General features: G+C 37.6%; 10 protein-coding genes across 15 annotated transcripts in view; 5 read left to right on the top strand and 5 right to left on the bottom strand.

The window, feature by feature from the left end:
• Nucleotides 1-29079: 29079 nt before the first annotated feature.
• On the top strand, nt 29080-29769 carry LOC148086914 (uncharacterized). Its single transcript, XM_087785073.1, has 5 exons — nt 29080-29190; nt 29277-29364; nt 29431-29460; nt 29526-29570; nt 29681-29769. The coding sequence occupies exons 1-5, from the start codon at nt 29080-29082 to the stop codon at nt 29767-29769; spliced, it is 363 nt and encodes a 120-aa protein (XP_087641199.1).
• On the bottom strand, nt 29598-35585 carry kat7b (K(lysine) acetyltransferase 7b). Of its 2 annotated transcripts, none has more exons than XM_087785064.1 (14): nt 35434-35585; nt 34584-34737; nt 34246-34494; nt 34080-34162; nt 33906-33989; nt 33723-33821; nt 33375-33485; nt 32550-32741; nt 32385-32474; nt 31469-31609; nt 31289-31382; nt 30521-30667; nt 30354-30460; nt 29598-30262 (listed from the first exon to the last, which is right to left on the bottom strand). In XM_087785064.1, exons 1-14 carry the CDS (start codon nt 35449-35451, stop codon nt 30161-30163), a joined length of 1671 nt encoding a protein of 556 aa, XP_087641190.1. In that variant the 5' UTR covers nt 35452-35585; the 3' UTR covers nt 29598-30160. The 2 variants fall into 2 exon arrangements, with proteins under 2 accessions (XP_087641190.1, XP_087641191.1); XM_087785065.1 differs by having other exon boundaries at nt 34246-34434.
• An 801-nt stretch (nt 35586-36386) lies between these two features.
• Nucleotides 36387-38170, top strand: ptges3l (prostaglandin E synthase 3 like). The gene is made up of 7 exons (XM_087785072.1): nt 36387-36476; nt 36543-36656; nt 36716-36782; nt 36849-36947; nt 37532-37621; nt 37696-37755; nt 37819-38170. The coding sequence occupies exons 1-7, from the start codon at nt 36433-36435 to the stop codon at nt 37825-37827; spliced, it is 483 nt and encodes a 160-aa protein (XP_087641198.1). The 5' UTR covers nt 36387-36432; the 3' UTR covers nt 37828-38170.
• Nucleotides 38171-38900: 730 nt separating this feature from the next.
• On the top strand, nt 38901-43212 carry aarsd1 (alanyl-tRNA synthetase domain containing 1). Its single transcript, XM_087785067.1, has 12 exons — nt 38901-39035; nt 39202-39330; nt 39599-39758; nt 39828-39885; nt 39949-40105; nt 41262-41378; nt 41718-41848; nt 41917-41983; nt 42060-42151; nt 42218-42272; nt 42331-42425; nt 42488-43212. Exons 1-12 carry the CDS (start codon nt 38997-38999, stop codon nt 42624-42626), a joined length of 1239 nt encoding a protein of 412 aa, XP_087641193.1. The 5' UTR covers nt 38901-38996; the 3' UTR covers nt 42627-43212.
• Nucleotides 42653-75697, bottom strand: myof (myoferlin). 3 transcript variants are annotated; one of them, XM_087785060.1, is made up of 54 exons: nt 75475-75697; nt 75184-75239; nt 74816-74907; nt 70369-70477; nt 70210-70294; nt 69211-69344; nt 68789-68917; nt 68667-68729; nt 68557-68607; nt 68446-68476; nt 67049-67164; nt 66848-66974; nt 65557-65660; nt 65415-65483; nt 65298-65341; nt 62721-62803; nt 62547-62585; nt 62147-62271; nt 61495-61608; nt 61245-61422; nt 61066-61190; nt 60874-60983; nt 60003-60195; nt 59714-59869; nt 59391-59522; nt 59148-59311; nt 57754-57868; nt 57084-57186; nt 56113-56255; nt 55588-55758; nt 54940-55033; nt 54788-54865; nt 54540-54721; nt 54311-54469; nt 53522-53620; nt 53286-53447; nt 53056-53221; nt 52219-52295; nt 52029-52085; nt 50903-51001; nt 50705-50833; nt 49502-49657; nt 49342-49433; nt 49112-49282; nt 48379-48527; nt 47401-47540; nt 46423-46511; nt 46264-46359; nt 46047-46188; nt 45872-45971; nt 44946-45142; nt 44773-44882; nt 43685-43832; nt 42653-43606 (listed from the first exon to the last, which is right to left on the bottom strand). In XM_087785060.1, the coding sequence occupies exons 1-54, from the start codon at nt 75560-75562 to the stop codon at nt 43568-43570; spliced, it is 6180 nt and encodes a 2059-aa protein (XP_087641186.1). In that variant the 5' UTR covers nt 75563-75697; the 3' UTR covers nt 42653-43567. The 3 variants fall into 3 exon arrangements, with proteins under 3 accessions (XP_087641186.1, XP_087641184.1, XP_087641185.1); XM_087785058.1 differs by lacking the exon at nt 52029-52085 and adding an exon at nt 51073-51084 and having other exon boundaries at nt 75475-75696; XM_087785059.1 differs by lacking the exons at nt 52029-52085; nt 62547-62585 and adding an exon at nt 51073-51084 and having other exon boundaries at nt 75475-75696.
• Nucleotides 75698-77553: 1856 nt separating this feature from the next.
• Nucleotides 77554-87467, bottom strand: pms2 (PMS1 homolog 2, mismatch repair system component). 2 transcript variants are annotated; one of them, XM_087785062.1, is made up of 16 exons: nt 87246-87467; nt 85608-85800; nt 85367-85506; nt 85173-85259; nt 84229-84331; nt 83981-84164; nt 82991-83158; nt 82820-82917; nt 82637-82736; nt 81705-81789; nt 81491-81643; nt 80162-80876; nt 79916-80083; nt 78828-78928; nt 78589-78758; nt 77554-77811 (listed from the first exon to the last, which is right to left on the bottom strand). In XM_087785062.1, the coding sequence occupies exons 2-16, from the start codon at nt 85619-85621 to the stop codon at nt 77668-77670; spliced, it is 2430 nt and encodes an 809-aa protein (XP_087641188.1). In that variant the 5' UTR covers nt 85622-85800; nt 87246-87467; the 3' UTR covers nt 77554-77667. The 2 variants fall into 2 exon arrangements, with proteins under 2 accessions (XP_087641188.1, XP_087641189.1); XM_087785063.1 differs by lacking the exon at nt 87246-87467 and having other exon boundaries at nt 85608-85833.
• On the top strand, nt 86770-98460 carry usp42 (ubiquitin specific peptidase 42). Its single transcript, XM_087785061.1, has 18 exons — nt 86770-86870; nt 89709-89958; nt 90785-90991; nt 91060-91170; nt 91538-91637; nt 92091-92158; nt 92230-92300; nt 92393-92475; nt 92550-92661; nt 92739-92879; nt 93565-93665; nt 93728-93893; nt 94294-94878; nt 94946-95025; nt 95758-96807; nt 96887-97092; nt 97159-97234; nt 97658-98460. Exons 2-17 carry the CDS (start codon nt 89718-89720, stop codon nt 97230-97232), a joined length of 3396 nt encoding a protein of 1131 aa, XP_087641187.1. The 5' UTR covers nt 86770-86870; nt 89709-89717; the 3' UTR covers nt 97233-97234; nt 97658-98460.
• Nucleotides 98461-98960: 500 nt separating this feature from the next.
• LOC148086907 (cytohesin-3-like) lies at nt 98961-130109 on the bottom strand. Its single transcript, XM_087785068.1, has 13 exons — nt 129835-130109; nt 115270-115352; nt 114127-114191; nt 113611-113677; nt 113410-113528; nt 110178-110258; nt 109988-110100; nt 106370-106518; nt 105663-105774; nt 103950-104026; nt 101572-101643; nt 101349-101503; nt 98961-99824 (listed from the first exon to the last, which is right to left on the bottom strand). The coding sequence occupies exons 1-13, from the start codon at nt 129851-129853 to the stop codon at nt 99752-99754; spliced, it is 1185 nt and encodes a 394-aa protein (XP_087641194.1). The 5' UTR covers nt 129854-130109; the 3' UTR covers nt 98961-99751.
• Nucleotides 130110-135573: 5464 nt separating this feature from the next.
• Nucleotides 135574-140311, top strand: rac1a (Rac family small GTPase 1a). The gene is made up of 6 exons (XM_087785071.1): nt 135574-135852; nt 136540-136611; nt 137128-137245; nt 137724-137786; nt 138510-138669; nt 139280-140311. Exons 1-6 carry the CDS (start codon nt 135818-135820, stop codon nt 139408-139410), a joined length of 579 nt encoding a protein of 192 aa, XP_087641197.1. The 5' UTR covers nt 135574-135817; the 3' UTR covers nt 139411-140311.
• Nucleotides 140312-141416: 1105 nt separating this feature from the next.
• Nucleotides 141417-144179, bottom strand: part of crym (crystallin, mu) — a 4500-nt gene continuing 1737 nt past the window's right edge. Inside the window, exons 2-9 of one of the 2 annotated variants that reach the window (XM_087785069.1) lie at nt 143738-143906; nt 143517-143667; nt 142684-142746; nt 142509-142610; nt 142264-142447; nt 142058-142179; nt 141679-141763; nt 141417-141611 (exon numbers count right to left, since the gene is read on the bottom strand). In XM_087785069.1, the coding sequence (XP_087641195.1) occupies nt 141541-141611; nt 141679-141763; nt 142058-142179; nt 142264-142447; nt 142509-142610; nt 142684-142746; nt 143517-143667; nt 143738-143904 (945 nt within the window). In that variant the 5' untranslated portion in view covers nt 143905-143906 and the 3' untranslated portion in view covers nt 141417-141540. Of the gene's footprint in view, nt 141612-141678; nt 141764-142057; nt 142180-142263; nt 142448-142508; nt 142611-142683; nt 142747-143516; nt 143668-143737; nt 144000-144179 lie in introns of those variants that run through there. The other variant, XM_087785070.1, reaches the window with a different exon arrangement.

Genomic DNA, 144179 nt, shown 5'->3' with positions numbered 1-144179 from the left:
AGCAAACTAACGCTTTACCTTCAAATACTTGTGATGACACAAGAAGACGAATGGTTCCTCAGAGGTTCCCCCTGTGTTTCTTTCAAGAAAAGTTTAACTTCAAGAGAGCTCCGAAACCGGACGAGTAAGGTTACTATCTTTCGTTAAGTACATCTTCAGGCACGACAGAGACACTTGATGACAACGACGGCGGCAGCTGGGAAGGAAGCAGGAATAATCTGAAATGGTGATGGAAAGACTTGCGAGAGGTTATGTGACGCCGCAGCCTTTGATCAGTGTTTTCAGTATGTGGAGACTTCCTTCTGTCTGTGCAGACGACTCACCTGTCTGCGTCTGCGGCTCGTCTCCACTAAACACACACAAAAATGCTTTAAAAATGCTTCGTCGCCACGACTGCGGAGGCCAGACTCAGAGTACTCCTCTTTCGGGAATTTTTAGAAGTGACTCATTTACGCTTTAAAATGAAAAGAACTGGATATGAATTTCACACTTAAATATAATTGTTTCTCCTCTTAGTATCTAGTTAAGAATGTCAATGTGCCTGCAGCAGTGTCATGAAGCTACAATAATGTCAGTACAGTTTAGATTTCTCAATATAAATTGGATTTGAAACTGCACATCCACGTGAGTATAAAACTGAACGGTTGTTTAATAAGGAGATAATATGACATTTAATTGTATTAATATGATATTTGATTATAAACAATTTTCCAGTAAAGGTGAAAGCTTCACCAAATAATTTGGAATTTCATATTTTTGAGTATCATTTTATCACTCGGCAGCAATATTTAACTAAACCTCAAAAAAACAAACATATATTAGTTATATTTGCATATATTATTTTATTATAAAGATCTGATGAGACAGTAAAAAAGAAAACACACTGATTTTATTATATTAAGATCACAGAACTGTTGTGAACAATTTTAGAGAAAAATATACTACAGTAAAATAATTTAGAAATTTCTTCTATCTTTTTGTAATATAAAAGTAAAGAGTGTATTTTAACATTCTGACTGGTTCGATGTCTGCAGATGTATGTTCGCAGACTGACCTTCAAACTCCCCCCGATAAAATGGCAACTGCAAAAAAACAAATTTAGGTGCATTTAAAGTGTAGCCATTATAACGCTGAATCAGCAGGAGCTACACGCTGGTTTCCCCACAAGATGGTTCTTTTAGAGTTTGTGTTTTACTCTTTTTAATTATTGTCTATTAACTATTAACTTCTAATTAACTGTCTGTTTCTTTTCATAGTAAACTTAACCCAAATAGAAATTTAGAAATACAGTCACATGCAAATATATATTTGAGAAAATGGAGATCATTTTCTCCATCGATATAACAGAAATTAAATAATAGATTTTCTCTTTTTGTGTCAAATGCCTCTTTGACAAGTATACCGGACCCAGGTCCAGTTGTTGGTTAAAATAATACCTAGAGAGTACTATTATATGAGTCATGACGTACAAAAAGTACACCAATTATTACCGAAAGGCCATTTTGGTGTTTAAAACTATCGTAAAAATATCAATATGATATCACATAAAATCGTCCAATAAATTAATTCCATGTGAACTGAGGATTCAAACACTAAAATTGGAGTCCTAAAATATCTTGCAAGTGTTCCCTGGCCACCTGAAAAACAAATTAAAAAAGCATGATTTATTCTATTGTTTGTGAGCTGCAGTGGTTAGAGGCCATACAAGTGAATGTTGGTTTCTTCAAAACGTTTATGAAGGCATTTTTTTAATTGAACACCAATTTGAAATCAACAGCTCATTGTCTCAAAGTTTCATTGAGGCTACATAACAGTTGAATGAGGACTAAAACAAAGGCTCCTTGGCAGAGGTAATTTAGTGGAGTTTCTGGTAAAAGCGTGGACTCCCGGAAACTTCTCTCTGGACTCTAAAAGAATAGTTTTAAGGACAATATGTCCTTCTGATTATTCTGATGCTGATGTCAGGACAAAAGCATTCCTGAGCTGTGTTCAGAACTTTCCTTTTTTTTGTCCTGATGAACATGCAAAAAAAATCTATTTTCATCTTTACATATTTCATCGTCTCTCTCTCTCTGTCTTATGCTCTTTTTTTTGTTGCAAAGAGCAGCCATTGGAGGAGGGAATGTGAGGAATGCTCCAAACCCCAGGCTGGTGTTCTGACTCGTCCCAGACTTCATGCCGTCACCGCCGGGGTCTGTGGCCAGACCTCCCTGTGCCAGACCCACTGGCTCCAACACCCGCCCAGGCCAGCCGAGCTGCAGCTCGCGACCCATAATTAAGCAGCAAGCCGCGCTGCAGCGCACACCAGCCCTCGCCTCACACTACTACACTGGAGTCCAGCCTCTCGCTGCTCACGGTGCATCCAGAGACGGGTTAAAACACTTGAGTTCACAACATGTTGTGTCAACACTTTCCATCATCCTTTTTTTAAGACTTGTAAATTCCCGCTCGTAATCTAGCATTTGATGTTTCACACATAATTACAGACAGAGGTCTATCTGGAGGAGATCAAAGTTGAAATATGATGATTTTTCTAAAGATTTTATGAAGCATGAGACTCTATAAAAGTGTGTGTGTGTGTGTGTGTGTGTGGGTGTGTGTGTGTGTGTGTGTGTGTGTGTGTGTGTGTGTGTGTGTGTGTGTGTGTGTGTGTGTGTGTGTGTGTGTGTAGGAGTAATGCCAGGGTACCTGTCATTCTCTCAGTCGGGCATAATTATGATGTCTGAAGATGCTCTTGTGGAGAGAACATGGATCTTCATCATTCTCCTGTCCAGGCAAGATGAAGCTGCCCTTTATGGAAGGCTGAGTGAAGTTTTGATTCCATATCCTTGATATCACACCCTAGTTAACTAGCGGGTTGCAACTCTGACTTGTAAACTAGTCATACCATGATTAACCTCACTAGTGAAACAGTCATAAAGTTTTACATATTTTAACAGGTTAACTAGCTTCACTAAAAATGTTCTTTGGTTAAGTCCTCACATTTGTCCAAGTCCTTACTAGTGAAGTCATGTTAAAATATGTTGAACTAGTAAAGTCAAATGTTTTCACTAGCTTTAGTGATCTGGACCTTACTGGTTCAACAGTATATATTCAATAGTATTCAATAGCATATGCTACTTGCGCACTAGTCACATTCAAAAGAGCACCCAGTTAACTAGTAATTGACACATTTCACTCCCTAAACTAGTGGAACAAATAGATGTGAGTAGTACAATGGTGTGTTTGCCATCCATGTTAACTAGTTAAATTGTTTTGCATGACTAGTTAACAAGTGACACAAAATTCTGACTAGTAAACAAAAAAAAGTCTGGGCTGCCGGTTAACTTAATTAATGAAAAAAAACAAAACTAGTTAACTACAAAGTAAAACTGCACATACACATCAACAGTTGACATGTACAATTTAAAAGTCCAGCTTGTATACATGTAAAAGTCAAAATGGGCCCTAACTCATTATCTGGTGAGTTTTTTTTATCTGTTAACATGGAGACAGTAACTTTGCTCCCTAACTTCTGTTGTTTTCAATTCTGCAATTTACCATGTTCACTAGTAATCCTCCACTCATGCTCCTCCAATATGTTTTGAGTTTAGAACTAGCTAACCAGTCGTCATGCCTTTCGCTATTTAGCTCGTAAACCCTTTCAGACCCAATAGCTTACTAGTGCTGCTTCAAAATGGTTTACAAGTGAACTAGTTACTGCCCACTAGTTCACTTGTAAACATATTGGCCCGGACTAGTTCACTAGAAACGTTTTGGACTAGTTAACATGTGAGCATACCGGAATTCACTAGTTCATTAGTGAGTTTAAGCCGTCATCAGTTAACTATTAATGTAACCGGCATGACTAGTATACTAGTGAGCTTAATTTAGGTTTGACCAGTTAACAATGTAAGAGGTTTTGCAACCCACTGGTTAACTAGTGTGTGTTTTAATTATCAAGGATATGGAATAAATCCGCACTAGTTTTCCACAGCCCTAAACTCAACCAGGATTGTCGGAGGTGGCTCCTGCTCCACAGATGTGGGGGTCACAGCTTGTGTATGTGACGGGGCTACATCGAGGAATACCTCATCCTTTGAAAGAGAAACAAGAAAATTGCATGGTGGACCAACCCGCTCGGTTTTAACCCCGTTTCTTGCACTGTAATTTGCTGCCGAACATGGTCGGCCTAAAATAATCTTGCACTAATATTGTGACAACAAGAAAGACTTTGACGTATCGCCGGAGGTCTCCCCTTGGGTGGTGGTAGTGGTGGGCTGCCTTTGGACTATTTACTTGCTTACCTTTGTCAAGACCACAGAGTTCTAGTTTAACCGTCAACCACATGCTGTAACACAGTCGCTCAGATCTAATTTCTCATGTTAAAAAAAAGATATATACAGTGTATATCATAGTAGGTGTTTCTCTCTGTGTGTTTGTTTGTGCCTGTGTTTGTGTTTGTGTGTTACAAGGGTGGAACAAGGGGGTCAGAAGACACCGATGGAAAGTCAAATATATTCATTATATTAAAAGTTATTTAGACCATATAAGGTAGATGCTAAGAAAGGGATTTTTCTTTGTTTATTGTAAGGGGGCAGATAGGGGTTGAGAAATCCCCCCTCAAATTTTAAAGATTCAAATGAAGATGACATTTCTTGGACATATACATGAAGAGTACTGACTACTCGGTGAAGGTTTTAAAGGAGGAGGACTAGGTCTTGGGAAAGAGGGCACAAGTGGGGCCATGGGACCCCCATGAAACCTAAATATTACATCACATGCTAAGTGAGAAGGATTCCTAGAGTTTCAGGTCATTTCGTTAATTGTAAGGGGGCAGAAGACCCCCCTGAAAATTCAACACTGGCCAATTTTAAATAAGATACATTTGCGTGGATAGTATGTAGAAAACTGGCCAATATATTAATATAGGTTCTAGAGTCGGGAGGGCGACTCAATAATCATCTCCTCTTGGAGTGTGACAGAGGAAAATCCATCTGGGCCCCATAATGGAATCCTTGATGGTGTACCTCAACAACAAAACTAATTATTTTGTAAGTTTATACAGTGTAGTATTTTAACCTTTTATATGGGTGTTACCTTGGTTTGTTTTAGTAATATATTTACTGATTTGTAAATGTATTTGGCTCTTTGATATGTTTTAACATGTATAAATATGTACAGTTTTATGACTATGTGATGTTGTTATGACCCTATGTTATCGGAAATTAAATACAATAAAGTAACTTAAAGCAACTCAATAAAGAAAAGTGGTTTCAAGGAGATAAATTATGTCAGATTTGGATTCATTCATCACATCACATCATCCTAAATCAAATATATTCAAAATTTCAGTTCATTTTGAAAATTGCAAGAGTAACAGAGAAAGGTATAAGGCCCCCATGAAATACAATAAATTAAAGTCAAATTTCAATACAATTCATACCACATTAAAAATATCCTTTTAATCCAACTGAATGTATTCTCTCATACCCCTCTTTTTTCTTTTGTAAATCTTTTTTGATAGTCTTCTTTCAAATGTATTCGTATATCCCCGGGCACTGCCGTGTAATTCATCTTCTATATATAGAAAGTGGTATCCATCTGCTCTATGTCTCTCTATGATATTTGGTCATTTGTTGTTTTATCGTAACACTGTGGGTAAGATCTGGCTTAAGGTCCGTAACACATGAAATTAATCATCGACCTTTAATCCAATTAATACTCTCTTCACAGAAAGGACTACGGATGTACACAAGGGTCTTCTTTTGGAAAACAAATCTCTATCACAACGGTATTTGGGTCAGTGGAGAAGATGGACGATGGGAGTGATATGGCTCGGTGCTCCAGAAGACTGTGTCAGGCCCTGGTGCCATTCCTGCATTACTCCCCGGGCCTACAGAACCCAACGAGGAAACCACTAAGTCTTGTTGATGGGCATCCAAGGAGAAGTGCCCATGATCTCACTTGAACCAAAGTTTCCTACAGACAGGTTTCTCATTAATCTGAGGCTCCACACAGCCTCGTGTGCTCATTGCATTTCCATCCCCAGAAACTTTGGCATCCCCGAGGCTCGTAGAGTTGAAGTTAGGAAAGGATTGCTTCAGTCGTGCCTTCGATACTCACCATGGAGATGGAATATCTGTAAATCTGTCACTGATTGATGGTGTGTTGATGGGATTACTGATGTAGCACATGTGGATTTTATTACTTTAAAAACAACATTATTATTACTCATCATGAAGTAAGAGTTGAACGTAGCTTAAAGAAAAACTGTTGAGTTTGGCTTCACGGTTTAGCCACCAATGTTCGGAATGAAAGAACCAGGTGAAGAGAAGAAGACCAAGAAAAGGCGTAAAAGTAAAAGTTTAAGGCTTTGATTGAAAGACTCGAAGAAGATTGGAGTGACTATGAAAGATGATAAGTTAGGATGGAGGAGACTAACTTGCTCTGGTAATCCCTTTACTTAACAATGTGGACAAGATGGTAATGATGGTCACCAATTACTAAAAGTAATGGATAAGCACCAGTGTTGTGCTCTTGTTCTCGTATTTTCGTACGGTCCAATATTAGGCATTAAAGTGAAATTCAAATTTCACTGTCGAGTAAGGGTCGAGTAAGTCATTTTTTATTTTGGAACTACAAGAAGAATTTTGACGATTTTTCGGCTCATTTACGGACACACAAGACACATACATTCACTTAGCTACTAAGAATTTGTGATACATATATTTATTTAAATTTATTGATAATAAGAGTCATGATTCAATATTTCATTATATATTACTAAGACAACACAATTAACTATGTACATTTGTGTCATTAGCTGACTCTGATGACTTTCACCGAGTTATTTATTTGGGTCGATACAATCAGGACACTTTATTCGTTAAAGCACTTGTTTTAGCACTGAAGGGTCGGAACTTATAACAAAGAAACTGGTTCATTGGTTCATTTCTTCCAACTATTAGGCGCTGGTTCAATCAGCTGGACCTTCACAAACATTGTTTTTCGTGACATCTTGATGGGAAACAGAAAAAATGCCACATAATGGACACATATATTAAATAAAACTTCTATCGCCGACAGTTCCAACCTTTTAACTAATATCAACCATTTTGATGACAATAGTCACATGAAAGTTGACGTATTATAGTGATTTAAAAGATGATTTTACAGATTTCCTTCCTAGTTTGATATATGATCAACTTTTCTTTTAATCAGCGGACCTAGAAATAGGTCGATTTTGATGACATTTAAACCATATCTATTACATAAGTAGGGAAGTTTTCCAGATTTTCCAGATAAACCATGTGAATGTTTGTCATTTGATAAAGAAAGAAACTTTTTCTTTTTAATCAGGTAAAGGGAAAGGATTTTAATTGAATTTGTTAATTTTTGATAAGAGTCAATCCATATGTTTTACATAAATAGATAGATGGATCAACTTTATTGATCAGATTTGTATAAAGACAATATTGTTCTGAACCTTGACTCTACCTTCTTTGTTTCTCCGGCCACAAAACTCAGACGTTTTCAGGGTCATTGTTGTTCAGCCAAGTGTTGAAGCATACATTTTGTCACAATAATCACATAAACAATGGTTTCATTTTGTGATTTGAAAGATGATTTTCCAAATGTACTTATGTTTAAATGTTTTATTCATTCATATTTTTCGGTGTAATCATCTCAAATGTGTGTTGGATAATAAGATTTGAGGGTTTTTCTCGCCGCACAACTTCAACGTGAGGCGAATACCATTAAGTCTTTGAGCATTTTTGGTCCATAAGAAGCCGATCCCCTCCTCTCGACCCTGACCACACATGCACAACTTCACTCATATGGAATATCGTGGGTGGCGCTGGACCGGTAGAGGGCTCTGTAAATAGCTCGGGAGCAACCCCTCCATTTCAGCAACCCAAATTTCCTTTTCTGAGGTCTGCTGCCCGGGCTGGAAGTGCTGTGCAGCAAGCCTCCAGTCGCCACGGGCGACCACAGCGGCCACGCTGACAGCACTTCAGAGGGACCGCAGCATGGCAAGGTTGACCAGATGGTCCTCGGCACAGATCCTGCTCAGGCTGGGCCCTCGCTCACCTACGAGCAGTTAGGGAACGCAGCGGTGCGTTGAACTGTGAACGTATTGGACACTGATGACTTCTGCATTTAGAAGCACGAGGCTTCTCTCCATGCAAACTGTGAGAGTCCTGTGTCACAGAGATGGAAGGATTTATGACATGTTTGTTTGTTTTCATGTCTCATGTCTGTCTTTGTGTGCGTGTGTCTGTCTTTGTGTCTAATTGTTTGAGACTAAATGTGAGTGTTTGTCTGTGTATTTGTGTTTATTTGTGTCTCTTTCTGTTTATATGTGTGTCTGTGTGTGTGTGTCTGTGTTTGTCTGTCTGTATGTGGTGTTGGGTTGTGTCTGTGTTTGTCTGTTGTGTATACATATATGTATGTGTATATACAGTATGTGTGTCTGTGTATGCATATGTTTGTGTGTGTGGTTCTTTGTGTGTGTGCATATGTTAGTGTGTTTGCATGTGTGTGTGTGCATTTGTTTGTGTGTGTGTGTGTATATATTTGTATGTTTTTTTTGTGTGTCTGCAGATGTTTGTGTGTGTATTTGTGTGTACATGTATATTTGTCTGTGTCTATCTCTATGTTTGTGTTTGTGTATGAGTATATGCATTTATGTGTGTGTGTACATATGTTTGTGTGCCTTTGTTTGTGTGTATGCAGATGTTTGTGTGTAAATTTGTATTTGTCTGTGTCTATGCATAGGTGTATATATGAATTTATGTGTCTGCATGTTTGTGTGTATGTGTATATACATTTGTGTGTGTCTGCATGTTTGTGTGTATGTGTATATGCATTTATGTGTGTCTACATATGTTTGTGGGTATGTGTATATGCATTTGTGTGTGTCTACATATGTTTGTGGGTATGTGTATATGCATTTGTGTGTGTCTGCATATGTTTGTGTGTATGTGTATATGCATTTGTGTGTGTCTGCATATGTTTGTGTGTATGTGTATATGCATTTGTGTGTGTCTGCATATGTTTGTGTGTGAGTGTTTATACATGTGTGTGTGTCTGCATATGTTTGTGTGTATGTGTATATGCATTTGTATGTGTCTGGATATGTTTGTGTGTATGTGTATATGCATTTGTGTGTGTCTGCATTTGTTTGTGTGTATGTGTATATGCATTTGTGTGTGTCTGGATATGTTTGTGTGTGTGTGTGTATATGCATTTGTGTGTGTCTGCATATGTGTATATGCATTTATGTGTCTGTATGTTTGTGTGTAAGTGTATATAAATTTGTGTGTGTCTGTTTTTGTTTGTGTGTATGTGTATATGCATTTATGTGTCTCTGCATATGTTTGTGTGTGTATACATTTGTGTGTGTCTTCATATGTTTGTGTGTGTGTGTATATGCATTTGTGTGTGTCTTCATATGTTTGTGTGTGTATGTGTATATGTATTTGTGTGTGTCTGTATATGTTTGTGTGTATGTGCATATGCATTTATGTGTATCTTCATATGTTTGTGTGTGTGTATACATTTGTGTGTGTCTTCATATGTTTGTGTGTGTGTATACATTTGTGTGTGTCTTCATATGTTTGTGTGTGTGTGTGTATATGCATTTATGTGTGTCTGCATATGTTTGTGTGTGTGTGTGTATATGTATTTGTGTGTGTCTGCATATGTTTGTGTGTATGTGTATATGCATTTATGTGTGTCTGCATATGTTTGTGTGTGTGTGTATATGCATTTGTGTGTGTCTGCATATGTTAGTGTGTATGTGCATATGCATTTATGTGTGTCTACATATTTTTTGTGTGTGTGTTTATGCATTTGTGTGTGTCTGCATATGTTTGTGTGTGTGTGTTTATGCATTTATGTGTGTCTACATATTTGTGTGTGTGTGTGTATATGCATTTATGTGTGTCTACATATTTTTGTGTGTGTGTGTTTATGCATTTATGTGTGTCTACATATTTGTGTGTGTGTGTGTAGGACTCGATCAGTCGTCTCTTCTACAGGATTAGGGAGTGTGAGGCAGGAAATCCCCACAAACCAGATGAGCGAGATTCAACCACATTCTTTTTTCCTATCAAGAAATGTTGTACGTCGTTTCTGCAGCTGAAACGATTGCAGTTGTGAAGGAAAGGTTGAATTTAAATAATTGTAGTGAGACGATAGTTGGATTTTCCCTTTAATAAAATAACATAATTCTTGTTGAAATGGTCTTTAACGGCCAAACGTGACTAAAATGCATTCTAAAGATGAAAGAGGCGACAGACACGTGTGTGTTTACAATCTAAATGCTACATCAATAATCCTCCGTCACTGACCTATAGTAAAAAAGGCGCAGTGGTTAGTAGCAGCCCGGCTGAATGTTGCCATTCATGTCAAGCGTTTCTTCCCCTGACAGTATTTCATAAGCCCTCCTTCAGATAGGACCTCATGCTTCCTCTTCCCTGCGGTTTGGCCGGCCGGAGCTGTCGGGAGAGTGGAACGGCCAAACCCAAATGTAGATGCTCAACTTGGCAGCCTCGCGACGGAGTGTCCTGACCAGACAAAAGCAAGGAGAGAACTTCAGCCAATGTATTTATACTCGCTGTGGTTTTGCGTGTAACGTCCTAGACTTCCAGACCCTGGGTGGATATTCCATCTGAGGATGAAGACAGATGGACGGCTTTCCATCTGCAGACTTAAAGGGACCTTGAAGATGAATGTCAGATCCACATGTGTTAATTAAGTGTGAGTTCTTTTCTTTTTCTTTTTACGCAGAGGCGGGGAATTCAATTTCCTCAAGGGCCACATTATGTAATGACTCTTGTGAGGGGCCGTCAAGCCCAACAAGAGCCAAAATATGATGGAAAAAATAACGAATTACGTGTACAAAAAGGATTACAAAACACATAAAACTAAATAGGCCAATAATATATTTTGAAACCTCTCATAAAAATACTGAAGCCCCCAAATAATACTGACGGAATGCAACATCGACTTTCACAATTGACATCACTGATCCCCAACATTATACTGTTAGAAGGTTACTTCATGTTAAACAATTGACATAATTTAGCCCAAACGTTATACTTACAGATTGTAACTTAGTCTTTCACATTAACATCATTTTTCCCAAAATTAAACTGATAGAACATTACTTTGGCTTTCACATTGACATGATTTAGTCCCAAAATAACACTGAGAGAATGTTACTTCGTCTTTCACATTAAGATAATTTTGTCCAAAAATTAACCCAAAAAATTCACTTTGTCTTTCACCATTGACATAAATTTGTCCCAAAATTTTACTGATAGAACATTACTTTGGCTTTCACATTGACATAATTTAGTCCCAAAATAATACTGATAGAACATTACTTTGGCTTTTACATTGACATGATTTAGTCCCAAAATAATACTGAGAGAATGTTACTTCGTCTTTCCTATTGACATAATTTAGTCCCAAAATTATACTCACAAAACTTCACTTGGACTTTACTAATGACATAATTTAATCCCAAAATAATAATGATCGAATGTGACTTCGTCTTTAACATTGACATCATTTTCTCCCAAACTGGTACTGTCAGGTAAATAATTAATTTTACATTGACATAATTTAGCCCCAAAATTATACTGACACGTAACTTAATTTTCACAATTGACATAATTTACTCCCAAAGTAATACTGATAGAATGTGACTTCATCTTTCAAATTGATGTAATTTACTGAGTGACTTTGTCTTTTACATTGACATAATTTACTCCCAAAATAATACTGATAGAATGTAAGTAAGTAAGTAAATAAGTAAGTAAGTAAGTAAGTAAGTAAGTAAGTAAGTTATATTTGTAGTGCGCTTTTGTAATGTAACTTTGTCTTTCACGTTGATATAATTTACTACAAAATAAAACTGGCGTGTAACTTAATTTTTCACAATTGACATAATTAAGTCCCAAAATAATACTGATAGAAAATTAAAAACGATGCGGTACATTTCTAAGGAAGCACATTATATTATATTTATATTCCCCCCAAATTTTACGGATATACAAAAACTTTTTTCTGAATATGTTCTCAATGAGAAACATCGACCAAAAGGACCAAAGGGACCAAAACAGGAAGTTGTGTAGGAGTTTATTCAATACGTAGAAAGTCCAAGTGTTAGTCAACACCTTTAGGATGTTAGTTTGACCCTCTGGGGTCGTACTGGGCACCTGGTCACTGGTCCTCCTGGAGAGACCTCCTCGCGTGATGGTCTGTAAGAGCAGCAGCAACAATGAACCCCTGGCTCGTCCAAATCTCAAGCTCTCTGCCAGGATGACATCATGAACCCATTTGAGCCCCGGAATCACCGGTGTCATGAGAGACGGATCCTCGCTGGACGTGCACCTGGCTGTCAGGAGGACGCACGAGGGTTGGAGTTTGCAAATAAGACGTCAAACCTGGCTGGTGTTCCTGTGTGGGAGCTCATAAATGAGTGAACCGAGGCTATTTCTACACATGCTTGTAGCCCAGAGGGAGGGGGCCATATATGTTCACACACACACACACACACACACACACACACACACACACACACACACACACACACACACACACACACACACACACACACACACACACACACACACACACACACAGGCTGTGGTGAGCGAGACCTCTCTGGTCAGGGGCCGGTGCCAAGTGAAAGCCAAACAGTGGAACACTGGGAGTCTTATGTGCACGACTCCGGAGCCTCTGGCTCTGTCCCGACCTTGCTTCAAAATACACTGTGGCTTCGAGGAACAGCACTCTCAGCAGTCGGGAGGCCAGCCATGGAAAATTTAGACGCAACAAGACCGAGAGGAAAAAAGAAAAGAAAAAAAAAGAGTCGGTGAAATTTATGTGCTGGTTCACATCTGCGGCCGCGAGCCGTTGTTAATGCTTTTAACACACTTGCCGAGGCGCTCCGGGAAGTCTCCAATCTGAAAGTGAAAGAAACTAAAATGCTCGGATTAACACCGTGAAGAAGTGTAGTTTACACGGTTGTGTTGGTGTGTGTTGGTGTGTGTTGGTGTGTGTTGGTGTGTGTTGCTGATGCGGCAGTCGCTGAGCCCGACAGACGAGTCACTCTGACATCTGCACTGACACCAGAGCATAATAACACCTTGTGCGCTAATAGTCTGTGTTATTGACGCTCTACCCTGTAATCTCTTCGCTTTCTGACGCTGGTAATGACTTGGAATATCAAGCTGGCCTGCACTGATCCTCACACACACACACACACACATGCACACACACACAAATACTGTGTCACAGGTTGACACAGACTGTGTTTGTTACCAAAGCTTTACGCATAAAAACAAAGAAACAGTGACACAACCAGACTGGAAATGGAAGATTACTTCTTGTGTTCCTCCAGAGTCAGTCCAGATCATCCAAGACTACATTTAAAACACGTTTTTATTATATCCGTTCAACATAACAATGAAATTACATAAAGAGCTTTAAGTATTTAAGAGTCTTTTAATTACATTTTAATGACTAAGAAGATAATATTACATTCTGAATGTTCTAATTGAATATCAAGTTATTTCTAACTACAATGTTATTAAAAATGACATAAGATTACATTCCAAAAATGTGTTCAAATGAACTGAATATCTAAAGAATTGAATTTCAACAATCAATATTAATAACATTCAGAAAGATGTTCAACTCAACCCAATACCAAGTTATTTGTAATTACATTAATATTACCGAAAAAAAAATTGTATTACATTTTGAAAAGATGTTTAAATAAACCAAATACAGAGTTTGTTGTCATTACAATGAAATTACAAATAACATATTTCATTCTGAAAAGATGTAAAAATCAAGCAAATACAGATTTATTTGTAATTACTTTTTAATTACAAGATAGTTTTCAACTGGAAGCTCTGAACATTCACCCTTTATAATTCTTCATAAAGCTTGTAATAATAATAATAAGCAGTCAACAACCGTAAAGCATTGTTATTGACTTTCATATACATTTTTACCAGATTTTGATATGGGATGTCAAATGAAGTGAATTTCTAGATTTACTTCAAGAGCCGTATTTGTTTAAATATTTCTCTAATGTTACAGAAACTTGAAATACAGAGAAGTGAGAAGTTGTATATAATAACTTTCAAAATATGGCTTAACATGAAAAAAATTTAAATTATGAACTCAAAATAAAAGAGTACTCTTGTTTCTGTTCGCATGTCTCTGCCCAAAGAGTCGGATGGTTAAAGTCAAAAGGTCAAATGTCGGGCCACATTTGACCTCTGAGTAATAAAAAGTTTGTCTCTCCTCAGTGATACTTCCATCTTTCACCAGACAACTTGGTGATCCTCGACCGGACTATCTCCCCGTATGACCTGAATCAAGAAACAATATGTAGCTTTGTTAAAGCAGCAATACATAGCATTAAGAAATTATTTTTAATATTATTATTATTATTTGATGCATTTTAGTCATGATTCATGCAGTAGAATGCTCCTGCTATTGTTTCAATGATGCTCTTCACTACGTAACTTTGTCAACTCGCCCGAGAGTCATGTGACCATCAAACTGCAGGGTCAAGGTGACCCGGGTTACTGAAAACAAATGTGTTTGTAAATGTATATTTACCAAACTGTACATAACAGGAAGTATGAGTTTGATTGGAATATTTCTTTGAGGATAAAAATATCTATTTAACATGTTTGTAAATACATTCAAAAATGTTTGGAATTATGTTTAAACCTGTTTGACAATAAGTTAGAACGTATTTGAATATTAGTGAAAACGTGTTTGAAATCTGTAGCAAATTCCATAACGTTTTACGCATATTTTCTGTATAAGTTTTTGAATATCTTTTTTCCTTCTCTTATCTTAAACACTGACATCTTCATAGTAAGTAAGTAAGTAATTTTTATTTGTAAAGCGCTTTTCCAGACCAGGGTCACAAACGCTTAAACAATCAAAACAATATTCAATAAAGTATATATTTTAAAGATCAAGATAAAACTGATAACACAACAGGAGATCCAGAAAGTCACCTTATCAACAAAACATTTATAGAACCATCTGGTGGGCCAAATAAAATGACTCCAGGCCATGAGTTTAACACGGTAGAATTTGGGTTTCAAACCGACAACGGCACAAGTCCCTCGTTTTATTCTCTGTGCGACAGTAAACCCATGACTGCGACGCACAATAGAACACAAACACAGAATTACCCCAACATTTGCTTTGGTCTCACACTATTGTTGAGGAATGTTTTGGGAAACAGGTCGAGGACGAAGCGAAGGTGAGTAATGCTGGAGGATGTGAAATCAAACATGTTGTGTCTCAGAGTTTACAGCTCAACACGCCTGGATCGCTCTCCAAGTCGGCGCACACATCAACACCTCGTGAGTTATGATTCACACGCTCGCCCCGCGGGCCCCGGAGACGGAGCGAAGGTAGGCGCGCCGACTTGTCGAGCGCTGGAGAAGGGCCTCGTGCTGCAGGTCTCACCGTCCCCGGATATCGGGATGATGTCACTGATGAAGACGATCTGTTAGCGTCGCTGGAGTCCTGTTGACTGTTGGCTTGTTTTCACTTGATGCCTCGTCATCGTCACCTTCAGACGACATCAAAGATCTCCTCAGAACCACAAACAGCCCCAGGTGTAAGGAAGACTTCTTACCTGTAGACCAGTGGTACCCAGGCCCCAGTCCGAGGACCAGTACCCGTCTGAGAGCCATTAGATACCAGGCCGCACAGAATGACAAGAATAATTTCTATTATTTCCATTTATTATTACCGTCTAAAGACGTTTTAGTTTGAAAAAACGTATGTTTTCTATAAAGTAACATTAGCATGTGACTCTCGAACTGTGAAGATCCTACTTTCAGTAAAGTTCTCTCCAAAAATAAACACAAACTCTGTGATTTAAGTCTATCTAAAGGTCAGTCCAAGAATATAATGCAGACGTTAAACTGGTCTGCGGTGCAAAAAAGGTTAGAGAAACTCACTTTTTCTGCTCATAGTAAAAAACTACTTTCATGTTGTTGTCACGCTGGTTTATTTCATGAATCCTTTAACGCGATGACTTTATGTAACTATGACTTTATTATTTATATGTAAGTAATGTGGTGATCTACTGAGGTGCCATCAGATTGTTGAATGGTTGTATTTAACATTTTAAATTTTGAAAAAAAAAATATTTTTAATGAAATTTTCTTTACATATCATTTTTAAGCATTGAGTTGAATCATTCAAATATTGGGAGGATTTACACAAATTTCAATACAAAAAGAATAAATACCAACCAATCATACCAGACCAATCCAATCGAACACTGAGCCACTAAATCTAACTTTTACACATCAAGCTGTAAAACTACCATTAGTTTTATTCCATTAAGAATTGACAAGCAATTACTTCTACATCATCACATGATCGTCTGTGGGTCACATGATTGGTCGAAAGTTGGATCAAGTATCTCTGTGCTCTTTTGGTATTGACTAGTTTGATCCAGTTGTAAAAAAAATAATTATATTTACTTTAAAAGGTATATTAATTAATGATAGGATATTAATTTATTAATTTAGAAAATTGATTTTTTTGAATTATTGGAATAAGAAAATCAAATAATTAAAAAAAATGAAAGATTAATTCATCAAAAAACAAAACAAAACTTTAAAAATACAAATTATTCAGCTGAAAATAATTAACTATTTCAATATATAAATTATTGGATTCAATTATAAAAAATAAAAAAAATTCAATGGAAAAATTAACTTTTCAACATTTGCAATGTTAAACTCAGATATTCACGCTGATCTACTTCCTTAGTGCTCATGAGGTTAAAGTTTATTAGCTCATAATCGGGTGAAGCCGATGTGGTGGGGGAGAAAGAGGAAGGGGAGTGGCGAGGTTCTGGGGGAGTTCAGGAACAGAGGAAGGGAGGAAAACGGGGGGCGGGGGGGTCGCTTCCTGTCGCCCTCTTTCCCTGCCCACGAGAAAGAGAGAGAGAATATCAGGGCGGACTGTAGACCACATGACATTCTCTCTGGTCCCTTGCTTTCCTCTGCGTCGAGTGATGTGCTCCCTCCCTCTCTCCCCGTTCCTCCCCCACTCCTTCCCTTCCCCTGCCCTTCAAAGCTTCGACATGTCATCTCCCACCACAAAAACAGAGGTGGGAAGACTCTCTGGCGCTACCGCTGCCTCAGGGTGTCTGGCACTAAAGCTGCCTGCAAATACAGCAGAGAGGCGGAGGAGGAGACGGAGCGAGGGAGGGAGGGAAGCCGGAGAGACAGAACCAGCAGAAGCATTAAACTGGACTTAAAACGTGTCTAGGGCTGTCATTAAAAAGGAGCATCTGAGGATGATTCTTGCTGCGTCTAGTGACATCCAGTTGACGGAGCAAAAATGAAGTGGGTGACTTCTGGTTTCCACCAGAACATTGTGCGGCTGGTTCTCCACCAGGAGCCTCCAGAGAAGTTGAACAAATGGGGTGATTTGTACCGAGCTTAATTTCAAATGTACGCAGACCACAAGCCCATAATTGAACACATCTTCTTTGATTCCGGCGTGACACTGTAGTATTTTCCCTGACGCTAAGTGCACGCTACGGAAGGCGATACCTCGGGAGTGAAATGAGTCCAGGCCCAGAAATTTTGAAGATTGATTTAAGAAGCAATTATGCACTTGGCTTTTAAACCTCAGGGGCTTTGTGGATGAATTGGTGACTGGCTACCAACTCCGTATAGACTGAGAGCGTCAGGGAAGCCAGGGCGACTGTAGCACAGGCCATTGGGAGATTCAAAGGACTGGACACTGATCTCAGAAGTAAGAGACGTTTACAGTTTGAATTACTCGTCCATGTGTCGGATTTTACTTTGTTAATAATATATTTAGTATAGTCTAAATTACTTTTGATTCTCATTCATATGGATTTGAATCCATTCCAGATCAAAATACAATATTGCTGAACCCTCTATGTATCGGCGTCTTGTCCCTAAATTATTACTTCATGGTGCATCGTGACATGTTTGGTGAGATTAAAGCACATACGTGAGAAGAGATGGAGAGATTAAATGGTTATAGGATAGGATTAGATAAAATGGCCCAGATCGAAAAGATGGATAGAAGGAAAAACAGATAGATGGACTAACAAATGGACAGAGGAACGGATAGATGAATGGACGAACAGCTGGATAGACGGATGGATGGATGGATGGATGGATGGATGGATGGATGGATGGATGGATGGATGGATGGATGGATGGATGGATGGATGGATGGATGGATGGATGGATGGATGGATGGATGGATGGATGGATGGATGGATGGATGGATGGATGGATGGATGGATGGATGGATGGATGGATGGATGGATGGATGGATGGATGGATGGATGGATGGATGGATGGATGGATGGATGGATGGATGGATGGATGGATTTAAAGGAGATAATCAGAAAGTATATCATTAATACAATAATGGTTGCGATGATATTGTGTTACAACAACACAATGAAGAACTCAAGCATCACATCACAACTCTAACAAGAGAGTCTAAAGAACCGTTGAAAGTACCAACGCTTCCTTCACTTTACTTTCCTTCCTGAAATATTCATTTTCATTAGATTCTGAAACATTAGCAGAGAAACAACATCCACCCCGAGTCAAAAGAATAAAAACAAAATGAACGTGAGCTCATGTCTCCTGGGTCAAAGGTCAAGTTACGTCTCAGAATCAGAAACTTGTATTGCCAGTGTTGTAAACACAACACAGGAATTTGTTGTGGTGTCAGCACAGAAGACAAGGATGAAATAAGATAACACACAACACAAGCAGTAGAAAAACAGAAGCCAGCATCAAGGCAGCCATGCTGCGGCGCCTTCTCTCATCAGGCCACACAAATCATCAACACTTTTCAATATATATGACCAGAAAACAACAACAAGATTCCAGAACACACTCTCAAACCACTGTCCTACTTTGAAATAATGACTCGTCAGGACAAGCACTGACACACTAACAGGTCGAAGGTTGACGAGTGAACAAAAGACAGTGGCACTTTAAGAGTATTTGAACGTTCCAGAAGCAATTGTGTCCTGAGAGATGAAAGTGTTTGGATAATTATAACAGACGTCATCAGCTCCACAACTATTTCAATCAGCACTGTTTGAAATTACCGCCGAGTTATGTAAGCTAGCAACACAAATATGTTCGTGCCATGACTGACAGGCATCAAAGCTCACTCACTTGTCCTGATGTCAACCTTCAGTTGAACACTTCCATGTACCCTACGAGTGATAGTATCACAACTATCGACACACGGACTGAACACCTTACAGAGGGGCTTCTGGGTAATGACGACACCACCGTTGTGACGAGGCTAATGCTATATTGAGCTCACATGTGTCACTTAGAAAGAGATGAAGATTCCTGTTCAACAGAGTGAGTTTAAAAGCAATAACTGATAATGTCCGAGACAAACAAAGATTCTACATAAAATGGATGGAAATAAACATTATAAAACTATTTTTGTTGCAATACATTCTATTTTTTTATACAATGGCTTTTGCTATTTGTTTTTATTGTATTATATGACTTTTTTCGTTTCACTTTCTACCCCTTTAGTGTCCTTGAAAGTCATTATAGTGGCTCTTGAATAAAATGTATGATTATTAATAATATTAGAAAACAATATGTACTTACAGTATTTGCATTAAAAAAAATTCAAATAAAAGTATATATCATAGTTTTTCAAAGCTTTTCAATAATCTCACAATGTATTAACACTCATTCAATATCTGTCTGACAGGTGGCAACATTTTATTATCAAAAATATGTTATTTAGTATTTACTTTTATTTGATCTATTGATTAATATTGTTTATTATGCAGTACTGCCCTCATATCTCTTGATAAAGTGTTAAAGAATGAAGTGATGTTGACACACAAAAATATGACTTAAAGGTGTTTTGGGTCAGTAGATCTTATTCTATGTTAGTCTTTGTATCCTTTTCCTTATGTTATTACCTTTGATCCATGTTATTTATATTTGCACTTTGTCATCCCTTGCAATTTGTTCTTTTAATTGCACTTTGTTCTTGTTGTCTGCTTTGAACTGGAAACCAAATGTACCGAAGCAGATCTCCAGAGGGATTAATAAAGTCAGATCTAATCTAATCTGATCTATTGCAAAAGTGTTATTCTTGTCCTTTTATCCTCAAAACAAATCTACCATAAGTAGCATCAGGACTTTTTAAATACATGTTCTCAATGAAAAGGGATCAACTTAAGGTGTTCTACTCAGAGTGTCTGGTGAATGACAGAGCTCAGCCAGAGTTGGCAGGAGAGCGTCGAGGCTCACTGGTGTTTGAATCCAGCGGCAGGAACGATGCGATCAAAGCTCTTTGGTTCCACGTGAACGCTTTGATGCCGCTCTTGTTTGAAGGAGCCTCTTCTTGAACCGCCGCCACCTGACATTACCTCCAAGGAGCGTGTCTGCTGTGACAAGAAGTCGACAGAAAACTGCCGATGTGTGAGCAGCACCAACCGTCCCTTGGTATTGGAGACACAAATGACTTAAAAAGTCATCAGTCCACGTCTAGGAGAGCAGGAAACAGCACAGCGCCAGCCTGAAGCGGCCATTCCCGGACGGCGTGCAAAGGCAGACGGTGGTATTTCATTCTCAAAAAGACTGCGAGAACCACATGTATGCTTCTCGAGAGAAAACCGCACTAAAGGGCCACAGGGAGTCAAATGGGAAAAACAACTTAAGGAGTAAGAAAGTGTGGAGAGACTTAAGAAACACTGAAAACTACAAGCAGTAATTACAGTCTCATGTCACACATGCTTAGAGTGTGTATGGATAAGTCTCTATCATGCAAACGCACTTTCATGACTGGTCCTGGTCACTGAAACAACTTCACCAGGCCAACCAAGATCCACCATGAATTCGTCCTTAAGTTAAGGGTGAACTATACCTGGTTTTACGCTCTTAAAATGAAAGGAATGATTCAATAATCATTACAAAAGTGATAGAAAATGCTATCTTTACTTTCACCTGCAACTTTGATTTTATATGAAAATAACTATAAAACACTGGAATATGTGTGTGTTCATCAATTTAAACTTTAATATAGGTGTTAGGAGTTGATGGACGTTTTTATTTTAATGAAAAGTAAACTGAATAAGACACGAGAACAGGAATCCTGAATAAAACATGTCTATCAACACGTTATTTTATGCTGCTAAACTAGTTTATATTTGTATTTCTTTCAAAGTTTCGTCAGATTCAAAGAGAGGAAACCATCACAAATCTTGGTCAGTTGTTGCAGGTTATAAACAAATGAAAATAAATAAGACTGGAAAGTATCTTTTGTCTCATCGCGCCTGAGGATGTTTATCTTTGAAACAATGCTGCCCCCTGCTGGACTTTGCGACATAACACTGTGTTCCTAAATAAAAAATAGAGATAATATAAATTATTATCAATATATATTAATGTTTAAAACAAAATATTCAGCCCAAAATATTCAAAGTGAATTATGCCATTGGCTTCAATATAAACATCGCTGATCATTAAATATCTTAAAACTCAGTTCGTTGCTAGACAAGTCAAATAATGTCACTTTATCACAAATGCAAAACATATTCAACACAAGTGTATCTGGTCCACAAATGCAACTCAGTTTTGCAAATGTTTGAATTAATTAACGAATGTGTTACTCGATTGATAAATGTGTAGCAAAACTAATAATCTATTAAACAAAATCACAAACTTTGAAATAAATTGACCAACTCTGGTCTGATGATCTCAGAATGTGTCCTTTTGTTTCAGGAGTTACACAATTGTTTCAAAAGTTTATAAATTGGTAATCATTCACTGAACTTTCTGCTCAATTGTTACTAGGTTTTGTTTACTGGACCCGTGAAGGAAGTCTATTCCGCCACCTGCTGGTAGGAGAGTGTGAATAACGAAGGGAAAAAAAGAGTCAAGAAATAGCAAATAAAGTGCTTGTAAATGAATGTATAATCTCACACATAAGTGTAGCTAAATGCAGAATGAAATAAAATGTCGTGGCTATTGTCTTAGTTCTTCAAGACATTAAAATGAGTGAAAACATCAGCATGCTGAGTGTTTGTAGTCTTCACCTTCAGAAGTCCAACAACATGTTCTGCCTTTAACTGCCTTACAGTAAACCATAGAAAATGTATGTTGTTTTTTCACCTCACACGTTGCTATTTAATGAACTAAAACAATAGATTTTGTTCTTTTTTTCAAGTGCTTTTACAGTAAAACCTAAATAGAAAAAATATGTATATCATAACTTGAAAGTTAATATTAAGATACAGGTAAGGATGTGCTAATCCAGAATATTAAGATATTTAAATTATACATAAATTCATACAATTCTTATACAACAGCTGTTAGAGTACATTTGTATTCAAGTAACATATGGTATGAAGAAGTTGTATACATGACATTAATTGGTAATAAAAGAGCTATTACACTTGAATCATAAATGATGTAGATCAGAAGTCGGTTAGATCAGGTTATATTGTGACCCAGGTGCTTTTGAATGGAATTGTTTGCAATTTCATCTGGTAAAGATTTTCCTGTTGCCTTAATCTCAGTGCCGTATTAAATTGTGGTGCATTTTTTGACTGACCTCTAATGGTAATAAGACACAACACGACAAACATGAAGCCCCGTCCTCTCATCTGGATTAGCCCCACAGTAGAAGAAAATATATTTTTCTTATCCTTTGTAAGTCTTCCAAGAGTCACAATAAGATGTATTCAATGTCCCAATGTGGGACAAAGAAAAGATGAATCTTATCATAGCCAATCCACAAATAAATAGAAGACGAAAAAAATTATCTGGTGATAAACATGACAGTTTGTCACCACGTCTGACACTGTGGTGTGCAGTACAGGAGAACCTCAGGGGACAGTACTGGCCCCTCTCCTCTTCACCATCTACACTTCAGACTTCTGCTACAACTCAGAGCTGAGTCTCGTCCAGAAGTATGCTGACGACACTGCCATTGTTGGATGCATCAGGGACAACAGCGAAGACGAGTATAGGAGTCTAATACGTGACTTTGTGGACTGGAGTGAGAGGAACCACTTGCAGCTGAACACCTCAAAGACCAAGGAGCTGGTCTTGGACTTCGGGAGGTCCAGGACAAAGCCACGTCCAGTGTCCATCAGAGGTAACGAGGTGGAGATAGTTGACAACTATAAGTACCTCGGTGTGTGTCTGGACAGTAAACTGGTCCTGCAACACAGACCATGTATATAAGAAGGTTCAGAGTAGACTGTACTTTCTGAGGAGGCTTCGATCATTTAACATCTGCAAGAAACTCCTCTGCATGTTCTACCAGTCTGTGGTGGCCAGTGTTCTATGCTGTGGTGTGTTGGGGTGAGAATGTGTCCAAGAGGAGTGTCAACAGGTTGGACAGGTTGATCAGCAGGGCTGGCTCTGTGGTTGGCATGATGTTATAAGAATTTAAGTGATCAAAATGTTTGTCCCTCACAAGTCGGTGCCTCGTGACTGATAAAACTTGTTCATCATTACTGATAAAACTTGTTCATCATTACTGATAAAACTTGTGCATCATTACTGATGAAACCACATACCATGACGTTTAACCCACAAACTGTAGATGGTTCTTGTCTTATTCCTGCCAACCGAAGATCAACCCCCGCCAGCGTGTGTGCCCTCTCTAATCAACGTTCATCGTATCTGTAAACCTGTTCCAGCCTGGTTGTGGCTGACGTAGCTGTGAAACTAAATAAAAAGCGTGAGGGAGACACAGATCGTTATTCACTGATATTGTTTGAGCATGGTCTCTACGGTCTGAGTGTCTCCCCTCGCGAGTAACAAGTTTTGACTCTGGTTGTTTTCACTCTGTCCAGGCATCGAGAACTTCACTCATTCTCCCAACAACTTGGTGGAGATGCCAATTCTTATAACACATGAAGCTGGACTCACTGGTTACAGTTGCTGAGAGGAGATCTCTGGACAAACTACTGTCCATCATGGATGATGACAGTCATCCTCTGAACACTGTCATCAGTGAGCAGAGCAGATGGAGAACGAATGATGCTCCCCAGATGCAAAACTAATATACTCAGGGACTCATTCATTTCTCATGCTATTAGACTTTATAACTCCGAGTTTGGGGGCAGGAGTGGAGTGAAAAGAAGATGATATTCTATGTTAATATTTTATCTATGTTCTTTATACTTAGATCTTGCACTTTGTTCTTTTTATTGCACTTGTTCTTGTTCTTGTTCTTGTTTTATGAATCTAACGTCTGTGTTGCTGTGTGCTGGAAAAACAATTCACGAAGGAGACCTCTAGATGTTTTAGAAAGTTTTATCCATCTTATCATGAGCTACAGAGCGACTGGCAGCAATATTTAACAAACATGTCCATTTGTTTATTGGTGTCCTCACTGACTTCACTGACCTCAACTAACTGCATCGTTTATCATGAATAGCAACATGGCGGCAACATCTAAGATGAGTTTCAAACAGAGTCCAAAAGTCGTACCAAAGACGCAGCAGCGATATGGATCATGATCACAAGTGAAGTGATGCCACTCGTGAGATAATAACACACTTAAGAAAGTATCTGCTGATCTTCACACACCTCGCTTTTGTGCACGATGAGGGTCTCCTGTCGTCCAACACGCTCCACAGAACATTCTGGAGGGTCAATTACCAGCTCTGTGTTCCACGAGGACCCCCACTTGAAACAAAGCTGACTCACGGCCGGAAGCTTTGAAGCAAACGCAGGTGCTTCTGGAAACAAGACGAGCTGCAGGACAATTAGAGCTGAAAGGCAATTACTGGGGTTGTGTGTACAGTGTGGAGGCCAAACATGAAGGAGAGAATCAAAGAAAATCACAGACACAACATTTGCATTTGAAATGGAAGAATCACAAAGAGACGGGTTATGACAGGGCTGTGATGTCGTGAGCTTGAAGTTTTGTTTCTGGTTCAGAATCGGCTGGTATTGGCCCCTGAACCGCAATTGATTTTTATTCAGCTCCACTTTAGTTTTTAAAATGATTACTTGTAATGAATACAGAATTAGTTTAGTCGTAATTTGAAGTTAAAGGCTGATTTATTGGTTTAAAAATATATATATTTTTGATGGTGTTTATGGAATTCGATTTCTGGTGAATTCTAATTTAAAATGTTTATTTTTTTACATACAAAACAAGAGCAAACTAGTGTTTTATGATCAATAAAGTTTATCTATTTATTGTTAGCAAAAAAAGGATGATTACAATTAAAATAAATACACCTCCTCACAGAATTATTTTAATTAAAAAATATATGTACAACTTCACTGGCACTTCAGTGAAGTTGTAAATATAATTCAAGCTTCAAGTAAGTTTCTCCAACATATTCATAACAAGAGATTTTATTCTGTTACACACACGATAATGACAACGAAACAAGTGACATAAACATCCAGAAAATATCCGACACAGTTAAATTATCATTTTAAGCGTTCATGTAGTTCACCTGCACACTTCCAAACACAATAATTCGATTCAATATTACGATTATACTCACAAGTATTATACTCAAGTCTACACAGTCGCATTTAGCTGCCCCTGAGGTGCCACAATAAATTAAGGTAAGTTAAGGTAAGGTAAGGTAAAACTTTATTGATCCCTCAGAAAATTGTTTTTTTTCCAATAGCCAGCAACTTTTCATAAACAATAAAAAATAATAAATAAAAAATAAAATATGAAGAAGAACATAAAGAGAAAGAACAAGATGACACAATCTAAGTCTAAAGATAAAGATAAAGAACATAGGTCAAAGAAAAACAACAAAGACAAAGGATACATAGACTAACATAGAACAGAACATCCAGATACTCTCACTGCACTCCTGCCCCCGAACTCAGAATTGTACAATTTAATAGCCCGAGGAATGAATGAGTCCTTGAGTCTATTTGTTTTGCACCTGGGTAGGAGCATTCATTCTCCATCTGCTTCTCTGCTCACTGATGACAGTGTTCAGAGGATGACTGTCATCATCCATGATGGACAGTAGTTTGTTCAGTGATCTCCTCTCAGCAACTGTCACCAGTGAGTCCAACTTCAACCACAGAACCAGCCCTTCTGATCAACCTGTCCAACCTGTTGACACTCCTCTTGGACACATTCCCACCCCAACACACCACAGCATAGAACACTGGCCACCACAGACTGGTAGAACATGCAGAGGAGCTTCTTGCAGATGTTAAATGATCAAAGCCTCCTCAGAAAGTACAGTCTACTCTGAACCTTCTTATATACATGGTCTGTGTTGCAGGACCAGTTTACTGTCCAGACACACACCGAGGTACTTATAGTTGTCAATTACAATTACAATTAGTCCAGCTATGGAACTTTGAAATATATATATACAGTATAATTAATGGATGACCGTTCCGTAACAAAAACTCAAAAAGTAAATAAATAACTTAAATAAAATAGAAATAAAAATGAATATATAAATGAAATTCGAAGTCAAGAAATGTAACCAGATCTTTCAGGCACAATCAGATCAATACAATACAAAACTATATAATACATTTTAATCTATTACGACACACCTTGATATGGAATATGGTTATTAATTGGTCTTAATTCAGGAGAAAGAGGGAATTTATTGTTACTGATTCCAAAAAACCTTGCATTGAAAAACTGGATGCTCATGCGTGTACACCAATTAAAGTGCATGTTGATGGAATGAACAAGGAAAGACGAGGGAATTTCAAATAAATATTTACGTTCAAAAATGTTTTAATCTTTATAGCATTAATACGTCCAAATAGAGAGCAGAAGAGGCAGAAGTTACATCTTTCAATAAGTGCTTTCTATTCAAATAATTCATCGTTTTTTCATGTTGTTCACGTTATTCTGGTGATGTTATTCCACAAATAGGTGAGTCGGTGGGAACTCTAAAGGTAATGTTCAGTTGAATATTTGTCAAAATATTGTTTTATTACTATTTTATTACTACTATATAACTACTTTATATTATATATATAAATATGACTTCTTTATTACTGCTATATTACCACTATATTACTACTTTATTACTAATATATTACTACTTTATAACTGCTAAATTACCATTTATTACTACTATATAACTACTATATTATTACTTTATTACTGCTATATTACCACTACATTACTATTATATTGCAACTATATTATTACTTTATTACTACTATATTACCCCTATATTACTACTATATAAATGCTATATTATTGGTGGTTCACATTCTTTAAACATATTTCTACAAAACTCAACATTCTGCAGGTTGAAACCTAAGTGCCATCTCAATCTTTATTCAAATGCACACATTCAAAGGCATCACACAGTGTTGCGGTTTAGGAAGGGAATTTTTAAAGGCACCAGTGGCAATTCAATCTAAATGCAATTCATAGAACTTATTCCATATCATTCCATACTATTAGGAAATTGGCAAACGGCAGATTTAATTTCATCTTAACTGATTTCGACATCCATTTCTCTTGCTTCTGAAGTTATTGGTTGATTCAATTCAAGAAACTGTCAATGCTCTCCAGAATTTGATGCTTATACATCGGTTTAGAAATATCTTTTTAGACAAACCTATCCTTCCGAATTTTAGAATTAAAACAATATATTCATGCGACTATAATAATATTGCTAAAGCGAAGACAAACTAGTAAACCACAATAAAGGCTACAGTGTGCAAAATCAATATTTACTGTGAATTAATTTCCTCGATGATGAGCCGGGTCAGAAGAACCTTGTCCACTGTTCAAGTTAATGAACACGCATTTGGGTTAATTTCTGACATGTTTACCTTGTTGGTTTATGCGCGGATGTTTTGAACCTCGGTGAGAACAGATTGATGATTCTTTGTAACTAGTTCACTACTTCAGTGTCGCACAAAAATGTCCTCCCTTTCCTGGTTTGAATGCTCTTGTAATTGGTACTTGTTCGTTTGGACTCTTCAGCACGTGTGCTTGTTTAAATTGGGAAATGCAAGCTATTCAACTGAGCTTTGTCGTGTTATCGCTCAGAACATCACACAGAAGCAGAGAAGTATTGGATTTAATTGGGTTGAATTTCCCCAAAGGAGAAGAAAACAAGATGGACGAGGATCCAGGAAATCAGATTAACCATACTAGTTATGTTAGTCGAGGTTATTTAAGCTCTGTCCTTGTGCTCCTTTGACATCATTCATGTGGCCTTCATGAGGTCCAAGTAGGATCGTGTAGCCTCTCATAGCTAACTATTGTTTGTTCTATTTATCTTTTTGTATTTATTTTTTCTTCAAATAATTTTGAAGCAAATTGAAGAAATTGTTTGAATTTTTTTTTTATCATATTTGATATTATTTTGTTATGAAATGGCATTATGACATTTTATTTTAGGTTTTGTTTCTTATTTCTATTGGCTTGACGGCCCCTTACAACAGGCACAGGGTTCAAAGAGCTGACAAAATAGCATCACTGGGTAGCAGAGATGCTCTCAGACGTTTATTCTCAGATGATTTATTATTTTAATAGCTCACTTTAACTTACCAACCTGTGAATAATTGCTACTTTAAATGTTTTGAAGGTGAACATAAACAAAATGAGGATAAGTTACACCATATATGAACACACGACACTGATAAATGATCAAGGGACTTAGATGAAGTCGGCATGTTTTAACATCAATAATAAATAAAACTCTACTGGACAATATTAGGTAACCTCATGACTTCAGCCATTTTTCTGCATTAACTCGCCTTGAGACACTTGAGTCACGGGTGCTGACCACTGCAGTAGTCACAAGGTGGTCGGAACAAGATCTTTCAGCATTAAATTTAATTTAATGTTTCAAGTAGCTGTCTGAGGATTGAGCTGGAGAGAATAGTGTTGCCTGGTCTTCAGGGTCTTGTACAAATATATTGAGAGTGGGAGGGTTGCTGAAGGGGCGGGTTCATGTGAGTGTGTGTATAAATGCTGCGTGTATACAGTCTGAGCAGAGAACAAACCCCGACTCACATCTTATATGCTCTGGAAATGGACAACTGGAAGATTCCGGTTCTTGTTTTGACTATTTGCACTTTGGTACTTACGGATCTGTCACTTTCTCGCCTCGTGGAAGATTCTCCTGAACTGTTCCAGACGTGGGTGAGTCATCAATATCCAAGTAGAAAATATTTATACCAGGATGACCGTTACCTGACGAAATGTGATCAACTAAAATAACTGAACAGGATGAAAGCCAGAGAAGCCTTCCTATGGCTGCGGCGTGGAAGAGATCAAGAGTGAATCGCTTCTATGGACTCATGGGCAAGCGCTGGGGTGACTGAGTCATTTACCAGTTTCATTGAGCAGCCGCTAACCTTTAACCCTGCTGGTTTGTTTCAGGCACCAGGAAGTCACTCAAGGTCAACAGAAGTAAGTCAGATTGACGATCACACACCGATTGTTTGATGAGGAGACGGTTTATCTTTCATCGACAGGAAAGAAAGGAGAATCGTTGATGGGAAGAAGCGCACACTCTGAGTGTAAATAAACACACACTTCATAGCAGATGAAAATATCGGGGCCACTTTATTGATTTCAAAAATACCAAGTCGTTGAACACGTGTAACAGTGATGATGTCATCGATCACAGATGAACCTGGAGACTTTCCATCTGCACCGACAGCCGATGTTTCACAGAAACCACAAGGTAGTGTAACTGATCCCATGATGAACTTCTAATCCCAGTTTGGCTCTCACTCTTTGGCAGAGGAGGGGTTGATGCTTGGACATTGACCGAGGAGGTGTGCAGGGGGGGGGGGGGAATTAACTATACAATCTCAACCAAAGAACCTGAAATTATTCAAAACATCAGCTTTCTAAATAAATGTTCTTCAAACAAGCCCATCATGAAATAAAAACTTGAAAACTTTACAAATGTGTCGCTTTTTTCCCACTTGAACACATGATCCCGAGAACATTCAGAGTTTTTCATTCAAAAGATCCAGGATCCAACTGGAAATTTTGGAGAAATGTGTATAAAATGTTATAAAAAGATGTGTGACGACGTAAATACAATATAGAAAGTTAGTAGGTTTGAGCTGCTTCTTGCTCCAGGGAGGGATCATTCGGCTCATGTGCCCTTGGGAGGAGTCCACTTCAGCGAACCTGGGTCAATGGTTTTGTTTCCATTTCCTCTTTTAACCTCCTTCGCTTTCCACTCATCAATCAGATCCTGGATTTAGGGTAAAAAACAAGGGGGTAGAGTGAGCTAATATTGAATATGGTATAAAGTGGACTGTAAGAAAATAGAATCGTCGTCCCACCTGTCGCTTCAACACCAAGTGTTTCCCCTTCCAGTACTTGAGCATCTGCAGCGACTGCAGCGTGCTCACGATGTCCACGGGGTTGACGGCCGTCTCCTGGCTGATCTCTGCACAAACACAAACATGGTTAGTGAAGGTCAGAGGAGGTGTTTGGACTGAAGGCTAACCTTTGATCGAGATCTCCTTTCCCTGGAAGTCGTGCATGTATCGGAGCAGAACCTCCTTCCAGTAGCTACGGTAGCTGATGAGGCCCAGGTCAGACAGAGGCCTCTCTGGTGAACCCACCTTCTCCTCGACTTTGGACAACAGGTAGCCTGAAGCACACCAAGCACAGCACAAACCAATGAATCGTCTGCCCATTATCAGGGGAATTTCTTGGAGCACAGCCTGACTAAAGACATCCCTATATCCTAATGAATCTCTACAAGGTGGGGGGGGGGGGCTTTCAAATCACATTTTTCTTTTTATGATAAACTTATTCGGTTTATTTATATTCAATTAAGAGTGCTGCAATTATCGATTTGTCCACTAGATGGCAGGAGTTATTACATCCTCCGCAGCTAAAGAAATCCCACAAGATCGTGTCAATGACTGAGGACAAGAGGATACAGCAGGCTCCAGGTGCCTTCAAAGCTGATGTTTGGACTTATTTCCTGTTTTATACATTGAACTACATGAGAGTGGAACAATCACAACATTTCTCTTAAATTCAATGTCCCTTAACAAAGTCACAAAAATGATGCAACTGTATTGAACAATATATCATATAGAATCTTCACGCTGTGAGCTTGTGGTATTAAAAATTATCCTTGGCTAAATGTCCCAAAATTCATAGTTGTTTTTTTTAATGCATGCATGGACATGGAATAAAATGCATCTTTTGTTGCTAGGAATAATTTAAGCATCTAATCCTGTGATAAAACAACGTTACTTACTAAAGTCAATGAGCATTTTGCCGAAGCCTTGTCTCATGTACTGCGGCATAGTCAAAATACAAGACACGTTGTAGTTGAGGAATGAGTTCTTTTCCTGAAAGGAAAGTCAAAACACATCACAAGTCAGTGTACAAATACAACAAGAGTAAGAAAAGCAATTTAAAAAGAGTTTTCATTCACCTTTGAGAAGTAACCGACGAGATGGCAGCCCGTGTTGTCGGCCTCAGTCATGACGTAAAACAGGAAAGGTTCAACGTCATAGTACAAAGTTTTGTGGTCCAGGAAGAGTTTGGCGAGTAAACAAAGATTCTGGCAGTAGATCTGAGAAAACAAAACAAAACCTCATGTTTCTTCTGATAAAAAATAGACATTTGACTAAAAATCTGAAAAGCAAGAATTCCCTTATATACGTTTTAACATGAGATATTAACAAATAAAGATGGAAGACAGAAAACAGTTTTAATTAAAAAACTTATTTTTTTCCAAAAAGACGGAATAACAGCTGGATAACAATAATAATCAGATTCATGCCATCGGTTTTTATTAGCTCTGGAATCTTTTTTGTTTTTGCATCGAGTCAGCTCTTTACGCTGCCATCTCCAACAAATCACCATCGATTGATTGACACCTGTCTTACGTTCATATCCATTTCCTTCTTGAATGGCCAAATCGATCAGCTTTCATTTTAAACACTGTATTATGCGCAAAACAAAAACAAACTATTGTCTTCATTTGTACATTATATCTTCCGTAAGTAATGGTCATTTCTAGAGCTTCTCTCAGGGTCACAAAGCACTTTAACAATCACAAACTATATATACTTAAAAGATCAAGACAGACACAGGAGTCCCAGAAAGTCAGGGAAAAGCCTGCACACATAATGTGTTCTTATTCCTCTACCATCTCTTTCCCTTCCTGCTAGAGCGCCTCCTGGAGGCTGTTAATCCGCAAAATGCATCGATCAGCCAGATTGTTGTTTAGGCCTCAGGTTTTAACGAAATGGAAAAAATAGCGCCTTACAGTTAAGAAATGAAATAACTCTAAATTATTTTACATTTTACTATACTATACACAGTCTTCAGGTCCGTCTTCTTACCTTGTTCTTTTTGCCGTCCACTTCAAACACAGATATGGCTCCTTTCCTGTAAACTTCATCTCCTGGAGGATGTTTCCACACACATTTGGCCTAGAAACACATCAGTACACGGTCGTAAGAATGGAGTTTAAGTAACAGACGGTCCATAAAGATGTGGCCCCTCACCATGTGTCGTCTCAGAATGGTCTGACTTTTCATGTACTTGAGGCAGAATTCACAGACATAGAGGCGACCGAGGCGTGCGTACTCCTCCGGGTACGGGGAATGGTACCAGGTGTCCAGCTCGTAGCGCCCGAACAGGATGGTCTTGATCATGTTACTGCCCTCCGTGATCTGACCCTGGATTCGAAGCTTCTCCTGGACACAAAAACACATTAGAACAACCTTGAAGAAGTTAGGATTTCTCTAATATCATCAGTAGGGGTGTGAGAAAATGTTGTTATCCTGATGCATCATATTTTTTACTGTATTGTAAAATTTGGGGGCTTCGAGACTGGCATTAAAAGATTCCGATTCTGATAAAATAAAGACATTTATTTTTACTTTCTTATTTATAAACAATTAAAATGCAAATATTTGGCGTAATTTTTGTGTGCCATTTAAACTTCCTGCCGCAAGCTAGCTGAAGTCATTATATCCTCGGCAGCTATAGAAACAATGAAATCCTGCAATATCCCTGCGGTGACCGAGGACAGGAGGATACAGTCAACTCCAGCCGCATTTAAAGCTGATGTTTGGACATATATTTGTTTCAAAACACATGAAAGCAGTTTCATTTCGTCAAGAGTCATGTGGTCTGTAAATTCTGCAACACCAGAGTAAAGTACTCGACAATACTGCAAATATATACATGTAAGTAAAGTATACCAATATATGGTATATGGCTATAGCCCGTGTATCGTGTACATATGGAATCGCAAAATTCTTGACAAAACACACCCTAATCACCAGCACTACTAGAGTATATTAGAAAAAAAAAAGTTAAATTACCAGATCTTCAGAGGCACGAGCCTGAGCTTTTCTGAAAAGTTCCAAATCATAGTCACTGGTGATGTTGTCCAGAAGAGGCTCTCTGGTGTTGTTGTGTAACTGACGATGTTCCTGGGGAAGGCAGAGAACTGGCTCAAAAATGTGCACATTATTGATACAAGGACCACACATCTGATTTACAACAACCATCTTTCTACAAAGTAAAATCAACAAATGCCATATAAAAGTAAATAACTAATTTAATTTCCAATAAACTTTTTACTACTTTTTTTGTTTATCATTCTTGTTGCTGCCTAAACTACAGACTCCATTGGTTACATTGATTAAGGCACAAGATTAAAAAATTACCATATGCTTTTCTTTTTGCTCCTTCTGAAGTCCACTGTTCCGACCCTTCCTCATTTCCACCACCTGTTCTTTGTATTTGCTCTGCCTTGATGTTGGGGTCTGGAAAAAAACAATAACATATTATATACTGCTATATGTAAGTGCTTTAAGTACTTTATATTTAAAAATGAACCAATTACATACCTGATGTCGAGTTGCGTGGCGAGAGTGGCTTTCTTCCTGCACTTTAACTTCTTCCTCTTGCTTTTCACGACTGACTGCTTTCACCTAATAGAAATGATAAAGGAAATAATGCATCAGTGAGCCCAACACAAGAGACGAGTGCATATATATGTAAGAAATAAACAAATAAAACACCTTGCAATCATCAGCAGAGAGGTTGTGATAAAGAGGACAACCCGATACAGCAAAATGGCGTTCATGTTTTCCTGTCAGGTGACCTAAGTATATAACAAAATCATATTAGAAATAATTAAAAAACAATAAGAGAAATAAAGTCCATTTTATGAGTTCAGGCTTTTACCAAGGGAATTACATCCAGGTGTCGGGCATTTCATGTTGAAATTGTAGGTTTCGTGGCACCGACGTCGTTTTGGCCGATTGGATGGATCCTTGTCTGCATCTCTGTGGGCCTGATCCTTAGAGTGACCCTCGTCATGAGACGCATTCGGGCTGGAGATGTCTAACTCCGATTCAGAGGACGGGGCATTTCCTGTGGGCGTCAAAGGTGGAGATTCATCATGATCAGCAGCTCTCTTCAAATCTGGAGTATCTAAAGAAGTGGTAAAGAAAAACATTTCAGTTCAATCTTTTCACATTTCTTATCAGGGTTACTGTAGATGAGAGAAGAGGTTTGCTAACCTTGAGAGCTTTGACTAAGGCGAGATGAGGCTCTGGTGAGACGCTGACGCTTGGTGGCATTTCCATCACTTTCTGAGCTATTTGTCTGTTCTCTCTCCGCAGACGAGTCCGAGTCTTCTGTTCCATCTGACCCACTTCCAGGTATATGTCTTTGCTATAGGAGGGGAAACTTAACTTAATATTTTCTGTGCAGTTTCAGACATGTCAAGTCATTATAGCAACATGAAAAAAGCAGGTATCAATAAATAAAAAAAACCTGCTTTCATTTCCTACCCCAATGATTGAAAACTAAATTATCCCCAAGTGATATATTATTTTTGATAATCACAATAATCGTTTGCTCGATTAACTTGTAAAGGTTCAGCTAAATCCAGGCGATCACAATAGACTAGCTTGTGTTGTTAGCTTGACACTATATTAGCTTCTTTCATTTGTTGCTCACTGACCGCGCTAGAAAGCTACATTCGAAAATCCAGCATTTTGGCTAACATTTGGTGTTTTCAGTTCATTTAGTAGGATATCTGGTTCCCGTTGGCATAGGAACAACCCCCAAAAAGGAAAGGTTTATTCGGCATATATTAAATAAACCAATAATGACCTCAAGACAACATTTTGTTGTTTTTCCTTTGACATCTTGGCAAATATGTTCCAGGGGAGATATTTATACTTATTCTTCAAACCATACAAAACATTACCCAACCAAAAAAAATATAGTTAAATTATCTGTGGAACCATTTTAACTAATCTTTGTTAACCGAAGATTTACTATGTACTGTTTCTCTCCGAGCGAGAAAGAAACACATCAATGCTAACAAGCTAATGCTAATTTCCCCTCGTTTGACGCACTCACCATTCGTCTGCGTGGCATTCTCGGCTGGTTCGGTGTCGTATAGTGTAAACAGCGAGCGGTAAATGTTTATTTTATTCACTTATTAAGCAATATAGACTACATAAACTGTAACCAACCGCTACAACGGCTGAGATAAAGTGACTCCTAGTGGGTTTCCGGTGATCAAAGACTGCACATTGCGCGTTAAACCACTAGAGGGAGACCTTCACTCTTCTACGGACGACTCCACCTGTAGATTGTTTCATGTTCTACGTGATTATTCTTATTCTTAATTATTTTTACATCATCTGCGTAATCTATTCACAGAACTTTACGTCCTCTCATACACGGACATGTCCTCCATTTCAGAGTTTGCCTTTGGAGTTTTTGCAGCGTTTACATTATTTTGTATTTACGGTAAATACAATTAGACATTGTGAAAATATTGTTTACATTTATCTGCATATTCTACCATTATAAATTTGAAAAAAAAAGCATCAATATATTTTATCCTTATCTGTGATTCATATTTAGAAAAATACAGTACATTTTAGAAAAACAAAGTATTATCATTTTTAAAATCCTACTTTTCTAGTTGCACAAGTACTTTTCAATTGCTTACAAAACCATATTTTATATTCACCTGAAAAACTTTTACATGTGTATGAGTACTTTAACGTCATATGTATGAGTACTTCGACGTATATAAAGTTTAATTTCCTTTAAAAAAATGTTTTCTGTTTAATATAACAACCAGCTACCAATGACCTTTTTAGCATGTGAGGTTGTTTTTTTTGGTGACTGACATTGATGTTTCTTCGGAGGGTCCAGAGAATACATCTGTTTTCTAGAGACTTCTGTGACCAGACCATGAAGGGTAGTGGAGGAGGTCGGCAGATGAGCCCCCTCCTCCCCAGCAGCTGATGGTCTTTAAATAGCTCGAAAGCAGCACACACACACACCACACATGCTTTCTACTTTTCTTTTGACTGAAGGAGAAGATTCCCTCTGTTTTTAATCATGAGCAAACCGAACAAGCTCAAAATAGTGAGGCCAGAGGACAGGTAGGTGAGAACCTGGTGGAACGTGTAACTTTCTTGACTTTTAAAATGTGTCATTTTGTCTTTCAGTCAGCCGGCAAATGCAGTTTGGTTCGACAGAAAGAAATATGTCACTATCAACTTCAGGGTTCAAAGACCAAAAGACGTTCGAGTTGATATCCAGAAGGACAAAATGATTTTGTGGTATGAACTTTAATCTGTGTTTGACTAGTCTTTAAAACTGACCGTTGTTCTCACGACAGCTGTAAAAACGAAACGGACGATGTTTTCTACAACGAGCTCTGCTTCTATGAATCGGTCGAAATCAACGTGAGTATCCATGGCTACAGTTTTTCAGCTTCTTGCTCCATCACTTCCTGCATTGACTTTGTGTAGGACTCCAGGGAACGAGTCTATGACCGCACAATAAACATCCTGCTGAGGAAGGTGAAACCAGATTATGCTTGGCCTCGACTTCAGAAGGATCCGGCAAAAGTAATGCAATTTACTAACTTTCTATATAACTTCAACATAACAGCAGGAACACATTCATACTATGATATAACTGTGACTGAAACACAAGTTCATGTAAATTCAAATACATTTTATAGGAGAGTCAAGGCTGATATAATGTCAGAGATAATACCATCTTTTTTCAAAACAAAACACATTAACAAATTAGTAAGTAAGTAATAATAAAGTGTAATAATAAATTGAAAATGAATGATGTAGATTATTAAACAGATTAATAATTATATAGATTATTTTCTTTCTTTCAGTGTGTGCTGATAAAAAAAATGCCCCACAGAACAGTAACAGTCCCAAGACCATCAATTGAGTATCACTGTTGTTCATGATCATAAAACAAAACAATAATTTGTGAATTTTCATAAAGTGTTTGTCAATTTAAAATGAAAAATCTAGAAATAAAATTCTTAAAAATACAAGAGTATGACAAATATTGAAAGTTTTTTTAGGTTGACCTTGATAATAAACATATATCCTTTTGATATTATTAATATTTATGCTATTTCTTGTTATTAATAATTTGGATTGATTTTATCCTCGTCTATGTGCAGCCCAGTTGGATCGCTGTCGACTTTGACAACTGGAGGGACTGGGAGCATGAAGAAGATGAAGGGAAAGAAGAATTTGATAGATATGCGGATGTAAGTCATGTTCTTGGTTTAAAAAACGTTTTTTATCCACAATATCAAAGTGAAATCCTTCTTTTACTTTTCAGATGATCCAAGAAATGGCCACAAACAAAGGAGAGACGCCTGATATGGGGGACCTGAGTGACGTAAGCAAAGTAAACATCATGAAACATAAGTTTGATGTTTAACACTGTCGTTCTCTCTTGCAGTCTGACTGAAGATGTTTAACAGCATAAACAAGACACAGTTCATCGTCTAAGCTTGTTGTGTGTCTTCGTGATTTGAGATGTCCCCAGTTATTTTTCTTTGCTTTTATATCTGTTTATTTATTGCAATTCTGTACAGTGATATATCGTTATTTGATAATAAAACATAAACAATTATTCCATGGAAGGTCGTAATATTATAAAGATACTTTAATACACATTCAAACAAAAGTGTATCATCGAGTTGTGGGGATAAAATGCAGGTTAAAATGTTTGCTACATTGTAGTGGGAAACTTGTTATGATGTATTCATTGTACTTTGTGTCCATTTATCCAGAAATAAAACAACATCTTACTTTCATGATTTATACTGTGTCTTGTGTCTACTTTATCAGAATCAGACTTTTGTTGACAGTATTGTAAACAAAACACAGTTTTTTTGGTTGTGTTGACACTATAGACTTGAATTAAATAAATGACATATAAATTAAATAAAACAAGAAGAATACAATTAAATGAACAGTCTTATACAAAAGACAGATACCAATAAAATAAAATATATTAAAAAAATTAATTTAAAAAAATGAAATTGTATATCTCTAGTGTCCATTATCTGGACAATAGACGGAAAAAACAAGATATTAAACTGTGATATTTTGGTCCAGATTGATCATCTTCTGCTTGAGGGTTCAATTATATAGTTTATTATTCATTTATTATCTACTTATTCCCTTAGAGGGGTCGCGCGAAGCTAGAGTCATATGTAAATATTTTTACATATTTATTAATATGCAAATACATGTATTTTTACTTTATTGCATCATTGCTTTCTGACATTATTTTGCATTTTTATACTTATAGTTATACATTTTGATATCAGTCTTTATTTTAATTTCATTAAGTAAATATAGTGACCAATGATACAATTCAGAATATATGTGTAGTGTTTTTGTGCAAATTAAAAAAAAAAGAAATTAATTGTATATCGAAAATTGTGGATTTGTTTTACGCCAGTGTACCGCAATACCACATCTTGAACAGTATGTGGCAATGTTGACGAGAAACTCGTTTGTAATCGCCCAATAAAACGAAAGAGGAAGAGCTGCAGCACAACACTGTTAGTTGCACTATTATCGGTCTGAATTATCTTTAAGTCTTTTTAACTTAAACTAAACACTACCATGGCTTTCCAGTGTCAACGGGACTGCTACATGAAAGAGGTATGCAACTAAATCCCTCTTTATTTCTATTTGTATTGCTTAAGAATGTGGATTTCGATGCCGTGACAGTTAGGATAAATGATTACACAATAGTAACACTTTCACTTTTTACCTCACGTGTTACTTTATAACTGTAACGAACTGTTATTATCTTCCTTTTCAATAGTTTGTGACCACCGTGGTTTCCTGCTGCCCCGGCGAGCTCAAACAAGAGCTCAATGGAAAGAAACAAACGGTCAAAGGTTTTACTGTCAAACTGAAAGACACGATTCTGTTTCCTGAAGGAGGAGGACAAGTGAGTCCAAGTGATGTTTTATTTGTCTTATTTATATTTCTAAATGGTCTACAAATAGTCAATGTTTTTACGTGGGTTTTAATATCCACAAATGTAAATTAAATATTTGTAACCCTTATTTTGGTCTTTACAAATGCATGTAAATACATATTTTTCATTTGTAAAACTGTTTGCATACATTAATCAGTATATGTGAAGATAATAAAGTTTTATGTTGGTCTTCTAAAATGAATTGTTGTGCTTTGTTCACACATGAAACCCATAATAGCCAGACGATCACGGGCTGATCGCAGACGTCCCAGTGCTGAGGGTGACTCGCCAGGGCCAGGAAGCTGCACACTTCGTCGGTGCACCTCTGGAGGAGGGTCAGGAGGTGCAGGTGAAGGTGGACTGGGAGAGGAGGTTCGATCACATGCAGCAACACTCGGGTCAGCAGGATTTCTTGATATCAACTTTTAAAAAATCTTCATATTTTCACACAGATTTTCTCTCGTCAGGTCAACATTTGATCACGGCGTTGGCAGAATCAATGTTTGGATATAAAACCACGTCATGGTCTGTTTCAGGAGTTCAATGTTTTTCTTCTTTTGCTTCATAGAATTTGTTTTATTGTTGAAGGGAACTGGGGCGTCAGAGAAGCACAATCGAGTTGGACACTCCGTCTATGAAGGCGGCTCAGTTACAGGCTCTAGAGGAAGCAGTCAACGAGAAGATCAGAGCTCACGTCCCTGTAACTGTGCAGCTTCTCGCCATCGACGACCCTGCACTCGAGAAGGTTTGCACAACATTCACAGTCAATATTTAGACAGGATGATCCACCTCAAGTGTTCTGATAAAGGGTTGGTATCATCCTTCCTTCCTGCTGCCGTCGAGCTCCACAACAGAATTTGCACATCTTGGTATAAATATTAGATCTTAATATTATTTCAAACTGTTATTTATAAATTGTAAATTAACACATTTTAATTAAAAAGTGCTTTTCTATTGTGTTTCTCCTCTACTGCATTATTGTAAAACAGATCAGTTCTTCTTAAAGGAAATAATAAAGAAATCTTTTCTTATCTTAAAATAATTATAATAGTTGCTTATAGTGCACCTTTCAGTCGCACAAAAGTCAAAGTGCTTTTTATTAGAGCCGAATTTAAAACAACAAAGTATCACGATACAGGGGCAACAATATGCTATATTGCAATATATTGTGATACTGTAGGAACAAGGATATATTTGTAGTATTGTCGAGTACTTGACTCTGGTGTTGCAGTATTTACAAACCACTTGAGTCTTGATGAAGTTGTAACTGCTTTTATTTGATTTGAAACTAAAATATGTCTAAACATCAGATTTAAAAGCTGCATCAGTCGACTGTATCCTCTCGTCCTCAGTCATCACAAGGTTCCACTTGATTTCATTGCTTGTAAATAAAGAAAAAAAAATCTTTTTTTAACACATACTTTATTGAAATATAAACCATTAACTAATCATGATTAATAAAAAATAAATATGATTTGAAAGTAAAAAGTATATATTATTATCAATATTTTCATGCAAACAGTGTATTGATATTTTCTTACATCCTCAGTTAAAGCAAATGAATGAATCCAGTAAAGAGTTAAAAGACGACATCACATTAAAGAAAGTCTGTTAAACTGTGTTTTAAAAGAATGTACTGATGTACAGCTAGCAGCCAGATGGAGGACAGAATACAAAATTCAAACGATCTGCAATATCAGCCACAAGTTTGTGCAACTAAAACGTGGGTGATGCGACAACATCGGTTGAGATCCTAGCTGCTGAGTTTTGGGCCAGTTGGATGTGAGAGAGAGGTTTAAGGAGAAATTATTTTGATTTATGGAAACATGACTCTACTGTTTTGTTACGTGACAATATAATGACCAAAACGTATTCTAAAGAAGGACGTGTTCATGTTTTAGGTCCGAAGTCGTGGCCTTCCAGACGATATCGCCGGTCCCGTCCGGATAATTGATATAGAAGGTGTTGATGTCAACATGTGCTGTGGAACTCACGTGTCCAACCTGAGCCACTTACAGGTAAACTGTTGATTTACTAGAACATTTTATTCAGTGTATAATGTGATCTGTTGCAGTTTAGCACAGGTTATTTATTTGTGTTCATATTTTTATGGGAGTGTGTATTGGCAAACGACGATAAGTGTCGCGATTCAGGGGACGCGATACGATAAATATTGAATTTAATCAACTATATTTGTATTTCACAAGAGAAGAAATGCATGTGAAATCAAGTTAATATTTAAATGTCATTTCTTCATAAACGATACGATACAGTGCTGTCAATTATCGATCAATATTTATTTGTGATAATTCACAGTGTAAACTAACTATTAAACGTGTGATTTACCTTCATTTTAGGTGATAAAACTCCTCGGTACAGAGAAAGGGAAGAAAAACAAAACTAACCTGATTTTCCTGGCGGGAAACCGGGTTCTGAAGTACGCTGAGAAAAGCTTCAACACGGAGCGCTCTCTGGTGTCTCTTCTCAAGTAGGTTTGATCCTGGATTCACAATTTTGTTTATGCATCTTCCAGAAATGACATTATTTTAAAAATAGAACTGGACCTGATGAACATGTGGAGGCAGTTGATAAATCCCTGAAGTCTCTGAAGCTCCTGCAGAAAGTGAGAAACTATTAATACAAATGATTAAATAAATGGGTTGAAAATAAATAATATTTAATTGGGTTGAAAAATGCAGACAAACTTGAGCCTTCTTCGAGACATGGCCGTTCTCATCGCCCAGAATTTCAAGAGTGATCCGCAGAGAGGGAACTTCTTCACCTTTCACAAGTGAGCTTCAATGTTTAAGAAATGTCTTTCAATCATTTATATTTATCATGAATCTTGTCTTGACAGAAAAGAGGGAGATAATGAGTTCATGAACATCATCGCCAATGAAATGGACACCGAGGTGAGACAAAAGTCTGACGTCTGCTGTAGAAACTCTCTGAACGTTTGATTTCTTGCAGAAAACCTTGGTGTTCTTAACTGTGGGAGAAGAAAAGGGTCCTGGTTTGTTCCTGCTGGCCGGACCCAGTCAACAAGTGACCGAGTTAGGACCTCGGTAAGAGACTCGTTCCCTTGACTCCGACTCTGTGGTCGTCATTTTATCTTGTTGTTCTTCAGGGTGCTGGAGCTGCTCCAGGGGAAGGGAGCCGGAAAAAACGGGCGATTCCAAGGCAAAGCCAACAGTCTGAGCCGGAGAGGAGAACTGGAGGTTTTACTCCAAGAACACCGCAAACAAAAAACCTCACTGGAAGAATAAAGATGAATGTGTTTTTAGGGCCTCGATGAAGGGGAAACAGATTCACATCAAGTCTTAATCTGTATATCGATTCATGTATTGTCATGTAAATCAAGGAAACACATACGTGAATTATTTTGGTTCATTTAAAGATTCATCTGTTCCTGAAACTACCTGTGTTGTAGATAACATGTCCAAGGCTAAATATGACCCGTCAAGTCATTTTGTGTGGCTCGTGTGATGATTTTTCTCAAAATCAAAGCAGTTTAATGTTGATATGATGAGCTATAAAGACGACAGCGATTAAGGAGCAGGGATGATGGATGTCAACAATTACACAGACTTCCAATAATAGTAAAACTGAGGATAAAGAATATGTTTGTTTTTTTTTTAAACATATTTTTTATTGATTTTCAGATATTAAAAGAATTTGATCGGAATTTTGTAATTACGGTAAAATTAAAAATGTATTCCTCCCGCGACCAAGATTGCTTAAAGATTTTGAGTTTGACTCCACTCGTCCAGATCCGGTTGCAACTGAACACTGACGTTCATTCTAGAGACAAACCTGCTTAAATAAAATTCTTCATGTTTGATCTCAAAAGTATCACAGTAGCCATACGTTTCAGTGTCATTTTTTTATTGGACAATCATTAGCACATTTTTAAAACTTGTATAAGTAAAAGTTCAATTTAAAATACACGTTTACAAACGACTCAGATTAATGGTTCAATCATTGGTGGGTAAATGTGTCTGTGAAATGTGGCTTGAAAGACAAATGGAGAAAAGACAGTGAAATGCAATCAACAGACGTGTAACTTCTGTGAATAACCCAGTGCTACCGTTACCAGCAGCTTTACATGTGATAAGTGCTCATGCTTAGTGATTGTGACAGTGAAACGAGTGGACGATACAAATAAAATCTGGTAATTAAAATAGTTGATTCTTGATCTTCTTCCTGTTTATTGCATCGGCTTTACGATCTTCATGGAGATGTAGTTCTGGAAAACAAGCGGAGGAGTCGAGTCAGCCGGAGCGAGGCTCTGAATGTCAGACCAACGTTGGATCACGGTTCTTACCGGTAGAGAATACAAGAGGATGGCGAGGAAGAGGATGACGAAGATGAGGATGATGGCACAGATGAAGACGCACCGGAAACGTCGCCACACGATGAACTTAAAGGTCTTGCAGGGGTTTGTGAACCAGAAGAAGGAGGTCTCTGGTCGTCTGGTTATGAAGGAGAAATTCATTCATATAAATATTTGGTTTTAACTTATTAAAACGCTATAAGAAATAATAGAAATTCCTTCTATTTTTGCTCCACACAATGTCACCAAAGTTTTTAGAAGAATATTAGAGTCATTAGAATATTAAATGGTTTAAATGAACCTTTCAAACTTTTATTTATTTATTGAAATGTTGTTTTTTTAAGTACTTAATATGTTTTAAATCATTTAAATCAGTTATTCAATAAAAACAGGTTCAAACTTTACATTTGGAAATTATTTAATCCAACACTTAAAATGATCACATTGATTTACACAGAGTTTGATTTTCTAAATCAAATAACTCAAAAATTAATTTTCTAAATTTCATAATTTTAAATTCGGTTATGAATGTAAAAAGCGAAAAAAGAATTTAAAAATATTAAATTGAGAACATTTTGGAACTACAGTATGTGTAAAAAAAGATATTTGAAAGAATGCAACCTTTCTATATACATGGTGGAATACATTGAAATTACCGAATTCAATTATTAAATATAAATAATCCAATGCCTAACAAAATGTATAAGAAAATGTAGCACTTTTTTTATGCAATTCATTCTCTTTTTTAATTGAATAAAAAAATGTTATATTGAATTTCTTATGATTTTTTTTTTTAACTCAAAGAGTTTGATATTCTTATTACAATAAAATAAAAAATATGTTCTAAATTACAAAATTCTATACAGTGACACCTATTCGGAATCCCCCATTATGAATTGACACGGAATGTGCTACCAACATCGTCACATGATCATCTGGAGGTCACATGATTGGCTGAAATGATCAATCCAGTACCTTGGTACTCTTTTAGTATTGTCTGGTGGAACTATTATATATTGAAAACAAACGTAAACAAATTAAAAAATATATACATTTACTGGGGATGGAATGAGACTTACTTTGGAGGATCCAGTTTTGGGTTCATGTTGGGTTCATCTCTGCCTTTCCCTGCTGGTCTCTCATCTACTTCTGCCTCACCGACTATCTCCAGAGTCATCTCTACTTTACCCTGCAGAAGACAAGGATTGATCAGAGATGTTTGACCATAAGATGTGTAGATGTTTGGACTCACCCCCAGGACCTTCTCTCCGTTCTGCTCCATGGAGCAGGGCCACCAGCCTTTCACGGACTTCTGAGCAAACAGAGACTTGTGCAGGTCATTCTTGAGTGATGGGATTCCAGTGTCCAGGTTGTCCATCATGGACAGTGAACACTTCTCTGGAGACTTAGAAGGTGGAACCAGGTTCCGTAGGTCCAGTTCCAGTGTTCCTGATCACAAGGTGTAAGAACATAGTTATACACTTAAGTACGGCAATATTGTTTTTTATGATACAGTATTGATATTGAACAGGACTAGAAGTGTGTATTGGCCAAAATCTGGCAATAAGATACTTATAATGATACAGAGAAAACAATACAATATGTCCAAACATCAGCTTTAAAAACCTACTATATCCTCTCGTCCTCAGTCCTTGCTGGGCTCACAGGATTTCATTGTTCTTTTTGCTGCAGAGTGCATAATGACTGTGGCCATCTCTCGCAGATGGGAGTTAAATTGCAACACAAAAATTGTGTTTTATACACACTTTTTAGAAATATAAACCATAAAAGATCTATGATAAAAAATAAATGTGTTTTGAAAGGTGAAGAAGTATTTACAATTAACATTTTTCATTTTTGTGTTGCAATTAAACTTACGGCCAATAGATGGCAGCATCCCCTTCAGTTAAAGGAACAATAAAATTCTGCCAGATTCCAGGGATGACTGACGACTAGAGGCTACAGTCAACTCAAGCAGCTTTTAAAGCTGATATTTGGACATATTTTGGTCATGTGGTCTGTAAATTCTGCAACACCAGAGTCAAGTACTCGACAATACTACAAATATATCCTTGTTACTACAGTATCTCAACATATCCTTATATTTAGTATAGTTGTACCGTGATATGTATTGTACCACCAGATTCTTGCCAACACACACTTCTAGTGTTATCTTACCGAGATAGTCGTCCAACGAGAACTTGTCATTGTCCCATATCTGGATGATGAGCTTGGGAGGAATCCGGAACTCTGTTTTGTCCAGACTCCAGAAGTTCTCCTGGTGAGGAAACATGAGTCATCGAAACAGACCTCAGATCCAGCTCATCCAAACAGTGTTCGGGTCGGGTCTTACCTTTTTAGAGACCAGACAGAGCTGCTCCGCCGGCAGGAAGTCGAAGTCGAACACAAACCTCCAGTTGAAGTTTCCGTCTCCATCCAGGGAGCGATAGTGGACGTCCGTCTTCTGCTTGTCCTCCTCCATGCCGGGCATCCAGCTGGAAATACCAGAGGATATTCAAGTCCACGCTCTTCGTCATGTGACTTGAGTTTAGGCGGGAAGACATTTCTACCCTTTGACGTAGATGTCGCTCATGTCCTCTCCAGTGATGCTGGCCTCATCCAGAGTCACGTCTGTGGTGTTCCAGACGACCACGCGCAGGAAATGTCTGGAACACACCAGTCAGAAAAATGAAGTGGAATGAACACTGAGAGCAGGCGAGTCGTGTTACTTTTTGGGCTTGCGTGGTGTGATGTCGAAGGGAGGACCCGGCAGTCCCATGCTTTTGGGGAAGACGTCCACCCACATTTGAAGTTTACCCTGTGAAGCACAGAAGATCCTGATGACTAGAAGGTCGTCATAAGTGTGGAAGTATATCAGTGACATCAGAATATTGAAAGATTGAATTTAACCTTTTCATTTTGAAACCTTGACATTTTTTTATTGGAATGTTGTTTTTTAAGTATCTGTTTTTAATTAGTATTATTATCATTAATATATTAATTAAATAATTCTTATATTCCCAGGTTGAATTAATTTTGTCATTAAATAATTCATAATAAAAAAGTTTAAATATTCTTGAATAATTAAAACATTTTCTTTCCAAATTGATATTTATTCAAATGTAGCCTGTTAAATTAAATAATTTCTGGTTGCATTAATATACCAACATTTTATATTAATTCATTTAAAATGTTTCAATAAATGGAATTAAAAAAAAAAATTAAGTCTAAAAAAATATATAATAACCTTCATATAGTTGAACCTTTTAAAAATTAAATCATTGACTTAAATTATAAAAAAAACAACATATATAACCTTTAAATATACATTTTTAATGTAATAAAAAAAACTTTCAACATATACATTGTTGAATTAAATTATTCAATACAAATAATTAAAAAAATTCAATATTACAATATACAAACTATTTAATTTAATTATTAAAACAAAACAAAAAACAACTAGATTTGAATCCTTAAGCAAATAAAGAGGAAAGTTTAATCAAAAGATTATCGTTTCAACATTAAATAAAAGTTACAGTTAATCCAACTATTTAATATCCGGACGGCACTGACCTACTTCCGTACATAAGATGCATAAATAAATCAAGTATCGATCCTGGATCAATAATTCTCTGACACACTTCTATATGTGGCACTTTTGTGACGAGACGATCAATGTTCTGGTGTGTGCTCAACGCTCTGACCTGGGGCAGGTTGGGCTGGTAAGAGCTGTAGAGTGTTCGAGTCTCCACGTGTTCTGGTACCAGACCCTGAGTCCGCAGCACATGTAGACACAGGCGCTCTCGAGGTGGACCCAGGTGTTGATGGAGCTCCTTGCTGCCCTCTGAACATTGAGATGAACACACACATCAATTCAACTCAACTGCAACAACACAACGTCATATTGATACAAGTGATAATGTTTTCCCTTTTTGAATCATGTCTGTATCTTTGTGAAGTTATCCTAAGTCATCCTGTTTGAGTTTAACATGATTTGATTGTATGGAGGTATATGTGCTTGTCTGTTTCTTTGTTATTAAATTGCTTTAATAAAAAAAACTTTAAAACCTTTGAAAATATGTTGTTTTATTAGGAAGTAACGTTTCAGGGATTGCATAATTAACCTTTGTGGTATCTCAGGGTCAAGGTGACCCGGAGGCCCGATAACAAATGTAGTGTGTTAAGACTCATTTTATTACCAATAAAAAAACATTTCAATCAAAAATACAGTTTTTAAACACCTTGACATTTTTTAATGATGATTTTTGTTTTTTTGTTGAAGCAACCATATTTTTTTATTAAACATGTTTTTCTTCAATATATTAACTTTGCTGTTTTTTTAGTTGAAGCAACATTTATATGATTAAAAATAACATTTTCTATTGTATTCTTTTTATTGTAAAAAAAATTGATTGAATTAACAAAACTATCTTTGGAACTGATTAAAAGAACCTTCATGATGAATCAAATCACAATGATGCCACACATAGGTATGTTTATATATACTTATTACATGGCAATCATAGTTATGAGGCTTTTAATAAATGAATGTATACATAAATATCAATCTTTGACCTGAGAATCAACTAAAAAACACTTTAATATCAGTGTTGTTGATATAGTTTATATTTACAAATACAATTTTAATACAAACATAACATAATTTTAAAATTCTACGTTACCAAACTCAGAGAGCGTGTACTGTTTCCCGTTGAAGTACATGGATGTGCCGTTGTCTTCTGTCCTGGGTTTGGAGAGACCCTTCATTCGAGACAAGTTCTCAAGGATCGCAGACGGTTTCATCTGGTCTCGCCATTGGTTGATACCAGAACTTTAAACCAAAATGAAAAATCATCTTTATTATATAACAGGAAATAATTGAGACTCGTTTAATTTACCAGAAAATAAAATCAGTTACTCTTAATATTGTTTTATTCATGAGGTACTTGGCAACTGCGCAAATGAGGAGCCACAACATTGCAGGCACATTTTACAGTGATTCCAATAAACATATAGAAAATGAAAATGTAAAATAAATGGATTAAATATTTCTCATTAAAGTTTTAAGGGCGGACCTTTTACATTTGTGTATTTCTAGTCTTTTAACTCGTGTGGCATAGACTAGGCATTACGTTTTTAAAAATTGCCTGCATTCAGCTAAAGCCGCAATGTATTGACTTGTTTAAATGAACAACTTGCAAACTCAAGATTGAAAATGTTCCTGTGATGCTTTGCCGCCCAGCCAACCAACCAACGCTGTTGATTACCTTTGAAATATAAACATATAAACACTGTTTTTTTGCCACTATTCATAAATATATTTAAACATGTAGTATCATGGTAAAAAAAATGAGTTACTAGGTCAAGTGATGTCATAACACGGGTGAGAATAATGTCACTTCTTAATTCTCTTACATGCAGTAGGTTTGTGGAATTCCGCAGTAGGAGTTAAATCGGGACAGAAAGCGATTCTCCAGGTCCACCACCGTCTCCCCGACCTTCTCGTCGCGACTCAGAAGGTCGTAGTCGTAGACTGAGATCTTCAGGTCCTTGTCCTGGGGCAGGTAACAAGTCATCTCGAACATCCTGAAACGACACTTTTATTTACCTCCTTCAAACACCTTTAATGCGTTTGTCCGACCAACCTCCCAAACACGGGGCTGAGGGTGTTGGGGATGTAGTTGTCACGGTCTTCGATTGAGTTCCTGCCCAGGGATATCTTGACGTATGGATCACACTGACGAGACAACAAACCATGATGGACACCTGCCGCACTGATGGATGGATGGATTGAGAAGTTCTCACTTTGCCATTGTTGTCTTTGGGCTGCAGCTCCAGAGCTCGGACCACGTAGATCCGGACCACACACTCTTGCGGTCCGCTGTCCGGCAGCTCCCTGAACTGACGAGGAGGAGGGGTCACACCGGGGTCGTCGGGTAGTGGGTACACCTTGAAGGAGCCCTGCAGGTAGAAGATGAAATTTAAACAAGAACCGTTTTTCCCCTTTTATTCTAATACACTCTTATATCATTCTCATCATAACATTGAATAATTGAATAAAACATTTCAGATGTTTTTTCTATTGATGTTGTTATTGTTTTATAAGCATTTCATTCTGTTTTGAATCATTTAATTCAATAACTTCTATATTGAATGGTTGCATTTGTTTTCATTGAAATCAATCATTTGTATATTAAAAGGTTGGATTTTATTTTTTGATATTTTATTCTTCATATATATATATGATATTCCAAAAATAAATGTTCTAAATTGAATATGAATTCAAGTTGTAGCCTTTGAAATTCAATATATACAATTAAATATTTTCAAAATTAACATTTTCTTTACACAAGATTGATGGTCTGATTTAAATAATTCAACATTTTATTTATAAATTAAAATGTTACAATATACATATACAATATAAAAATGTTGGTACAATAGTGTTTTCAGCCAATCATGCCAGGGGCAGACGATCATGTGATGACTTGAAAGTACTTGAACATTTAGCTCTGCACTCTTTTGGTGTTATCTGGTGGCACTTTAATAACAACATTTTATATTTTATTAAAACAAAATTAATTCAGAAGATAAAGGTTTAATTATTGAAATGAGTCTATCAATCGTACATTGTACTTCTAATTATGGGAAAATAAATGTTTTTTTTAAACACATTATTGAAAAAAAACATAAAATAAATCCAACCTTTTATATACAAATTATGGAATCAAATTAAATTAAAAAAAATTGCTTGGAAATATAATAATAATATATTTATTGTAATAACAAACTTACAAAACATTTATAACCTTTCAATATACATATTATTTACAAATATTAATTTAAACAAAAAAAACAACTAATTATTTAAAAAATATATTTGAAGCTTTAAAACAGAAAAATCGAAGTTTTAAACATTTTAAATGCTCAATTCAACCATTCAATCTTCAGACGGCACTGATCTACTTCATGCTCTCTGAATGGAATAACCTGAGGTTGTGTAATCACCTTGAATTCTCCGACCACAGTAGGATCATCGTCTTCTTCATCAGTCTTCCCTCTCTCTAGTCTGAAGGTGCTGCAGAAGTCGGTCAGCTGCTGGAATCCATCCACGCTCTCCAGCTCACACTCGTACACCTGAAGAAAACAATACAGTAACTATACTTCATTCAAACTTCACTGACTTCCTAACATGCGACCACTTACTTTGAGCGTGTCGTATCCTTTCTTCAGGTACGGCCCACATTTCTCCTGCTCAAATAATGAGGCGTAGAATTTGCTCCACCAGTCCACCGTCTCTTTCTCCTACATGAAGAAGAAAAGAAGAATTGTTCAGGAGGAGAATGTCATCTGGACGACTGTTGACGGTCTCTCACCTTCTCGGCTTGCTTTCAGTAACAAAGCCATGCAACACACAAAATCACTCAGATTAACACACACGTATTTGAAAACCATTTTCAGATTCGAGTGACGAGAACATTTTTAGAGACAGACATTAAAAGAAACATGCAGCTCAAAAACATTGTTCAGCCAAATTATTTCAGATGATGCAAAACAGGAGAGAAGAACAAGATGACATTGATGATAACATGTGGAAAGATAATGTTTTGATTAGTTGATTAAATACTTGAGATTTTATTTTCTTTTTCGGGGCGTCTAAAATCTATTTTCGGTATTTATTCATATTTATGTGCATATTTCGGTCACAAATCCCATCTTTTCTTTGTTATTAATTATGAAATAATCAAAACAATATGTTGTAGTGTTGACAGAGAAGGAAAATCTCTAGTACTGTATATATATACTGTATATACTCAGTCTTGAAGTCTGAAACAGTCTATAATAACTGTTTGAATAGAACTAAGAAAAAAAAACATTGGAAAAACATACAGAAATAGGAAGTTGATTTGTTGGTAATATTTTCATATTTTACTGTATAAACTGTAGCAATAATTTTTTTTAAATTATTGACATATTAATGTGTGACATAATAAGGTAAGGTAAAACTTTATTGAAATTGTTTTTTTCCAATAGCCAATACATACAGCATTTTTTTATAAAAAATAAAATAAAACAAATAAATAAATAAATAAAAATAAAAATAAAATAAAAAATAACAAAAAATAATAATAATAAAATAATAATAATGTTGTTTGTAAAGTGTCTTTCAATAAAGTTGTTAGAATTTTAAACATGGCTGAGTAAGAGGTTTTACATTCCATAGTTTTTGAAGCAGAAAGTGACTTAAAGCTCTTTGCGAAGCTGTGGTTCAAACAACAGAATCATTGGTAATAGCGTGAGGAAGCGGGCAGACTCCAGTAGACGTACATACAAAATGGGACGGAGAAGAAGCCATTTTGTTGACAGCAGATGATATGTTGTACATGTACTGCAATGCAGAGTTGATACAGTTCGTCAAACTTGACCGAAAGTCAACGTTTGCATTCAGCATCCAGCAGTAGTTTAATGTCATGTATCATAATGCATTCATGTGGACGTACGAACAGTGGTGTGAGAGTTACCTGAGCCTCCAGCAGGGGGCGTCTTTCCTCCATGTTGATAGACACGTCTTTGGTTGGAGATGCCATCATGAGGGACACTGAGGGAAGTGGAATGGTGAGGGGAACAGAAGGGTGACAACATTGGGAATGACACTACCAAGTAGAGCAGAATTGATGCAGAATTCTGAGGGGTTTTGGGAATTGAATTTTTTACTTTACTTACTTTACTACTATTCAACAGGCTTTCTGGAGAACATGCTGTGTTTATAAACATCATATTAATTTATCTAAAGCACTTTACAACATAATTCCCAGCAAAAAACAAGCACAAAGTAATGGTCTGTAATAGTTCTGTATAAATATTCCGATTTTTAATGAAACACAATTCAATATCAATTTGTACTTTTTACTCATTTGGTCTGTAAACCTGCATTTAATTTTACAGTTTCCACCTTTCATTGTAAATTTAGTTTAGTTGTGATTGGTTGGCCGGGCGGCAAAGCCTCAAGGAAGCTATTTAGGTTTATTTAAGAATTACTGAGAATGTTGAGGGATGGCACCCCACATGCAAACCTGTATTTCAATAACTGGCGGATCTTCTGCTGCTGCCCATACTGCCTCTTCTTTCACTATATTCTCCCTCTCCCTTCTCTCCATCCCTCCGTCTACCCCCTCCATAATTATATGTAAACTAATTTATAGTAAAAAAAAAATGGAATAACTGGGGACACAAAAAAATGTTATGCCTGGTAGAAAAAAAAACACTTTAATCAATAAATTAACCTTTTTTTTCAATAATTAGCTAAATATTCAGAAGTCACAGACGAAAGTGTTTATAGTACAACGATAACTCCTTACTTTTGGTTGACATAGCCCCCTCTGCAGTGATGACGTATGGGTCACAGCGGAACTGCTCCAGAGAAGTGATGGTGCACTGACCCACGACAGGCTTCCGGCCAAACGGCCGATGGTCAATGACCTTCAGAACAATGGGAGGAGTGTACATCTCATCCTTCGGCAACAGCTGAAATCAAAAGAGTTTTAGATGCAGTTTCCAACACGGTCTTCATCTGAGGTTTGCTATTCACCACTTTGACGAAGAGAACCGAGCTGGGAAAGTTAGGACTCTTCTTCATGTTTTTGATCACAGCCGTCTCCACCCTTTGGCCGCCACACTCCACCACCAGGCTCGGGGAGGTCACGGCCGCCAACTGATAGGACTTCATGTTCCTCAAACCCCACGCTAAAATCTGGACCCAGCAAAAAGAACATTGGATTTGAAAGAAGAAACTGGTGTTCTGAAATTGAGATCTGCTTGATGTACCTCCACGGCAGTGAGCTGCACCACGGGCCGGATTCCCTGAGGGACCATGTAGAGGTTCTCTCCTCGTTGTGGAGGAACCAAAGGAAGGTCAGGCTCATTCTGAGGTGAAGATATAAGAAAAAGAACCAACAGAAAAAAAATAAATAAAGAAAACAGGGATTGCAAGTTAGCAGAAAACAAACTTTGATTTTTGAAACCATGTACAGTGATCACTCGCCATATCACGCTTTAAATGTCTAAATCCTATTGTATGCATCAGCTCACTGCGATTGTAACTGTAAATGGGTCAGTGAACATCAGAGAACTGGGTCTAGATTGGACACTCTGGTAAATACAAAAGGAGGAAAATACAGATCAGCGTTACAGACAAGGGTGGGGACGCAGCGTGATCAGAGGAGCTGTAATTTATTGTAGCGTCCAAGAGATGGTCTGTAGTTTTTATAACCATTTGTTATACTGATGTAGTCCAAAAACCAATGCCAATTTTAGTGACAAACTACACGACAATGAAAGAGGGACCTCTGTACCAACATTTTCTACTCTGCTGTTTAAATAGGTTATTTTAAATCATTTATTACTGACTTTCAACATGAACAATCTGACTTTGCGAATATTTTTCATTCATACTCAAAATTTTCTCCTGCATTTTTCGTGTTTAATATTTAATCAATCCTCAATGGAGGATTCGTTTTTAGCTCTGGACAATAGTTTTCAATTTAATCAGACCGGAAACATGGAAACAGGCATTAATAAGGCCTACAAATCCTCCTTGCTTAGCTAGTGTCTGACCTTGTTCTTCAAGATTAGCTCAGCAGCAACCAGAGCCTCCCCAGCCTCAAGTCCCTTATGAAGGATAGGGTGCCACAGGAGTTTGGGGCTCTGATCCATCCCTGGAGTCAGCTTCACCATTGGAGAACATACACTTCGACCCAACAGCTCATCCTTGCCCTTTACAATGGAGATCATGAAGATGAATATTTAGAACTTTCCTCTCTCAATGGGCGTGTCAGAGGCTTACCACTTGATCGTGGTCGTAGAACTCCAGCACGACATCCGGGGGGCGCTGTTGCAGTGCTACGGGGTCTCCATAGATCTCCACGTCATTGAAGATGAGCGTCTGATCCCAGGTCGGGTTCAGTGTTGACGGGAGTTTCACCGTGGTCTTACTGAGGTGTAAGAAGGAGACGTGTGTGTATGGATCTGTGGAGAGAAGCCTTAGATTCAACTCATCCTTGTTTCCAGCTCAGTCCTGAGAAGCACTTTTACCTGAGAAACTATCTTTGTCCATTGATGCGATGTTTCTTGCCTGGTAGACGTAAACTCGCAAATGATACATGTAGGAATCTGAGGGAAGGAAATGACATTATCATTTAGATTAGATGCTATATTCTTGTTAATCTTCACATCCTGTAACTCACTCTGGAAGCTGCAGGACACAGTAGGAGTGTTTGCACCAAACATTTTGGTGGCGCCAGACGAACCGTCCTTGTCTCTGTCTCCCGTGTCGACACCCTTTAGAACCACCACTCGTCAGCAAGTTACAACAGATAACACACGTCGGCAAATAATAACTGGAGGTGAAACTAAATCATGTGTAGACAGATATTTGTCAACAAAAAGGACAAACTAATGGCGATATTTAAGTGTATTGATATTTTCTCAGATTTACAATTACAAATATTCACAGCGTTTGTTTGCTTAAAAGCAGTTATTGCATGTCCTTTACATAATAATAGAACAATGAAATCCTGCAAAAGCCTGGCGATGACTGAGAATGAGAGGATACAGTCGACTTCAACCGCTTTTAAAGCTGATATTTGGACATATTTTGGTTTCAAAACAAATGAAAGCAGTTACGACTTCGTCAAGAGTCATGTGGTCTGTAAATACTGCAACACCAGAGTCAACTACTCGACAATACTACAAATATATCCTTGTTACTACAGTATCTCAACATATTGTATCGTTGACCCTGTATCATGATACGCATCATATCGCCAGATTCTTGCCAATACACACTCCTTGTCTGCTCATTATAGAGTTTTGGGGTTAAATACATCACGCACCAAAGCGCCTTCAAGTTTGAAGATGGCGGCGGCTCCAAGGCGATCTTCAGGACCCATCTTACGCCTCCAACGCCTTCTACGGAACGTATCGAAAGAACGCTCCTCCCCGTGAAACTTCCAGCCGATCAGTGAAGAGAATTCCCAGCCTTCAGGATTACCTTGGTCTTGTTGCTGTGGAATAATGCAGACAAAGTTATTCATGTACTTGTATCCCATATCAGAGTTGATTTCCCACAACACAATGAAATGTGCAATCAAAGAGGACACTACACATTCAATGGATTTCGTAAATAAAATTATATATATGTATATATTTTTTTTGTTTGTTGTGCAAGTGTGTTTTTTGATGCAATATTTCAAATGCTAGCAAAGAAACAGCATTATTTGGATACAATAAATGATACAAGAACAAAGGTGTTTGAAAGGGAGCTCCTTGGCAGAGGCTGCCCTCATTCCAAACGTTCCATTTTAAGCTGATAAAATCAATGTTGTTGCATGAGAAACGCTGGATTTTACGGTACAGACCTGTAACGAAGTTCCTGCAGGAAGTGCAGCTCTCTTGCGAAGCCGCACTAATCTCCTCCTTCTGTGAATGTGGTACACTTTCTCCGCTGATACCCAAGACCGAGGCTTGTCCTCGGGTGGAATGGTCACTCCATACTCCCAACCTGGAAAAGCAGAAGAATACTTTCTCTGTACATACCGTCTTTGTGGATGATTTTCACATTATTATTGGTGTATTTAGAATTTTACAGATTTACCAATAGTGGTGTGCTGCATCGCAGCCTACTCCCATCAGTGGGTTGACGGGTGAGTTTTGGGAATTTTAAGTCGCTTTGGAGAAAACTGTCTGCTCAATGCATAAATATAAATATTCATGTAGAATAGATTGGGACTTAACTTAACCCGTTTAAAAAAGTAGCTTCAGTAGCTTTTTATATTCAAGTCAGCGATAACTGCTGAGGGCTTAAAGAAAGTATAAAATAGTCGGAGGATTTGCTTAATATTTGATTGATGCTATACTAATAAGGGACAAGTTTGCTCACATACATATTCTGCCATTTTGGCCATAGTCTGGACTGAACTGATTTTTTGTTCATGGATGCAATTCTTCCCAAAAGATCAGTTTATGGCAGTCATTGAGAGTCCAAGATTAGCTCTGTAGGACCCATGTAGCATCTGTGAGAGGGTAACCAAGTGTCCTCAGGTGACCTTCATAGATGCAGATAGAGTGAGATTTGCCTTTTGTCCTCACAAGGCCACCATAGCCACTGATAATATTAGTGTGAAGATACACTAATTAAAAAAAATATTTCCTGTAAAAATGTAGTATGTAGGTTGAATACTTTCTAGAAAGATACTGAAAATTGTAGTTGTATGTAGTTTAATTCTCCTCTACACAATTTGTGTTTGTCACGCCAAAATAATTAAAAAGTAAGGTTCCAAACAAGGAAGGAAACTGATGGTTGACAAAATGAAGTTAAATGTAACCACACCTTGATCGTCCACAGCTCTGTTGTCGTCGACTGACCACTTGTCTTCCCACTCCCATCCTGGAGGACAAGTGAATTCTCCTGGGTTACGACTTTTCTTCCCATTCTGAATATTAAAAAATAAACAATGTTATAATGTTTTTAATCAAGAGTGTTTGCTGCCACTGAAATGAAAGAAATACTTATAACTGGACTAGAAAATAAACAAAATATGTTGTAAATGAGGACATTCCAGGTGTGACTCAAGAGGAAGTGAAATACAGACAGAGGAGGAAGACCTTCTGTAGATGAGTCAGAAGTATAAATAAATAAATATATAATCCACAAATACATGTAGAATGACGCCATCAGTGACAATGAATCACTCTCCAACATGACTCATTTGGAATTTTTTACCAATAAAAGTTTATCTATCTTCACCAGTTAGATGGGAGGCGTTGAATCCAACTCATACTTCCAGTTAAGTTTGTTAAACATACATTTTGTGTGGCCTGTAACAGAGTTTGACTAAGTTCTACGATGAATAAATCAGCAGATAATGATCAGCAGTGCCGTGAGAAGTAATTGTCTTCGGGGATGTTTATTCATGCCATGGAGACGGGCTCAATATTTGTCCATTGGCATCTCATTTACAGCATCACTTAATTTATTTGCACGCAAGTGTAGTTCTCACCACATCAGTGTAAGGCTCGGAGGCCGGCTTCCACTCTCCCCCAGGAAATCGAGTCTCGTTCTGAAATACCTCGTCCATGAACTCTGTGTGTCCTGCATCAGCCTCTGTCAACAGACTGCAACACACAGGTTGTGCCTTCGTAAGCAAACACTGAGTAATAGATCAGTCAAGGAGAAGATGGTGAGAAGAAAAAAAAGTTTTGACAGACTTTATTTACACAAGGGGAGGAATCAAACCACACGGAATGCCTCAGATTACAAACAAAATCACACCCAATTTTCCAAGAAATCTATAAATGAGCATTTTGTGTGCAATATTGAGGCATTTAGTTGTACTGAACCGAGAGTGCTCTGAACTTGAACTATGATAATAACGAGAAGTCCCGTTTTTTACCCACTTTCAAAAATGCAGATTGTTCAAAATACTATTGACTTTATATACATATAATTATGGGCAAGATTAGTTATTTTAGTCTTTCTTTAAGTCTATCTCTGGTCTTATAACATCAATTCAAAGACAAAAATCGAAAGATAAATTCCACTGAGTAGGTCACTCAAAGTTAAAGAAGCTGTTGCCGGAAGGAATCATGGCAATCAATAACTTTTTTAATAAATGAGTCACAAAGTCTGAAAAACTTTAACTAGATCCTGCAAACTATTACTATATATAACATTGAGGGCAAACTTTAGCTGTGTATGGTACAAGGAAAGGAGGAAATATAGAAAACCAATGTAATCAATTTATATATAAAGCAAAATAAAGTTGAATTTTCTTGTTGAAACCTTTTCAAGCATTGCAATTTTTCTTATAATCCAATTTGATCTTTTTATATTGAAAGTTAAATTTGCCTTTATTGTATTTAATAATTCATACATTTTTTAATTTAAAAAAAAAAAAGTTTTTTCAAAATAATTTTAAAGTGAAGTTAGACAGTGGCTCACTCCTAGATTGGATTAGTTTAATAAGATATCACTATTATATTAAACTTATATTAAAAAGGCTAAGAATTAATTAACATTGAATTAAAAAAAAAAAAAAAATTTAAGAAGTTGAATTAGACCATCATGTACCCAAATGTACTCTGTGTGTACATTTTAAAAATAATTTTGAAAGAATTAAAACATAATTCATTCAACTATGATAAATATATATGAAAAAAAGGAACCGTTCAATATCCAAATAATTGATTTGAATTATTAAAAAAAAAAACTATTATTGAATGCCTAAAACCAAAGTTTCAACATTTGAAATATTCTGATGATACTGATATATTTCCATATATAAAGTCACTTGTAAATTCCACCGCTGACTCTATTCTACTCAGTGAAATACAAACCAGAACCAAGTGAAATTATTGTTCACAAACATCCACATATTTCCATTGAAAAACTCACTCTCTCTCCGGGTCAATAAACCACTCAGACTCCCACTTCCATCCTCGGGGGGGCAAGAAGTACTCCCTCTTCAACTTAATCTTGCCGGTCACATCGGAGAACTTATGACGATCGACCAGTCCGGTGGTTCCCCAGTTCCCAAAAACACTGGCTTGGTTTTCATACTGAGATAGCAATGATTATTTCATGGGATTTATCTGACAGGAACTGATGAAAATGTATTATTTCAGGTTAGAGTTTTACCATTTCAGCAAAAACACTGAATGTTCCCTCAGAGAATGAGTTGAACTTCTTCTCATGCGCCGAGAGGCCGAACCACATGTTGACTCGGACTTGAACCGGCACCTTTAATCCTTTGTTTTTGTCCATGGGATACTGAGAACGAAACAAACATATAAATATATCTACGTTACTATGGTCTATAGTAAAGCCGAGTGCTGAAAAATGACATCCAACTGTTAAACCATCAAGATAACTTAAGGTCATTATTGACCAAAAAAAACAACAAAATCTGATTATTATTCAAATTTCAGATTGAAAATCTTCAAGTTTATGTTTAAAGGTACCTGAAGAAAAATGGTCTGCATCTTTCCACAGTGTCTTCCACAAGACTGCTCACTGTGTGTAGAGAAGAGGATTTCATGAGCTGGAATGCGACAGTAGGCCACTCTCTTCTCGCCTCTCAGCATCCAGATGATGACGTCGGGCAGACTGTTCTGTGGCTGCAGGATGAGGACAGAATGAGAACGTTAAAATGTGACACTCGTACTTGAACGTTTTATCTTTCCCAAATATCAACCTTTTTCAAACAACATCATATTCATTGATCCCCTCGTTTCCCCCTCATGACTTTACCTCCTCAGCCAACAGTTTGAGTTTGGACGCCCAGCCCTCCAGCTCAGCCAGCGTATGCCTGGGCTCTCGAGCCTCCTCCCTCATCCGCTTGGCTCCGTCTGTCATGAACGCCAAAGAAGTGTCCCGGAGCTTCTTCAGCTGGACGTCCAGGGATGTGAGATTGGAGCGGCCTTCAAGTGTTGGTGTTGTGCAGCTTCATGAAGGAAAAATGAAGACTCAAAAAACAAACTCCATTTATGCATTATTACCTCTGCCAAGGAGGTTGTGATTTGAAATCTTGATTTCAGTGAATATAACTTATATAGCAACTTCAATGTGACAGTGGTAGCAACTGGAGGTGGTTATTGTTTAAGGGGTGCTAAAGAGGTTGATTAAGGATGGACAGCTCAAAAATGTGGCACAATCAGAAGGCAGCACAGTTCCTGACAAGCTGCCTCACCGATCCCCTTCAACAGCACCTATAGAATGTCAGAATAGACCATTTTGAAGTCCTAGCTGCTTTACATATTTTAAGTAAAATAAGAAAAATAATTATTGATATTCGCTTTATACATGTATATTAAAAGGTTTACAATATTGACTCGTCGTATTCAATTTCATACACTTTATTTAAAGTGTCAAATAATAAAGTAATCTCAACAAGAAATAAATAAGAGAAAAAACAGGTCCCAGTGAATCATAAGGAGAGACAGAGGTGATTAATGAGAAGCTGTTTTAAGAAGCAGAAACCTTGAGCAGAACCAGACTGAACAGTCTCCTCCAGTGAACGGACATGTAAGGTTTTTAATATTTAAATAAAACCTGTAATAGTCCAAATAATGCCCATTAATTCCAAGCGTGTGTGAAGCTCCCTCATTGCCTATTAACTTACCTTTCCAGGTCCTCGATGAGATCGTTGAGCACCTTCAACCACACGTCCAACAGCTTGTTGTCGGAAACCTTTGCCAAGATGGCGATTTTGAAATCTTCCAGGTTTGATTGCTGCAAAAGACGTGGCAGAGGAGAGTAGACATGAGTCATGATGTTCCTAGTATCTGAGGATTACAGCTTCAAGTGTCATTACCAGGCGATGATAAATGTAGAGGATGATGTTGACAGTGTCCATGCGGTGGCTGATGTCCTCCCATAATGATATGACCACCACCACAGGCTTCGTCTTGGCCCAGGGCAGGTAATAGTAGTGGTTACCTGCAGGATCAGGACTTTAAAACCCTGATGGTGACTGAACAACAAGTCGCTCACCGTCAAACACTGCACAGCTGTACTGAGTGGTGGAGGCCAGAGGTTTGCATGTAGCATCCAGCTTGTTCCCATAGTTACCAATGCTGACCTCAAACTGGATCGGTTCTCCAGGTTCCTGTATCATGGTGGCACTGTGGAATACTGCACACAGGCAGTACTTTCTCCTCCTCTGGAACTTCTGATGAGCCGAAGAGATTTTCTCATGAACCCAAACTCAACATTTGTAAGAAATATTTTTCAGTTTGATCACCTGCACCACCAGCAGGTCATCATTTGGGATGCCGTCCACTGCTTTGTCCAGTTTCTCCTCAAGTTTAGTGGCCAACTGGACCAGAACCCGGCCTCTGTAGGCAACCCCTTCTCCCTTTGTGGACAATAAATATTTATCAGAACATATAGTACTGTGCAAAAGTTTTAGGCAGGTGAAACACAGTCATTAAGTGAAAAAGATACAGATGCGTAGGAGCTTCAAACTGGGTGAGGAACAGCAAAACTCAAAATATGTCCAAACATCAACTTTAAAAGCTGCTGGAGTCAACTGTATCCTCTCATCCTCAGTCATTGCCAGGATTTTACAGTTCCTTAAGAGTCCTGCAGAGGATTTAATGACTGCTTGAAGTTTAAACTCTACACAAAGTTTTATTTTATTTTAACAAACTTTAGTGAAAATGAAAATCATAAAATGACTATGATAAAAATAAAATATGATTGGTACACACAAAAAACAATAAATGGCTGCAGTGCCGTTTAATGAGAGTATTGTCAAAAAAAACATTGTGATATACTATATAAATAACCAACTATGTTGAAGGTCATTATCCGTTATGCAGTTAATACAGTCTCTGGCAAATAAATTGAGAATCAAAATAAGAGAAACATCTTTTGAAATGAGGCGTCACTACCTTCCCATGGTTGAGATTTTCATAAGGGTCCGGCAGACCACTGAACTCTCTCGGGCTGCCGTACAAGTTGATATAACAGGGCCCGAAAACTGGCAGAAAGCCGACCTCAGACTCCCCCGTGTTGACTAAAGTAAAACAAAACATGTCAGAAAACATTTCTTTTGAAGCTCTTTGGCGTCGTTGTTAGTGTGTCAGTGCAGCTGGAGAAGGCGGTGATGATTATAGAAGGACGGACATGACAATGATTGAGCCGTTAATAATCTACATTATTCTACTGCTTTTGCACAAACATGGATTTCACTGCAGCGAGGAGAGTTAAACGGGTTGAGCAGCACGGGATGCAAAAAGGCAGGTTAGTTCACTGCACATGCATTAGAGAACAAAAGTAACACTGATCAACCTTCAAACGACTCCACTTCCTCATTTCCAGTATATTCCTCTATTTGAAGAGAGAGAAACAAAACAATAGTGGTTCTCTTTTTAATGTGAGAACACAAAGCACTCTTGTTCTCAATGTGATGGTTCCACTTGTAACATAATATTTCAGATCTTTAATATCTTTAATAAAGTATACCTTCGATCTCTCCTCCAGAGGAGGCGATCTTGGCCAGGTTCAGATATGTGGTTCCAATAGCGTCGTTTCCAGTCAATCGATCCCTGAAATTAAACACGTTTTTATTGTTTTGAAAGAAAATTACTGTTTTTAAAGTTTAGTTCAACCCAGTGTAACAATAAACAATACTATCAATTATTCAGAAAACAATATTCCCTTGCGTTAGATTTGCCAAAAATACTTGAGACATGCAATCAAACTAATTTATAAACATCTGTACTTGTTGTTTTACTCACTTTTATACAATTATACATGTGCATATTCATCCATGTTTGACATTGTGGATGACATATTAACTGCATTGTACACACCCATAGTATATAAAAAACAACAACATTCACTTATATTAACTCAAGTCAAATTCAAAGCCCGGGGGTCAATATACAACATATTTTTTAAACATGTCTGTATTGCTGTGTTATAATTGGGAAAACAATTTCCTGAAGGAGACCTCCTGAGGGATCAATAAAGTTCAATCGATCTATCTATCTATCTATTAAGATGCCAGTATTTAAGATAAGTTAAGGAACAGAGATTACTGATGTCAACAATCATACAGAGACTTTGAATAATAATAACTTTGAGTGTTTATTGAAGGAGGACAAACACAGAGATAATTGAAATAGATTTAGTCTCCCAAAATTCTAAATAATAATATCATAATCATACTTACGGTTACAGACAGTTTGAACTAGTTAAGCCAGGGGTATGAAAGTACCAAAATTAAACATTTACGTTAAACGTATATTTAAGATTAACAAAGTCCAAGATTCTGTTTAACGTCAATTCCTTGTGTTTCTTGGTTACAACTAATCACTTGTTCTTGTTGGATTTCTTAGCTGCTGTCTGACCAAACCGACCTCATGTCTTAAAAAAAGGGTCTTCGTCTGTCACAAAAACCATCAAGTTTCCTCACACTGCACTGTAATGACTAAGCTTTATATCTAATCGTATCAACGGACCGTTATTGTTCTTTACCTAGCAGATTAACTTAATAGTGTCTTAATAAGGTCATCATCTGTGTGCAAACGTGACTTCTAAACATCCCAACTGATGGTCTTAACTCCAGTAGGAAGGTAGAGAATTCTATTGCACATATGAGCGTAAATAAAAGGGTTGATACAATAACTTAATTATTGTTTTTAACAAGCTTGAACAGTCATTTACATGCTGCTGTATTTGAGTCTCAAGTGTGTTGCCTGTAATCTTAAGTTTCCAGCAGTAGAAGGGAATTTTGCAGTGTTCCTTTATTAAAACCAAACAAGGGTCACATCTGAGGCTGGGGCCATATGCGGCCCTTTCATCGTATTTTATTATGCATTTATTATTGTATTATGTCTAAATACAACTTAGTTTAGTACTTTGCATAGGACATTACTTAGTTTGTATTCTTTGTCCATTCAGTGGGCATTTCTTGGCAATTCAAGTCATTTCAGTGAATATTGAGAAAATATTCAGAATAAAATATTTTATTTAAAGTTCAAAATTATATTATTTGCATCGTTTGGTTTATTTGCTTTTTTGTGCTTTTCCCCTCTACTACACTTGTTTTCTTGGAAGTTTTTCCATCATTGTCTCTTGGCTCCTCACTTTTGGCTTGATGGCCCCTCGCAACAGTCACTGTATATAATGTGGCCCCTGAGGAAGAAATGTCACTCTGGGGCCGAACAAAATGTATATTTTCCACACTATCTGCAAGAGAAAAATATGTTTTTTTGTTTTTTGAGGCTAGATTCATCTTAATGTTCTATGAGGAAGTTATGCTTTCCCAGATAAATGTCTTTCCTTCACCTTAACTTTTACATCATTGGATGTCTCCTTATAATTGCAGACCAGATTTGGCCTACCGGCCTAGAGTTTGAAACATGTGGTCTCAACCATTAGAAAATTAAAATTTAAGTCACCAGACCAATCAATGTCTACTTCAGGGTGTGACTGACTTCTCAAGACCAACACATAAAAAGTATTTTAGAAGAGAAAAAAAGAAACTGTAAAATAAGATGTTGAAAAGTGGATTCATTTTATTATAATAAAGCACTAATTATGATTATTATTTTTGATATATTAATCAAATTTAATGGGTTATTTTGACCCCCCTAGAAAAAGGTTTGTCCAAACCTTGGTACAGTTTATACAACTTGATTACACTTGTTTTTTTAACACCACCCACTCTCTATTATTTCACAGTGTTTTTCCCTATGTTTATCTCGGAATAATCTTCTTTCGGACTTCCTGGATTTAAGTGGCTGTTTTTATCCTACATTGTTTTACTGAACTTTCTGATTAAAATGAATGGAGAGAATGTTCTGGGTCTGGGTTTGTGTGGAAGGAAAGGGAGGGACAGTCTGAGTCACAGACATAATTCTTATTTAGTGATGAAGTCCACACACACACAGACACACACACACACACTCAGCTGCTCTGAAATGTTGCGGTACCAACCCCCCCCATAGTAACCCCGGACCTGCGCACATTCCTTCCTCTGTTTACCTAAAATGGAAGTTTTTTTTAAACAGAATCTGGTTGAGTTGTACTCACCAGTCGAACACCGTCAGCTTGACTCGCTCGCACATGGAAGGAAACTGAAGAGAAACACAAGAAGCTGCTGAAGAACAATGATCATGTCGGTGCCCAGAGTGTTGCCATCATCATCACCTTGACTTGGAGGTTTAAAACCTGGTTCCACTCAGGGTTCGCATTCTTCTCGATGATCTGAGTGCACAGCTGTTGAACAACAACTTCATCAGTTTGTCTTTCTTTAAGCTCATGGTGTGAGGAATAAACAGATTTTAAATACCTTTTTGCCTGCAAACTGAACCTCCAAAAATGGATCCACGAGGTTCTTCTTGTCTCCTTCTCCCCCAAATATCTCTTTGACCGACTGCACAAATGCATCGTCCACTAGAGTGGAAAAAAACACTTAATTTAGTTAAAAGTTCAGATCAAATTAAAAGACAAATAAAACAAGAGGTTATCATTTTAGCAAAGCAGATGTACATGTGGTACACAAAATATGTTTTGAAAACCAGAGAAACACAGAAAGAGGGAGAAGTAATTTTAGGCAGACATTAGGCCTTAGAATTGCAGAGAGGATCTGAAATGATGGAAATCTTCCTTATTTAATATGTTTTAAATTTCAGTGAAATAGGCCTCATTTGAATTTTCATGGGGATCTTCTGCCCTCTTACAATTAACAAAATGAAAATTAATTTCTTTTACTTAGTATGTAACTATGTTACATAGTAATAGTATAGTATGTTACTTAGTAATAATAAATAAATGGAAAAAGTTTCATAAAAATTACTAATAGATTAATTTATTGGGGTCTTTCTCTTCCCCCTTTGCGCTCCTTTAGAATGAACAAAAGGAGCTGAGTTAATGTAAATGCTCATAATTATTATAAAGTATATATTGTTTAAATGTTTTCTAAATTGAACATGTTTAATTTTAAAATAATTTTCATGAGGTTCTTCTGCCCCCCTTTCATCCCCTTTCTTCTTGATCCCAAAGGAGTCCCCAGCCTAAAACCTTCGCTGAAAGCTCATTAGTCTGAATGATTCTTTTTAAGACGCTTTGTCGTGCAGTTAGTGAGTCTATAAGATGGACTAACCTACTATTTTATATACAGTAAATAGGTAAGCTTCAACATTCTTAATAAACACGTTCACATTTAGTTTTTGTCTTGTGTTTTATTTGTTTTTGCTGCGATTCTGTTAAGTTAAATTTGTATTAATGTTTTAGTTGAATATTTAAAACACAAGAAATTGTTCTTTTTAGAATACTTTACTGGGTTTGAACATATTTTATTGACTTATTTTAAATTTTCCACATTATTTTTTTTTAAACCCTCCTGTCAGAAAGAGAAACTATTTACACAAGATAACTGATGTTTTCTTCATACAAACATCACATAGTTTCTAACTCGACCTACAATGGAACAAGTTTTCCATGTCAGCACCTGTTCTGTGACTCAAAACACATACACAACGCAAATTCTCTTTGTCTCGACCACTTCCTTCAACATCATGTATGCTGCCATTCAGATGAATGCTGGCCGTGTGTTGGGTTCGTGCTTCTCAAACACCTACTCTGGGGAATGTCCTCGGCTCTGAAGACCTTCAGTGAAAGTGTCGCCCAGCGCAGGGTGACATTAGCCGGGAGCAGCAGGTTGCTCTCGATATCGTCCTGGTCGTCGTTGGGCCCTCTCTTCTCCACCTGTAAGAAGAGAGAAAACGGTGTGAAATCCGTAGAAACAACAGCATAAAGAGGTTGAAGAACAGCGGGCGTACCGGGGGCTCGTCGCCCGTCCCGACCACAAACAGGCTGACTTTGAGATAGCCTTTCGCTCCACAGCTGGAGTCGTCTGGGTTGTTCAGCAGAAGCCATTTCCTCATGACACAGTGAGCTGAAACAATCGTTGAATGGGTTTATCAAGAGGAATTCATGAGTGGTTTCATTTAGATGTAATTCAAGGGTTTCAAACTCAAGGCCTGGCCCGCCATATCCTTTTATGTGGCCCGCTAAATGTTTGGTTTAAAATCATCATCAAGATTAATGTTTGTGTTGATATAGGGAGCTATAAAAAACAGTGTTTAAGATAAGATAAGGGACATAGATTATGGATTTCAACTCTACACAGACTTCCAATAAGGAGTAAAACTGATGAAAGAAATGAATTTGATGGGATCGTTTAGTGAAGGACAAACAGAGATATTCAAGTTTCTGTAGCTCAAGAGTAAAAATACAATATTGCTATCAGACTTCCTGTTTAATAAACATTTTAAATCATCTAAAACATTTTGGCCCTTGAGTGTTTCAATACCACTGATTTAGATGATTATTATATCAGGTGAAGAGATACAAATGCAAAGCAGATTCAATTTTTGCTACACATTTACAAATCTAGATATTTTTGTATTTATTTATAATTTGACATCCCTAAATGTTTTAAACATTTCCTTATTAAATTAATTTTAACATTGTTGCTGTGTTTTTCTTGTCCTTCCTTATGTGAGAACAATGTCTGGAATTGCAAATTACTCTTTTTTTCTCCTTTTTTTACCCTCAAGAACATGAATGTCTAGTTGTGAGTGAGAAGAAGTAAGAGTTTAAGGGCAAAATTCTTTTGATTTGAATTGAATCGTTTCATATATATATCAAAATATTAAAAGGGTTAATTTAACATTTCAAATGTTAGTGCTATAATAACCTACATTTGTATAAAGAATTTAAAAAATGGTATTAATTAACCAATATTGAATTTAGAAACATTATTCTTTAATTATGGGAATTAGAATATCAAGATGTATGTGTAAAAACCCCAATTTTTTTAGAAAATAATATACATTTTAAATTAATAATTTAGAAAACCTAAACAAATTAAATATTCAAATTAATGATATAATTAAACCAAATTCAACATTTAAATGTAGATATTACTGTATTCAATTTATTAAAAAATAATGAAATGCTTGAAAAAAACATTTCCATAATAAATACAAGTGAAAGTGTCAACAGTTAAAATTTTAGATTCAACCATAACAGCCTTTGTATTTTATCTTAAACAGTTTCTCTTTAATCTTCATAGGACAACAACATGAAAAGAAATCTACTTTTATTGTGAGCCGCCAGGCCTCATTAACCCATTAACCTATAAATGTGCTTTTTTGTAGGATGTAAAAAGTACCTGGTTCATCATAAACATAGCCCACGTCCAGCTGTGCAAGGAAAAGTGGACATGTGAGGAAAAAGAGAAGACCTTTTCTCAGCAATAATGTAGAGAAATGTCTTGACAAACCTCAAATTCTCCCATGAGACTGTCGGCCCTCAGCGAATACGAGTTATACACCTGCAACAGTGGCGTCAGTTGTTAGATGTTGTTACGATCTCTGATGCACCTGAACATACCCGGAAACTGAGGTTCTGCTCAAAGAGTTCTGAAGGCAGCATGTGGACGTTGTAGAACAACATCTGGAGATGAATAAACGTCAACATAAAACAAAAACTAAATTGGTCAAGCGAACACATACCTCATCAAAGAAGGGGTTGTTTCCCCTCTTGATCCTGGTCCTGTGAGTATCTCCACACACGCTGACCTTCACCACGGGTTTCACATTGTTGCCCGACAGCTGACGGGCCTCGATGATGCGCACACGGATCTGATGGAAACACATCTTCTTAATGACTGAGATACAAAAATAAAACAATTGATAAACTTTTGTTTTCTCAAGAAACAATTTATCCATTCAATATTGCATTTATTTGATTTGTACCTGATACAAAGAGTCCAAGGCCAGACATCAGAAAACAAAAAACAACATAGACGTCCATAATTAAAAAGAGCATCAGGAACATTTCTTCATGAGTTTTATAGTATGAACTCAGAACTCATTGGGGGTCTAGAGGATGCAGTCAAAGGGTCACAACTGTGCCCAGGTCTGTGGAGACTCACCTGGAAGTCCTGAGGTTTATTGACCAACCGATGGCGGTTCTGGGTTCTCGCTAAACGCCTTCGAAGGTTGCCAGCCGAGGCCCCGGGAGAACCACCTTCGTTCCCATCTACAACAGTCGTGTCTCCATCCAAACCTTCAGGCAATGGAATAAAAGATCATAATAAATGGAAAGAATGAAACCATTCCATCAATACTTAAAGGGGCCCTTAGATTGTATCATCTTGTTCTTTCTCTTTATTTCCCTTTGTTCTTGTTCTTTTTTTAATTTGATTATTTTTTATGAAAAGTTGCTGTATTTGCTGTGGATAATTTGGAAAAAAAACAATTTCAATAAAGTTCTACCTACCCTACCCTGTATATGTATGTGTAAGTACCATATCCTCTTTCACTTATTTTCATTATCTTTTGTTGCAGAAACCCACAGTCCACACTTTATGAGACCTCGTTTGTGAAGGATAGCTAGGATAACATACGTTATTGAAAAATTGCCATGTTTTTTTCATTTTCTTGTGCCGTCTTCTTTCCCTTTACTTCTGGAAGGAGCTACAAAATGAGCCAGTATTGAGTCAGCACTGTCAAGGGACAGTATTTCCCTTAAATCCAACTCTTTAAAAGAAGCCTGAAATGCAAAGTTAACGGCTCTGATCAAAGAGAAAACCTCTTATCGAAGCTCTTCCGAAAATTAGAAACTGCAACCCTGGAGTAGGTACGATCAGCAACATGACTTAAAATCAACATGATACGACGACTTGACATTTATCTGATCCGAGTGAAACATCTGACACAAACTAGTCTGTACTCGTCTGTGGGAAAACACTGACTGATGCAACAACCAATAGGGAAAAAGACTGGTTGAAAAACTGCTCTTTGTTGAAGTTAATACTCTCAGACGGTTTATTTTATTGTATCGATAGAAACATTCTTTAGAACTTCACTGCAGTCCAGAATCATTTAAAATGATAAACCCAAGCGGGTCCTTGAAACAAACGAAAGCATACCCGAGTCCACCGCGGTTTCACCGTCACTAGGGTTCGGCATAGCGTTGGGTGGAGGATCGTAGACAATTACAAGATTGATAGTGGCCTGAAAAGAGGAACAAATAGATTCACGTCATAAAAATGTATAAAGATGTCATCAGTGTGCGTCTGGACACCTACACCAATGCTCTGTCCACGTTCATCAGCCAGAGGCAGATTCTTGGAGGGTAAGGACTTGAGTTGGCCTGAGGCCAGATCCTTTAAGGAGACTTTAGTTGAACCTAAAAACCTGATAAGAAACACACCATTATCAGATCACAGCAACATTGGAGAAAATAGACACTCATTTGGTTAAAATATTGATTGAATTCAAATGTATGTTTTTAATTAAAAGTGGGAAACAAAGTGCGTCTTGTGGTAAAAGAGTGCAATTGTTTTATTTAACAAGAGGCTTATTTAGCCTCTATTGATAAATAAATGACAATATATTAATTTACTTGCGTTAGACTTGAACCATAGAACACAAACATTCATAAAAATACAAAACAAAATGTTTCAGGAAATAAAGAGGTAAAAATAAAAATGGTAAAAATTGTTGTTATTAATGTAAAAGTTGGTAGTCCACCATCTGTCTGTCCATCTTAAAAAGCTGTTTATTTTAACTTTTTCTCTTAAACGGTTAAACTTTTTTAAGAATTCAAAAGTAATTCAATAAGAACATGTCATGTTAAAGTATGGGTTAGTTTTCACATCTGAGGGGTGAAATTATCAGGTCACACAAATTCTAGAAATCAGTAACTTTATAAAAGGCAGATATAAAGTTCAGAAAAGTCTTTATTCCGAAATATGGTTTAAAGAGAAGGACCAGAGAAAAGTATCCAAACTGACAAGCACTAAACAAATAACATAGAGGCTTTAAAAAAAAAAAAAGGTGTTAAAAAAAACTATGTATTATGAATAAATGCTTTATTTACAATTAACATGAAAATATTCATGACGTTCATTTTTGTGTTGCAATTAAACTTCCTGCCGCTAGCTGGCAGCAGCCATAACGTCCTCTGCAGCTCAAGGAACAATAAAATCCCGGGAAATGCTGGAAGTAACTGAAGACGAGAGGATACCTTCGACTCCAGCATCTTTTAAAACTGATAATTATAGTTGGGTTTCAAAATCGATGAAAGCAGTTACGACTTCATCAAGAGTCATGTGGTCTGTAAATTATGCAACACCAGAGTCAAGTACTCGACAATACTACAAATATATTCTTGTACCTACAGTATCACAATATATGGTATTGTTACCCCTGCAAGATTCTTGCCAATAAACACTCGTAAAGAACACAATGCTGGTACCTTGACACAAAATGACAAAGTGGTTCTGGAAAAATGCGTCACAGAGTAGACACACCAGGTGATTTAAGGTGGTTCAGCTAATAATCCGGTATAAAAGGTCCACCAACAACAGGCGAGGGTGAGTGGGCCTCTACAAAATTAAACTGAGAGTTACTGACAGATGGGAAAGAATGGATGGAATGAGCCAAATCATGGGAAAAACTGTTTTTGCACTTGTCACCACACTGGCTAGGAATACATTTGCTATTATGCAACATGGATAAACAAGACAAAACACGTCGATAGCTACATCAAGCAAAGATTGATCAGGAATGATTATGGGGATCAGATTTCAGGGAGAACAGAGGTGAAATGTTGCATAGGTGCCCAGTGATGACACGTTCACTGGTTCCCGGTGTAGATCGCCTCCCAAAACCAACAAACCCTGCCTTCTCTGACAAACAAACGCAGCTGAAGACTGACACAGAAGCTGCCGCTTGACTAGAAAGAAATGATTTATGTCAAATGGCAGCGGGTTATTAAAAAGTCAGTTTGTATGCATTTCATCAACAGTAGATTTGAAATCTAATTTCACAGTTTTCCTCAAGCACACTAAATGACGTATGATGTAAGAGCAATATTTTGTGGGCGGTTACGCATCTGTTACAACATCTGATGGACCTGCTGCTTCTCCATAGAGTTCCAACAAGGTTGGCCTCACAGCAAGAAGGTTGCCGGTTCAAGGACAAAGTGACAGGAATGAGAGATGAAGAGTTTAAAAAAGGACTAAATATATCAAATATACTAATGTGATAAGTACCATCAGACATGCTGAGAAAATGTTTGGTTATTCATAAGTATGTTAAATATCTGGTTTTCTCAACTAGTGTGAATAGTCTGATTTAAAATACCACCATTAGGCAAACAATACTTGTAAATTCAAATAAATTGAAGTTTAAACTTGAAACAAGCACATCACTACACTGTACAGCTCAACAAATCCACATGGTTCAGTCCTTTTTGCAATTCTCAAAAGATGCATATATGTATTTATTACAATTTCACACGATGTGTTCGTAAGGGAAATCCAGTTTAAAAGGTAAAACATAGCCTATATTAAGTACTCTTGCTTTTATAAAATAAGCATTCAACTCTAATACAGCCTTATGACTCACTCTTATACATGTAGCAAGACTTATACAGCGATGACTTGGAACTGATAAAACATAAAGTGCAAGTTGTTTTAACTTTGCAAACAAAGTCATTACAACACTGACAATATATGCAAAAAGTAACAGTGTGCAGTAGTGCAAGCTAGAAGAACGAGTATATCAGGGTATTGACAGCCTTGTTAAATTGTATTATTTTAAAATAACTTTTAAAAGGTTGCGTTAATTGTGTTTTGTTGTCATCACTATAAACATGAAAATTAATAACCATCTGATCATGAGGCCGATTTAAGCTTAACCTCACTGGTGACCAGCTTTTGGTCATTACAACCTACATCAACTTAACAAGATTTCGTGGCGGATTCATGGATATTTTGGCTGTACATCATGAGCGAGTCTGAGGGGAATCCAGAGAGACCATGTGACTCGATAACCCTGGTATGTGATCATTATTTCTATGTTGGAATTCCAACTAAAGCACACTTTTTATTTGGGCTTTGGCAAGTAGTGTGTGTAATAGTTATGTGAATAAGATGCCTGTGTTGCAGTGATAATAGTTAGTTGGAATATTTATTTGTTGGGATACAAACTATCAGGACTGACCTTCGGAGGATAAAATATTAAATTAGGGAACAAGGAAGTTTGGAATAGAGCTCGGGGAAATGCCAAAAAGTATCATATTGACAGGAAATTTAAAAAATATATATTTAATACATGTTTCTTACATACTGTAGTTTAATGACGATAATCTTGATTTTATTATTAAGCATTGATTTTAAAATGCCAGTTATTGAAGCATGATTAACGAAAACTATAGAAAGTTGAATTATTTTAACGTTTTATTGACATTAAACCAACGTTAAGAACATAAGAAAAATCTCCACTCAAAAAAATAGAAAATGTAACAGGATAAATATATATATATATATATCAAAATTATACAAAAAAACTTCCTTCAACAAGTGTAGAAAAAAAAAAAACGGTCAACAACAAAACCCAACTCAACAAGTGTAGAGAATAGAATAATAATGTAAGAACACTATCTTCAACAAGTGCAGATAAATATAACAATACAAAAATGTGGACAAAAAACAACTGAACTAACTGTAAAACATAAATTTTCCACGATAAATAATCTTCCTTGGGGTGGCAGCATGGCTGCTAAGGATTTCTTTTAGGGTGTCCTTTTTTACCCTATGCTACCCTGGTAGATCTGCCCATGATCATGGGAGTCAGCTTGTATACAAGAGACTCTAACATACTCCAGTTACTGATTTACTTTAATTTAATCAAGTCATGAGGACATTCGCGTTTTCCCCCTAACTCTAGCCGTCAGGGAAAACTACAACACATCATGAAAACTATGTTGGAATCCTGGGGACATTGTTCCCTCATAGAACATCTGAGTGCATGTCAGAGCGGCCAAGTCAGTGGAAAAATGTGGTCACTTTAGCAGCCACATAATACTGCAGAGACCGACATCTCAAAAGCTCCACCCTCTGTCCTCCTGCTCAGGGGATTTTTTTTTTCAATCGATAGGAAACAAAAGACAAGAAAATAACAGTTGTTCTTCCTGCAATTAGATAGCACCCTGTCATCAACTACAACGGTACAAATGAATGCCATGTGGGAATTAACGCAAGTTATTTTAGAGCTCAAGACTTTTCTACTTGATTCTACAAGCAAGTCTCCTGAAGGAATTTGACAGAACACAAACAGCAATTCATCCATCCATTGTTGCCCAATGAGAATCAGTCATCCCACTCAGCAAAAGCAAGTCACGGCATGGCAAGCTGGGCGTGATGGGGGTAGTGGGAGCCAGCAAACTTTGAGACTGGGTTACCAAAATACAGAGTGATGACATCACCACAAACTGGCAAAAATGTTTTTCTTATACGCTCTAAATTTTATCATTAAAACATGTTGCAGCAGGAAATCAGCACATTTTCTAGCAACATCAGGCTTAATAACATCTCAGCAGTTAAAACCCATGTCTGCCTCTATTTGAACAAGAGGAGTTTACACTGTGATTCAGTGAGGGGAGGCTCCGATGTCCTCATCTTGATCCTCCTGTTGCACAAAGCTCGAAGCCAAATGCCAACAGAGAAGTTAATCTTTGTGACTTACTTATTTTTCCCGATGGTTTCGTAATCTTTCACCACTACGTCTATGTACGACCCGTGGTCCAGTGGGACGCCTTTTAGATCGAATTCCAATGCCTTTGAGTGAGACAGGAAATTAAAAAATGCATACATTCAAAATAAAGATCCACTACATGTACACATACAGGACAGCATACACATCATAAGTGGCATAGAGCAAAATTATATTGTACGATGTAGACACAGAACATATTGTTTTAAGACAAATATTTAAAAAAAACAACTAAGTGCTATAAAATAATCATTTAGACATACATAAAAGAAATAAGTTACATTTAATATAGAGCCATTTCAACAAGTTAATCTAACTAAATGTTGTAAAAGTTTGTTCACCTCGTTCCAAACTGGATTCAGCTCACTGTCAATGGATTTTGTTTTCTTTTTCTCCTCTGAAAAGTCAGAACGAAAACGTTTCAAACATCTTCTTGAAGTTTTATTGACATTTCCTGCTTGACAAAGAGTTGAGACTCAACGGTGTCACGCACAATATACAAATAAAGTTCTGATCATTGAAAATTGACACATCATTTAAACATTGTTAAAAATCGTAAAATGAACCCGTTCAAACGTTATAGCGTTTTTCCCCCCCCCCAAGTATGAATAAGATACAATGGTTTGAATTACCTTTAAAAATCACTGATGTGATCGGGTCAGGAGTCCCCACTGTCTTCTTAGGCAGCCCCTGAGCTGACTCCACCACAACTCGCAACATGGCGGCTTTTTCTTTTAAATTCTAATGTGAGAGAATTTAAATTCAAAGCATTATTGACATCCTGCCATCAAGACTCCACCAGCAAAGTCAACACATCTCGCTTGAGGAGAAGGAGAAAAAAAAAGTTATTCCAACTTGCTGAGATGAAAGAGGAGACGAGGGGGCGTGTCACGAGAGAAGCACTTATCCTGAGGAAACTTCTGCCATCCCGAGGAGCAGCTGAAACTAAATAGCAGATGTGACCACAGACACACACACACACAAACATAGCTCGAGAAATAAAAAAGCAACACATTTTTTTTTTAATTCAAATAAAATCTTAACGCTAAATAATTTATAATTGTGTTACTGTTATAAATAGCCAATGTGAATATTTAACTAATACATATAAACTGTTTTAAACTACTTTTGATAAATACCAAACCACTACTTTTAAACTGAGAAACACCTCCAGGTCGCTAGAGGGCGCTGACAACGGGAATTTTATAGCGTTTATGATTTATTTTGCGCTCATTAGCCAATTAAATCCATCGCAGCACGTTGGCTACTATTCGGCCAATCAAAGCCTCTGCTGTGACATTGTTATCTTTTTTTTAAGATTTAAGATTGAAACAAGACATATATTGGTCATATTTAAAATGTGATGTGCACTCACACCAGATCAGAAAAAAGGACCACCAGATAAAAGATAATAACACAAACAATAATAATAATATTAGAGATAAAGTTAATAAAACAAGTCACGTTTAAATTCGCTTAGGAAAAAAGTTCGTTTTGTTTGTCTTTTTTTTCTTTTCTTTTTTTACTTTTAATCAATATCATGCTTTCAATACACTTATTTTTTAGCAAACTAAAATTGTAATATTTGTTGCGTTTTTTTTATTTAGATCAGTGAATGTGATATTCTTGTGGATTGTGGAAATGTTTACAAGATGCTCATTATGTTTTATCTCGATAATACAAAACAATAAGTCTTTTGATTTTCAATTTAGAATAACATTAATATGTCGCTTTAAAAAATACTTGTGAATCCTCTCTGTATATTTTAATTTGAGGGTGTTTAATATGTCCTTGTTCACTTTGACAAAATTGATATGTGAATATAAGTGGGATTAATGTGCATTGTATAAAGCTCAAGCTGTTTAAAGAAGTGGAAAACTATGAAAACTCAAGCAAATGCGGCACGGACCAGAAACAAAGCTGTATGGGGTCAGAAGAACTTGAGCATCATAATTTAGACTGTTAGATGCCTTTAACAAAGCTATAATGTCATTGATATTTGTTTAATATCACAAACAGGTTTTACTATTTAGATATACTGTTTGTATATGCACAATGTATATGACAACACTGGCAATTAAAGTTTTGTTATTCTTATTAAGCATTTAGCAGGATAACATGTTGGTGGACGGACCTTCAGCTGCAGCAGAACCTGCAAATATTCTCACCTTGTTTACTCGTGATGGACTTACGACCCAAGAATGTTTCGCACAGATTTGAAACACCAAGGTAACTATCATCTTCTGCTATTTAAAATAAAAACATGTCTTTGTTTACAGTACATCTAAATCCTCTCTTCTGATTCCCGGACATGATCTTCTTTCTCGCTCTGATAAACCTCAGAGGGAATCTGGTGAAGTTTCTCATCAAGTGTCCTGAGTGTTTCTGAACGTCTTACTGTGTTCTTCAACAGATCCACCAAGATCTCAGCAAGCAGTTTGAGGCCCCAACTTAAAGGTCAGGATACAAGAGTTGAACACCTGGTGGTGTTCACCCCTCCTCTCCATGCTGTTACTTTGAGCTTTTTAATGAAAATATTTATTAATTTAATGATAGAACACCGAAAAGCTGGAGGTTATATTAATAGGGCTATGATTAGAAGAAAGAAAAGCACACATATTCATAACCTAATATAATTTTTATTAAATTAACAAGATTTTAGTAAATAAAAGTTAAAAAAAAGTAAATTAAAAGTAACTACAAAGTCAGTGATCATAAATATGTCGTGGTAGAAAAGAAAATGGAATAAAAAGATTTTCTGTTGGAACCAGTCTTTTAACTTGTCAAATGTTTTCAACATCCATTATCTTCTCAGGAGGTCTTCTTCAGTCCTGACTGATGATTTCTAGGTTAGCCAGGTGTCTCATGGTGGGTCTTCCGTGTGGACAGTTCCAGGGCTGTTCAATCTCCCCCATGTGACTCACAAGTTTCTTCATCTCGCTGACGCTGAGGGCGGTGCCGATCATCACCTGTGCAGACATGACAAACACATTTTATTATTGCAGTATTACTGGGTTCATAAAATAATAATGATATACAAGTATAACGGCAAAATTAAATATTGTATTTGTCTTTCATTTAAATAAAAAAAACAATTAATAAAACCGATTTAAATCAACTGAATTGTTTATTTTAAACACCACATTTTTTTGTCAAGATAAGTTGTAGACTAATAAAAAGTTACATTTTACAGTCTTAATGATCAACAAAAGAAACTTTATATTGTTGTATTAAAATTCAAATCAGTACCAGAAAGTGTCGCTAGATGGGGCTATTTGGCATTGAATATAAAAATGACCTACAGCGCACAGAAGTTGTCCTAAACAGCCGTAGATTACAATCCATGAAACTAAATTTTATTTAATCATAATTTAATTATTCATCAACACGTTTTTCGTTTATATCCATTACATTTGTCAACTTTATGTACATCTTCTACTGCGTATGTTTTTTCAATTAATTCCGCTATGGATCCGTCTTTGAATATATGCGTATGTATAAAGGTATACCCTTTTTTTAATGATCTTTGTTTATATTTTACTTTCATTTTTAATCCCTGAATTTGACGAACGAGGGGGGAGGGGGGTTGACATGTTTCTTTCTAATCTTCTTTATTTAAATGTTTGTCTGTATTAATGCTTGAAAAAAATAACTTTAAAAATGAAATGAAGACCTTCAACTATGGAAATTTATCTTTAAGAAACAAATAAAACTTTATTTCATTTATGATACAAAGAGTGACTCACAGATTTGCGACAGGCTCGGGAAGCAAACATCTGCCTGACACGTGATGGTCTGCACATGACTCCGGGACTGTCACTCAACATGAAGATCAGCTCTTCGATGTCAGATGGACCAAAAGTCCAGTTTTTACTGGTGGGCAGAGACACCAGCTTCACACGCTCCATAGCTGGAGCTAGGACCACAAGAGACGCGTTACATCCTGGAGCCGTCAACCTCCAACTTTCACAGAAGATAATCTCACCATCCTCATCCACCAGGAACTCGAATCCGTTTTTCCTGAAGATCTCGATGTTCTCCATCAGGATGTTCTCGTTGATGGCTGTGAGATGAAGCTTCTGAGGGCTGAATTGATAAAAAGGTATGACATTTATAGAGAATGAAACTTGTAAGTGACGTATTCAATCAACCTCTGTTTGTTTCTGGACTAGGAGAGTTACAAGGATTGACAGTTTCCTAAAGCGGTCAGATCTGGCTGTGAGGCTTCAGCACTGGCGCCCTCATGCGGACAAAAGCTGAATGTTGGAACTATATCAGTGGCATCAGAAGATTGATTTTTTTTTTTTTTGGGGGGGGGGGGGGGTTTACACATAGTTGGATATTTTAATACCAATATTTCAAAAAATACATTTTCTAAGTTCAATAGTTGCTATAATAGTGACAATACCCAAAGAATACTGAGCTACTTGATGTGTGCTATCTACATTATTACATGACCGTCTGCTCACTGCATGAGTGGCTATAAGTTCTATAAGCTCTGTACTCTTTTCTATTATCTGGAAGCATTATTTTACCAATATTTATATAATAAATTTAAAAGGCTATGAATAAAAATATATAGAACTTGAAAAATTCTTGGAAATAGAAAATCTAGGTAAGCAAAAATGTATTCACTTTTAAATGTATTTAAATCTTATTTAAACTATTAAAAATATATATATTAAATGCTTTAAAAAAAAAAAAGACAAAACTCATTTTAGTTTAGTCCAAGTTTCAAAATTAAAAATGTTGAAATCAAACATTCACTTTTCTGATGGCAATGATAGATGAAGGAGATCTCCAGAGGGATCAATAATGTTTATCTATACATCTATACATCTATATATCTATATATATATATATATAGATATATAGATATATATAGTTATATATAACAAAAACAAATCTACCTATATATATATATATATATATATATATATATATATATATATATATATAGGTAGATTTGTTTTTTTCATTCAATAAACTTTTCTGGCTTGAATAATGAAGAAACAAATCTACTTCCACGCTCATATTCTTCTATATGAAAGAGTTTATTTTAAGTGAACTCACGCGATGAGTTTCTGTCCCTGAAGCACCGTGTGCTGCTGCAACATCTCAAAGTTGTACTTCTCATCCGTGGCGTGCTGGTCGATCATGAAGACGTCGGAGTTGAGTTTGGTGATGATGAAGCCGAGATTGAACTGACCGATGACATCCATCCTGGCGAACATGTCTTTGCTGTGAAGGAGCAGAAATGTGTTGCTCAAGGTTGAGATATCTGGCCTCAGGTTCTACCTGTCTGGACACAACTCTTACCTGATCTCCTTCTTCAGCTCCTCCTCTGCGCTCTGGTTCTCTCCGGGGTTGATTTGAGCTCTGAAGCGTCTGTATTGAAGCGCTCCGGCAGCTTTCTCTCTCTGACACTCGTGTAGCTTCTGAACTCTCTCAGTCAGCTCCTGTATGCAGAAGTGTAGCTGCACCGACCTCTTCTGGAGACCTGCCGGGGCGTCCACCGCACATGAGGCTGAGTCTGAAACACACTTTCTTCTCTCGGACTGTTTCCTGGCTCTCTTTGCATCAGGGCTGTTGGTGCAGTGCTCGCTGAAGAAGACATCAGGAAGAGTTTCTATCGTTTCCTCACTTTTCACCTCTTCAAAAACTGGTTGAGGAGAGTCTGAAGGTGTGACTGATGGTGCAGTTTGTTCATAGGACGACTCATCCAGCTCGGATTTTGTTTTTGCCGAGTGTGAAGTTAAATCTCTAGTGACTTTAAAAGAAGATTTGAACGTTGAACTATGGTCAGAAATGACTTTTCCTCCTCCCCTTAAGAATGACTGGAGTGTTCTTTGACCACCGTTCGCTGCTGACACGTTCTTCTTGTCACACTTGCTGTGGTTACTTGAAAAAGCAGCTTTCAGGCCAGACAGACTCAGAGACGACTTGGAGCTTCGGGCTTCAGGCTTCGTGTCTTCTGCAGACTCCTGCACGCTTTCATTTGACGACTCGCCTGGTCTGGATTCTGTGGTTTTACCTGAAAATAGATAGATCTATTGATCTCACAGAGATGAAATTACATTTCCAAAAAGTGTGTAACTGACAGATCACAGCAAGTTTATACTGGGAGGGTGTATTGGTAAGAATCTGGCGTTACAATACACATCAAGATACAGAGTAAACGATACAATACTTGACTCTGGTGTTGCAGAATTTAAAGACCACATTACTCTTGGCAAAGTCGTAACTGCTTTCAAAATATGTCCAAACATCATCTTTAAAAGCTGCTGAAACCCACTATATCCTCTCGTCCTCAGTCATTGCACACATCTCACAAAATTGAACAAATGCCTTAAATATATGCTTCTTTTTTTTTAATTTAATTTTACTTGATTTAAATTAAAAATCATAAGAGAACTATGGTAAACATTTAAATGTGATTTGAAAGCAATACAATAATTTACTCATTTTATTTTCATTACTTGATTGCTATAAGCCAACTTTAAAGTATGATTCCCTTTTTTAATTTTTATTTATTCATTTTTTAAATATTTCCACACCACAAAAAATACTATGTTGTTAAAACAATACTGGCAATACACATTTGAGTGTAAAATTATATACATATTATAATTATTCGAGTGTTCTCACCGATGCCGAGTGAAGGAGTGAGACCGAGCCGGAGTTTGTTGACTCCAGTTTCAAACATGCTGATGAGGGAAGATTTCAAAATCGCCAGCAAGAGTTTCTCCTCCTGCAGGAAAATCTGCCTCTTGTCTGGTGTGACGTTAACATCCACACAACCTGTGAAAACAAACATGTTGTTAGTGAATATAAACAAAAACATGTTTATTTGCGATCTTACCTGAAGCAACAGTGATGTTCAAGGCTACGAACGGATACTGGTGTCTGTTGTACATGTGATAGACTTCGTTCACCAGTTTGCTCACCTGAGACGAGAATGAGAAGAAATGTGAATTCAAGTGATTTTTTCTTCTCGTATCTTCCACATGCTTCATAACTCAAGGGTTTTGACTCAACAGCTCCACACAGTGACACTTGTATACGAGTGCTACCCTGTAACATTTTAGAAAACTTGTTCAAAGAATTGTTACTCATTCTTAAGTTAAAAACCTTAGGAAATGAGTCTATTTTAAGAAAGTTTTTATATTTTATTTTACATACTACTTATAAGTTGAGAGATGACTGATGACTCAAAGTATTATATCAACACTAAGAGTAATTAATTTGTAAAGTTATCTTAAGACACAGCCTGATAATTTCCCTGGAATAAAATTATATGAGATGTAATTGTTCTGTCTTATTTTGCTGTGTTTTCAAGTTTCAGCAACACTAGATTAGATGAAAGAGATCATCGAGTGTTTTCTTCCTCATGCGCGTCAAATAAATAAATAAATACAGAAACAAGCAGCTTATAAAAGTCATTTATGGTTCAAGGCAAAACATTAAAAAAATGTTTTACTTCAAATAAGCTTCAATACATGTGTTAGTTTAATAAAATTGTAGACTTCATGCAAAGTATTTGGTTCGTATACATCATACACTTACAATTGTGTGTATGATGTATACGTGACAAGCATTTTCAACAGTAGTCAATTCATATTTTAATCAGTAATCAAACACGATCTACAATCAAAAAGTTTTAACTATAATCAAACAATTATCAAATAAAACTAAACCAACTGTTTATTTCTCAATATGATATTCATAAATATTCATAAAATGTATTTAATTGTTTTTATATTTTTAAAGTTCAATTATATTATAATTTTTTACCTTCATTGGATCACATGGTCGTTTGTTTATGAAGAAAAACTGTCTGTCTGTGGCGCTTCTTCCAACTCCGTGTTCTCCGCTAGACACAAACCCTGAGATGCTGCAAAAAAAAAGAAATGTTACATGACTGAAAAACTCCCCTCAATATTCAAAACGAGGATAAGGAGAGATACATTTACTCACCGAAAAAGCTCCTTTGGCAAGTCAACGTTCTTCAGTCCGTAATCTTCCAGAATGTTCTCAGCAGGGGAAACTTGCTCAAAGGCTTGAAGGCTCTGTAGCTGAAAATTTAAATCTTAGTCACTTTAGAATTAACATGTTAATCTTTGGTTCGATTTTGGTTAAAGCTGGAACCTGTTTGGGGCCAAATACGGCTCCTATGTTGTCCCTCATGTTTTGGCTGCCACTTGTGCCGACAACTGTGCTGCGTTTGCCCTGACCGGCCTGGTTGGCACAGGTGATACGAACTCCAGTGGAGATGATGCAGTAGGACTGCAGGACATGAACCATCTTGGTGAACTCCTGCACAATCATTCATGACAATCAGTGAGTTGTTTGTTGAATTTAATATTTCAAATGTTTAAATTATAAAGAAATTATTGAAATGTTATTTTTTAGCATTTTTTTAATCAATTGAATGAAAAAGGTTTCTATTATGAAAAGTTGGATTTATTTTGTATTTAATAACTGACTCCAATCATTTATTTATTTTTTTACACATAGAGTTTGATATTCTTATAACAATAATTTAGAAATACATTTTATGAATTCAATCATCTTTTATTCTTAGCATTTTAAATTCAATATAAAAATGTTGGCATAAGAGTTCCACCAGACCAAACCAAAGGAGTACCAAGGGCGTCATATAATAGGCTGAAAGTTTGATCAAGTAGCTCTGTACTCTATTGGTTTTGTCTGGTGGCACTGTTATATAAAAATGTATTTTTTTAAAGGCTACAAATTAAAAATGCTGAATTAAGAAAGGGTATTTTTTAATTATTGAAATTACAGTATCAAACTGTATGTTTGAAAAAAAAAACATTTTCAATATTCGATTTCTTAATTAAAAATGATCAGCAAAGACGAAAAAAATAAACCTTTCAATATACAAATGATTGAATTAAATTATTCAAAAACAAATTGCTGAAATAAATGCTTAAAAAACAACAAATTAAAATAAATTCAAAGTTTCAACATTTGAAATGCTACATTTTACAAATTCTGGTACTGGTATTCCTAAAATAAACTGAACCGAACCGAACTGATATACTTCCATAGTCTGACAAATACACATCGTGTTTATTATACTTTTTAATACCAACTTTAAAGCTTAGGTCCAAATACCTTTTTTATATTTCGCTGAAACTCCTTGTGTCGGACAGGAAGTGTGCAAAAGAGCTGCTGCAGGATGACGGTGGTTCCTTGCTGTCGTGGTTGAGGGAGTCGCTGAACTATGTGGCCTTTGTGGTCGAACACTAGCTTTGTGCCCACTGGGCTGGCCTGGTGGCAGGTCAGGACACTCAAATCACTGCAGCATCAAAGCATAAAATATTTAACCCTGAAAAAGTATTTGTGCAGATTTAAACTGTTACCTCAGGGCACATAAGGAGCTGAGGGCTTCACCTCTGAAACCAAACGTTTCCACATGGATGAGATCAGAGAAATCCCTCAGCTTTGATGTGTGATGCTTGAGTGCTGCAAAAGACGAATGGAACTGTAAATATTTACGACAAGCATAATGACACAGGGGTAGCGATATGTTATATTGTGAAACTGTAGTAACAAGGATATATTCGTAGTATTGACGAGTACTTGATTCTGGTGTTGCAGAATTTACAGACTACATATCACTTGACGCAGTCGTAACTACTTTTATTTGTTTTGCCTTTGTCCAAACATCAGCTTTAATAATTTGAAGTGCATATTTAGGAGGGTAGTGGGAACTGAGAAAGATTATGAAAAATACTTATTAATGAGTAGAATAGTATTTTCAATAACGGGGATCCAACATCTGATGGTAAGTTGAATTCAAGACTGTTTAAGACTTTTTTAACAGCATTTAAAATGAAATGTTAGACCACATCAATTACATAAGAAGAAAAATGTTGGCTCTCTTTCTTTCTCAATGAAAGTCCCTTTCACTCTGGACTCTTTATATGTGTCACACTTGAGATTCTTTAAATGTAACATTCAATTGATGCAATAATTAATATGCAATAATAATCTGCATAAGAACTACACTGGAATTTACATACTCATATTTCATATTAAATCTATACATTTTTACATCAAATGCTTATACTAATTTGACATTTATATTTTGGTAACCTAAGCACGTTGGATTTTAACTTAACCAACTGTTTTTTATGATGTGAATAGCGTGAATTCTCAGTATAGAATACTGAGAATGTAATTTAAGACATTTCATGACCATATTATTTATTGTTTCGATGAACTTTATGCCCCCGAGACCCCAACCCTGAATAAAGTGCGTTAAAATATACGTTTCATGTGTGTTACATTTTTTAACACTTGCTTAATCCTTCAAAGTTGGCTTCTTCTACTCCTTTGCCATTATCTGATACTTCCACCATCTCAACTCCATATTCCTTCAGCTTCACATCTGCAGATAAAACAGAAATCGTGCTTGAAAAGATAAATCCTCTTGATGGACCGAGGACTTTACATGTATAAATCAAAGATACAAAGTATGCTCTTTGGATCTCTTACCAATGTTGGTCGCTCCTGCATCGATGCTGTTCTCGACCAGTTCTTTCACTGCAGTGGACAAAGTCAACACGACCTGTCCAGAGCAGATCTGGTGGACTGAGTGTTTGTCAATAGCCTGGATGGCTCCTGCAGGCTCAGAGCTGTCGAGGGAACAAAACATTCGTCGCATGTTATTGACGACTTTAAGACCCAAACATGTTAGCATTGATGTGTTGAAATAACGGATAGGTTGCTCACTTACGTAATATCCGCCATTATTCATCAATTCCGGTGCAGAAACATTAATGAAGGAGCACAAGTGTGATGTTGTTGATATATAGTTTAATGTGAGAGCATGGTTTGCTCGACAAATTGTAAACAATCTGCAACTGTATGTGCCGCGCAGGCTGCGCGGGTCGTTAGAGAACTTGGCGAGAGTCACTGCTGCGCAAAACCTACGCAGGAAAAAAAAAAAGGATTTATAGACAAAAATGCATAATTTAAACTTTAGCACTTGATACATGACTCAAACCAGTACAATCTTATTTAGCTCGTTCACTACATTTCACTGAGTGATTAAATATATAGGAATTCACAGTACTACTTATCGGTTAAAATTCCCCTTTATTCTCATTAAAAAAAAAAAAAAATCATAATTATTTTCTAAATGTTCAAAGGTGTTAGAATATTAATAATTTGATTAATTATTAACAATCGAAGATACTCTACGACGGGTTAAATAGGTGTGTGATAATGTGACATATGTAAATATTTACTAGGAAGTTTTGCGTGGGTTTGAAACCATTCGAACAGGAAACTATTTGACAGAATAGTTAACAGCAGATAATATCTTCAAATATCTTCGACGAACCAAGAGCCACATTTTATACCAAAAGTTTAAAATCAAGTAATAAAATGAACCAAAACATGCTTTAAAAAATAACTATTTTATTGTAAAGCTTTATATATATTTCTTAACGTTTTGTATACTGTATATATATATATATATATATATATATATACACTTTTTGAGGGGCAATAAATATCCACAAAATAACAAATTGGTGGTGATTTATTATGATTAATAATATTTTAAATCTAATAATGTAACGGATGAATGAATGTGTTCATATTTTGACTTGAATTTGTTTAATCTGGTTTCTAAACCATATTCATTAGCATGTATGTTATTTTAATTTATCCCTTTATATTTGCTAAAGGTAAATCGTAAGAATACTAATATTAACCACAGAATCTGCAGTGCGGGTGGTAGTTTGAAAAGACGCTACTTTCCCCTGCAACGTGAGATTGTTATGATTCTGTTTTTGGAGGGAAGACTCAGAAAAGTCGCACAGACGCACGACCAAAGGAGCGACAAATCCAACCAATGGGTGCGTTCCTTTTAAAGCAGGTACCCGGATGTACCCGTCGGGCAATTAGCTACGTCATTGTTCAACGCCGGACACCCGCTGAAAATACGGAATGGATTTACAACCAATATAAATGTTTTCATAACATCGACCAGGTAAGCGCGAGCTTAGCTACACCGCTAACGGAGACTTTTTGACTTCATTGGAGTCGTTTTGGTGGACTCGGCGAGTCGGTGTTTGTCGTAGTAGCCTGACACCGGTTCTCTGTAATGTCGGAGGCTAGCAGGCGCACACAAGCACCGGCGTCGAGCCCCTCCTATCCCCGCTAGCGACACACGTCGATACAAACCTCTTCATTTGAATTAAAAAAGCTATGCAAGTGATAACAACACCCGCACAACAGGTCCAGTCGCTGCCAACTCGCTCGCACAACGCCGTGTCTAGCGCTAGTAGTGTTAGCATGAACATGTTAGCTTCTAGCTAGCGCTCTCGTCAACCTTTGCTGTTTCCATGGCGCCCACTTTACTCACCCTTTACTCTCTCTAGAGGGTTTTTTTGAAATTACGTTCTTAGAATTGTACTCTACTGTTCACAGGGTCGTCCTGTTGTGTGTTCATTTAATATTTCCGACACGTTTTGGTGGAGTTTAGCGGCACTGCGTGTTAAAGGCCTAGCTGCTGTGTTAGCCAATGTAAGCAGGTGGGAGGGAACAGCTAAAGCTCCGCTTAAGATTCTGCCTCAGCCGTTTACTGTTTTTTTGTGTTTTTTTTTAATCGTCCACGCATACTTCGGATACTTTTTTATAAACTCGTAACACAGACTCACGCTTCCAAAAAGCAATTAGAAAAACGTGTAAATTTCCTCCTTCAGAAAACGCATTTTGTTAAGTATATACAAACTCCCTATTTCAAAATTAAACGCATCTTTCTCTGCACACAATACATTTACCAAAACACTGTGAAACCCTCTCCAAATGAAACGATTCTTTCAAATAATAACACTTGTTTTCACTTTACAAGGTACATGCACTCAATCAAAGTACAGCAGGTTTAAAAAACTTAAAAAAAAAAAAAAAGAAACTGGCTATTGTTGACATTACAACATGCATAGACTTTTAAAGTTTCCGTTTTAAAGGTTTTGTATGCAACATAGTTTTTAACAGAAAGTGTATGTCTACATGTAATGTTCAGATTCAAAAGCATTCCAGTAAAAAGCAAATCAAGCATTTTTTGCCTGATCTGTTTACTACAAGAGATGCAGTAGAGATACTGTTGACAATATACTAAAACAAAAAGGTTTGAAATTATTGTAAACATTGAATAAATGATCGATTAAAGACAAGTGTTTTGCCACATGTTTTCATCAAAATCCGTTAAGATATATTGTTTTGGAACTGATTTTGCAGAAGCAGAGGTTTTTATACTGTACGGTTTAAAAAATAGTTTTTACTATTTGGTGATGTAAAGAAATATAACAATTGCTTGTCTGTTAAGAAATGTAAGCATTGGGTAAATGTCTACATTGAATGCATTGTGTGAAAAAAACATGAAATGTGTGATAATTGTGTTTAGAGCTTTTAAATGTGCCAACTAAGAACAAGTACATAAAGGGAAAGAACAAGATGAAACAATCTAAAGATAAAGAACAAAGATCAAAGAAAAACAGCAAAGACAAAGGATAGAAAGACTAACATAGAACAGAACATCCAGATACTTTCACTCCACTCCTGCTCCCGAACTTAGAATTGTACAATTTAATAGCCCGAGGAATGAATGAGTCCTTGAGTCTATTTGTTTTGCACCTGTGAAGGAGCATTCGTGCACTCATTCATTCATTCATGTTTCATCCAAATAACGTTTTACCTTTTGTAAATAATTATTCCCATGAAAGTAATATTAATTCGACACACATTTATATATATATATAATCAATATTCTCGCTCCGTTAATTGTTAAACAAATTGAGTTGTGCAAATTAGAATGGAGAAAAAAATTGTTATTTGTATTTCTAAGTAAAGATAAATGAGGAATTGTTAAATGTATTGCCAGTTAAGACGATTGTAGTAAAAGTTTGACATTTCTTTATTCCTAGAAAACTATTTTTAATCATAAGGTAAATTAAATTACATAGAACACCCTCTTTAAAAAGAGAAAAATCTCTTTAAAGAAAGTAAACATTGTTTATTTAACTTAAAGAGATCTTTGTATGCATTAAAGGAAGAGTTTAAAGAGGATGAAGCAATGCTGATATCACAAAGTCAATGGGATAGCATTATAAAGAATTAAGAATAAAGACAATTACAATAAAATGCAATACAATAATGCTTACTTGTTTACTTGGAAGCATTATTCATCTTAACTGTGTTTCAGCCTCTCCTTTTTTTTACATTTGATGAATACAGTTGTTTAAACATTGCATCATCTACAAGCTACAAATCCAAGTAATTCCAGGTTTGATTTCTGTATGCACTCACATTTGTTCACAAACTCGAATGAATGTGTTCTTTATTTCACACGGACATTTAATTACATTTACATTTAAGTGTGCCAACATTTTCATCCAGAGAATCATAGTCAGACAAAATGTTACTTCTAGAACGAGCATTTTAGTGAGTATTATTTTTGTTGTGATAATATGATTGCTATGAGGTGATCACCCGTGCAGATATTTGGTGTTTAAAATCACAGATGCTGCTCTTTCACGTGGACAGTGGCGTTGGTGTTATGACATAAACACATGGAAAAAATATATTTCCAAGTGTTTTGTGCTGTGTGGAGAACTGTGTTGCTAGCACCACCTGTTGACCTGCTGCCTCTGTATGCAAATTGGCGCTTATCTAGGTTGGGAGATGGGTCTGTTGTCTTCTTGTGTAAATTATCTTTCTTTTTTGTGTTTTTTATTGTTTGTATCAAATCATATCAGGTCCAATAATGTTGTAACGCTTCTTTTCTAAGATTTAAAAAAAAATTAACATTTTTATATTTCATCTACAGCAATGAACAATGACCATTGTTGACAGATCTTCAGAGAAGTCTGACCACGAGTCAGTCGGGTGCAATAGATCCACATTCACCAGTGGAGACGTGGGGATGGACGGCAGCTGTTCGAGCAGCTGGGCAGTGGGCTCCACTCTTCCCAGTGACTCTCCTCGGCTGAAGGCTTCCGGAGGCTGTCTGGGCCCAACGCCTGCTGCTGCAATGTACAACAGCACGACTGCCTCAGTAGAAAGACCCAAAGAGCAATGTAAGAGCAAAAGCCTCTAGCTGTTGTAATTTAATACAATATTTATTTATCCAATTTATTATTGAATCGAATTTAAAATGATCTACGAGCAGTGTACTTGTTGCTGCTAAGGTTGTCGCTATACCAAAATTTCATTAATCAAAATGGTAACATTTATTTTCTTATAGATGCACGCATAAACAAAACCTTTAAAAATCACATACCTATAACGACTATCATACATTGATTGATGTTTTAATGTATGAGCCACCCAAGTTTAATAACAATCTTATAAATCTCCAAATGTGGACAAAACATAGAACTATTATACATTCAAAAAGTGCCATTGAGCAGCATTTGAGTATAAAAAGAACATGTTTTCATATTTTCTTTGCCTTACAGATTTCTGTGATACTTGGCAGAAGTCTCTCATCCTTCTGGTCATTGTCATGTTACTGATATTGTAATGGAGAGTGAAAACAAAATTTTATTTCAAGTAACATGAGCTCAGAAACACGCCGTTTTTGCGTACCGATTGTTATCAAATTATCTTTTTAACCATTGAACATCAGCTGCAAAACGCTAGTTTAGTGACACGAACATGAATTTTTTTTTCAACCAAAGGTAGTATAAATATTTACATGCAATCCACAATTATTTGATTGGTTGTGTCCCCCCATGACAGCAAAGGAATCTCTTCTAGGAATTACTTTTTAATTCCGTCTGCTTCGATCCATATAATCTCAAATATTATATTGGCTGTTATTCTAGGTGTCAATAACAGTTAATACAATTATGGAAATCTCATCATGTTTTAATACTGTTTTTTGTTTGTTTGTTATTGTAGTTATAAGCAGTGGAGACGGTATAGAGGTGCCCCAGAAGGTCCTGTTTCCCCCGGAGCGGCTCAGTCTGAAGTGGAAACAAGTGCACCGAATTGGCGCCGGCTTACAGAATATGGGCAACACTTGCTTCCTCAATTCTGCCCTGCAGTGTCTCACCTATACTCCTCCTCTGGCCAACTACATGCTGTCTCAGGAGCATTCCAAAACATGTGAGACTGTGGTTTATAACATACTTGTAAATGGCTCCCTCTCACTATTTTATCGCATGTTGTTGCAGGTCATGAGCCAGGATTCTGTATGATGTGCACAATGCAGAATCACGTCATTCAGGTTTTTGCCAACTCGAGCAATGTCATAAAGCCCATCGGGGTTCTGAATGAGCTCAAACGTAAGTACATTTTAGCCATGCCTCTTCAATATTATGTTCATTTTGCAGGAAAATGTATGGATGTACATCAGAGCCAGATTATGAAATGGTTACATTTAATATTTAAATTGTGGAAGCTTTTAATTTTTTTAAAATTGAAATGTTGTTTAATATTATAATAATAGTGCCACCAGACCCTTATTTAAACTTGCAGAAAATAAGATGGTACTTTTATACCAACATTTTCCTATGGAATTTAAAAGACTTTAAGATAATTAATTAAAAAATGTTTTATTCAACAAAAGAATAAACCCTTTAGTTTAGCAATTCAATAAAATTTGAATTCAATAAAGAATTCACTGTCTCACTTGTTTTGTTTTTTCTTCAGGGATTGCAAAGCACTTTCGCTTTGGCAGCCAGGAGGATGCACATGAGTTCCTGAGGTACACGGTGGATGCTATGCAAAAGTCCTGCTTACCTGGATCTAAGTAAGTTTTTGTAATAACTGGATTTAGCTTAGCGCTGTCTGATTTGATTTGTTATGTTTTCAGACTTTTATGTTGGTTTTGACACTGTACAACTAATGTTAAGACACAAAACACTTTTGTTCATTGCTTTCCTAAGTGGTGTGAAATGCAGTGTGTATTATAAAGATGAAAATAAATCAACATGGTAAATATAAATGAGGGAATTGATGTGGGAAGAATCCATTTATATCCATTTAATATGTTAATTTAGGGGATAATAGATTGGTTGATTCCAAAAAAGAATGAATGAAGGTGTCTGTAATTGTTTCGGTTAAACTCCTGAAGGAACAATGTCTGCTGAAGATGTTTTCTTCAGACATGTTTAAATTCTACTTAAAGTGTAATTTGATAAGGATTTGCTTGTTGCTGTTTTAACTTTTTTCTCTAAATAAATACATTTTTTCATTTTACCAGACTAGATAGACAAACGCAGGCAACAACGTTCATCCATCAAGTATTTGGAGGCTACCTAAGGTCAAGAGGTAAAATCCAACGGATGCTTTAATCTCATTGTTTGATCAAGTTTAATTAAGAATGTTTTAATCTCTTTCAGTGAAATGTTTAAATTGCAAAGCAGTCTCTGATACATTTGACCCTTTCCTGGATGTAACCTTGGAAATCAAGGTAATTTTACAAATGGTGTTTTTTTTAAAAACCATGACCATGCATTTTGCGGTTCAATAAACCTTTATTTCAACTATTTTCCGGGGCTGCAGACGGCTCCCAGTGTGTTCAAGGCCCTGGAACAGTTTGTTAAACCCGAGCAACTAGATGGAGAAAACGCCTATAAGTGCAGCAAGTAAGGACTTGGAAACAAATAATTCAGGCCATCACTCTTGGGGCCCGTTTTTAACAGAAATGTTGTTTTCCTAGATGCAAGAAATTGGTTACAGCCTCAAAGAGATTCACCATCCACCGCAACTCCAACGTGTTCACTCTCTCTCTGAAACGCTTTGCAAGCTTCAGCGGAGGGAAAATCACAAAGGTACAGAAAAGCAACTTCATCAAGATTAAAGAAAGTATGATTACTTGGATGTAAGTTACCATCTCTTTCTTCATCAGGATGTAAAGTATTCAGAGTATCTGGACCTGCGGCCTTTCATGTCTCAGTCACAAGGAGAGCCACAGCCTTATGCACTGTATGCTGTGCTAGTCCACTCCGGGTTCAGCTGCCATGCTGGGCACTACTTCTGCTACATTAAGGTGCAGTAACGCTGGTTCTTTCATATTCAAGGTTGAATTAAAATGGAATCTAAAATGTAAGTCTAAGAGAGTGGCTTGCTTCTTTAAGAAGGAATCTCAAAGGATCCGTATTTCTCTAGCAGTTTTCCACTATTCCTTAAAGTCTTAAAAGACATTAAAATCTAATTTAAATGAGAAGTGGTTGGTACAAAAAGTACAAGGCACTGTTTGTGCAGGAATATTTAAAATTTGGGTAAAATTGTCCCTTAAACCTATGGTATTTTATTAATTTTGGTCAATTTTCAAATTGAATCTCCTATGGTAACAAAAAAATGAACTTGCCTTAAGCTGTAGGGAACCTGTGTACCCCAGGGGTGTTAAACTCAAATCACACAAGGGGCTATAATCTTTTAGTAGACAAGGCCAAAGAAAAATGTATACTTACTTGACAGGAAGTAGGAATTTCATTTTCATGGTAGATGTACTCTTTGACGGTAAAACTATCTTAATTTTGTTAGGGGGGTCCTATTTCTACTTCTAAAAAAGTTATATCTTATATTATTGAGATCTATATTTGTTCCTTGTTTTATCTTAAACACTGCCATCTTTATAGGTCACAATATCAACATGAACAATTGATTTTTGATATTGATGATTGTACCAGAGAAGTGTGTAATGTCTTGTATCTCTTCTTTTTTCTTGCTAGGCAAGTAATGGTCAGTGGTATCAGATGAACGACTCCTCTGTCGCTGTAAGTGACATCAGATCTGTTCTTAACCAGCAGGCCTACGTCCTCTTTTACATCAAGTAAGTAACAAACATTTCATTAGCTTATTAAGTTCCTTAAATTAATGAAAAACTATCACCAGGTCGGGAGATGTGAAAAAGTCGGGGGATTGCGGCAGCATGAACCAGAAAAGTCTGGTGCCGGGTCAGTCGTCCCCGCGTCCAGTGGTCGTGTCACGCAACAACAATTCTGTACACCATGGCAACGGAGGCTTCATCGGACCCCAGCTTCCTCCTCACATGACCAAGGTAGTACTGACTCACATTTTCTTGTGCTATTATCATTAGGGCTGAATAAGAAAATCAAATTTTCTTAAGATTTTAAATATTTTTAATTTATTTATTATTTACACGTCATCATTCAGTGGTGCAATAAATAGTTTTATGTTGTATTATAATGATAATATTTATTATTATTCATTTATTTTCTTTTGCATAAAAGACACCCCTGACAGGTTACAGTTAATGTGGTTCTACTCCATGCATGCTCTGTCCTCTACAGGCGGTCAACCCGTAGCGGCATGCATGTAGTAGAACAGCTGTAACTATCATAGCTTAGAATTCAGTGGGTCAGCTCTATTATAACATAAATGATTTATAATTATCTAATGTAAAAAAAACAACATGTTAACCATTCAATTCTCATCAGGGCGCTCCCTACATCAATGGTAACGGATCTCTGAAAGACTATCCCAACACCTCCAAGCCCAGCTCCAGCAACCATGTCGTGGGGAAGCCATCCTCATCTTTCGTCCCCCACTCGGTCAGAAGGGCCACAGTGATCCCAGAACAAGACAAACGGCAGAAAGTTTCATTCCTCATCGGTCAGGGCAAACAGAACCACCTCCCCTCCTCGTCCTACAGTCAGCCGTCCGCAGCCAGCAGCTCCGCCTCCTCCCAGTCTACCTCAGACGCCTGTTCAGCTCCCGCTCAGTTCAACCACATCAACGGCACGTCTTGCACGAACGGGGACGACCGTGCCGATGGAAATGGAGACTCCTTTTTGGTACCTTACAGCCACGAGTCTTCGGAAGAGTCCGACCAGGAGAACAGCAGCAGCCTGAGCAGCGACTCCACAGAAAAACATCCTCTTGGAGAAGATGAAAGAACTGCCTGTTCCACCAATGGAACTTCAGATCTGCATCGAAATGGATTTAACGGCTTGAACCACAGCAACGGACACAACGGGAAACACTACGAACATGAAGTTAACGGTCACAGAACCGTTGAGAAGGTGAGACCTAATGGAAGTCCTTTCTCCGATTTCTTTAAATCTTACGCTTTACCCCCTCGTTCTGTAGGTTTCTGCAAGTAACGGTGTGGCGTCTTCTTCTGGAAATGGTCTTTGTTATGGGATGGACAGCGATCATCACCTTACCAGGTGAGACTTGCATTTCCGTCAGAGATTCTGGCTCGCGTATTACATTTTAATTTTATTATAGTTATAGGTTTACATTTTAAAATTATGTGAATAAAATACTATTTTTAATTTAAAATTAAAATGCAAATATTCACAGTCTTAGTTAATTATCTGTATTGCAATTAAACTTCCCGCCACAAGAATGCAGCAGTCATTACACCCCCCCCCCCCAGTAAAGCAGTAATGGGTAGTTTTGGATACCTTTTTTAATATTTTGTTCTAAAATATTTTGTGATGACACATCAACTTAAAACTAGTTTAATAACTCGTACACTGTGACTTGAGGTGTTTTGTGTCATTTTTATTTTTACTGTACATTTACCGATGGGAAATGTGGTCTCTCGTCTGGAGAAACACTTCCACTTTAGTCCACTGGCGTTGCTCGAATTCAAATCGCCTAGAGCTGCTTTAAGGAACAATGCAATACTGTAAGATTCCGGCGATGATTACTGAGTGGTGAATGACGAATGAAAGCAGTGAGTCATGTGGTCTATAAATTCTGCAACACCAGAGTCGAGTACTCGACAATACTACAAATATATCCTTGTAACTACAGTATTACAATATCATATGGTTGCCGCTTATTTTGATTCATATCCTATCATCGGGTTCTGGGATAAACGCACCCCTAGCAGACCGCCAACGTTTGGATTCTATGATGATTAACTTTTGTTTATGTTTTTACTCCTGCAGCAAAGATGTCTCTGCGTATGAAACTGCTCAGGCGTCTGTGGCCCACCCTGACAAGAGCCAGTGTGTCTTCGCTCCTGACACGAGGGCTAAAACTCACTCCGAGTTCCCACCACAGCAAACCGCATCATCGGCCGGCAGCTCCCCAAACACTGCCACGGCAACCCTGACTCAGTCGGCGTCATCAGGAGAAGCCGCAGCCGCATCCAGCTCGCCCGGCAGCTCCCGAGCCATCAACGGATCTTCTGCCGCGTCTCTGAAGATGGTCAACGGAAGGACGGAGGCCAAAGACCCACAGCCGACTTCATCAGCGGAGTCGGAGAGACGTGCCGAGTCTAGGGAGCAGTTCCAGTCCAGCTCCAGAGACGAGGAGCGGCGATGCTCTCGAGAGCGCGACAGGAACTCTCGGTACTCTTCTAATTGGAGCCGAGGCCGTGAGAGAGACTATCGGGACCGCAGCCGTGACCGCAGCCGGGACCGCAGCCGGGACCGCAGCCGGGACCGCAGCCGGGACCGCAGCCGGGACCGCAGCCGGGACCGCAGCCGGGACCGCAGCCGGGACCGCAGCCGCGAGCGCGACAGCGAGGGCGACCGCTATCGCTACCGGCGGGAGGACCGCAGCTACCACCACCACCGCTCGTACAGGGACCACTACGCCTCTCGGGACCGTTACTATCGGGACTTGGAGTCCGAGCGTCGCTGGGACAGAACCCCTCACCACCCCCGGGAGCTGGACCGTGACCGGTGCTCGCACCACTACCATTACTACCACCATCAAAACCGGTCCAGAGAGGAGTGGGACCGCGAGCGGAGGCGCTACGGTCCCTCTGGCCGCGACGGGTCTCAGAGTTCGTGGAGGTGGCACCAGAATGGTTACGAATCTCGAGATGGGAAGAACAGTGACCGGGAACGGGAGGACTTGGCTGCTAACAGGAAGTCCAAAGTTCCTCCAGGGAAGGAGAGGGAGGACAGTTCTGACGGGCACCGCAGTCGCAGACACAAGAAGAGCAAGAAGAAGAAGTCCAAAGATCGAGACCGGCGCCACGAAAGCGGGTAATGGCCTCGTCAACCTAAACTAACAGTGATTTTATGTTCTCGTAATAATAGTTGACATTGTTTGTCGTTCTTGTAGAAGCTCAGATGTGGATTCAGATCGAGCAGCAGAATCGAGGAGGAAGAAGCGAGAAAACCGCAAACGCAAAAACTCTGAAATCGAGGCCGTGCAATACCAGGATGAGTGTTCTCCAGAGAAGAAGTCCAGAAGTGAGAGAGAAGACCACCTGACCTCCTCACACGCTGCCAACGCCTCCTCGCTAGTTCACCTCAACGGAAGCGCAGGTATTGAACCATATTCCCAAGTAGACCCGGAGCAGCTCTGAGGCTCAACACTGTCATGTGTTCCAGGAAACGGTTACAGTGGGACCAACGGCGACTCCCACACATTCTCCAGTGGCTCCAGTGGCTCCAGAACTCACTGACGGTGAGTGTTTGTCACTCGTGAACAAGATACTTCACTCAGTCATGTGAGGCACAGACACCATCAAGTGGATCGCTTTTCTTTTGGTATTGTCTGGTACCAACATTTTATATTGAATTTAAAAGACATATTTTCTTTAGATAATTTATTATTGGAATATAAAACTGTTTAAAGAAAAAAGTATGTTTAAATAAATTTAAAAAAAAATGAACCTTTCAATTTATAAATTATTGAAGACAGTAACTAAAACAACAATTCAATGCTCATAAAGATATTTCAATAAAGATTTCAACATTTGAAATTATGTAGCACTGATAAAAATCTATAAAATGTGTCCTGTGTGTTCTAAAGGTCAAACTGTTGAACTCCAGTTTCGTCTTAGTCAGCATCTTGACTTGCTCTTCTTCATGTGTCTCTTTGCTCCAGACTCTCCGGCCGCAGCAGTGGAATGACAACTGATCAACGTGGTGCTTCATTGTTGTATTTTTACTGATTCAATAGTGTTTTAAATGTTTAAAATATGACTTTTTATATCGATGCAATCCACAGTTCTCTGACAAGAAGAATTAAAATAATGACAAATATTAATATATACTCAAAGCCTGGAGCTGAAACATCTCCGCTGCTGCAGCTCAGTGGATCTCAGGACTTCATCCATCGTAGATCTTTTACCTGCTTCAAGGAGGATCCAGACAAAGGGAATTGTTTAAAGAAGACATGGCTGCCTCTAGTGGCGGCCAGGAGCTCCATGTATTTCTGGACTTTGTACTTGAGGACGTTTCTTCTTTTGATTCTATTTGTTTGACCAGGTTCTTGTTTAACTCGCGGGAGATTAATTTCCTCTCGAGAACGCGTGTCACATTCTTATTAGCCTTTTTTTAACCCATGAGATGAGAGTAAATCAACGGACCATTTGTGTTTTGCTTTTAAATTGAGATTTACAATTGATGTCTTGTAGCGTTGGGAAGACGACTGTGAATTTGATTTCAACTGTACTATCAGTTAATTTTATATGTCAAAGATCCTGCATCAGGGTCTGTCTCTGGTCTCAGACTTGTGTTGATTCGGTTCATAATCTCCAGCTCGAGTCATGAGTGTAAAAATTGTTTTTTTTGTTTTCAAATATGAAGCTGATTTGGATAGTTTAGCATGTCAGATTTCTACATTGTAAGGTAAAAAAGGCCTTAAAATACACTTGTTGATGTCCAACACCATCATTTGTTCTGGATTTATTTTTCTAATGTTCATCAGCCTCTATGTCTTTGATTGTATTTTTATTATTATAAAAATAGTGTTTCTAACTGAGGTGGCAAACGTGGTGACAAATTCCTAAACTTTGTTTTGTGATCTATGTAAATATCTGTAAATTCACTACATTTTGAACAGTCATTACTCAACTCTATTTAAATGGTAATCTTCACTTTATTCCTTGTCTGGAGGAATCTGTTGTTGTGGTCATGTGACCAACAAAGATATTTTTTGAAGTTACCCAGGAAGAAAAAAAACAAACTGACGAATCAAGAATATTTATCGTGTAAACAATTGAATGTGGCACTACGGACTGCAGTAACACTTCTTTGACACTAGAGGGAGCCATTTTCTTCTCATCCTGCGTTTTGCTGCTTTATCATCCTTACGGCAGAACAAGAGTAAAATCAGTAACACCACAGACATTTTAAATACAATTAAGTATTTTTATTAAAACGTTCTAATATTTTCACACATTTTTTCAATATTGACCAAATGTTTAAGACCACGAACAGACAGCACAGAGAAGGGAAACAATGATTGTCCGCAACACTGACCCGAACATGGTTCGTATTCTCTCCATCTTTCAAGTTCGTTCCTCTTAAAATCCTCCAGATACACATTAAGCGTCTGTGGTTCGTCTGGTCTTAAACATTTAGTAATAGCCGCCATTATTACTGCGTTAAAGTCCTCATAGTCGAATATTCTGACGTCAAAACGAGTCAATAAACGTTGGTGACGTCACACACGATTAATCAGAACCCAATTGGATCGCAGCGTTGAAACCCATGAGGTTCCCTCGTGTTAAAAAAAACAACACTTTTAACAGTTTTGACATCCAATAATGCGCACCAGACTTCCTTGAACAAGAAATAAATATAAAACACGTGATCACATCAAATGACGTCAGAGATGTCAGATAGAAATTGAGCGCGATGATGTCATGATTCTTGTTGCATAAAGCTGAGGTTTCGATCAGACCAGCTGATTCACGAGGTTTCCAGTCACGCTAGAAAAAAATCATGAAATGATGGAATACAAAAATGCACATCCTTTGGCGGCCGGCAGAGGGCGCTGTTGATGAAGAAAACACAAACGCCTCATTTCAGCTTCTCTTTTCGCTCTCATAGAAAACCTGTTTTGTTTTTTGTTTTTTTCCAAGCAAACTTCCGGTGACTAATTGATTCGATTTCCGCCAGTTGATGGATTCTTCTCCCATCCTTCCCTCGCAGCAGCTCTGCTGCTCACAGTTTATATGAAAGAAGAGAAGATTCACTTCTTGTTGGCGATCCTTCTCTTCCTGGTGGCCAACATGTCGTAGAAAGGATCTCTGCTGATGCTGGCTCTGGAACACAAGACAACCTCGAGTCACTTTCACCTCCATCTGTGAGGCTCAGGGTGATGGTGGGAGGTCACGTGACGAGATGAGTCACACCAGGTGTGTGTGAAGAAACATCTGAAGCTCCTTCCAGACACGCTGAGAGCTTCTTAACGTCATTAGAGGATCCTAAGATCTTCCTAAAGTGGTCTCTGTGTCTGAGGAAGTGAAGCTGCTGATCCACGGATCGATGATGACGTCACGACACATCTCAGTGTGTTCACTGAGCTGCACTCAAGGCTGTGACGTCATCCTCTCACCTCCGAGTGTGAGACACACACTTAGTGACTGTGAATGTGTAGTAGTGTGTGCACGTTTGTCTGTGTATGTGTATGTTTATTTGTGTCTCTGTGTGCATTTTTGCGTGTATGTGTGCTTATGTATGTTTTGTTGTATTCGTTGCTTATATTTGTGTGTTCGTGAGTCTGTGTATAGGTGTTTCTTTACATGTGTTTGTTTGTGTGAGTGTGTGTATATGTACATGTGTGTATGTGTGTTTGTGTGTGGAAATATGTGTATATGCATGTGTTTGTGTGTGTATATTAATATACGTGTGTAGGTGTGTGTATATGCATGTGTGTAAGTGTGGTATATGCATGTGTTTGTGTGTGTATGTTTATATACGTGTGTAGATGTGTGTATATGCATGTGTTTGTGTGTGTATGTAGATATACGTGTGTAGGTGTGTGTATATGCATGTGTGTAAGTGTGGTATATCCATGTGTTTGTGTGTGTGTCTATATATCTATGTGTATATGCATGTGCTTGTGTGTGTCTATATATATGTGTGTGTATATGCATGTGCTTGTGTGTATATATATGTGTGTATGTGTGTGTATATGCATGTGTTTGTGTGTGTGTATATATATGTGTGTATATGCATGTGTGTGTGTGTTTATATACGTGTGTGTAGGTGTGTGTATATGCATGTTTGTAGGTGTGTATGTTTATATGCATGTGTGTGTGTATATATATGTGTGTGTGTAGGTGTGTGTATATGCATGTGTTTGTGTGTATATGTTTATATGCATGTGTGTATATATATGTGTGTGTAGGTCTGTGTATATGCATGTTTGTAGGTGTGTATGTTTATATGCATGTGTGTGTATATGCATGTGTGTGTGTGTGTATATATATGGTGTGTGTAGGTGTGTGTATATGCATGTGTTTGCATGTGTATGTTTATATGCATGTAGGTGTGTGTATATGCTTGTGTGTGTGTGTGTATATGCATGTGTTTGTGTGTGTATATGCATGTGTTTGTGTGTGTATATGCATGTGTGTGTGTGTATATGCATGTGTTTGTGTGTGTATATGCATGTGTGTGTGTGTGTGTGTATATATGCGTGTGTGTGTGTGTGTGTATATGCGTGTGTGTGTGTGTGTGTGTGTTTGTGTGTGTGTGAGGTTGACAGTGAGAAACCTCACTGTCAAGGTCACACTTGAGAAGGTCCCAGCCGGGGAGGCCAGTGTTGTGTAAAAGGATCTTACTTGATGGATTTGATCCACTCCTCCTTCTCCTCCTGCGTGGGGGCAGAGATCCTGTAGACCACGTGGTTCCCCTCCACCACTCGCCCGTCAGCCTCCGTCTTGCAGGCCTTGATCACCTGACCTTTGTGGTTGGGGTTGAAGAGCTCGAAGCAGTTCTGTGAGGACAAAAGCGACGCTTGTAAATGTCCAGTGGAGCAACATCTCCAAACCTGTGGGGCCTCACTGGTTTCCTGGGCTCGTCCACCTCCCGGATGCTGAGGTTCTCCAGAGGGATGATCCCACGAGGCTCCTTATCCTGCAGACACCAGGAGGGGTTTACTCAACAAGAGATGTGACACCAACAAAACTGTTACAAACAGAATCAAAGGATTCATTTTGAACCATAAATGTTAACTTAGTGCCTCAGTTGGTGCTCACTGTTAAATGTATTTATCTTTATTCATTTTCTGTTAAGTTTATATTTAACCATTGAATTGGTGGTTCAGAGTCAAAGACTATAGAGAGCGCCCCCTAGTGGATATTGAAAATGAGGAAACTGTTTCATAAAACCTTCTCAACTCACCACCAATAAAATGGCTTCTTAATAAAATACCTGATAAGTGTTTAAAAACATGTTAAATATAAATAAGAAATGGCGCAGAGACAGCACATACCTCTGCCAAAGGCATCATTTTATAGCTTTATGAAAACACAGTATGAAAGTCCACAAAATTAAAGAACACAAACAAATTTCAAAATAAATATTAATAAAAATTAAATAGATAATACATTTAAATACATTTGTAGCGTATTTTGTGAACTGACAGTCGGACCTCATGCTCAGAAATCATAGAATTTATTTATAACAATATATTTTCAAGCTAAACTACTGAGTTAATCATTTGCAAAGGAACAGCTTCTGTGATTAGCATGAAAGCTACTGTAGCGCACCTCGTCGCTAAGCTAAGCTAACGCTAAACCTCTCGTTACATCACGAACTAGCAGCAAAATAGTTTTAAAATAAACATCTACGAACCATGTGGTACATGTTTGATGATCAGAAGATGAACTTAAACTGTCAATCATCAACATTTATTGACTTTAATGTGATAGTAGATGCAAAATCAAAGATTCTCAAAATCTAAATAAATCCTACTTTAACTTATTTTCTATTTATTCTTTCTGTAGTTAATATAATAAATATATAACAAGTATTATACATATTATAATTATATAATCAATTCTATAATTTTACCATTATTATTATTACTAATTTATTTAAATTATTAATTCACATTGAGTTTATTTAGAAAAGACTGTAAACATTTCTTTGTTATTCGTTCTCGTCGCTACAAACCAACAGAAAAAGTCTGACATTGGCAAAAGGACATCATTCTAGCTGCACTGTAGCAGCAGGAAGAACAGGATCATCGTAAAAGAGATACTGGAAGGTTTTTTTCCTTCTCTCGACCGGCTGTGTCGTCGTGTCATCATTCAATTTGATGTCGCGCCTGGTGAGACACAAACTCAACCTGCCAGCATCAAATTAACTTTTTCTCCGTTCTGGACCGAGACGCAGACGCCCAGGAGAGCTGTAACTCTACGCTCTTTGTTTCTGCCTGATATATGTGTGTGTGTGTGTGTGTGTGTGGGGGTGTGTGTGTGTGTGTGTGTGTGTGTGTGTGTGTGTGTGTGTGTGTGTGTGTGTGTGTGTGAGAGAGTCCTTGAGGAGCAGCCTCATAATCTGCTTGTCATCTTGCGTCTAATGAGGGAGAGGGTGAGGCCGGGCGACGGCCCCTCACAGCTGGGACGACTGACGGCGGGGGGAGTGGTCGTGTCGGGGCATTAGCTTGTAGCTCAGAAGAGCCAGATGTGAGCGGCACCACCACCAGATGTTTCCCGGGACTCCACGTGTTACCAGCAGGAGTCGAGCTCATTTAGGTCAGACGTGTTGAAGAGCACGAACACGCCTGTGGAACACTCGTTCAGACCAGCCTTTAAAAATTAATCTCATTTATTATAGACTCTACGATTAATCACTTTTAATCACAACGACAAGAAAGTAAAAAGTTCAAGGATAGAAACGTTATTTTAAAAATAAAATGTTTATTTTGCACCAACCTGATCGTTTCAACATGATTATTATGTGGAAGGTGATTTAGAATCTACGTTAAATCATGATTTTAAATAGAAAATGGATGAAAAAATAATAATCGTTCATTTTAAAGTTTCTTCGACCAGTTGTTCTGAATAATAATATTTTTCACAAACATTTCAATCTCTGCTCCAGTGGTTCGCAAATGTTTGTTTTTTTTATTCAAGATGCAGAACACTTCTGACTAGTATAGCCTCATATCCGTCAGTTTTTCTTTATTATTATTTCAACTTCACGTGTTTTGTTGTGCTTCAGTGAAAACGGTCAGCCGGAAACGCGTGCTCTGACAAAAGTTCCGCATTGTCATTGAGTATTATCTAGAATAACTAATTTAAAATAACTGTTTTTTTAAGATACATTCTTTGGAATTACTGTTTTACAGGCACACCCAAGGAAAAAAGGAATTAAATAATTAATAACTAATAAATCTGCTGTTGAATGTATTTCCATGTGGTGCAGAAACTCACAGTTGTGTATTCGAAGTAGTAAAGGCAGTTGTCTGTCAAGATGAACCACCTCCTCTTCCACGTCTTCACCCGCCCGCCTGAGAGGAGAAGAAGTCATGAGTTGACACATCAATGTGTGACAAACACAAGTGTATCAATCAATAAAAGAATCGGTACGACGACAGCGCTCGTGTTGAGCAGGTCGACCCACAGGTGACCCGGATCCACGCGCCACATCTGGCTCTGATTCTCGGCGCTGTCAGACACTCTTCTAGAACCCAGGAGGGAAAGGTTCATGTGCAGTGCTCTGCGTTCATGACTCGGTGAAACAAACATCTGCCGCAAACTGAGTGATTTTGAAGAAGAACAATCCTGCTGACTCCAGATTATTTCAGATTTATTTCTGAGTCACAAACAGAAGCTGTTGCTATTGTCGGACTCTTTAAGTCACACTTTAAAATAACTGTCTTTCCTCCACCATCTGCTGCCGTCGTCAGATCGCAGCAGATTATTCTTGGATTATTGGATTTTCAGTTTGGAACATCTTCAATGAAGTCATAGGAACGTGTAACGCGTCTGACATTATTGTAAACTCAGCAATTTGGAGGATTTCTGCAGTCAATCAATAGGTAGTTGACCCAGATTCATCAGCGCCGCGCGAGCGAAGCTTCACTTTGAAGATGCTTTCTTGTGTTTGACTCCATCATAGGCTCGATTCATATTCCTCACAGGTTTGGTTAATAGATAAGCAGCAGGCAAGAGCAGGATTGTTACTCTCTTGTGGGGCTTGTTTGACAAAGAAGAAATCAAACATATCATGAAAATAAAAGCTCAAATCTTAAGGTTGTTTGTACTTAATACATTTAAATCATTCTACTGTGTAACGACACCGTTAGCTTGTGTGTTTGTTTGTTTTTATTCTATTAATAGTTCAATGCTTCTGTAGTTTCCTTGGTGAATAGATTTATTAACAGGAACATAAATCTGATTTCAAAATTTGCAAGGTATTGTCAAGTATGTGCAACATTAGCCATTTTGTAGTTTGTAGTAGAAGGGGGCGCAAGAGGGGCAGAAAGCACCCATGAAATTAAAAAATGCCTCCATTATCTATAACATTTAAACCATGTATTGCATGCTAAGTAATGCAGATTTACAGGGGGCGCAAAGTATGTAAGATCACTTGATAAACTATTATTTACAATGAGACTTTTACAATGAGTGTGTGAAATTTGATTACTAAGTTCAGATGTTCCCACAGAGGTCAACATAATTTATAAGGAATATTTAGTATTAGACTCATATCTGTAATTCCTTTATTCTCACACTTAAAAACAATAATAAGTAAAAAACATGCACTTTTTTAAGGAATCATTTGGCTTGTGAGCACAACATACACATTGATTTTATTATGAATGTTTACACATACATAGCTATTAAAATATAATTGTTCAAAAGGTAATACATTATAATTCCAATCATTAAAATTCAATCTAAAAATGTAGCTATAATATTGCTATCAGACAAAGTGTACATAGAAACATGTGCGCGCTTGTGTGTTAGATTTCTATTCTTCATATTGAGTGCGGGGGGGGGGGGGGGGGGCAGACAGAGGATGTGGCCCCCGGGGGCAGCACTCTGTCCAGACTTCCGGGGCTCAGTTTGGCTTTATGGGTTGATAATAACGGTTGTCAGTATTCATAACCAGGTCAAGATGAATAATAGTGGAGCACAAACCTAGTTTCAGGAGCCATCCTTCTCTGTCCGGGTTGAAGAAGGTGTGCGTCAGATCGTTTCCATCGTCCTCAGGGATTTTAAAGGGTTCGTTCTTGATGCTTTCATAAAGATTCTGCAACAGATATTGAACACGTGCAGGTAGATGTCAGGGGAGAAGTATATATATGTATATCAGAATGTTTAATGATTCTATTGAACATTTCAAATGTTGAAACTTTGAATTTGTTATTGAAATGTGTTAGATTTGTTTTTTATTAGTAATAGAATAAAACAATTTTAATATTTTCAAAATGAATACATTTTTACACATAGAGTTTATATTTCTTATATAATTGATTAAGAGTTATGTCACCAGACTGAAACGTTGCTTTGACCATTAATTGAGGTTTTTATATTGAATTTTAAAGGGTACAAATGAAAGAATATTGAATTTAGAGAATAAAAATTTGAATATGTTGAATCAAATAAATCATGTTAAAATAATCCATTTGTTAATTGAATTGTTAAAATAAGAAAATTCCAATTTTCAACATTTGAAATGAATAAGGATGATTCCCAACTCAGGTGAAGGAATTTAGGAAGACCCTGATGACTCTTCTTCCCGTTCGGCTTTAAACCCCGACTCCATGCTCTGATCACACCGGTCCATATCGAGGGGGTCCGCCTCTAATTTCATCTCCTAACACAGTCAACAAACAAATCCTCACCCTGAGCAGCTCCTCCGGCAGGTCTCCCCCCTCGTTGATGCCTCTGTTCATGGAGATAAAGCGCTCCACGGGGGGCTTGTCTCTGACGTTGGGATTATGTAGGCTGGTGTTCAGCATGATGATGGCGAACGACAGCACGTAGCAGGTGTCTGGAAGCAGCGACGCACACTTAGTGAAACATTACAACACATCATCTATGTGCTGTGATGCAGGAGGAGGAAACACAATCATTCTTCTCATGTTCTAATCATTAAAGGCTGGTTTAAATGTGTCGACCTCAAGGTGAGTCAGACAGTAAATGAGCGACACAGTCACACCTCAGGTGCATTAACAGCAGCAGTGGAGGTGACATGTACGCAGGTGAAATGACTGCTTCCAAATGTGTCTGCGTTCCCACTTCCTGTGCAGTGTTTGTGCGAGTGTGTAGGTGGGTGAGTGGGGGGCTGGGCCGGCAGTCAGTCTCACTCTGGGGTGTTGTGTTCAGACGAGCCGGCCAGTGGCCGTCTGAGGATGAATCATTCATCCCTCCTGGCTCGCTCACAACCTAAAAAATGCATCTGCTTAAAACAACTTCAAACGTGCTCTCATGTGTGGATTTTGATCTGATGAATCCATTTTAGTTTTCTATGTTTTCCTTCAACTGTCTTTCATTTTTATGTTAAAATTTTGTTTTTTTATTTTCTTTACTTATTACTTATTACTTTTTTAATAACTACTGTTGTTATGTATTGTTTTTTGATCTAATTAATTAATTTTGTTTCTATATTTTCATTCAACTGTCTCAATGTATATTTATGTTAAAATGTATTTGCTTATTTGTGTTAATATCTTCTTCTATTCTTCTTTTTATTACTATTATTGCTTTCTTTTGGTTCGATTTCTGTTTTCTTTGTGGTCAGATTCATTGATTTTTGTTTCTATATTTTCAATGAACTCACTTCATGTATCTTTATGTGAAAACGTGTGCTTATTTCTATTGTTTTTCATTACGATTATAACTATTATTTATTGTTTTTTGTGCCCGGATGAATCCATTTTGTTTCTATATTTTTATCAAAGAGTCTTAATGTTATTTATGTAAAAAGTCCTAATTTGTGTGATTAATTTTTTAATTATATTTATAACAATTATTTATTTTCTTGAGTTTTTTCAATTTAATTTTTGTGATCTTATTAGGTTTTTTTATTTTCTATATTTTTATTCAACTGTCATATATGTATATTTACATAAAATTGTTTTAATATTTTCTACTACAATTGTTTTGGGTTTTTTTTTTAGTCGGATTGATTAATTTTGTATCTATATTTTCATTCAACTGTCTTTGTGTATCTTTATGTCAAAACATGGGTATATTTGCTTTATTATAGTTTCATCTCTAAATAACTGTTACTTACTTACTATTATCGTTGTTTTTTGTTCTTGTTTTTTCCTGTTTGTTTCTTTTTTATATTGCTACCAGCGTTTCCTGGGGGGGTTGTTTCATATAACGTTATTCTGGAAATTAAATAGGATTTTTTTTTATGCTGAAACCTTCAAACTAAGGATATAAATATACCACAAAGGTTATTTTTCTCTGCTTTCAAAATCGTATCTTGCTCCTCAAATGTCTTACTCAATTCCTAAAGTGACTGTTTTCCAGCTCAGAACGGCCCAGATAAAGTGCCTGAACACAAATGTTGTGTTCAACACAATTAAATATGATGTATTCACTTCACTGCGAGGAAATGAACAACCTTGAAACACGACGTAACCTTGAAGATTTGGGGCATTATTATGATAGTAAACAACAAAGGCTGCACTAATCCCAGACTTTCGTGTCTCATAAACCACTGTGCAGACGTCTGCCTTTAATTAAAAGAAGCAGGAACAACATCAAGTTGTGCATGAGAGACACACATATCACAGCCTAAAAGACCTATTTAAGAATGAAACTATGAAGGTCATTTGAATGTTCAGTGTTAATCAGTAACTTCCACCAGTAGGGAAAAAGATAAAACCTTGTAGCAGGAAACTATTAATGAACCCAAATTTTCTATAAAACAGTTCATTTTTTCTTGCACTTTTCAAGTCTGGTCTCTTGCATGCTGACGCAGGGATGTCAAAGGCCAAAATAGTTAAGCAGTCAAGGTCGCGGCCCAAACAATTTCCAAAAGATTGCAATTGTTTCTTTATGTATTTGATGCTCTTAATGATCCTCCATTAATTACTTTCCGCTGACATCAGTTTTATTCTAATTGGAAGTCTCTGCATAATTGTTAACATCCATAACCTCTGTACCTTATCTTATGTTAAACACTGGCATCTTAATGCGTCGCCATATCTACAGAAACATGATTATATTTTGATTTTGAGAACGAGCAGGCCACATATAAAGACTTGGCGAGCTATATTTGGCCCCCAGGCCTTGTGTTTGATGTGTGCTAAACTGTTTAAGGTCCGCTCGATAAAAGCTTGAATCAAAATATGCAGAATGTTACAGTAGAAAAGCACATTATTGGCTGGTATCAAGTTAATGCAAAATAAAGAGAAGAAGTGGTAAAGTGTGCTGTTAGCCACTGAAACTGTTTTAGTTTATGTGTCCTGATGATATTATTGTTGTTTTTATTTCATCAGCTCCTATGTTGTTCATGATACAAATCAATAATTTAATTATCAGCCATCAGTCATTAATGGAACCTGGAAATCTGGTTGGGATGCTTAACAAAACACACTCTGTTAACCCTTATCTCAGGGTCAAGGTGGACAGAAGGGCAAAAACCAAATCTGTTTGTGGTATCCCTTGTGTTGTCTCTGGGTCAAGGTCAACGACCTCCACCACCGCATATGTATTTCTGGAAGCCATGGAGGTCGTTCAACACAAGGGATACCACAAACACATTCGTTTTTTGGGCTTTGGGTCACCTCGGCCCACGTGAGATCAAAATAATACTATAAAAATGACTTGAGTCATTAAAATGACAGTTTTTATATGTGTACATTGTGTCTACATGTAACTTGTTAAAGATTTATTTTGTTTTTTGGGGGGTAATTTTCATTTTTAGAAAATAAAGAGCTTTTCCATCACATTTTATGTGTAATGAAACATTCCAAAACTTTTTGTGTGTTTGATACACCTTATTTTTAATATAAAACTATATTAAATGTACTTGTTTTTTGGATCCTGAATGAATATTACTATTGAATAATATATGATCAGATGAATATTAAAGCTCATTTAAGAATTTTCCTTGATTTATTCATTTTTGTTTTTGTTTGTTCTTTCTTTTTGCTTTACAGACCCTGTCAACAGTCACAGTATAACATGTGGCCCCTGAGGAAATGTATTTTCCCATCCCTTCTGATACTTGATTCCACGCAAACAAATTATTTTCCCGCTTGTTACATTTGTTCTTTAAATAAAAACACAAGGTCTCATCATTTCATCTAAAAGTTCATTGAGTGTATGTCATGTCTGCTTCTTTAATGGACGTCTCTTAATTCTCTGGTGCAGCGATGAAGCTACAGATTATCTCCTTAATCCTTTCTATGCTTCACTCACAGCAACCTTGGACCTCATGATCCAGATGAAAACACAACTGGACAAACATTGTATAAATTCAGGCATCTGGTGTGTCTCACCCGTCGACTGGAAGACGCCCGGGTTGCACTGGCAGTAGCGTGAAGCGAAGGCCTCCATCATGCGGTCGATCTTCTGCGCCTCGCCAGGCAAGCGGAAGCTCCACAGAAACTGCCTGAACACAAGGAGAGGATGTTCTCTGAGCACCAGCTCCGCCAGAGCGACCAGGTTCACACTCGTGCTCGTGCTGACCGTAGGGCTTGGACCAGGTTTAGATCCGCAAACTCGTGCAGCTCCACGAACGCCAGCAGCACCTTGATGTTGAAGTCGTCCCTTAAATCATCAAGAGAAACGTGTTTCAGAAAAGTGTCTGAGGAGGAAACAAGTTGTACAAACATGGACCTGGAACAACAAAGCTGCGGAAGAAAATGGAAAAAAAAGCTAATTTCCTCCATGAAGGCTTTACTCAGCATTCCGCTCATATTTGGGAACACACTCATTCATGTGGACCAAATGAAAGCAGCTGGACGACTGCAGCCTGCAGGGATGTTTGTCTGAGCTGAGAAATGATCTCAAAGTGAGAGACACAAGCTGGTTCTCATCATCACTGTTGGTCCATCACTCAACAGCTGCTCTGTCTGTTCAACATCAGACTCAGGTCCAGGAAACACAAGATCATGGAGTTTTCATCATTGCTATTATTTTGTATTTATTTATTCCTTATCCATCACTTAGCAGCCCAGTTAAGCTAATAAAAACGTGTGGAGTATCTGTGACCCGTGTGATGATATTCTGTGGCCCTCCGTTTTTACGGTAAGGGACATCGAGTAAGTGACTCCTTCTCTGTACAATAATGGCTAATAATATTAAAATCATCACATTAAGGTAAGGTAAGGTAAAACTTTATTGATCATTAGATGTTATTCATTCATTTTCTACCACTTTATCCCTTACCGCGGTTGCGGGGAGGCTGGAGCCTATCCCAGTATCATAGGGCGAGAGGCAAGGGACACCCTGGAAAGACAGATAACCATTCACACACACTCTCATACCTATGGACAATTTCCCAAAGTTATCAATCAACCTCTGAATGTTTTTGGACTGTGGGAGGAAAGTGCCCGGAGTAAACCCCCGCAACACGGGTAAAAACGAAATATAAGATGAAATTGCTGATCAAAGTTTAAAAAAGAATTGACCTCTGGTGGACCCCTTGAGTTCAAAAGACCCCTGGTGTAGATGGTACGAGGTCAGACCTGGGCAAAGAGTGGCCGCCAGGCATACATGTGGCCCCCATTAGTTCAGAGTGAAATGATGGCTAACCGAAAAATGTATTTTGTACTTTTAAAAAATTATAATGAAAAGTTCAAATCTTTTAGAAAATAGCATTTCTTTACCCACAGATATCCATTTTTGAAATTTGTTGCTTTTATATTATACTAAGATCTGAGTTCAGTTTGAGAGCCCCTTGCAACAGTCACTTGCATGAAGTGGCCCCTGAGGTGATTGAACCTCTGGTGGACCCTTGCCCAGTGGAGTGTCAGTGGCATGAGGTCAGACCTGGGCAAATTGTGGCCCCGGGGCTACATGTGGCCCTCATTATACAGAGTAAAATGATGGCTAACAAAGAAATGTTGTCAGAAATATATAATTATCCTGAATAGTTGAAATCTGAAAACCAAAACTTAAAAGTTCTTTAACCTTTTTTTTGTGTTTTTGTCGATTATTACATTTTTCTTTTTGTTCATAATACAATTGTTGCTACAATATTGATATGTTTCTTCTATTTTGTCCTTGTTACTTTATATTTAAAATATTTCCCATCATAATAATACTCTTTTTCTTTGTTCCTTTGGTTTGACGACCCCTCCGCAGCGTTGCATAAATAACGTGGCCCCTACCACTGGTAACAGGAAGTTGAATTATTGGATCAGTATATGTGTTTCTTCCCGGAGGAGTTTGCTCTGTTGTTCTCTTATAAAGTGGATCCCGGCGTGATGGAAGGTTATGTCTCAACTAAAAACATGCATGCAGAAGTCTTCATGGATGTGTGTTTGTGTACGACGACAAACACACTTTATGTGTGACAATAAAAACGGGCAAACACAAGCTGCTGGTGTAATTTAAGAGTCAGACGCCCACACAGCATCCAGACATCTTCTCTGCTGCCTTCTCTCCACTTCCTTTATCCTCCACTCCACTCACTGACTAATAATGTCGTCTTATATAACTACAATTACAGATAATTACCAAGCGTTAACCCTTCGCCTTCTGGCGAGGAAGGATTACTTCTTGCTCGACAGCCATTTATATCTTCCAGCATGGATTGTCATCCCGAGGGTCCCCCAGGGTCCCACTTTGAAACATCAATTTAGCTCTGCAGTTTCTGCTACTAAGTCACAGAGCAGCTGAGATGATTCATAGACAGTGGATTGATTCTCACTGAGTTATTTTGAGTAAATTCAATATCACTGCCTAATTCAACATATACAAACGCACATTCACAGCCAACACTAGAAACAAACTTATAACTTATTTATAAACTTTTGGTTGATCAGTGTGAAGTGTGATGAAGTGTATACTTCAACCACATTGAACTATAGAATAGTATGACATTCCAAATGAAATTGTTCCAGCATTTGTCTGCATTATGCTCTTTATTATCATAATATTTTAATATTTTTTATGTATTTTAGGTATGTTGGTTATTACAGTTGTTATTCACATTCCATTAATGTGATTAACCCCTTTAATTCCATTGATAAACATAAGATAATGTTGGATTTGTAGTCAAGAGTGAGACCATCAGTAAATAAGAGGAAAAATAATCACAGTCAACTTGACGTCTCCGGAGACCATTCATGTCTCATGGAGACATTAAACATTCCAGACCAAGTTAATACTATCTTGAGAACAACAGCATTGCATAAAGCAACACAAGCTGACCTCAATGACATGTAGTTTTATATATGTTAGGTAGAACTTTATTGATCCCTCAGGAGGTCTCCTTCAGGAAATTGTTTATTATATAAATGATGGACGAACTGTAAGGATGATGAGCCACATATTGTGGGTCAGTATAATCATCATGTGGCCTCGGTATGACCTCACTTCCACGTGTATGACTCAGTACTGGTCATGTGACTAATAACGGCTCTGAACCCAGAGAGCCAGAACCAGCTGACTCTTGTTAAGTGTCACATCCTATTGTAACATAAATCTTTAGGCAGCGAGAGGAAGCTTCGTTTTCATGCACCACGAGTGACAGTCAAACTTCACCTTCACACATCCTCATCAATCTCCCTCCTCTCATCTGTCTATACAACCCATCGCTCTGCCTCGGGCTCCACCGGTGACTGTGGACCCGGGTCACTGGGGAGACGTCCTGCAGTTCACGCCTGCTCTCCATCTTTAATCGATGAATCCATCCCTTCATTTCATCCTCTGATTAAAGATGGAGGATGGATCTCATTCAAAGGTTCCTCACCGCTCGCCTAAGTAGTCCCCGATGACGGTCTTGTTCAGTCCCTCGCCTTTGTAGAGGAACTGTGCGATGTCTTCGGGACAGTGTTGGAGGAGGTCGTTCTCCAGCAGGAACTGGATTCCCTACGAAAGGAAGAACAAGAAGAATATGGTTGCTCATCTTCATCAATGATGTCGACAGCTTTCAGAAGTAAAATATATTTACCTTTTTAGGGTCCATGTTGAATTTCTTCCTGCCCATAGCAATCTGTTTATTTCTCTGTGACGTTTTACTAGAAAACAATACACAAGCAGGTATGAACACACAAACTTTTATACGACATATTTGTGTTGCTCTGTAACAAACATATTTATTTGAATAACAGAAAAACTTCAACCACATAACTTGGTGGGATGACCTGAATACCGCACCCAGGTTACTTAAGGTGTTGACAAAACAGTAAACTCCCATGATGCCTTTCTACACAGTGCTCTATTGAGTGACGGCTGATTATAGCTACAATACTGTATTTCAATTCTACGTCTATGATGCTATGTCAAAAGTGATCGGCTGCTGTGATTGACTGGCTGGGCGGCAAAGCATTATGGGAGATGTTCATGTCACTGTTACTCTACTGTCGTAGTCATAACTCTATGTTATTAAACGTATATATATACGTTACATTAAAGGTATTTCTTGTTTTACCAGTGTATGAAAGTGTAAATATGATCGGTGACTCACCTTTCTCCGACACAGGTCAGCTGCTCGATCTCTGTCATGACTTCAGCTATCTCGAATTTCAACCTCTGTAAGACATCAGGCCCGTGAGTCACATTTGTAAAATCAGAAATGAGATCATTTCAAGGGCTCATCACATGATTGGCTCAAATTAAAGAAGATTAATGTTCATTGTGATTTGGGTAACTTTAAAGATTCCAGTGTTTAAGATAAGATAAGGTATGGGGATTACAAATGTCAACAATTGTAAAAAGATATATGTAAAAAGATCCCAATAAGAGTAAAACTGACATAAAAAGAAAGTAATTTGATGGGGGAACAAACTCTGAGATCATTAATATCTATCAATCCATCTAGATCAAGATTGACTATATCAAAATTCAACTCACATTTCATTGTTTATCGTCTTTTTCTTACTCATGTTTATTGTTATTTTACATATTATTTATTATCTTATTAATCATTTTGTTGTTTATTATATTATTTTTATAATTATTTTACTATAATTATTGGTATTTTAACTTTTTGTATGATTGTTTGTGTTATTATTTCTAGTGTTATTATTGTAACCTTTCTGTGTGGAGTTTGTATGTTCTCTCCGTGTTGCGTGGGTTTACTCCGGACACAATAAATCATAAAGAGGTTGATTGGGAACTTTGGGAAATTTGTGTGTGTATGAATGGTTGTGTGTCTTTGTGTGCCTTGGGTCAGACCGGCGCCCTGTCCAGTGTGTCCCCCGCCTCTCGCCAGAAGAAACTGGGATAGGCTCCAACCCTCCCCAATAAGGGATTAACGGGTAAAGAAAATTAATTAATGAATAAACGAGTGAATGTTAGTTTCATCTTTTTTTGAGAACTGCTGTGACAACTTCAATTTCCCCAATGTCAGAATCATATGTCAGATCACATCAAATCAAACGAACTGTCACACACAGTTTGCTATTATAATTCATTTTTTGCCTGCGACTCAGACGGATCAATAATGTTCTTCCTCTCGTGTGATTGAGTTTGACATCCTGCGAGTTAAGCTTCAAGAGCTAAAATGAATCAGTAAAGTCATGCAAAACTGTAGCTTATCCAGTTCAACCCACTGAATTTGTTCACTTTTTATCCTCACATTCTTTCAGAATTACGAGCCGAAACACACCTCGATATCGTCCAGCAGCTCCCTCTTCCTGCGTCGGATGTTGGTGAGCTCGTCTCTCTCCTCGTGGGACAGATCATCTGGAACTGAAGCGCATCAAAATCAAACCGGCTGTAATCTCTCTGCTCTTTATTTCACTTTATCCGTATAGGATAACCATAAAAGTTGTGTCCGAGATGAAGGAGAGAAGCGTTCTAGAAGCTGTTCAAACATCCATCCTCCTGCTGAAATGATGCTTCAGCTGAAGCAACGCGGATCAAGCGCCTACACGTTCACTCTTAATGAACTGGTGAGAGAGTGAGAGAGTTTTAATTATTCCACTTGAAAGTGTTTGCCTCTGCCTACACTTTGCTCTCAGGGGAAATTCTATTAATACACCAAAGCAGATTAACTTTTACTACACTAAGAGTGAATTTCGTAATGTAACTCCAGGCCGGAGGGTTTCGCAGCTTCAGGAAAGATTTGTGTAAGAAGATGATTGTCTCTCCTCCATCTCCGTCTTGTTTTCCAACCCCCCCCCCACCCCGCCCTGTTTCATGCTCTGTTTAGACCCTCTCCATCCATCTGAGAGTCGTGAGCCTGTGAGATCTTGCTTCATTAAGTCGGCTCAGAGGCAGGAAACACACATCTCTCAACAGGATGAGCAGCGAGTGGCTGATATCGCAGCGGCAGCTTCGCGCCCTCGCCGCTTATTTTTCACTCTCAGGCGGGAATCTGTGCCAAATCCAGTGAAACAAGGTCACTGAGCTCAGTCAGGAGATTCACACGCTTCTCGGAAGGATAAACGCTCAGAGTCACGATGTCTTTAGTACAAATCGGTCTTCAGAGGGTGGGAAAAAGAACCTTTTGTCAAACGTCAATATCAGTTGTCAGTCATATATCACATGTTTGTTGACAGTATTGGCAGCATTTGTCAATCAATATATTTGCAAATCAATTTTCCCTTTTACCCAAATAGACGTCTTCTGCTCACTCCCTCAGAATCCTATATGTGCATTAACTTTATCATCTTTCTGTTAGGGTTGTCAAGAATGCAGCAGGAAAGATGGACGGATTATAAGTAAATTGATTGGGGGGGTATTGATCGACTAACCCCACCAATGATTGAAGTTATCAGTATATATAACATTGACTGGGACATATGTCAATATTCGTGTTAGAAAAAAAAGTGATTGACAAAAAAAAAGATAAATGTTGATGAATGTAGATATGTTACAAAAATATCATATTTGAACGGCAGATAAACTCCATTGGTCGCTACAATACTGTATTTAATTACTACGTCAATGTTGCCATGACGAAAGGGACCGTCATCTTTGATTGTTTTGCTGGGCGGCAAAGCATTGTGCAAGCGGTTCAGATCATCGTTATTGAGAGGGTTGTTGAGAGGGTGGTCACCTGATATGCAACGTTGAAATGAATACTGATTCATTCATGTTGCTAATTTAAACAAGTGAAAAATGAAATGGTCACTTTTTGCAATGCAGGTTACAAACTTGTAAATGTATCTTTAGGGAGAGAATCTTTAAAGGGCAACTAATGTGAAAACCCAACTCTCCTGAGTTACTCATGTTTCAAATGTTGAAGTCTTCCTCTCCTAGATGCTGTAAGTCTTCATGACGATATTCTAAAGTTATTACTTTAACGAGGGACATAAGGAGGGTTTGTAGCCGGGAACTTCTCTCCAAATGTCATTAAAACAAAGAGAAATGTATTGTAAGAAGTCGTCAAACATGATACAACATGGGCCTGCAGCCACAATAAAACATCTTAAGATTTCAGCCTTTACTCAGGTTTAGGATGAAGACATCACATCTCTTTTCAGGCACATCTGGAATAATAACCATCACAAATTCCATCTTTTCTTATCTATAAATCAATCTAGAATATATCAGATCAATCTTTGGATATAAAGACAATCTAAAGAAAGAGTTTTAAAGGAATTTTCTCAGGGACTAGGGATCTAAATGCCAGTGGTGCCATAATGACAACCGTGTAAACCCGAGCAGAAACACATGAGGGATTTCCCCCCCGCGTAAGACGCCGGTTATTAGAATGAAGTTGTTAATTACTGCTCTTAACCCACGGCTACCACACAGCTCTTTTGTCAGCCTGGTCTGCTTCAAAGACATTTCAACGTTCAAAGCCTCTCACAGCAATAGAACCGACAAAATGTGTGGCCTTCATTTAAGAATATATTGTTTCCTACAGGCGTCAACAACAGCCACAGCGTCTCCCTCAACAACAAGCAATCTGGGTCAACCATCTTAGTGAGTTTACCTTCCAGTTAATGCTTTAATATAATGATGATAATATAATGATATAATATAATGATTTCCATTGTATGAACATCTTGTTTAATGATTTAAACTGTTTCCGTATTCATTTCCTAGACGAGGTAAATTAAGAGATTAAGAAAAGTATTTATTCATTAATGCATCCTATATTCAAAATATTCCAAACAATGAGCAACAATGAAGTACTCAGGAAGTGCAGACCTCCTCCAAGAGACTCCAAATATGATCATATTTCATTTGTTCCATTAGCAACATATCCTTAATATTTCATTGATTTCTATTCAAAACTTTTCAGTATTATTTGAATGTCATTACACATTTCCATTTTCAAAATGTTTGCATTTAATACAGGTTCTTACTGCTTTATTCTAAAAGATTAAGGGTATAACATTTCTAGTAGGAAGACCCAAGTACACTGTGGTTTATTATGTCTAATGGATTTAATGAGGTGAACTAATATGGCATTTATATCAACGTAATGGTTTTCATAGTAACTGCCGCCCTAGGAAACAACATTAATGTGAATCTTGTTTCTGATGAAATGATTATTGGCTTCGGCAGATGTACATAATGCATCAGTGATGTTAGTCGGCTTCTTTCCCGCTTGAATATTCTCTCCCTGAGGGACATTTACGAGTCTTTGACAGGCTTGTCTGTGTTTTTCATTGGCCCGAGGCTGTACATTAACTAATGGACATCCTTGTCCATCTGTATGTGTGTGTGTGTGTGTGTGTGTGTGTGTGTGTGTGTGTGTGTGTGTGTGTGTGTGTGTGTGTGTGTGTGTGAGTGTGTGTGTGTGTGTTCAGGATTACAATCTTGACTCATTACAAATCTAATGTGGACTATGTTCTCTTCAATGTAATCCAGCTGCCTCTTCCTCAATCCACGTCACATCTGAGATTACAGGTTGGATAATGGTCAGGGCAGTAAAATCACAACTAATGTATTTGCTTCAGTGGATAATCTCGTTTGGAGGTCGGACGGTTCTTCCACAGAGGTGGTCCACCAATTACGTTATTAACACACGTCCCCCGAGTGACCTCCAAGGACTCGTCTGTTTTTATTACAGGGTTTTGTTCACAAAGGCCTTAATGCTGGTTATTCCCAGCATGTAAATTACAATGCTAATCAAGTAACATGAATTATTTTTTGTTGTTAATTTTGTCCAGTTAAACTTGCATTGTCTTAAAATGTCATGCCTTAGCAAGACTACAATTTATATTGACTGTATTTACATAAACTGTATCTATACACCAGATCTCTCACAGCTGAAAGGGTGTTCGGTTCAGTTTTGAATATGCACTAAAACATTTGGACTTTATTTTATATTTTCGGTGATTATATGTTCATTTTGAACTGCTGTAACGTGTGCAGTAGTTTAAGCGATGTTTTTAACAACACAACTGTGCCTCTGTGCTCCTACAAGTCTCCGAGTGTTCACCAAAATGCTCCGTAGCAGTGGGTAGGAGAGCTGGGGACACTTCTGTTTTCACGACCATGCAAAGAACTGTTCACTCGTTGACTTGGTTGTGATTTAAGTATTCAATCTTACATCTTTTTAAATGACTATAAAAGGCACCTAAAATGAAAGTTGCACATATATCAACCGATTTATACAGCAAATGGTGTCAGAGGCAGGATTAAGAGACAGTACACAGTATTTAAGGTCTAAAAGCTCAACAGTTACATTTTCCTGAAGTAGATGATGAAAAATGTGGATGCATCACCTGGATGAACGGAGTAACCATTACTAGTATTCACTATTACAATAGTTCAATATTTATACAATTAAACAAGAACAAGGCATGTTGCAATGGTGTCAGAAATAGGAAGTAAGACACATCTGAGTTGTTCCAGATTCTTGGATTGTACTAATAATGAATATGACTAAATAAAAAGTGCACACATTTTTTGTCTGTTGAGAGAGTTTAGTGGACAGGCTAATATGAAGGTCATTGTGGAAAGATGTAAACCCAAGACGTGACTGGTTTAATGCTTTGTTTTTCAGGAGGAAAGGAAAACGTTATTTTCTTCTTTCTATTTACTGTTTGTCGTCGCATTATTTAACCAAAGGATTTTGTTTTGTGCTCATAAAATGCGCCGGGGTATTGACTTAAGGATTGTCCTGTTAACATTTATTTCACGATCTTAACCATTCCTGGATCAGATTGCATCCCTTGAGACGAGGATCATCGACCCTCGTATCCGAGGGCAAGGGTCCCAGCAGGGGGACCACCCCATGTGGTTGTTTACCACGCTGAGTTCTCAACTCTTGACCAGTGAGCGACAAACTGTTTTGGAGGTTATTGTAATAAGCCTAAAATATTGAACCAGAGTTCGTTGAAAAATGTTACTTCACACCACAAATCCAGAGTGAAGTGCAGGGGTGAGAGAGTGCAGAGGGTTTAAATTCCAACATGTGCACTCCAGAAAGAAAGAGGCTCTAGTAATTTGGCCTCTAAAAACAAATCCCTCAAAAATCTACTTTGAGGAATAAATCCCCTGCTGTTTCTCGCACCCAAAACCAACAACTGTCCTCGCACTAATGCAGGGGCCTGTATCCACGGCTGAGTTTATCTTTACGTAAATCAGCGTACGAACACAGAGAGAGCATTTAGAAGTGGTGGAATTGATTCAAGGACTTCTGTAACTCCAGCAGTGAAGGTGCAGGAAAGGCAGCGAGGTGTTCAGATCACACAGAGCTTAGAGGAGAAATCACTTAGCACTGGCTGGCAGCCCGGCTTTCACTGACTGCTGGAAGCGAGGAAGGATTTATCCAGATTCACTGGCTTTAAACATTAGGTTGTTTCAAGTAATTTGGAGGAAAAAAAATCAGCCGACGTTACCCCGGTTGGCCTTGGTGCACACCCGGCTACATGTTAGGAAGCCGCGATAACTTCCTCTCAATCCAAAGGATAATCGTGAAACCGGCCGCCCCCAATCTGTCTAACTGTAGAGGGTGACGGGGTCTAAATTACAGCCGGGGTTGTGCTGACAGAAAGACATGTGGATAGTTGTGCTCATAGGCACTAAAGGCAGCTGGCTTGTATCCCACTAACACTGCCTCGCTGTCGCTCTTCCAGCTCACTATCGGGCTCTGAGAGCGGAAGTGTGATATGTCACAGTATCAGCGCTGAGATGCTGCAGCTGACTACAGACTCCATAAAGACCCTCGAAATAAACCACGGCTACAGTTGAGCCAAGTACGTGTTGCACAGTCAGCTGATACATTCATTAGACATTAAGTCATGAAATGCATCACAAAAAATACTTTACTTATAAAGTTATGCTTAATTCTACAAACAAATACTTGAAACCGAAACTAGCTATTTATTTTAGATTTTCTTTTTTAAAAGATCAATGTGCAAAAACATCCCTTCTGGCTTATTCCACAATTTCATTTATAGTATTCATTGCAGTAAAGTTACAATCTCAGTCAGTGAACAAAAGGAAGCAATTGTTTGACTGAGGACTAGAGGATACAGTCAACTCCAGCCGCTTTTGAAGCTAATGTTTGGACATATTTTAAAACAAATAAAAGCAGTTACGACTTCCTCAAGAGTCATGTGGTCTGTAAATTCTTCGACACCATAGTAGTAGGTACTCGGACAAAACTACAAATATAACCTTATATAACACCCAGTGAATACAGTAGTAAATTATATAAAACAAATTTATTGACTCAATTTTTTTACTTTATTTTGCTGACAAGGATTTTGACTACTGTCTGGCCAGTTCGGTGTGAAGTTATGTCTATGGCTTGCAGATGAAATTCCTTCATCACGGGGATCCTCTAAATGCATTCGACATTGTGCCTGGCTCGTCTGTCTCAGTAATAATTCAGTAACACCAATCCTGCTCTTTGCGTGAGAAGAGAGATTTGGGGATGTTGCCTCTAGATTCTAAGTGTACCTCTGGGTACAGAATCCGGGGCTCAGAGAGCTGAAGCCCTCAAACTGATTGCTCTGGTTAATCTGCAGTTTTGGGGGAATGGTCTCCTGCTGTGAGTGCTTTTGTGCACACTTGCATTGGGGGTGGTCCAGCCAGGATATCCTTCTTTGTATCACACATCTGCTCTGCATCACCGCTACATCAATATGGGAGAACATGGCTGTGGTAGGATCTAAGGAGCTTCCACAGCCATATCCAGGCAGGCCAAAGTCATAATCCAAACACTTGATCGGACGGAGAGTGGAATAGTTGGATGCTGCTCCATCTAAGTATGAGAATATTGCTTTTTACATAAATACTCCTTGACTCTCATTTGAAAAAGAAAAAAAAAAGATCCTGACCAAATTCAAAATGTCTCTCACACTATTCCCTTTGACGTCATAATCAGTATAAAGCAAAACATTGTGACTTGGTACATAAACAATCTTGAATTCATGCATTAAATTAGTCATTAATTTGTATTTCAATCTGTTTTCAATGAAAATCAGGACAGTATGGAATTACAGATGCACTGATTCCTGCTGTTTGTCCCAAATATGAGGCTCAATCCCAGGTTTTGATTACTTGTAGCTTAATGAAGTATTAAATACAGATTTAGATCATTTAGTTTTCTGTCCTTTCTACACAATTTCAGCATATGTAATTAAACAGAGAACAACCTTTATATTATCATGAGTTTTCTAATAGTTAATTTCAGACTAAATTATACCCTCCTGAATAAAAAATTAAACTCAAAGCTACAGTGTTTCTGTACCTCTCTCTCGCCCCCCGAAACCTCCCCTTCAACATCTTTTTTAACCTTCTATTAACCCATTATGTGCATTGAAGTGGTAAACATTATTACAAAATATAATTTTTGACTTGGCGTAAATGAAATCTATTTGTGTGTGTGTGCGTGTGTGTAGGTATTTGTGTGTCTGTGTTCCATGTCAACATTATAGTTAAAATGATGATGATAGGATATGGAAGGATTTGAAAAATAAACAGTCTTGATTTGAAACACAAATTGTATGTCTGTCTATGTGTGGGTGCAAGTGTGTGTGCATACTTGAATGCTTGCGTGTGTGTGCTACTGCATGAGTGTGTGCATGTGTTTGGGTGTACATGTTTGTGTGTGCCTGTGCACGCACATTCGTCTTAATGTATTGCTGTGCTTGTGTGTGCCTGTGTGTGATTTTGTGCATGTGTGTGCATGTATCAGTGTGTCTCTGGATGCATGTGTGTGTGCATTTGTATGTGTGTGTTTCTGTCTCTGTGTTTGTGTGTGTGCGTGCATGTGTCCGTGGGTGAGTGTGTTTCTGTATGCATGTGTGAGTGTGTGTGTGTGTATGTGTGTGTAAAGCACATCAACACAATGATGATAGGACATTGTGCAGAAACATTTGTAATTCGCAACACGAGGCAGAAGCACTTCCTGACACATACATCTGGTACTTCCTGCGGGCAGATCCTGATTAATAGGAAGCAGAAGGAAAGTAATAATCTGTTGATAACATGCTTGTGTCAGTTATTGCCTCAGATATTAAACTCAAAAGCAATTTTGAACACCGTTCCATTCATTTCCTATGTGAAATCCTGAGTGCAACTTCTTGCATTAAACAAGAAGCTTTTGGATTAAACACTTCATATATTTTCACACAGCTCAGGAAATTAAATGTGTGAGTGCCAGTGACTTTGAAGGTGAGAAAGAGCGTTTGTGTTTGTGTGTGCTTCAATATATAAGAAGATTAATGCCAAGAAAAACTTGAAACCTTGTGACTCCCACAGCTCTTTCAACTGAAATGAATGCTGCTGACTGGGACACAGTTCATCCTGCTGCTCTTTAATGTCTCGCTCGGTTCCCTCCCAGTTCAGCTTATTTAATTTGGCTTTTGTCTCCTGTCTGCTCAGAGAACAGTATTGCTCTCTTCCTAACAGCAGAGAGGTCACTGTCCAGCACACACTACCATGGTGATGGGTTCAAGTCCTGAAGACTCCCCTGCCTCGCTGCTAATCAGCTCCATATGCAGTCTCCTCTACACTCGCCCCAATGTTGAGCTCAGACCCTGATGGTGTTTGTGAAAGTATGTTTTAATCTCCTCATGTTACAGCACAAAAGCCTTTAATCTGCACAATGAATATCTGCACGTTAAACTCTCATCTTAATCTCTCTGACAACATTGGTGTCTACAAGTTACCATTTCACCGTGTCAACCCCAGGGAGTCTCTAACCCAGCAGGCGACTTGAGAGGAGAATCCTTTTACCTTCTGCAGCAAACCTGTTTTAAGACAGTCTGAGATTGATGCTTTGTGAAATGAAAACCTCTTCATTATGTTCCTCTAGCAATTATAGATGTATACTAACCTACATGCTTATAATATTTTTATTACATTTCTGTCTTAATCAAAATTTAAGCTTTTAAAAAACACACTCCCTTAACACACCATTAAAATTGGCTAAATAAGCTGTAAACCTCCCATTACTTAGTACAATATATAAAGGCTTTTATTAAAAAAATGACGTATTTGAATTTTCATAAAGCCTGTCTTCATGTCTTATAGAATCCCGAAACGGTCGATAAGTCATGCGGACTACTGACCTCTCAGTTGAGGGGGGAGGGTAACTCTAATGGTGCAAAAGAAAGGGGATACAAAGGGAGTCAGAAGACCCCCATGAACCTTCAAATAGGTTCAATTAATGAATAATATCATATTTATTATAATAATAATAATAAACATCATATTTATTTTGCCCTTTTTTGGGATACACAAAGACGCTTTACATTAAGGATAAACATACACACGCAATTTTGATAACAGAAAGGACAGGAAAGACTATTAAGAGAAGGCAATTTTGAATAGGTGAGTTTTGAGGAGTAATTTGAAAGTCTGGAGTGAGTCAGAGTTCCTGATGGGTTGAGGGAGTGAGTTCCAGAGTGTGTGGGCGGCAGCAGAGAAGGCTCTGTCCCCCAGGGTTCGGTGCTTTGTCCTCATGGGAGTGAGGAGGTAAATTGATATATAAACAGACGGGTGGGTGGGTGGATGGATGGATGGATGGATGGATGGATGGATGGATGGATGGATGGATGGATGGATGGATGGATGGATGGATGGATGGATGGATGGATGGATGGATGGATGGATGGATGGATGGATGGATGGATGGATGGATGGATGGATGGATGGATGGATGGATGGATGGATGGATGGATGGATGGATGGATGGATGGATGGATGGACGGACGGACGGACGGACGGACGGACGGACGGACGGACGGACGGACGGACGGACGGACGGACGGACGGACGGACGGACGGACGGATGGATGGATGGCTGGATGGACGGATCGATGGATCGATAAATGGGTGGATCAATAAATGGGTGGATGGAATGATAGAAGAATAGATAGATGGATAATATATGGATGGATGGGTGATGGATGGATGGATAGATAGATGGATGATAGATGGATGATGGATGGATAAATGGGTGGATGGATGGATAGAAAGATTTATAGATGGATAGATAAATGAAGGATAGATGATTAGATGATTGAAGGGTGGATGATGGAAGGATAAATGGATGAATAAAGAGATGGATGAATGAATAGATGGCAGGGTGATGGATGGATGGATGGATGAATAGATGGATGATTGGCGAATAGACAGATAGTTATCTTAGACAACACTACAAAAACAAAACATAAATATAATAACTTTGAACAAAGTTTACCGTTTTTAAATCTTTTAAGGTTTGTTTCATCAGCAGCTACATTAGCTTAAAGTTTGCTGCTTCATTACTGTCTCAGCCCTAGAAACCTGCAGATGCAGAGAGGAACAGGTGTCTGGTCTCAGGTCTCCACTCAGCCCGGGTGACTCTGTGAAGTCGCCCCCTCACCCTGCCTGCAGCCACAACAAAGAGACAACCCTAATCGTACCTACTTCCTCCCATAACCCGCTAATTCCTCTCAGATCCACATCTGCCAAGAAACCCCACGTTTGCGGGCGGACTCAGGTTCTCCAGTGGGTTGGGTTTCATGGCCACCGATGTGGACCTGATACAGAATTGAAAGGCGATTGTCACCTGTGACAAGTTTTAAAATTGCTTTAAAATATGAGGGTTTGATAGTGTACATTAGGATGGATGCTTTTAATATACTTGTTTAGGGTATCAATTAAAAGTATCATTAAGCTAAGAATTGTACAAAACTATATTGTGAAAAGTTAGACATTCATTGTTTAAGGTCATGGAGTTGGATTGAGTACTTGGTCTGTGCAGACAGAATCATTTGTTACTTTGATGACAAGTCTCGGCTCAACTCTTTAGATTGTGCAGCATGTTTATCACCAGCATGAATCAATACAAACATTAGCTCGCGCTGATGGATAAAGCTGCAGCCTGTCATTCAATGGAGTTATTATTTTAGGAGACACTGAATTTGAGTCAAATCTTATGCTTGTTCCCCCCTCCTTCGGTTGAATTAATAAAACTGAAAGTCAAAATATGTCTAAACATCAGCTTTAAAAAAACAAAAAATATAGCAAAGAACACAATCTGGGAAATCAGCGATCCATGTGCACATGTGCATTACATTCAAAATACACAACTTTATTTGCTGTATATAGCGGTTGATATAGCTCCTTTTCGTGTCTCAAAGCATACATTTTATGAAAGATAAGAGGAAAATAATTAATCACGTCTATACCATCTACTGGTTCAAATGAAGATAACTATTAATATTAGACAGTCTGTACAATGATTGTGTTATGTTTCTACTGATTGTACACTATACACTCGCCCTGATATTGAGATGATAAGAGTTAACATACTCACTTATTTGTTTTTCTATAATTTTCACGATTATTTTAATTTATTTTAAACTGGGAGCTTCGAAATAAGTCACTGTTTCGCAGGACAAACATTTTTTTTCTACTATCATTGACACAAACAACGCCGGAGCTCACGTCATGTTTTCTTCTAATGCTGGCCAACAAAAACTTTCCCTGGAATGTCTTAATATTTATCTTCATTTAAACCAGTAGAATATAAAGCCACGATCCTTTTTTTTTCTCTCATCTTTCATAACATCGATGCTTTGAGATTCGAAAAGACGCTACGAAGCGGCTATATCAATAAAGTTTTATATTTTGAATGCAACATGCGCAGATGGATCGCTGATTTCTCAGATCGTGTTCCACGCTATATTTTTGTCCGAATTTAGTTTCCGTGAAAACATGGCGAAACAAGATATGCCGTTTGGCATGTGATCCCGGATCGTGTCGTGACAGATGCCACTGTTGAAGGAGTTTAATTAGGCTAGCTATAAACAAAACACTCAAATGATGTGATAAGAAAATGCAGAATATATTATTTCTTTCTCAAGGAATCGTTGACTTCATTTTAAATCACATTACAAATCCCTTTCTTACCAAGATTTTGTGACACAAAAATAAATCATTAAGAAATGTCTTTTTCTTAACTTATTCCTTAAGCTAATAAATACTTGAAAGCTATCGAGTTATTTTTAGTTGCGAATTAATTATTTTTCGCAAAAGGCAACCAGTTGGCCATTCATTATGAAGTGAACCGCCTTTTATCTTTAACTACCTATAAAAAACAACCACTACTAAAATGCATGCGGTCGAATTAGAGTTGCAGTAAATTAAGTCATCAAAAGCAGCTGCGGCGGATTGTGGCGTCGCTCCTGCTGGGTACCATTATTTGGGTTTTGGGTTTGAGAGTTTGGCAATATTTGGACTAGTTTTTTGGGATTCCTGTACTGTATTGTGTGTCCTGTTTTATTTATGGATGGATGGATGGATGGATGGATGGATGGATGGATGGATGGATGGATGGATGGATGGATGGATGGATGGATGGATGGATGGATGGATGGATGGATGGATGGATGGATGGATGGATGGATGGATGGATGGATGGATGGATGGATGGATGGATGGATGGATGGATGGATGGATGGATGGATGGATGGATGGATGGATGGATGGATGGATGGATGGAGAGAAAGAGTTCAAGAGCTTGTTCAAACAGCAGCTGCATTACCTGAAGTTATGTACATATTCAAAGGTTACGTTTTCTAGTAAATAAAGGCACATTTGGTCTTCACAAAACAGGGTCATCTGCAACCCTGTGGTAAATTTAGTAAAAGATGTTGGTGTGATGGAATGTACAGACGAAGAGTGGACTTCTTGTCCTCGACGCCCGGCTGCTGGCGAAGACAAATTTAGCACCTGTGAGAGTGCATGTGGCAGCAGCATATCAAGGTATGTGTGAGCATGGTGTGAAAGTGTGAGTGAGCGAAAGCATCATGAGCTCAACATTGATGGTAAGTCATCGTAACAGTTCATCCTGCCACCGCTCATATTCTGCCGTCACATGACGGTGACTGGTGGCTCTGACTCGTCACAGGAAACGCTTTAAATCAATTAGAGAGAGAAATGTGGGCCGATTAAATCATGATGAAAGCCTTTGATAGTCAGAAGAATATTTGAGGCCAGAGCGTGGAATTAGCAAATTGGCTTCAGCGTCGGTGGTGACGGACGGACCAACAGTAGCTGTGGCTCCCTCCAGAGCAGCATCCAACGCAACACTCCAACCTCTTTATGCACAAGTGAGCTTAAGCAAATGACTCAAAGTGGGTCATTCTCACTTCCTTTGAGATTTAGGGTAAAAGCTCCTTGGTGTGGAGAGCTCTTGACGAGAGGATCCGTCCATGAGATGAACACATTGTGATCATCCTCACAGCTGTAGTCTCTGCAGTCTCCACAGCCAGGTTTGTCAAATCATAGCCCAGAACAAAACGGCTGATAAAAATGTGGAAGTTAGTGATGGGGGTCTGTTAATCTCTAACAGTTTAACCGACAGACTGTTATCGGAGCATTTGTTTGCACTACATTGGCTTTAGGACCTTCTGTACACAAGGTGGCGTGGATTATCTACACAGCATGTGCTTTTTCTCAAACAACGCCAGGTGAACCTCCTCCAAAAGACCACATTTACGAGTCTGACAAACATATTTAAACTCCTTTTTGAAGCAGCTACAAAGTTCATTATCAACCATTGTTGGTGCTTGTTCTTAAGATCAGCTTAAATTTGACCCAGATATTACAAAATGAGATAACTGTGTGTTTTTTCACATGTTAATCATCCAAATATTAGCCATTAGGGTCGGTTCGTCCAGTTCCCTTAATCAATTACTGAAGCCAAATCTGGAATGTTTGTGTTTCATTGTTCCACAAAATTATATTTGAATTTCATTTTTTTTCTTCTCAGGGAAATGGGCCAGATGTTGCAATGCATTATGGGGCAGTGGGTCACTAATTATACTTATTATACATTTATATATTTTAATGTATATCATTAACAAACTAAAATTGGATCGTTAATAAGAGGTTATTTTGAAAAGATAACACAAATGTTAAATATGATTTTGGTTTTTTTTGTAAAACTGGAGACACCACACACATCTTAGATGAGTGGTGGAGTTAAATTCCAGTCAGAAAAAGTATCAAATTTAGTAATAACATGAAGCTAAATATGTTTTAAAAAGCATTCTTACCTTTCATTTTATAATTTATTTTCCCCAAACATTTTAATATACATTTAAATCTTATTGAGGGGCAATAAATACTAAGAAAATGACAAAAGAGGAGGACAAACATCCTAAAAGAAAACCTCTAGTCATATTTAGAGACTAGCAATGAATAATGGATTTTTTTTTTAAACAAAATCATAGTTTCTTCATGATCCTTGACCTCATGTCATGACCTCAGTCAAAAATGTTATTTAGGTGTTATCCAGGATGCTAGACCTTCCTACCAACTGAAGGTATCAGTGGCAATAGTAATATAGATAAAGGGCTATAATAAATCCCAGAGGAGAATCCATTGATCGACTCTTACTATTCAATTAAAGTAATCCATATTACTGTTGAATTGAAGCCTTAAGGAAGGTGTACGTCCCTTATCATTAAGTCAATTAGCTATTGTTTTAAAAAAAAACTACATCTATGTTTTGTCGCCTAAAAACATTCTTATTTTACATTAACATGTTTATTTTGTTAAGTACATCAACTCATGCAGTAGGAGATCAATTTAACCCATTTTACAGACTCCAAGGCGAAATATAGCGATAGTAAATTGAAGTATCATCAACATTCTAATTCATTGAATATATTTTTCTTTACATCCCAGGATGCTGAGGAGCGACTCAAATGTGTGTGTTGTTGCCTCGCGTCAGTGATTGACAGACGCCGTTAACAACGGTGTGATGCTTCCCTGCTCACTGACTGACAGGCACCTGGAGGAACATCTGTCTCACCGTGGTTGTCTTCGTCCATGTTGTAGTCCACCGGAGTCCCGCGGAAGGTGTGACCGGTCGAGAGGCGATGTATCACCGGATGGTCCTCTTCGCTGTCCTCGCTGACACAGCCGGTCGTCGGTTTGACAGACGCGCGGATGTTGGCGATGATCGACGGCTGTCAGCGGGGAGATCACTCGGATAATGGCGGGAACCAAGAGAAAAACAACAACAAATGAATGTCGAGCGAGACCACAACGATGTCCTTCAGTTGAGACACAGAGAGGGAGATGACAGACGAGGAGGTCTGTAGACGTTTCTCTCTCTCTGCCGCTCCATCCTCGAAAGACTCTATGCCTACGTCACTAAGCCCCGCCCCCACGACAGTGACGCGCACCCCATTCAACTCCATACAATAACGTTAAAAATAGTTTAATTACGAACGTCTCTCTGAATTTGATACAGCACAATTTTTATGGTTTATCTTTCGAAAAGAAATACGATCCCAGTTTCACAAACCCATTTGATATTTTAAACATGTAATAAAACGAGAAAATAAAATTTCTCATTTATTAAATGTAATAATTCTCATTCATCCAATGACAAATTATTATACGTTAATGTTTCACTATTATGAGCCAAAAAATTAGGGATTTGAAAACGTTAAGTCAGAGCATTACATTAAACCATGATAGAAGAGAGTAAACACACAATTAAATTTCAACACAGATATATACATAAAGAATATAATTGTGTTTATCGTCAGTAAAGCTGTAACATCTAGACAAGCCTCGCACTCAGCACTGGTCTGTATTCGAGCCAGACTGAGCGCAGCAGAGACTCAGCACCATCTGTCCAGGAAAACTGTGCGACAAGAGAATCTGTGTCTGGTGACAATAACATCACTTTTACTTTCATCACAAGAAATACAAATGCAATATCTGTTTTATTTATCAATCACTTATGCATGCATTTCGAATTTCCTTGTGTTCTATACCCAGATTTTTTTAAACAAAAAAATATCTTGTATTTATATTTTTAAACGTTATTTTTCCAGTCCTTTTTGGTTTGTTAGAAATGTGCCAGATCTTGCAAAGGATAATGGAACCGAATTATACAAATTATACAATTATCTAAAAAGTTAATATTATATATGTTCTTTTAAAAGCATCTATATAACTTTATTCTTCACAAATTAAAATTGAAACTGGAAAGGCCCCACACATCTAGATCTCATGGAGCTCAGCATCATGACTCATGACACTTACGCATGGAGACACAAGAGCACATTTGAGCCAAACCCAGATGATGGAAGTCAGGAAGGGAGTGGAGCCGAGGACACATTGTGCGTCCCTGCAGGGGACAATGGGAGAAAGTCACAGAAGAGGAAGTGAAATCATTTAGAATGGACCAGTCCTCTTCCAGTCAACTCTATTTAAACTAACGGAAGACTTTGTGATTTAAATCAAAAACCCTGAAAAACACAAACCAGAATAAACACATCGAGATGAGAAAATCTAAAAGCAAATACACTTTATTTTGGTGACTAAATACATCATAATCTGAAGCCAAACTATTTAAAATGAGATTCTCATTTCGAATGAAATATCTCTGATGGTTAAATGGTTTTTAACTGCAACATAGTAATCCAACAATCTGACACATTCAAATCACTGATCTCATAACAGACTGATGCAACCCCTCGAAATTCTTGCATCTTCTCATGTACATTTAGATTTAAAACAATGTTTGGATAAAACTTTTTTATTTTTCATGATAAAAGGTTAAATTAAGCTAATTTTTATTTTAGAACTGTAAAATCCACACTATGAATGTATTTTTTTCATTTGCATAAAAGAGGAACATTTTAGCCATAAACAACTGTTTTTTTAAATGTCAATTTGTTGGTTGTCATGGTAAAATATAGAATTAAGCACACATTTCACTGAAGAACTTGTGGATTAAACTTGTGGGTAAATCAATGTTTTTTAATATGTAAAATGCTTGTAAAATGCAAGCAGTTTATTTTTTACATTCAAATAATCAATAAAGTAAGTAAGTAAAGTAAGTAAAGGTTATTTGTAAAGTGCCTTTCTAGACCAGGGTCACAAAGCGCTTTAACAATCAAAAACAATACACAGTTAAAATACATACTTTAAAAGATCAAGACACATCATGGATGATGACAGTCATCCTCTCAACACTGTCATCAGTGAGCAGAGAAGCAGATGGAGCACAAATGCTCAACACTAATAGACTCAGGGACTCATTCATTCCTCGTGTTATTAGATTGTATAATGTGAAAGTGAACTCCTATGATAGGACCAACGTTGACAAATAACATGAAAGGCAATTGAATGACAAAAATTTCACAATTTAAAGAGTGTTTTTTCCGCAGGTATTGTGCCATGAAACTAGATTAATTTTCTTTCTAAAAATTGAAAGTGTATTATCTTGGGAATTTCTATTTGTACCCAAATAAACTGCTGCAGGGAGTGAAGAGTCCTTTAATTCCCTCCCATGAACTCTGAGTGGCTTTACTTTTCCTATTGTTTCTGTCTCTTCACCCTGTGATCCACGGAACTCTGTGGAAGTGAAGCTGGTCAGTTTGGGGAATTTGTCCTGTTATAAGAGCACATGTCCGGACCAGAACAGGAAGAGGCCCTGTTCCCAGTGTGGAGGGAATTGACAGGGTGGACCTCGATGAGACCTCTTCAAATTAACTCATTGAATTATGATGCTCACAATGCTTCTCTTTCAGTAATTGCACGAAAGTTGTGTCACAAAAACGAAAGGCAAAAGTCGAGACTGGCTCAACTGCCCAGATTAACCTTTGACCCGTAAACTTGGCCGGGCTCCAACATGATGTTTGCAGTGGTTGCAGTCGCTGACAGCAGTGGACGTCAGTCACATTACGTCTCATGTGCCAGTGAGGAGGAAGTGACCCTCTTGTCCTGTGGTCCTGCATTCCTTCAGGACATCCCTTGAAGGAGAAAACCACAAAAATACATGATGTTAATAAAGGAATAGTCAAAGACATAAATAGTATTTTTGGTTGAGAAGTGCTTTTTTTTTGTGCAAAACGTTGATTTATCTGTCTTGGAATAATGTGTCACTAATAATGAACGTACTTCATAAATTTACACAAATTATATTTGTATTTAGTGCTGGTGATCTCAATGTACTGTGAGTTTGAAATGTGCTTCAAAGAGTGTGAGCAGACAGTCCATTTCAGATGATCTTAATTCAACTCTCTTCGGAAGGATGACACTTTCAATAAAATCTCATTTCATGGCTCCAGCTGCTGAATGATTCATGGAAACTCTAGTTATCTACAGCATCACATTACTTCCACATATAGAACTCTGTTGAGTGCGTGGAAACCAGAGATGTTAGCATCAAAGTCGCTTAATTTATTCTCTCGGGTTCAGATGAAATAATGGCATTTTCCACTTTCTCTAATGAAAAAGCTGATCCACTTATACTCCTTCATTGGTGGAAGAATTTATCAACACTTTCATCTGCAAAAGATACATTTGTGATACTGAGTAGATTCACAATGATTATTCTAAGCACAAGGTTTATTTTATCATATTTATTGAATTAGCATTATCAAACCCATAATGCAACCGTTCAAACCTCAGACAGAAAGATAATGTACGGTAGTTTCTTATAGGTATCTAACTATTCTGGCTAAACACTCCATATAACTTTGTTAAAATCTTTTTTGAAGATCTTTGTGTCCTCTTCTCTGTTTATCATTTTCATACTTTTGGGGGGAAAATTTATTTATCATTACAATTAAACGCAATGTAGATCAAATGAAAAATCTAACCATTTATTTTATGGCATAATAAGACTTTTCTTTGCATGGACTGTATTTTATTGTACTTTATAATTCAGATCTTATGAATATAAAATGGATTAGAATAGATTAGATTAGATAGACTGTATTAATCCCCTGGAGATCTCCTTCGGGAAATGAGGTTTCCGGTACACAGCAGACGAGAGAAGGTACAGCTAGTTTCATAAAAGCAAGACCAAAGTGCAAATAAAGGACGTGCTATGCTGTCCTCACTGACACAGCAATAAAAAACAAAGGCTAACATAGACATAAAGTAGTCTATGTTAGCCTTTGTTTTTTGCCCTTCTCTCAGCCCAAATTTAAAGTTATTAAGTCTAATAGCATCAGGAAATCTAAACCTATACTGTAAATCCAACTAAGACTTAAGTTTATTTCAAAATGCCCATCACAAATAAACCCTATGTTGGCTTTAGAAAACTGTCAATGGAAGTTTCTGATTCAATTTCCCGAAGGAGATCTCCAGAGATTTATAAAGTTTATCTATCTATTCTGATCCTGCTTTTTACATCATTCAAACACCAGCACAAGAGCGCACTCTAGCGTCAATTAGCGGAAGGACACCATTGTGGAAACAAAAGTTTAAAAAAAGACGAAAAACATAAGGTGCAGTAAATATTCATCTCATCATAACGCTGAGTCAGCAGGACTCATGTATTGGGTTCTCTGCAACAAGATGGCCCCATACAAAGCTTGAGTTTCATTAGTTAACAGGCTTATTGTTGAGTTAACATGACTGTGTGTTTTGATTCCCTGGCTAATTTTATTTAGGAGATAATGAAGTTTTATTTTCTAAATTAAACACCTTTTAGAAAGTTACAATCAATACAATAGCAATTACAAAATGATTACTTATTTATTGAATTTTTGCAGGATATTCTTTACTTGTTTTACCTTTGAAGTCAAAATAAAATACATGTATTTCTCATTTATAGAGTGAAAAACACCAACAAAAACAACAATGTATGCACTAACTTTACTGTTCGGTAAACTTTAAGGCAACCACTCAATTTGGCCAAAGCATCTAAAAACCAAATTCACTCAGGTACACAACATCTGTTTGACTGATCATCTCACAGTAAATACATTACAATGTATCATAAAAACATGTCTTATACAAAAACAGGAACGAGTTTTATTTAAACAATTCAAAACAGCATATTGAAGAAAAAATGGTTGTCTTTTTCACATTTTATTAAGCTAAAATATGGTGTAGAACTACATCTTAAACAGATAATGCTGATTATGGAAGTTTTCCCTTTATCTCCGGAAACATTTCAAAAACACAAAAAATAAAAACAGGTTTAATTTAAATGTCAGAAGGGGTAACTTTCTACACTTCAAAAAACAATTACTACAATAAACTACAACAACTGAATCAAAAGGTAAAATAAATATCAATTTAACCAAATTTCCAAATTTGCCCCTCTAAACTGCCGGAGCAATTTTATTTTGTATTTTATTTGTTATTATTCATTATTATTTCAACTCTAAATATGACTATTGGGCTTTTGTTGTAGAACTTTTGTCCTCCGTTTTTATCATTTTGTGAGTATGTATTGAGTATCAACTGACTGTTTAAGTGAATATTAAAAATAAATATTTAGAATAAAAATACAATTTAATAATAATTTCAGTGTATAAATATACTTGCTTGAATATATTGGTTCTTTTTTGTTTTGTTTTTTTAAAGGGCTTTTCGCTTTTCGCTAATTTTACTCGATGACCCTTCACAACCTGCAATGTTTAAACTGCGGCCCCTGAGAAAATCTAACTGCCCACCACTGGGCTCAGCACACGTATGCCTTCAGTTAAGCGATCCATGTCATTGCAGATTCCCACCACAAGAGGTCGTAGATTTACCGGATATGACCAGGGGCGTTTTTCCACAATCTTGATTCCCGACTTTTTTTTTTCCTTGGGAGGTGCCTGCTTTTTTTTATTACTACTTAAAAGTTTCACCACGAGGTTGACGTAGGAAAGAAGAAAGGAAACTTCGACCAACTAACCAACCGCGAGAGAAGAGATCGAGTCATTGCTGACATTTTTATTTGCTCCTATTCAATTTAGCAGACACACCGGTGTACTTAATTTAGCCTGTTAGCCTGCCGAGCTAACGAGGATCGAAGGAAAAGTTGACAAATGCAGGCCATAAAGTGTGTGGTGGTCGGTGACGGGTGAGTTGAACTTTCCGCCCGTCGTTCGGGTATCCAGGGGTACATGTGTTGCGCTAATGTAACGTTCGCCCGGTGTTTTCTGTTGACCCAGTTAGCAACAGTTGGTTAGCGGCTAACAAGCCAACACAAACGGCAGCTGTTGTGTGGTGGCCACTTTCCAAATCCTTATGGGTCACAGCCGGAATGATATTGTAATACAAATGTTGTTATTAAGTCCTCGGGTTTGTAGGTACGAGGTAGCGGCTCATTTTCTTACCTGGAAATAGGTGTCCGTTAAATGTAAACGGTCACTACAACATGGCGTTATGATACTGGATTCAATAAAACTTTATTTGTCCCCCGAGTACATTCAAAATGTGCACACATTTGCAGTTATACTACAAATAAACCGGTATACAGCAATAGAGAAAATGTTTATATGGCAATGAAGGACAACATTTAAAAAAAGTGCAAACACAAACAATTAAAAAAAAAAAAAAAAAGTGAAATAAATGAACTATGGAAGGAACAACCCGGAAGTGACGTTATTTGTGTTACTATGACCTATCGCCTTTTATTTTAAAATCTGATTTTAGCAATGTTCTTGATAGGATAATGCCTGGATTCAGTTGGGCTTGTGACTAACAAGGCAAATGTATGAATAGTACACTCTTATCAAGTCTGAACGTCTGCCTTGTTTCTTCACAGAGCTGTGGGTAAAACATGCCTCCTCATCAGCTACACCACCAATGCCTTCCCCGGGGAGTACATCCCCACAGTGTAAGTACCAGCTGGACATGTGTAGTTATTTCCAATATACATTGATAAATTCCCCCTCGCGTCGCCTGCCACTATCTCCACTTTCATTCCATGCTGCTGACTCATTTTACCCTGACTGTTCTTGCACTATTTTTCTAATTTTTTTTTATAATGTTCTTTAATTTCCAGCTTGTTTGGATTGTATCCCATGTCCACGAAAAACACTTATTTCTATAGAAGACACTAACAGTCAAAAATGTCCACGTACATTGTTAATAATCTTTGCCAAAGAAGCTATTTCTGATTCGCAACCATAAATTATACACACAAATGTAGGACATGAGACAGTTGTTATTATGAATAATGTATATATAATATAATAAGAGTTGAGTGAAATACAATGCCATGTGTTATAATGAAAAATAAAATGAATGCATACATTTTTATTTTGGGTGAAGCCTTTTCTTTTCATATTATCACGGTATATTTAAGATAGATTACCAATAACCTATTGTTTAACCTTTTATTATCTTACAGCTTCGACAACTACTCTGCCAATGTGATGGTGGATGGGAAACCTGTCAACCTGGGACTTTGGGATACAGCCGGACAGGAGGACTATGACAGACTCAGACCTCTGTCTTACCCACAGACGGTACGGTGACTGACTGGCATCGCACGTAGTTCACATTAATCCTTGTTTACACTTGTCAAGAGTGTCGCTCACAGTGTTTTCACAGACTTTGTATCCTTGAATGGGTGTCAAATAAGGAAACATTTCCTCTAACACAAATCTATTAATCATGGACGCTCTGACTGGAATCAGGTGTAAATACTTTAGGTGTGTCCTGCCCTGAGAGCCTTGACCTTGTAAAACCTAAACTATGACTGGATTTGTATGGTTTACTTCTTTAGAAAGTTCCTCAAAACAACATTTCCGAAATGGCGTTAGGTTTAATGATTGAATACTTCGGAACATTGCAAATGAATATTTTGACGTTGAATCAGTATATTGGAGATGAACGTTACACCTTTAACAAACATTAACACATTTTCTTCTGTTGAATTGGTGTGTTTGCATTTGGGTAACGCTTATCTATACTGTGTGAACATTTGTTAAATGTCTCTTCTAGGATGTGTTCCTGATCTGCTTTTCTCTTGTGAGTCCTGCGTCTTTTGAAAACGTCAGAGCTAAGGTGAGAAGTAAACTTTTACAATGAAAAATATCTGTGATACATGTGTAATAAATCATATGGTAACAATATTGTGAAATGAAGCTTAAATATCAGTAACGTGTGGTTGAAATGATTAGTGATGACTACAGGTGTCCTAAGCTTGTTCTAAGAGTGACACATTTTGAGGTTTTCATTAGAATTGTACATGGAAACTACATTGGGCACCTTGTCAAGATTCAAGATAGTCATTCTGATAAAGGAGTCTTGATGACTCGGCTCATTCAAGTGTCAGCACCGCTTTCAGGTGATGACTCTTCAAAAAGTCTCTTGTTTTCTTTTGTCTGTACAAAGCGTGTGTCATGTAAAATGACCCAAACGCAAACATGTTATGTAAAACAAAATTGTTTTTATGAATCACTCTGGTCACATCATTACACAGCAAACTCTGTTTGTTGTAGCACCTTAGAATACAAGTGCCTGGTCGACCAAGTATTTTAATACATGCTTTTATATTGAAAACTAGCATATAAACAAAACATAAAAGATAATATCACAACACAAATAAATGAAGACTTATTGAAACTAATGATATTCAAAACATTGTACTTTTAAAGTAGTCAAAGTGCTGAAGCATATCCACAGTTTTGTAACTATCAGAACCATCTTACAACAGATTTGATCAATACTTTTGGGAGTTTATTTACATTGGCTAAAGCAGGTATAAACTTTACTGTTCTAACACAGTGGTACCCAGAGGTCAGACATCACTGCCCCAACACCCCCATCATCCTGGTGGGTACCAAGCTGGACCTGAGGGATGATAAAGACACCATTGAGAAACTGAAGGAGAAGAAACTGGCACCCATCATCTACCCACAGGGCCTGGCCATGGCTAAAGAAATAAGTAAGTCATGCATTTATTGAATGTAACGCTATATATATTGGGGGGGGTGTATTTGCAAGACTCTGGCGATGGGAAACTGCAATGTCATACTGTGCTGCAACACTTTAGGAACAAGGTTATATTTTTAGTATTGTCGAGTACTTGACTCTGGTGTTGCAGAATTTACAGACCACATGACTCTTGATGAAGTCGTAACTGCTTTCATTTGTTTTGAAACCAAAGTATGTCCAAACATCAACTTAAAAAGCTGCTGGAGTCGACTGTATCCTCTCGTCCTCATTAATCGCCAAGATCTTGCGAATAACATTATGGACATAATGACTGCTGCCATCTAGATGCTCAAAGTTTACTTATGCTGTTAATATTTGCGTCTTAATAGTAAATTAAGTATTTTTATTCATATTTTATTTTACACAACAACAATGTTTTTTGAACCAGAAAAAATCTATTAAAAAAAGTATACTTTGTAAAACCTTCCTAATATAAATATATATACAGAATGATGATATTTCTACTTGCCTCAAAGTTTTTTCTTTTCTTCAGATCGTTAACATTTCTTTACGTTAAATGGCTTTAGTAAATAATAATTTAAACGATCTGTTCTCCTCAGGTGCAGTCAAGTACCTGGAGTGTTCAGCTTTGACGCAGCGTGGCCTTAAAACAGTGTTTGATGAAGCCATCCGGGCAGTGCTGTGCCCCCCACCTGTCAAGAAGAAGAAGAGGGGCTGCTCACTGTTGTAACTGAAACCACGGCAGGTTGAACTCACCGGTGTCAGACCAGGTCGCTCCAAATATCCACGCATCTGTGTCCTTGCTTTTCTAGACACTCAGGTAGAAACGACTCCACTGAGAACTTGACGAAACCTTCTGTGACCCCGGTTGTTGTTTTCGTTCTGTTAACAACAACTATGTACATTTGTACCTGCATGTTAAGGGAGGGTTTGTAGTTAAGTACCAAACATCTACTCATTTTGAAGAAGACTGATTGTGAATTTTATCCTAAGATGATGAAGACAGTGCTGCAATGAATTCATAGATTCCAGCTGCCTTGCTCAAATTTAAAAGTATATGATTTCCCCCCCTTTTTTATCAATTTTATTTTGTTTACACGTGTCACCTGATGTGTTGCCAAAAATACCAAATGTCACCACAAACACTAAAACGTCTTGTTTATTAAATCGGCTTTGTAAGGTTGGAGAAGCAGAAGGCTTGAGGAGAATGTTTATCGAAGTGTGTTGCAGCTGTTGTTTTAATTGCTTTGTGATTTATAACCAAGTCACAAGTCGTTCTGGTTTCTGCTCTGCAGTATTACACCGCAGATCAAAGGAGATGTAAGGTGCAAGAGTTACAGCTAATAACTAATGATTTAGCGTGTTGCTTACCCTCATTAGTGCTTTAGAGACGTTCTTTCTCCAGGCTTTTTAATCCATTTGTTTTTGCTACCTTCCGTCTCAGTTTTCCACTGAGAAGAATCACCTTTAGCATTTTGAACCATTTCTCCTGAGAGCGATGATCAAGAAGCTCCGCTGCGCAGCCATTTGTAAATCACAAACATTTCAGCGCACCTCTTTGACTTTTCTTGCTAAATGTGCTTTTATTTTCACATTCTAATTTTTTTAAGTAAATAAAATCATTAAACAAAGCTTTGAATGTTTCTTTTTTTATTGAATAAAAGGAAAAAAAATGTTTAGATGACATTATTTCTAGAGGTGTGAATCTGGACGCAGACTCGTGTCACAATACGGGGTCAAATATACAACCGGTATATTGATCGTTAAAGTGCTTTACAAATAACCATTACTTATTATATTGTGATAATGTAGGCACAAAGATGCATTTGTAGTATTGTCGAGTAATTGACTAGTGTTGCAGAATTTACAGACCACATGACTCTTGATGAACTCGTAACTGCTTTCATTTGTCTAAAATCGAAATATGTCCAAACGTCAACTTGAAAAGTTGCTGGGGTCGACTGTATCCTCTCGTCCTAAGTAATTTCAGGTATCTCACGGGATTTTAGAGTCTAGCTGCAGAGAATGTAATTACTGCTGCCATCTAGTGGCCGGGAGTTTATTGCAACACATGTCATACATGTGTAATAAATGGTTCAAATACAAACTGTATTGAAGTATAAAATAAAAGGATAGAAAAGAAAAAACCTTAAAATATCATTAAAGAGCTGCTGTAAATTGATGCAGTTTCATGAACAAATATCGCTCGGTTTTATTGTAATGTGTTTTTCCACCCAATTGTTTATTTGTGAATATTTGGCTTAGTTAATTATTTTTTTTTAATTAAATATATATGACTATTAATCCCAAGTTGCTTTTTTTGGGAAGCTTACATATGTCAATTGATCATATACAGTTGATGAGGAATTCCTTATCTACGGAATCCCATGAAGGACATTATTAAAATCCAAAGAAGCAGCTAGAATTTAGTCCAGTCATTGCCAGTTTCTGAGATTTCTCTTTGGAGTAAAGTATTTTGAATAATCATTGCCACAAGTACAACAAGATTTCAAAAGGTCAAAAAGTTGGTGCAAAAGAGAAAATAAAATAAATGTCATTTAAATTATAGTCTATCACATTATCATATAATATGTCAAACCTATTGGAAGCCAATTTGGGATTTTGTTTCTCTTTTGCAGCTTCACAACATACAATATCTTGAACAAAGTACACTGTATTTTTCATCATTTTGTCAATATTTTGTTTGCTCAGGAGAAACAATTAAAACATCACAAATCATTTTGTGTACTAGCTTTATAATCTGATTTCATTATAACGTGCCTCAGAAATATCATTGGTCCCGTTAAGATAGCTGGTGGAAGAGTTTGATTTCTGTCCTTGGGTTCTTGTGACACAGATGTCACTTCTGTTGCGCTGCCTTCCACTGGTCAAACACCAGTTTGGCTGCCACAGCGTCTTGAACACCCATCCCTGTCGTAGAAGAGAACATTCAAATACACTTCAGAGTCGAGTTCTAGGTGGTTGAAACCAGGTTTACCCAAGGATTTGAACACGGTTGTCTTCTCTCTGTGAGCAGCTTTAGTCCCGTTGAGGACTTCCCCGAGCTCTGCATACACCTCAGCCTGAGAGAAAAACACATTTTGTGTCAAATTTGTGAAAACATCTCCATACAGTTTGGCTGCAGACCTGTCTTCTCAGCCGCCTACTTTGCAGAAAGCTACCTCCCCCCTCCCCCCAGGCCCCACCTTCCCTCTGTAGTAAAACATTAAAATAGTATAAGCACTCAGAAGATTCCGCTTTTTACCTACTGGCGGGTTTCTGAGGGGCTTGAGAGAGCAGGTTTCTGACTGTGAAGTAGGGGCTTGAGAGAGCAGGTGGAAGGACAGGTCAGACATCTTCGGTTTTCTGAATCTCACCTTGGAAAGGATGACGTCGCCGGATTCAGACAGCGCCCCCTCCCTGCTGTCTACGTACAGCTCAGCCTGCGTCATCAGAGCGTCGTCCAGCTCACGCCAGTCTGACCTGCAGGCTCCCACTGCTGCTCAACATGATCATTTCATCATTATTGTTGAACTTTCTTTTTACTCCCTAATGTCTCAAAGTTTAGGCCAGCATGTCTCACCTGCCACGTGAGCTCCTGGTTTGACCCACTGACCGAAGAGGACGGGCTCTGTGGATCTGGTTACGGTCACTATCACGTCAGCTCCTCTCACCGCCTCCTCCACTGACTCACATGCCTTCACTGGACCAGACACAGCGGCGCAGAAAGTCGCCACTCTCTCCTTAGTCCTGCCATAAACACGCACCTAAGGAGGGACACGGTTGTTATTTATTTTGTTCATGGTTGGTTGAAGCCAGATGATGAACCTCTTTGAAGGAGAAGAGCTCGGTGAAGACGTTGTAGTGACCGACGGCCTGTTGGCCTGTTCCCAAGATGGCCAGCACTTCTGCGTCTGGACGCATCAGCAGCTGCAGGAAGACACGAGACCATGAATTTAGAAAATAACTTTCACTTTGAGAAACACATAGACAAAGATCTGACCTTGGCAGAGATGGCAGAGACGGCAGCCGTCCTCATTCTCGTGATGACCTCACCGTCCATCACCTGTCGATGACGGTAAAATGATTGTCAGCTCATTTAAGGGCACTTTAAAATGATATTGGACAATAATAATGTAACCTTCAGGAGATCAGAGGGAAACTAACCTTTCATGATTCTCGTGATATTTACAACCGACTTAATTTATTGTGTTTCTGTATTTTATTTCTATTTCTCAGACAGGTTATTGTACTTTATTGATTCATTCATATAACTTCATTTTCCCCCACATTTGAGTTGTCACAGCAGTTCACAAAAAAGACTGACCATTCAAACACATTATATTACGAAATACAGCACACATATTAACAATCAACAACAATAATGCAACAAAAAAAAATGAAATAAGCACAGTAATACATTAAATAGTGCATGTACACAGGTAGGGGCATTGCTTTTACAAATTGTTACGCATTACAACATGTAAAATAGCTTTTTTAAATATAAATATTGTCCCTTTACATCAGACAATTTTTTTGTTTTTACTTTTTATTGTGCTATTGTTATATAATAATAGTTATTATATTATAATAAAATGTAAAATTGTCATTTTCTTTTTAGGGAATTTGAAAATGAGTTTAATGGTTTGTTACTTTGTTTCATGGTTTAAAAAGCTGGATTGTGTATATTTGTTTCAAATTTTGTAAATTTAGTATGTACGTTTGCGTTTTACGTGTATACTGCATATTTATTTCCTTAATTTATATCTTTACTATCTATACAATGTATATTTAATTCCACGTCCCTCGTGTGGCCAGTAGATGTATTGCACTCACCGCTATCACGTCTCCCTTCTCCGGGTCCAGCAGCAACACGGTGGCCTTCGTGGAGGGTAAAGAAGATCCTTCTTCTCTCTTGTAGAAACACAGGATCTTTGTACACAGAACACCGTCATTCTGCATGTAGGTCGGCATCAACCCAAAGAGCCTGTCAAAGATATGGTTCAGTACCGTCAGGCCTCTGTTAAAGTGTAAACCGCTTCAAAGTCCACTAGTACCCGTTGTGTTTCTGCAGCGGAACCCAGGTCCGGACCGGCTGCAGAACCTGTGCGCTGTCCCGGGAGGAGAACTTTCCCAGAGCTACTTCCAGACGAGGGACGAGGTCTTTGTACCGCAGAAGACCAGATACTTCTTCTTCCCAGATGAGCGGTGGTGGAGCAGACATGGCTGCAGGAACATGAGGAACTTTAGTTTGAGGCTGAGGGTGTCACCCGGCTATGACGTCGTCACCCGTCTATGACGTCAAAACTCGACGTGGTCATCAGTTTGAATATGAGAAATGCGGTTCCCCCTTCTCAGGGAGGATATTCCGGATATACAGAGAAGCTACTATCGCTTTGAAATAAAAGCCTGTTGCGCAAATATCTTTCGATATTGAAACTTGACCAGGTCAACCTGTTCTCTAGGGGCCACATTTCATACAGTCACTGTTATGACTGC

This window comes from Callionymus lyra, chromosome 2 (genome assembly GCF_982586985.1).
Source record: "Callionymus lyra chromosome 2, fCalLyr1.hap1.1, whole genome shotgun sequence".
Classification (NCBI taxonomy): domain Eukaryota; kingdom Metazoa; phylum Chordata; class Actinopteri; order Syngnathiformes; family Callionymidae; genus Callionymus; species Callionymus lyra.
Note: the sequence above shows the minus strand (reverse complement) of the source record. Positions and strands in the feature narration are given on the sequence as shown.

Coding starts and splice junctions, on each gene's coding strand:
- LOC148086914 (XM_087785073.1), top strand. CDS start 29,080: ATGGACAACTGGAAGATTCCGGTTCTTGTTTTGACTATTTGCACTTTG. Junction 29,365..29,430: donor ACTCATGGGCAAGCGCTGGG/GTGACTGAGTCA, acceptor GGTTTGTTTCAG/GCACCAGGAAGTCACTCAAG. Junction 29,571..29,680: donor AAGAAGCGCACACTCTGAGT/GTAAATAAACAC, acceptor CATCGATCACAG/ATGAACCTGGAGACTTTCCA.
- usp42 (XM_087785061.1), top strand. CDS start 89,718: ATGACCATTGTTGACAGATCTTCAGAGAAGTCTGACCACGAGTCAGTC. Junction 91,638..92,090: donor TCCTGCTTACCTGGATCTAA/GTAAGTTTTTGT, acceptor TCATTTTACCAG/ACTAGATAGACAAACGCAGG. Junction 95,026..95,757: donor AGCGATCATCACCTTACCAG/GTGAGACTTGCA, acceptor TTACTCCTGCAG/CAAAGATGTCTCTGCGTATG.
- kat7b (XM_087785064.1), bottom strand. Junction 31,383..31,468: donor TCGTCGGTTACTTCTCAAAG/GTGAATGAAAAC, acceptor CTTTCCTTTCAG/GAAAAGAACTCATTCCTCAA. Junction 30,461..30,520: donor AAAGGAGATCTCGATCAAAG/GTTAGCCTTCAG, acceptor GTGTTTGTGCAG/AGATCAGCCAGGAGACGGCC.
- pms2 (XM_087785062.1), bottom strand. Junction 85,260..85,366: donor TGCAGGAGCGACCAACATTG/GTAAGAGATCCA, acceptor TTTTATCTGCAG/ATGTGAAGCTGAAGGAATAT. Junction 77,812..78,588: donor CCCGAGCCTGTCGCAAATCT/GTGAGTCACTCT, acceptor ATGTCTGCACAG/GTGATGATCGGCACCGCCCT.
- aarsd1 (XM_087785067.1), top strand. CDS start 38,997: ATGGCTTTCCAGTGTCAACGGGACTGCTACATGAAAGAG. Junction 40,106..41,261: donor ACGACCCTGCACTCGAGAAG/GTTTGCACAACA, acceptor TTCATGTTTTAG/GTCCGAAGTCGTGGCCTTCC. Junction 42,426..42,487: donor GTGACCGAGTTAGGACCTCG/GTAAGAGACTCG, acceptor GTTGTTCTTCAG/GGTGCTGGAGCTGCTCCAGG.
- rac1a (XM_087785071.1), top strand. CDS start 135,818: ATGCAGGCCATAAAGTGTGTGGTGGTCGGTGACGG. Junction 136,612..137,127: donor GGGGAGTACATCCCCACAGT/GTAAGTACCAGC, acceptor ATTATCTTACAG/CTTCGACAACTACTCTGCCA. Junction 137,246..137,723: donor CTCTGTCTTACCCACAGACG/GTACGGTGACTG, acceptor TGTCTCTTCTAG/GATGTGTTCCTGATCTGCTT.
- myof (XM_087785060.1), bottom strand. CDS start 75,562: ATGTTGCGAGTTGTGGTGGAGTCAGCTCAGGGGCTGCCTAAGAAGACA. Junction 69,345..70,209: donor TGAAACCGCGGTGGACTCGG/GTATGCTTTCGT, acceptor CATTGCCTGAAG/GTTTGGATGGAGACACGACT. Junction 65,484..65,556: donor TTCAGTTTGCAGGCAAAAAG/GTATTTAAAATC, acceptor GTTGTTCAACAG/CTGTGCACTCAGATCATCGA.
- ptges3l (XM_087785072.1), top strand. CDS start 36,433: ATGAGCAAACCGAACAAGCTCAAAATAGTGAGGCCAGAGGACAG. Junction 36,783..36,848: donor ATGAATCGGTCGAAATCAAC/GTGAGTATCCAT, acceptor GACTTTGTGTAG/GACTCCAGGGAACGAGTCTA. Junction 36,948..37,531: donor TTCAGAAGGATCCGGCAAAA/GTAATGCAATTT, acceptor GTCTATGTGCAG/CCCAGTTGGATCGCTGTCGA.
- LOC148086907 (XM_087785068.1), bottom strand. Junction 105,775..106,369: donor TGCCGGAGGAGCTGCTCAGG/GTGAGGATTTGT, acceptor TATCTGTTGCAG/AATCTTTATGAAAGCATCAA. Junction 101,644..103,949: donor ACTACTTCGAATACACAACT/GTGAGTTTCTGC, acceptor TGGTGTCTGCAG/GATAAGGAGCCTCGTGGGAT.